General features: G+C 44.6%; 1 long non-coding RNA gene and 1 pseudogene across 1 annotated transcript; one reads left to right on the top strand and one right to left on the bottom strand.

Moving 5' to 3' along the window:
- Positions 1–14,005: 14,005 nt before the first annotated feature.
- On the bottom strand, positions 14,006–104,396 carry LOC129392968 (uncharacterized). The gene is made up of 3 exons (XR_004669699.3): positions 102,875–104,396; positions 96,552–96,908; positions 14,006–19,863 (listed from the first exon to the last, which is right to left on the bottom strand). It is a non-coding gene; the product is annotated as an uncharacterized LOC129392968 (long non-coding RNA).
- On the top strand, positions 87,628–95,108 carry LOC100968073 (large ribosomal subunit protein eL6-like; annotated as a pseudogene).
- Positions 104,397–105,811: the final 1,415 nt, after the last annotated feature.

The following is a 105,811-nucleotide window of genomic DNA, read 5'->3' as shown; positions in this document are numbered from 1 at the left end:
CATTAATCCTAACTACACCTCACTATTGTGAATAGTGCCGCAATAAACATACGTGTTCATGTGTCTTTATAGCAGCATGATTTATAATCCTTTGGGTATATACCCAGTAATAGGATGGCTGGGTCAAATGGTATTTCTAGTTGTAGATTCTTGAGGAATAGCATTAAGAGATATTCCTAATGTAAATGACAAGTTAATGGGTGCAGCACACCAACATGGCACAGGTATACATATGTAACAAACCTGCACGTTGTGCACATGTACCCTAGAACTTAAAGTATAATAATAATTAAAAAAAAGCCTAACTACACCTCTTTCTTCCTTCTTTCTCAGAAATCCATGTGGTCCCTAAAACAGGTCTTACTCCATTTTTTTAAACCAAAAACTATGAAGTCCCAGACAGGTTATGCACATGGCCAATGACACAGCTGTTAAGATCCCACGTTGGCTGACTCTTGTTCCCAGGTTTTCCAAAAGCCAAAATGTCCCAGTAACAGCTAACACTTAGATGCCATTTACTTTGTAGGCCCCTCTTGAGTTTCATGAAACCCAAGGAGCGACTAGACGATCCCATGGGGGGCTACTAGATTCTTGTCTCATATAGAAGCACAGAGGAAGGTTACCTCTTCTGTCCCTCTGACATGAATGTTCTTGAGCTGGGCCTGGGTCCAGGTGACTGGAGATGTTGCTATGTGTTAAGAACGCATTAATTTCAGTGGCAAAAACCACAATTACTTTTGCATCAACCTAATAAATGTTATGCACTCTAAACCTTATTGTATATATTATTGTAATAAATAATTGAATTAATTAACATTTATAAATAACATTTAAATATATTAACACTTAATGTTAATATCCACTGTTAATATCTGATACAATCAATGTTTTAAATTAATCATTAAATCTCTAATGAATAGATATTTATATTTGCTAAGCAATAACTTGATCATTGGTGAAGCTGGTGGTGGGTACACGATAGCTTATTTTACTATTCTCCCAATGTTTAAATATATTTGAAATTTTCCAGAGTAGGGAGTTGAGAAAAAATTAATGCAACAAGCCTTTCTTCCTTCCCCAAGGACACGTAAAAGTCTTAGAGCTTGTGGCTGCACCATCTTTTCTCCCTGGTGTGTTGTAGAAGGACTTGGAGGCCCCGGACAGATGTCCAGATGGTGGGTTCAAGTTCTGCTTAGTTTTCACGCCCACACACATATTCACTCACTCCATTTCTATGGTGAAGTTCAACTTGTTGGCTTCCGTTTTTAGGCCCTACATTTTTCTTATTTGGTCGGCTTAGAGGGACAGAGAAGGAAAGAGCATTTCTCATCCCGGAAGCTTGAGGGAGGTGAGGAGCCTTATTCAGCCCACCTCGTCTGGGAAGCCTTCTGGGAGGACCTGAAATCTGAGGAGGGCTTTGAGCTGTTTTCTGCAGAGACAGGAGGCTGTTCCCAGAATCCGTAGGCAGAGCCTGTGCAGGCACAGATGCTGCAGCAGAAGGAGGAGGCCAAGGGGACACAGGCCTGAGCCCCGCTCTTTGCTGCGTGAGACTATGGCAGATGCATCCATTCACATAACATCCACCCAAGCCAACGCCAGATGCTGGGACACAGGGAAAACCAAGGACTTGATCCTGTGCTCACAGACTCCAGAGCTCTGGGGCAGGCAGCATCATAAACAGCTAGACTAGCATGATGGCATTAGGAGAGCAGGAAGCCCAGGGAGGTGTGTGAGGACTGCAGGAGGCAGGCCACGTGCCAGAGGGGCAGACATCCTGAGAGACCAGAGGGGGTGAGACCAAGGGTCAGGGGTGGTGGGACGGTGGATTCCAGGAAGAGGGTGAAGAAGAAATGAAAGATTGGAGGTGAGAGAGCTCAATGTGTTTCGGCTTTAGTTCGACTGCAGTGTGGAGTAGTGGTGGGCAGGGTGGGGAAAAGGATCAAGAGATGAGGCTGGACAGTTACAGGTGCTCTTCATAGTATAGCCCATTTGAGAACACACACATACACTCTGTTTTTATCCTGGCTGCATAGAGGAAAAATAATGGAAGGGGCTAGATTGCAGACCAAGGAGGCCAGTTGAGCAACTGTTGTAGAATGAAGAAGGAGACGAGGCCATGGCCCCAGGAAGCATGGGCAGTCACCAGTGTGCACAGGCACTGTCAAAGCCCTGGAGGTGGCTGACAGTTCCCACTCTGGGACAACTCTGACGGCATTGGCCGGGTACCGAGAGGAATCATGCTGAATCCTGCTCTCAAGAAAGTCACAGCTGGACTATTCACAATAGCAAAGACAGGGAATCAACCACACAAATGGCTGTCAAGGGTAGACTGGATAAAGAGAACGTGGTACATATACACCATGGAATACTACGCAGTCATCAAAGAACAAGATCATGTCCTTTGCAAGAACGTGGATGGAGCTGGAGGCCATTATCCTTAGCAAACTAACACAGGAACAGAAATCCAAACACTGCATGTTCTCACTTATAAATGGGAGCTAACTAGTGAGAACACGTGGACGCATAGTGTGGAACAACACACACTGGGGCCTATCGGAGGGTGGAGGGTGAGGAGGGAGAGGATCAGGAAAAATAACTAATGGGTACCAGCCTTAGTACCTAGGTGATGAAATCATCTGTACAACGAACCCCCATAACACAAGTTTACCTATATAACAAACCTGCACATGTACCCCTGAACTTAAAATAAAAGTTTAAAAAGTGAGAAAGTCACAGCTGGGTGATAAAGCTTCACTGGCATTGCAGGACAGTTCTCCTGGGCCTTGGACTAACCCAGTTCTCCCCCTCTCTCACTTGTAGTGCCTGAGAATAACCAGAACGTGCTGGAGTACATCATGTTCTGGTTAGATAACGGGGGACTAGCCAGAACAGACTGACTCTGTCCAAATCACCCCTAGAGACAGGAAATTCTTCAACACTTTAGCCCGGTAAGTCATGCTCTCCAGGGTATAAAACCCAAGGCCAGCTTCAGGCACTTGAAGACAAGACTCCATCCACCCAGGCAGCTTTCCCGAGCCTCAGGGGAGCAACTCCTCATGAATCCCAGGCTTCTGTTGTCTTTTGCTGCCTATCTATAAGAAATAAATCCACTTCATTTAACCTGCTGCATGTGTGGGAGTTTCTATCTCACAAAACTCAGACAAGTCGGTAACCAGTGCACAGTGACCCTCCTTCACAGAGGTTAAAGGGAGAAGGTTCATCAATGATGATTCTGAAAACTAATGGTTCCAAGAGAAGTTAGGGGCTAAGACCAACAAGAACTTACAGCAGGCCAGACATGGTGGGCGGCTCATGCCTGTAATCCCAGCACTTTGGGAGGCCGAGGCAGGCAGATCATCTGATGCCAGGAGTTCAAGACCAGCCTGGCCAACATAGTGAAACCCCGTCTCTACTAAAAATACAAAAATTAGCCAGGCATGGTGGTGCGTGCCTCTAATCCCAGCCACTTGGGAGGCTAAGGTGGAAGAATTAACTTGAACCCAAGAGGCAGAGGTTGCAGTGAGCCAAGATTGCACCACTGCACTCCAGCCTGGGCAACAGAGTGGGACTCTGTCTCAAACAAAACAAAACAAAAAGAGAGAGAAAGAGAAAACTTCCCACATGCTGCTGGGGGGTTAGGGGATGTTAGATGCTCCCCAGCTGTGCTCCATGCAAAACCCCACCTTGCCCACTTATCACACTGTGTAGCCATCTTGTATTCGCTGGTCTGTCTGTGCCCTCTGCTAGCCTGGGCTTGCCAGAGGGCAGGGAGAGTGCCTGAATCACCATCATCCAGCACAGCCCTGGGCATAGCGCATGTTTGTTTAGCCTAACTCTCTTCTGGCTGCTCACCCCAAAGAGCTCACGTGGGTCATTCTACCCATGCTGAGACTGGGAGAGGAGATTGTAGGCACAGGTCATATTTCAAGTATGAAAAAATGTTTCTTTATTGGCTCCCTAGGGTTTAGTCCTGCACTCAAACCTCGAGTGCTTCATTGTTTCAAATTTCTTCTAGGATTAAGCTGGTTCATTAAATCTGGTATTATGATCCCAGGACACAATAAACCACGAACATGAAATGACCACTGAGAAGCTTATGACTTCATCAATCTATCAGACACCCTCCAAACCTCCAGGCCTTTGCCTGTGCGGTCCGTTCCACCAGGATAGCCTTCCGCCCCCAGCCCCTGTGGGTGGCTGGAACATTCCTAGTCATTGATACAGTTTGGTTTGTTTGTTTGTTTGTTTTGGTTTTGGATTTTGTTTTGGTTTTGGTTTTTGAGACAGAGTCTTGCTCTGTTGCCCAGGCTGGAGTGCAATGACAGGATCTTTGCTGACTACAACCTCTGCCTCCCAGATTCAAGTGATTCTCCTACCTCAGCCTCCTAAGTAGCTGAGATTACAGGTGCACACCACCACACCAGGCTAATTTTGTATTTTTAGTAGAGACAAGGTTTCGTCATGTTGGCCAGGATGAACTCAAACTCCTGATCTCAGGTGATCCACCCGCCTCAGCCTCCCAAAGTGCTGGGATTACAGGCGTGAGCCACCACACCCGGCCACTCATTGATATAGTTTGGATGTATGTCTTTGCCCAAATCTCACGTTGAAATGTCATCTCCAGTGTTGGAGGTGGGGCCTAGTGGGAGGTGATTGGATCATGGGGGCAGATTTCTCATAGATGGTTTAGGACCATCCCCCTTGGTACTGTCCTTGTGATAGGGAGTGAGTTCTTGGGAGCTCTGGACGTTTAAGTGTGTGGCTCCTCCCCGCCTCATTCTCTCGCTCCTGCCATCCTGTGAACTGCTTGCTCCTGCTTCACCTTCCGCCATGAGTAAAAGCTCCCTGAGGCCGCCCCAGAAGGAGATGCCACCACACTTCCTGCACAGCCTGCAGAACCATGAGCCAATTAAACCTCTTTTCTTATAAATTACCCAGTCTCAGGTATTTCTTTATAGCAATGTGAACGAGAATGGCCTTATAGACTCATCTTCCAGATGAAACATCTCTGACCCCAAGGCAGCCTCAGATGCTCCTCCACCTTTGCTCCCTTCTGTGGGTCATGGGCCAGCACCGGGCTTGAGAGTGTGGTCTTCCTATCAGACCACCTGGATGCAAAGCCTGGCTCTGCTACTTCCTACCAGTGTGAACTTGGGCAGGCTACATAACCTCTCTGTACCTTCATTTTCTTCTATACCAAATGGGCATAATACTAGAACTGATTTCATAGGATTCTTGAGAGGAGTTCATGATAGGACACATGCAAAGCACCTGGAATGGTGCCTGAGAAACATAGTGTTCAGTGAACGTCAACTGTGATCACTTAGACACACCATTGCACCGTAGGCTCCTAGAGGGCAGAAATTCCATATTATCACTGAATGCTTTCCAAGGAGTGTGCTGAATGATTACATAAGAGAAAGAGAAGGAAGGGAACAGACAGGAATGATCAAATCTGGCATCTCAGATACATAATTGTGCCTAAAGCAACAAGGCAATTTCAGTACTTTAAATGTATAATAAATGTCAGAAACAATAACAGGCATTGGCCTTGACCTTGATTGAGCCTACTGATGAGTTACGGTCATGGTCTGTTGTGGAACACTTGGGACTGGAACCAAGCAGAGTCTGAATCCATCACTGGCGAGCAGAAGAAGCCTGGTGGGTGGAAGGCATGTGGATCTCACAGGTGGGGCTTTGGGTTCCTGCTCCTTTACTTATGAATTGAGTCGACTGGGGCAAGTTACAGAAACTCTCTTAGCCTCAGTTTCCTCCCAGGGATGATCCACCTACTCCTGTAGTTCAAAAGAACCACACTGATTCCCATAAGTAAGTGTCTAGGTATTTGGGAAGAAACGAGGTGCTCAATACATGCTCCCCCTCCATACATAGCTACCAAAACTCTATTTACTTTTCAAAATTGGAAAGTTTTTAAAAATTCATGAAACCTAATAGGTGTGCTCTGGAACAATCCTCAGTTCCCAGACATCAGTGAAACTTACACTCAACTTACATCAGCTCAAGTGACAGCTGATGACCTGTGGCCAACCCCACTCCAAACCCCAGGAACCTGTGACAACGGCACTTGGAAGGTGACTGCGAGGTACTCATTGCACTTCCAAAAGGAGGCTTCATGGCCAGGAATGGAAGATTGCTGTATCCAACCTCAAATGCAGAGCAGGGCAGCATGGCTGTGGTAAACTAATTATCAGTGCCAGAACTGAAAAATAAGAGAATTTACCCAAGTTCGGTTTGTTTTTCCCCAACCTGAAAATAAACTAGTCTCCATGGAGCAAACATCTCATAAATTAAATATGTGGAATTTTCCTTCTCTTCAGTTCAAAGATTTAGCAAATATCTTATTAACAAGGGTGCTCAAAATGATTTTTAAAATAATCAAATAGAAGTCTAAATTATTGCTTTACATTATTTTTTCCAAGTGTTGGAGGACACCAGATGGCTTGTAGGAATAAGGGATTCTGCAACCACCCTTTTATTCTTGTAAAAAAAATAAGTGAATTATGAGTGGCCATGAATATTCTGGCTCAGGAACTCAAGCTTTCTAACAGTAATTACTGGCAGAGGGATAGAAAAATCAATTGAACGGAACAGAGAACCCAGAAGCAGGCCTATAGATTATATACTTAGCATATGACAAAGATGATATTCCAAATCACTAGGAAAAAGACAGACTAATCAACACACGGTATTGCTACAATGGGCTATCCACTTAGAAAAAAATGAAGATGGCTTCCTACCTCCCAGGTAAATTCTGGGTGCATTAAATATCTAAACATATGTCTTTAAACATGGTGAAAAGTGCTATGATCTTGAAAAGTTAAATAAGCCGAAGTAGCCATTTAGGGGTTCAAAATGAGGCCTCTCCGATGTCCAAGCCTGTGTCTCTCTAATGTTCTGAAGGGGATTTTCTTCTGTGGGCTTTCACATCTTTTGATGACAAGGTACGACATTTTGGTTCTTACATCAATGTCCCTTCTCACCACCACCCCCTACTCTAAGCCAAATAGCAAGATGGAAGAGCGAAAATAGAAATTACTAAGACCTTTGGCAAGAAACCAAGCTCCAGCCCCCACTTTCCTATATAGTCAATTTCAGTGCTTCTTAAGGACGTTTCAAATCCTTCTGGATGAGAGGAAATAGGAGGAAGAAAAACAAGGTTGTACCAAAATGAAAAAACATCTAAGATGTGCCTGCTAGATTGAGGCTTATGATAAATGCTACTTAAAGAGAAATAATGAAAACCAGGTAAATGACAAAGGCTTCCAGGAGGGATGATGACGGCTCAGGAAGATGAGGGGGAAATGAAACAAGCACAGATGAAAGGAAGCTTTGCAGAGAGACAGAAGGTGGAGAGGGAAGGAAGGAAGCCTTTGTGTGTTTTTTTCATCTGAGAGAGAGAAAAAAAATAATCAACACCTAAAAACATACCCAACAGATAAAGACTCAGAATAGAACAAGAAAGATGAGCTTCAAAAGGAAATTTGTTTGTATGAATGAACAAGCGTTTAATGGGCTTCAATGCTTCAGATTTGCCCACTGAGCCTTTATGCCTCTCCACAGCTCTGCAATACTGCCCTCATTCTTATTCTTTTTATTTATGTATTTATTTCTTTTTATTTATTTAATTATTTTGACACAAGGTCTCACCCTGTTGCCCAGGCTGGAATGCAGTGATGCAATCTTGGCTCACTGCAGCCTCAACCTCCCAGGCTCAAGTGATTCTCCCACCTCAGCCTCCTGAGAGGCTGGAACTATAGGCACACACCACTGAGCCTGGCTAAGTTTTGCATTTTTTGTAGAGACAGGGTCTTACTGTATTGCTCAGGCTGGTCTCAAACTCCTGAGCTCAAGCGTTCTCCCACCTCAGCCTCCCAAAGTGCTGGGATTACAGGTGCGAGCCACCACACCCTTATTCTTTACAGAGGGAGAGAAGAAGCCTCTGAAAGGTTAGGAGAGCTGCTCAAGGTCACACAGTTACTAACCAAAGTTGCTGGGACACAGACCTGAGCTTCTGACTTCATAGATGGGACCACTGCTATCACTTTACAGCTGCAGACTTTAAAATTAAAAGTGAGGAAAAAGGTGAAGTCAGGAATTGGGGAGTAGAACTAAATAATGTGGTTCCCTCGGAGGAGCAAGAGGGACTCCAAGGATCTGTAGCCCTCCATGGAGGAAAAGCCGAAACCTAATTCTGGGAATTCAGTACTTCAAAGCAAATATTACGTATTTGCTGGCACGGTTTCTATTTTTAAAAGCAAACTTTTATGCCAGAAAACTTGTAATTAAAGTCCTTACAAGCAGTATCCATGCCTGCATTCCAGTTGCCCAGGGAAATGCCCACCTCCCAGCTCAGCCCAGGCAGCAGGCTCTGAGGGGCTCCCCCACCCAGAGCCGTGGAGACAGGATTTCAACGAAGATAAAGAGCCTCAACATTTATTTTTAAGGGATTTTAAAGTGGTATTCCCAAGACCAAATGCTGCTGCTTTTTAACTGTGTTGTCCCAAATCCATCTTCAGAAGGCAAGGAGACCCTGCAGAACGGCTCGCTCACAAGCACTGGAGGGCTGGGGGTTTGTCTGATTCAGCCCAGTTCTCTGTCTACACTGCAGGCACCCTGTGGTTTCAGACCAAACAGCAAGGGCTTGAGTGGAGAGCAGTTTTCAAAATCAGAGAAAAGCTCAGTCAGATGACTGAATTTTAAGCTGAGCCCAAAGATCAACACAATTCTTTTCTGTCGGGATCAGACCCCACATTCTAAGCAGGGTTCTGCTCAAGGAATCCTGCAGGTCTCTGGATGGAGCAGCTGGGGAATACTGGGAAGAACACTGGATTTGGAATCAGACTAACTGGGGTGCAAACTCCAGCCTCCGATTTGCTAGCACCATGCTCGCATATGTGAATACCTTCCTGTCTGAGACTCAGTTTCTTTCCTGGTAAAATAATGCAATTTATAAATTACCCTGAAACTGGGTAATTTATAAAGAAAATGAATTTATTTCTCCCAGTTGGGATAGAGAGAGCTATGAAAAGCAAAAGTTACATAATAGGTGCTCAATAAGCATTAATCCCTGTGGGGTAGGTGACAGAGTCTGAACCTCTGCATTTAAATTCTGTTTTGCCCCTTGCCCGGGGCAAATTAAATTCTGTGTGGCCCTGGCCAAGATTCTGACCTCTCTGGACCTTAGTGCTCATCTGTGTAAGAACGGGGCCAATAGTCTCCAGCTCACAGGGCTCCTGGGGAGGTGAGAGGAGAGCATGAACAAGACCTGCATGGTGGGGCTTCCATGTTTCTGCTTTCCAATGTGCAACATCCAACCCACCTATTGAGAAAGGAATTGACGCGGAATGGCTTACTTTTGTATTCGTCTGTTCTCTCACTGCTAATTGGCTCACAATTCCACAGGCTGCACAGGAAGCATGCTGGGGAGGCCTTAGGAAACTTACAATCATGGTGGAAGATGAAGAGGAAGCAAGCATGTCTTACCATGGCAGAGAAGGGAGAGAGCACGAAGGAGGAAGCGCTACACATTTTGAAACAACCAGATGTCGTAAGAACTCACTCGCTATCATAAGAATAGCAAGAGGGAAGTCCACCTCCATGATCCAATCACCTCCCACCAGGTCCCTTCTCCAACACTGAGGATTACAATTTGACATGAGATTTGGGTGGGGACACAGAGCCTGCTTTCCATGGCTCTCCTCTCTGGGGTAGAAGAGGGAGGACCAGAGAGATTTCCTTATGTGAGGGCCTGTGGTTTCTCTGGCCCAACCTGAATGTGCAGAAGTGCTCTCTGTGTTGCTATCGCTCTTGCTATTTGCATGCCTGGGATCCCATGAAGATCTTAAGGGGCTTTCTCCCTGCTCCTCCCAAAATAGTTCCTATGGCTCCAGCTCAGTCTCTTTAACCCCAGGGATGGTCCTGCAAGCAGAGTCAGGCACCAGCCATACAGCTCAGGCCTAGACACCTTCCTCTGGGTTTTTTGAAAGCACTTTGGCTCAAGTAGCCTTGCCCAGTGGTGGAGATCCAGGCCACACCACCGTCTCCCCGTCACACCCTGCCATCTCTTTGCTTCTCTTTTCTCCTGCTCACAGTGTCAGATCAGATCAGCCAGCCACCATCTGAACAGATGCCCCCAGAAGGCAGAATGCAGTCTCCCCTGCCTGCAGGCATCCCTGGAATTTACAAATGATGCTTGTAGAGACCCCTTCCCTTGGTTTTGGGGAGGAAAACCTGTCAGTTCTCAGAAAGAGCAGGTGACTTCTTGCTGTGTGGAAAATCTCAGGGGGCATACAGTCCAGGCTTCAGGTCTGCCAGGAGCAATCCTGCTCATGGCTGTCAGCTCCTCCACCACCTGGCTCGGGAAAAAACGGGCAGAGGGTTGACCAGAAAAGGCTGAATCATGCATCTGGTGGCTATGGAGCACCGTCACATAGCAGTCCCCTCTCCAGCCACATGGGCCTCTCTGTCTTCTTCATTCCCCAGACTGGCTGGGCTGGGCAAGGAATCCCATCTTCACAGACCCACCTCCTTTTTCTTCTTCCTCATGGATTTTTAACCTCTGTTCCCCAGCATTCATTTTTTTTTCCTTCATTCATTCCACAAATATCAAGGGAGTGCTTATGCTGGACCAAGTCTTCTGTTGGGCCTTGAGAATATGGTGAGCAATAAATCATGCATCTGCCCTCAAGCCCAGTGGAGGAAACAGATAGATGGTAGAACAAACCAGCAAATGGCAGGTCTACCCCCCTCATTAGAGGGAGAAAAGAAAAATAGTAGAATTTAATCAGAATGAGCACATCAGAGATGGGACCCATTTCACCAGCTATCAAAGAGACAGGCCATCAACAACTATGCTATTCCTCTGGGATGGCAGCCAGGCCAGCCAGGCAGGAAAGAGCCTAAAACTCTATCATTGGGGTCTATTGTTACAAAAAGGGGCAAACCCAGAGCCAAAGGGAGACACAGCCCTTCCTTGTTCTGAGGTTAGACCATGGTGCCTCCAAGAAATATGAATGTGTGCCCTTGGTAAGGTGTGCTCACTTCTAGCTGACTTTATTAAGCAAGTCAGCTACCACTTTCTCTAAGGAAGAAATGGAACCAGAACTGGAATACTCACATTTCCTTCTGCCCATGGACCTAGAGCCAACCACCCCAGCCTGCCATGCCTGAGCATCTAGGTGGAGAAGAGCTGGAGGTGAAAGAGACAGGTCAGGCATCGGGGGAGCACCTGCTGGTGAAGGGTTGTCTCAAGGCAGCACAGGGTACAGTCAGGTCACCAGCACAGCAGTGGTCCTGCTTCAGCCTTGCCATGCCCTCTAGGCTTTGCCTCCTCTCCTTTGGAAAGAAGAGTGTGCCTCACCTTGTAATCCAGTGGTACTGACCTGGTACAAGCTGATGGGGCAGGGGCCAGCGTGTGCTTGGGATGGGGCTGTCATCCTTGCAAACCTTAGCAGAGGACAGACTGATTGATGGAGCATGTTTCCGCTGTCTTCGCCATTTTCTCTTGCTTATAACAGAATGCCTGAAATTGGGTAATTTATAAAGAAAAGTAACTTATTGCTTACAGTTCTAGAGGCTGCAATGTCCAAGGTCAAGGGGCTGCCTCTGGCAAAGGCCTTCTTGCTGGTGGGGACTCTGCAGAGTCCTGAGGCAATGCAGGGCATCACATGGTGAAGGGGCTGAGTGTCCCAGCTCAGGTCTCTCTCCTTTTCTTATAAAGCCACCAGTTCCCCTCTCATGATAACCCATTGCAAAAGAAAAATAAAATCCTGAGTCCCTCAACTGATGGAACAAACCCCCTCTCAGCCAAGGGGACTGAAGGAAATCTTAAAAAGAACTGAGCTCCCGGCCATGACAGGACAGGAGGTTAGACCCGCCCCTTTCTACTCCTTCACTAACCACCTTTCTTTCCTTAGGGATACACAGAAACCAACACTTTTGAAAGACTTGCTCTGCTGCTGATGTCCACCAGCCTCCTGACACCCACCCTCCATTCTGCAGTTTTAACACAGCACTGGACCAGCATTCCTTTCTGATAAGAGACCACTGGCCATGGAAGGTTCTGTTCAGTCTGCAGAGCTGCGCACAGAGGGTCTTCGTGCCCCTGCTTCACCTTTTGACGTATAGGGCCTAACTGTAACATATTTAAAGGTTTCTCCCTCTCCATCACAAAGGGAACATGGGACGTGTGTAACATACATGCTGGCTTACTATGCATGTGCCCATCTCCCTCTTGTGAATATTCATAGCTCCTCCTATAGCCTGCTGAATAGGTACACTTAGCCCACCCCTTCAGCACAAATTCCTGTCTCGTAACTTCCTCCCTAAAGGGATTGCTTTTCTGTTCAGCTGGAGGCTCCACTTTCTGCCTGCAGGTCGTGGTACCCTCCTTTAGAAATAAAGCCCTCCTTTCTAAATTTATAGATTTTGTGACTTTTTCAGTTCACATCATGATTCCATCAATCCATGAATGGGTTAATCCATTCATGAGGGCAGAGCCTCATGATCCAATCACCTCTCAAAGGTTCCACCTCACACTGAAGATCAAATTTCAACACAAGTTTTAGCAGGGACAAATATTCAAACCACAGCATCCACCATCCCCAGCCCTCTGTGGATAGTGGTGTGGGGTCATCTTTGTTAGAGGCAGCCATGGAGGACTCTTCCCTAGGGACAAAAAGACTCCAAATCAAAATTGTCCCCCACCAAGTTATAGCGTCTCACCCTATGGGATGGAAACTGGAATTGGCAGGGGAAACACCAGGGTCATAAAATCAACTCAGTGAAATAAACCTTTGTGTGTGCTCAGACAGAAGTCTATCCAGGGACCTACAGGGAGTCACATTTCCCTGAAGGAATTCCTAAGAATTCTTCCTCAGAGGATGTGGCCTACAGCTAGCTGAATCTAGAAAGCTCAGCAGAAAGAGAAGAACATTCCCAACAAAAAGGATACCTTAAATCACCCATTCATTCATTCACTCAACAAACACCCGAGTGCCTACAAGGGACACTGTGATGGGTCGGCGTTGGCTTCTATTCTCCAGAAACTCACGGCCTAGTGGGGAGGGATGGGTAATCAGAGCTATCCGGGATGATGGCATGTTCATCTGTTTTGCATTGCTATGAAGGAGTAATCGAGGCTGGGTAATTCATAAAGCAAAGAGATTAATTTGGCTCATGGTTCTGCGGGCTGTACAAGAAGAGTGGCAATAGCATCTACTTCTGGGGAAGCCCTCAGGAAGCTTTTAATCATGGTGGAAGGCAAAGGGGGAGCAGAGGTGAGAAAGGGAGACAAAGAGAGAGAGGAGGGGTGCAACACTCTTTTCAACAGTCAGCTCTTGTGTGAACTAACAGAGTGACAAATCATTCATCACCAAGAGGATGGCATCAAGCCATTCATGAGGGGTCTGCCCTGATGATCCTAATACCTCCCACCAGGCCTCACCTCCAATGCTGGGGATCACATTTCAACATGAGGTTTGGAGGGGACAAATATCCAAACCATATCACATAGGAAGCAGTTTACAATGGCGGCTGTTCATGGTGCCGCGAGGAAGTCAAGGGATCGAGCCCCTCCACCTGCCTGCTCAAGGAATCGAGTACCTTCACCTGCCAGGAGGGGGCTGCACGGGCTTCACATAGAAGGGTGAAAAGAACCCCTGCACACAGGGATGAAGAGCAAAGACAGTCTTGAATGCCAAACTGAAGATTTTGAAGTTGGGAGCCACATGCTCAGACCTGCATGCTAGAGAGCTCTCAGGCAACTACCTGGAAGGTGAAATGAGGAGAAACAAGATTAGTTGGGAGACTGTTGTAACAGACTGAATGAGGGGAGGCGAAGGCATGAACTTCTTCCAAAGGAGCTCAAAGAAAATTCAGGATGGGGGCAAATGCAAGAGCAGTGGTGTCACCAAACCAAACTGTGTCCATTTGCACCCATACAACAGAAAGCCAAACACGAAAGCACTGGCTTTTTGCAGTGAGAAAGGCTTATTGTGAGTCGACTGAAAAGAAGACAGGAGGAAACACTCAAATCTGTCTCCACAAGCTGGGGTTTGGGTTGGATTTTATAAGCATAGGGTAATGAGGTGTGATCTGATTGGATCTTACAATAATGTGATGCCTGGAGGCGTGATCTGACTGGATCATGCGATGGGGTGATGCCAGGGCTCAATCTGATTGGATCCTGGATCTTGCTGTGTGGCATCTGCTTCTTAATTCAGTCCCTGCTTCTAGGTCCGAGCACTTAGTTCTGCCCGTGGGTGCATGCTTGGTTCATCTGGGCATTCTCAGGTTATGTGACCTTCAACCTGGGTGTCCATGGCAACTGCAAAACAACTCACAACTTCGTTACATAAAGGTTGAACCAAATTGGTCTGATGCGGTGATGGTGGCTGCCCTGCCATGCCCCGGCCCACCTGGAGGGTGAGGAGTGGTGATTCACAGAGGACTGCTCAGCAGGTGCCCAGGGTTTGCCACTGGGTCACTCATCCCGTCTTCATGGTAACCTGGTCAGGTGAACAAGCGGGGTGAACGTCCCCACGTGGACAGAGGCTGAGACACCAAGATAAGTGACTCACTGAAACCACATGGCAAGCCAACAACAGAGCCAGGACTCACTGCCCAGAGCCCCTCTGCATCCACCCCTCTGCCCTGCTGAGCCATCTCTGCTACAGAGTGCTAGAAGGTGGCATGCACCCCTAGGGGACATGAGGTCTCAGAATCAATGAAGACATTTCTCCTCCCAGGAAATGGTATCCATGCATTTAAATTAGTATCTTTATAATCAGCTTAAGGGCATTTTATTTTAATGTAGCAGCTGAGAGGCAAAATCAGGTCCCACTTTAAGTGCTACTAAAATCTGCTGTGTGGGCAGCTCTCCGATGTGGAAATGAAGCACCCTTAACAGCCACCCACATAACAGCCTAATTTTCACTCAAGAGTCGCTATTGAAAAAAAAAAAAAGTGACTCAAAACCACCAGCAACTTTGAATTTAACTTCTGAAAACCTTCAGCTGGTGGAATGGGGAGATCGTCCAAGAAGGCAGACTGAAGACCCCAGGGCCGGTGGGACTGGCCCCAGCTGCAGGCCTGGCTGAGGTCTTGCATGGGGGTTCTGCGGTCCAAGCTACACCTCAGTCACCATCACAGGGACGAGGGGCGTGCGAGGCCAGCCCTGGGCCCACGTCGACACCTGCCCCCGGAACCGCAGTTGTAAACGCACCACTCTGGCGGGCAGCCTGGCGGGTCCTAGAGGAGGAGAAGTCGGCTACGATGCTGTTCACAGACCCAGGAGAAAGCCGATTCCTTCTCTACCTCCACTGCGGCTCTCTCTCTCTGCTGGCTCATGGCCTCCTGCCGGGTCACTGGGACAGTTTGTCACGGCCTCCCTGCCTCCAGCTGTCACTACCAGGCTCCTCTTCCCTGGGATGCTGCAGTCCCTGAAGCAGAAGTTGGGCCTCGCGGTTTCCCCGAGCATCAGTCCGTGTGAAGACTCCCGGGCCCTCTGGACCCGGCCTTCTCCCTGCTTGGCCCCGCCCCAGGTGCAGCTGGCCTCTCCGGGATGGCTTCACATGGCCTAAGCGCTATAAACACACTTTGGAAGTTAAAAAAAAAAAAAAAAAAAAAAGTGTGTGCAGAGGTAATCTGCTGTTATTTAGAGAAACAAAGCAAACAACCATGATGGATCAGAGAGAGCCTTTCCCAAGGCTTTGCAGACGGGTGGCTGCACATGGGCCATGAAACATGCTCACACGTGCCAGTGGCCTGCACGTGACCCTGAACTCGGCACCGCCCTCCGACAGGGGGAGACGTGCACACAGAACGACAGAAGTAGAAGCAACTTCTGACCCCGGGCTTTTAGCATGCTTTGTCGGTAAGGGACATTCTGACGCTTCCTTTGGGATCAGAGAGCCGTCTCGAGGGGCTCCACTTTAACACCTGGTGTGTTGCTCTGCTCTCCCTGGGCCGCCCCATCCCCACAGCTCCACATTTCAAGAGGCCAGATTTTGAAGGAGACCAGCTGCTTTTTATTTTGTAAGATCCATAGGATGTTTGGGTGTGTGACAGAAAGAGAGAGACAGAGACAGGAAGAGGGAGAGAGAACCATATTCACATATGGTTTTTAAAAATCAAACAATCAGGAGTGATATTTAAAAAATTCAATGTCTCCCACTGTCCCCACCCTCCAGTCTGGTCCCGAGGTTCTTCTGTCCCACCATGACGCGAATAACACAGGCATGCCTCTGTTTTGTCGGTTACCCCCCCACTCAAAGATGAGTCATTTCGCTCACAGCGTCTCCTACCTTCCTTATCTTCCTTCCAGAATTGTTTAGTTATAACAACAGTTTTTGTTTCATTAATTTAATATCTGTAAAAATATACAGAAACCTCCACCTCTTGTTCCACCAATGATACCGGCGCATTTTCGAATGTCCTATTACGTAAGGTGAAGAAAATTCTGTTCCCCCACCGCACCTCCTCCTCCGTCTCCCCAGCCCCCACCCACCCTGGCTTTTCATTTGTCAGGTCTTAGCCTACTCAGTTTTGTTCTGTATCTATCATGGACTCCCATTAATTAAACCCTGAATTAATGATTGAATTGCCTATTGGTTAATTCTAAAACCTAAAGCCAATAGAGGTTATAATGCCATCATTGGACAAGTACTGTTTTCTGCAAAGTAGTGCGATTTGCTTTGTAGAGAAGAAAACATAATTCCATATGTTTCCATTAGTAGGTGCTTCCCCCAAACAAGGTGGTGACACTGTGGTGGGAAGGGTCCCTCATCCCGTATCTCACCTTCACTGTCACCTCACACTTGTGTGGCCTCCGTCATTGTCTTCTGACAAGGAATCAAGGAAATCTAAAACGTGGGTTGAATCTGATACTTAAAATTATTAATACGCCGCAGCAGCCAACTGCTATGGGCTTGTTCCGTGTCGATGCCTGCAATCAGCTGGACTCAAAGCCCACATCTTGATGTTGGGGATTCTATCTTGTCTGGTGCAGTGTCAGGAGCAGTTTTGTGTCAGCAGGTGACCCACCCGCCACAACACTTCCTGCTGCCTCCCTTCTGACCTGCCTGGTGGGAGATTCCTGAGCAGGCTGTCAACATAAAATGTGTCCTAAAATCCCCCTTTTATTTTCTCTTTTAATGCACCGAGTTAGTAGAAGAATGTTGACTGTCACGAACGCAGTAAAGTGAAGTGTGGAGGAATTCACATCCATCAATGAGGATCCTCGTGTGTCACTTGTCCATGAGGGCTTCAAGCCCCACTAAACGATCCTGGAAGGAGAAGATTCCGTGCACACAGGTCAAATGGATTCTGTCAGTGCTCAATGTCACATCTCATCTTAGGTCCGCATATTTGAACCAGGATCTTTTACTTGTCGGGGTTCAGTCCCAGAGAACAAAACCCACTCTGGCTAGTTTAAGCAGAAAGGAATTTGAGATGTGAAATTATGGGCTTACGAAACTGCTGGGAGGGTTGGAGGCCCAGGCTCAAGGCCTAGCTTCCAGAAATGACTCTCAAAGCCAGCCCACCAAGGAAGCTGCCCAGGGAGGAGGGGAACAACTAGGCAAACAAGAACCAGGAAGCCACTGCCTCAACTCTGAGTCTCCAAGCCGTACTGTCTTGCCTTCGATCTGGGGGTCAGAATCCACTGCCCTCCCTCCATGGGCTGTGGGATCTCACTGTCTCATGTACCATCTATGCCAGCACCACACGTGGCCCATACCCAGCCTCTTAACACCCATGAACTAGAGGCCAGCTAGCGGGCCATCTGCCTGCCCCTGCTGCAGACAAGCCAACACCTCTCTATGCTGGCAGCCGGATCCAGCCTCCCGCAGACTCCTCCCATCCACATCGGCAGGTCACGGGCATCAACCCGGCAGGAGCTAGGCCACAGGATGATCCCAGGCTGTGAGGGAGCCTGGGAAACATTCATAGCCTTTGGCTTTCCCACCTGCAACGTACACTTAGGCAGTGGCTCCCAAACTTGAACAGGCAGATCTGGGGTGGGGCTTGGAAATGAGCATTTCTAACCATTTCCAAGGCGATGCTGCGTAGCTGGTCCAAGGACCGCACCGCGAGAGCCACTGCGCTCCAGGGCACAGCAGGGCGGATGGAGCTGGGGAGGCTCACCTGCAGCAGCCACCACAACGACCTTGTGCAGATTTGGTTTTCCATTAATAATTCCTTTTTCATTATTGAAAGAAAAATAGATGTTTTCATTAACACAGCAATCAAATCTTCCTGTTAGTTATCAGAGTTTGTTGAGCAGAAACTACTTTTATTCTTTAACTTCTTACTTTCTTTCCTGCTTTCTAGACCTCCTGCAAGGCTGTAATCCTGACATTTATTTCCCCTACACACCTGAATTAGTTCCACAGTTACCTGGGCCTCAAGCCTTTGTCTTTAATAGGTTTCTTTTCATTCTGCTAGAGTACGCCCTTCAGTTGTGTGTGTATATGCATGTGTGTGTCTTTTAAGGTGTTGGAAATAAACATTTTTACTGCTCCCATGTAGGAAAATATCTTTATTGTCCCTTAATCTTCATGACAGTTTGGCTGAATACAAAATTCTGGTTTCAAAATTATTTCCAATGAAAGTCCAAGGTGCGTCTCACTGGGCTACAATCAAGGCGACAGCAGGGCTGTGCTCCTGGAGGCTCTGGGGAGAAGCTGTCTCCTTGCCCTTTCCAGCTTCTGGAGGCCGCCTGCTTTCCTTGGCCTCTTCTACCTTCCAGGCTAGCCCTGGCATCACCCGAACCTCCCCTCCTTCTTCACGTCCCCTTCTCTGACCAGCTCTTCTGCTGCCTTCCCTGAGAAAGGCTGGCGTGATGATATTGGGCTCACCTGGATAGTACAGGCTACCCTCCCCATCTCAAATTTCTTTTCTTTTTTTTTTTTTTTTGACACAGAGTCTCGCTCTGTCACCCAGGCTGGAGTGCAGGGGTGTGATCTCAGCTCACTGCAAGCTCCACCTCCCGGGTTCACCCCATTCTCTGCCTCAGCCTCCCAAGTAACTGGGACTATAGGTGCCCGCCACCACGCCCGGCTAACTTTTTGTATTTTTAGTAGAGACAGGGTTTCACCGTGTTAGCCAGGATGATCTCGATCTCGTGATCTGCCCGCCTCGGCCTCCCAAAGTGCTGGGATTACCGGCGTGAGCCACCGCGCCCGGCCCACATCTCAAATTTCTTAATCTCATCTTCTAAGTCCCTTTTGCCATGGAAGGTAACATATCCACTGGCTCCAGGGATTAGGAAATGGACCTCTCTAGGGGGGTCAGGGGAGGAGGCTGTGTTATTCTGCCCACCATGGTCACCAAACAGAGTTATATTTATTTATTTATTTATTTATTTTTATTATTTTTTTGAGACAGAGTCTTGCTCTGTCGCCCAGGCTGGAGTGCAGTGGCATGATATCAGCTCACTGCAACCTCCACCTCCCAGGTTCAAGTGATTCTCCTGCTTCAGCCTCCTGAGTAGGTGGGATTACAGGCGCCCACCACCATGCCCAGCTAATTTTTATACTTTTAGTAGAGATGGGGTTTCACCATGTTGGCCAGGCTGGTCTTGAACTCTTGACCTCAGGTGATCCACCCGCTTCAGGCTCCCAAAGTGCTGAGATTACAGATGTGAGCCACCGCTCCTGGCCCAAACAAGAGTTTTAAAAAGAAGATAGAGAAATATGGCTTTATAACTCTCAGGTCCCTCATCCATAGACACACACACAGAGAGCTTGAAAGGGTTAGAGGTTGCAGAAGGGAGGAGGCTGTTTCTGGAGTGTTCTTGGTGTGCGGGGAGTCCTTCCTCCTGGAGGGGCTCCACCCCTTCACCTAAAGCAAAGAGAGATAATAAACTCAGAGGGTTTGTTTTCTGCAGTCTAGGGGAGCCCACCTGGAAAATCAGGAGGTCAAAGCACTACCTGCTGGGAGAGCAGAGCAAGGTGAGTTCCCTGCACCAGCGGCCTTCACTCCCAAAGTCAACACAGGTGGAGGATGCCTGAGGGCATCCTTGGACCCACTGGGGCTTGTGCCAGAGAGAGCATGTGGATTGTCATTGGTCCTGTCTGTGAGATCCTCTGGAGGGGTGGACAGGTGCTGGGATCTAAGGAAGGTTTGGGAGATCAGCAGGGAGAAGCCATGCTCACCCTCATAAAGGGAATTACAGGAAGAGATCCCTAATAGGGAGGCAGGGGACACCTCCAGCAAACACACCAACATCGCCAGAAAGAGGCATCTTTAAACACCTGACCAAACCAAACTAAAACTGGATCCATGCAGCCAGGTCAGGGCCCTCCTAACTTCTTGGGTCTTCTCCCTCCCCTTGCTCCATTCCCAAAATGTGAGAAACTGCAATTAGCAGGAAGTAGGGAAAGAGAAGCAACGGTCATGCCGCTCACTCCCACCTGGGGTCAACTGTGCAGACCTCAGCCCAAAAAAGGAGAAGCTAGGCAAATGAGTGACTGGCTGGCGGCCACTTATCTCGACAAGAATAAGAAAAACCACAAGATTTGCCCTAAGTTTCACTCAGAGACAGGCAAAAAAAAAAAAGAAAAACAAACAAAAACAACAACAACAACAGCAACAACAAACCAGCCCTGTGTCATGAATTCAAGGGGGTCACGTGAGGCTTTTCTGATTCCATCCCTGCTGCTCAGCTGAACAGGGACATCGTAGGTATTGCCTCATTATCTCCCAGCATCTGGTGTTTCTGTGGAGACGCCTGATACCAGTCTGGATTCCCATTCCTTTGAAGGTGTAAACATTTGCATGTTTTTCTCTCTGAAGCTTTGAAGCTCTTCCCTTTTTCCTTGATGTTCACATTTTCACGCAGTTGTATCTGACTGAGTCTGGGTCATTTGTTTCTTCCTTCTGTTCTGCAGAACCAGGGGGCGGTGTTAAAGAGCACAGGGTGGAAGGGCTCCACGAGTACTAAGTGAAGGCCAAGGCCCTGACTGCTGGTTTAAGAACCAGTCCATGCAGCCGGGCTTGGTGGCTCACTCCTGTAATCCCAGCACTTTGGGAGGCTGAGGCAGGTGGATCACTTGAGGTCAGGAGTTTGAGACCAACCTGGTCAACATGGTGAAACCCCGTCTCCACTAAAAATGCAAAAATTAGCCAAGTGTGGTGGCATGCGCCTGTAATCCCAGCTATTAGGGAAGGTGAGGCAGGAGAATCGCTTGAACCCTGGAGATGGAGGTTGCAGTGAGCCCAAATCGCACCACTGCACTCCAGCCTGTTTGATGGAGTAAGACTCTGTCTCAAACAAACAACAACAAAAAAGAACCAGTCCATGTATCAGCACCTGCCAGGCATCGTGTGCCTACCTGAGTCCCATGCCCCCGTCTCCCTCCCGACAGGTGACCACTGTCCTGAATTCTGTTTATCATCCTTCGCTATTCTTTAGAGTTTGACAATATGCGTGTTTCTACACATTGATTAATTTGCATGTTTTTGAACTTTACAAAAATGATGTCATGCTGTGTATTCTTCTGTGAGTGACATATTCTGCTCCAAATTAGGCCGGATTCATCTGTGTTGGTGCCTGCAGCTTGGTTAGTTCATTTGCACTGTGTGCAGCATTGCGTCGTATAAATTATGTCACAATTCATTTATTCGTTTTCTTGCCAGTGAACTTTTGGGTTTTTTCCAGTGATTCTTTACATTACATTCAATTTCACTGTGGATATTCTTATACATTTCCTAGCATTCAAGGGTTTTTATACAAGAGTTTTTCTTTGAAGTAGAATTGCTGAATCTTTGAGTTCATGCATCTTCAATCTATTTATTAAATAATGTCAATTTTTTTCCAAAGCGATTGTACCATTTTGAGCCCCCACCAGCAATATAAAGGAATTGTTCCATGTCTTTGATACCACTTTATTATATTGTATTTTAATTTCTTGTCAATGGGTGGGGAATACTAAACAATATCCTACAATGGTTTGAGTTTACATTCCTTTATTTACTAATATGGTTCAGTTGCTTTTCACATATTAATCGGGTATCTGTGCTTCTTCTGCAAAGTGCTTTCTTTTGTATTTTTTTCTATTGGGGAGCTTTTTTTATCTTATTAGAAATTTTAATATATTCTAGATCTTTTGTCAGTCATGTGTTGATAATACCTTCTGCTAATTCATGTCTTATTTGAATTTTGTTATAGAGCTTGGATGAACAATATTTTTTTAATGCTGCAAATGTATTCATCTTTTCCGTTAGGGGTTGCTTTAAGTAATTCTTTTCTACCCCGAGACCATGAAGATATTCTCCTATATCATATTCTCTAAGTTTTGACTTTAATAATTAAGTCTTTAATCCATTTGAGATTTATTTTTACATTAAGAGATAAAGTAAAGATCCAATTTCAGTGTTTGTCCTGTAGATAATCAATTACTCTTCATTAAAGAGTCTGTCCTTCTTCCACGGCCTTCATTGCCAGCTGAGTCAGTAGCCCGTTTCTACACACCTGCAAATCATTGGAGAGTTCCTCCAATTCTATTCTCTGTGCCTGCCTGCCTGTTTCTGATCCCACACAAAACTGCCCCCTCGGTGTGATGTTCTTCTAGATTCAGAGGGCAACCCCCACCCCCATCCTCCTCCAAAGAGTTTTAGGCTGGTCTTGGTCTATTATTCTTACATATAAATTTTAGAATAAGCTCATTGAGTTTAGTGAAAAATCCTACTGAAGTTTTAAAGTTGGAATTCCGTTAAATCTATGAATCATTTTTGGAAGAATTAACATCTTTTTTATATTGGGTCTTTATTTTATTTTATTTATTTTATTGAGACAGAGATTCGCTCTGTCATTTAGGCTGCAGTGCAGCGGCATGATCATAGTTCACAGCAGCCTCGAATTCCTGGGCTCAAGTGATTCTCTTGCCTCAGCCTCTGATGGAGTAGTTAGGAATACAGGTGTGTATCACTACACTCAGCTAACTTTTTTTTTTTTAATAGAGACCAGAGACTGGCTATGTTGCCCAGGCTGGTCTGGAACTCCTGACCTCAAGCTGGCTTCCCTCCTTGGCCTCTTAAAGCACTGGGATTCCAGGCATGAGCCACTGTGCTTAGTCAATATTGGATCTTTCTATCCATGACCATGACTTATCTCTGGGTTTTCCTGAATATCACTCAGTAAATTTTACCATTTTTTCCACGAAAATCTTACACATTTGTATTATTTCTGGGTAGCTGGGTTTATTTTTGATTGTTTTGTAGCTATCATAAAAGGTATTTTGTTTTAAATGACATTTTATAACTGATGCATGGTGTGTGAAAATGTAATTTTTGAATTAAAAAATCTAGTATCTTGCTGAACTCTCCTATTAATTCTAATAGTCTATCTAATCTCCTGGACTTTCTACATAACAATCAGCTCATCGGCAAAGAAAATGACAGTTTCGTTTCTTCTTTTCAAATCTTTAAAACTTCCATTTCCTATTCTTATTTCTCTGACTAGAAATTATTGTAATACATTAAATTTCACCCTGAGAGTGGGTATCCTTGGGTTTTTTTTTCTGTGTTCTAACAGGAATTATTTTAATTCTTCCCCATTAAGTAAGATGATATCTGTAAGGTTTTTATTTTTTTACAGATATTCTTCTAATTCTTATGTGCTGAGTTTCCTCTCCTTTTTAAAAAAATCACAACTGGATGTTAAATTGTATCAAATGCTTTTAATGCATTGGATAATTATCTATTGGTATCACTGTATTCTACTCTGCTAATGTGCTGGATTATATTAATAGAATTTCTTTTGGGGCAGGAGAAATTAAAGGCTTTAAAAAAAGTAAGATATATCTTGTAATCAAAATCTGCCTCTTAAATCTCAGGTGTGAATGGCTGACTGGATTGCTTTCCCACCTAGAAGGCAAACATATCAAGGCACAATAGTCATGTGATATGGACAAAAACCACAGACACCCGATGGCACCACTTGCCTTTTGGAGCAAAAGCTCTTGCTCAAAATGTGTGAGTCTGAGAGGAAATTCAGACATCCCAATCCCATCTCGTATGTTGCTTGGAGGAAAATATCTCAGGTGCTTAATAAATTTTTGTCAAATTAGCCAGCTAATATTTAAATAATAAGTGTTGATTTCTTTGTTCTCTTGGAGTAACAACAATAAATATTTCTACCCCTTGGCAAAAAGGCCTGATATTGTCAAGAATCTGAAGTCTCATCATGACATCAGCAGAAATGGACAGTAAGGACCTCCAAACATCCACTTCCCCATTAAAGCGACCTGAACACTGGCAAAAAATGCTCAAATCAATTTTTTAAAACTCTGGAAACTAACCAAAGTCTCACAGCAATGTTAAAAAGTGTTTATTAAAGAGAAGCAGCTGAATTTCAGTAAAAGCAGTGAACTTTGTGGTGTTGAACTTCTCTTACTGCCATTCCCCTCTTGCAGCAGCCTGGAAAACCAAAAGCTCCACAATCCCAGTGAAAACCAACAGCCTAGCAGCCACTGGAAAGGGCAAAATAGGTTTGGGCTTCCCGAAAGCCTCATTACAGAGACTTTTCATTGTTTGACCTGTCTGGCAGCTCTCTGGAAAGCCTTACTAGCAGGGCTTGTCTTTATATGACTTGACTTGGCATTCACTCAGCATGAATAGCCTTTTCCCCAGGGACATTTGTTGAAGACAATCAGTGGCAGTTGTTTAACATTACAGCTGCCTGCAATCATGCTACCAGTTGGGACAAACAAGAAGCTGACCAAAAAACATAAAAGGAAAAGCTGAAGTATCCAGAGTGGGCTTTGGAAAGCTCTGGCATGTTCCTAGGAACCTGGAAGGCCTTGTACATGTGTGACACTGTTGCATGCCTGGGATAGATCTGAAAATGCCCTAAGTTCTCACCTCTGGGTGACCTTGAAGATCAGTATCATCAGAAAAAGAAGGCTAAGAGTTATCAGTTGCCTGGATGAATGTTGAAGGTATGAACATATGGTCAACAGAATTAGCCATGAAAACCACAAGGAGATGCAACTTCACACTCACCAGGATGGCTGTTATCAGAAATGTTGGTAAGGATGTGGAGAAAGTGGAGCCCTTGTACATTGTGGTATAAAATGGTGCAGCCACTTTCAAAAACAGTTTAGCATTCCGTCAAAAATGCCAACATAGATAGATTTACCGTATTACTCAGTAATTCCATTCCTAGTTATATACTCAAGAACACTGAAAATACATGTCTGTGCAAAAATTGTACACAAATGTTCACAGCAACTTTATTCATAAAAGGCAAAAAGTAGAAATCAGATTTCATCAATTGTTGAGTAAATAAAATGTGTTATATCCATAGAATAGAAAATAATTTGGCCATAAAAGGGAATAAAGTACAGATTCATGCTACAACTTGGATCAACCTTGAAACATTATGCTACATGAAAAAAGCCAGGCACAAAAGGTCAGATATTGTATGATTCCATTTCCATGAAATGTCTGGAATTGACAAATATGTAGAGACAGAAGGTAGATTAGTTGTTGCCAAAGGCTAGGATAAAAAGCAAATGGAAAATAATTGCCCTTGATTGAAGGGTTCCTTTTTTTTCTTCAGCCTTTCATGTTCAGCTTATTTTCAGTTTTTTTAAAATTTCAATTGCTTTTGGGGTATCAGTGGCTTTTGGTTACATGGATGAATTGTCTGAGATTTTAATGCACCCCTCACCTGAGTAATGTACATTGTATTCAATATGTAGTTTTTATCTCTCGCCCCCCAACCACCATCCCCCTCTGAGTCTCCACAGTCCATTATATGACTGTATACCTTTGTGTACCCATAGCTTAGCTCCCACCTGTAAGTAAGAATATATGGTATTTAGTTTTCCATTCCTGAGTTATTTCACTTAGAGTAATGGCCTCCAGCTCTATTCAAGTTGCTGAAAAAGACATTATTTTGTTCTTTTTTATGGCTGAGTACTATTTCATGGTGTATATATACCACATTTTCTTTATCCATTCATCAGTCAGTGGGCACTTAGGTTGGTTCCATGTCTTTGCAATCGTGAATTGTGTTGCAATAAACATATGTGTGCGGTGTCCTCTTGATATAATGACTTTTTTTCCTTTGGGTAGATACCCAGCAGTGGGATTGCTGGATCAAATTATAGATATACTTTTAGTTCTTTAAGAAATCTCTGGGCCAGGTGCAGTGGCTCACTTCTGTAATCCCAACACTTTGGGAGGCCAAGGTGAGCAGATCGCTTGAACCCAGGAATTTGAGACCAGTCTAGCAATATAGTGAGACTTCATCTCTTCAAAAATAAATTTGAAAATTAGCCAAGTGTGGTGGTATGCACCTGTAGTCCCAGCTTCTTGGGAGCCTGAGGTGGGAGTATCACTTGATCCTGGGAAGTGGAGTTTGCTGTCCACCTCCCAGGCTCAAGCATTAATGGTGCATGAGCACACCACCACTGCCCTCCACTCTGGACAACAGAAGAAGACTCTGCAAAAAAAAGAAAAAAAAAAAGGAAGGAAGGAAGGAAGGAAGGGAGGGAGGGAGGGAAGGAAAGAGAAAGAAAGAAAGAAAGAAAGAAAGAAAGAAAGAAAGAAAGAAAGAAAGAAAGAAAGAAAGAAAGAAAGAAAGAGAAAGATTTCCATACTGTCTTCCATAAAGTTTGCACTAATTTACATTCCCACAGCAGTGTATAATCGTTCCCTTTTCATCATATGCATGCCAACATCTTTTGTTTTTTGACTCTTTAATAATGGCCATTCTTGCAGGAGTAAGGTGGTATCTCATTGTGGTTTTAATATGCATTTCCCTGATGATTAGCGATGTTGAGCATTTTTTCATTTGCATGTTGGTCATTGTTGCTGATTTGTTTGAGTTCCTTGTAGATTCTGGATATAAGTTCTTTGCCAGGTGCATAGTTTGCAAATATTTTCTCCCATTCTGTGGGTTGTCTGTTTACTCTGATGATTATTTCTTTTGCTGTACAGAAGCATTTTAGTTTAATTAGGTCTCTTTTATTTTATTTTATTTTGCATTTGCTTTTGGGGTCTTAGTCATGAATTCTTTGCCTAGGCCAATGTCCAGAAGAGTTTTTCCTAGGTTTTCTTCTAGAATTTTAATGGTTTCAGGTCTTAGATTTAAGCCTTTTATCCATTTCGAGTTGATTTTTGTATAAGGTGAGAGATAGGGATCCAGTTTCATTCTTCTACATGTGGCTAGCCAGTTTTCCCAGCACCGTTTATTAAATAGGGTATTCTTTCCCCAATTTATGTTTTTGTATGCTTTGTCAAAGTCAGTTGATTGTAGGTATTTGGCTTTATTTCTGGGTTCTCTATTCTGTTCCACTGGTCTATGTGTCTACTTTTGTACAAGTACCATGCTGTTTTGGTAACTCTAGCCTTATAGTATAACTTGAAGTTTGGTCATATAATGCCTCCAGATTTGTTCTTTTTGCTTAGGATTGCTTTAGGTATTCAGGCTCTTTTTAAGTTCCGTATGAATTTTAGAATTGTTTTTTCTAATTCTGTGAAAACTAGTGTTGGTATTTTGATTGGAATTGCATTGAATTTGTAGATTACTTTGGGCAGTATGGTAATTTCCATGATATTGATTCTTTCAATCCATGAGCATGGGATGTGTTTCCATTCATTTGTGTCATGTATTATTTCTTTCAACAGTGTTTTGTAGTTCTCCTTGGTTAAGCATATTCCTGGGTTGCTGGGTGTTTGTTTGTTTGTTTTTGTTTTTGTATTTTTACAGCTGTAAGGGGTTGAGTTCTTAATTTAAGTCTCAGCTTGGTCATTGTTGGTGTATAGCAGTGCTACTAATTTGTATGCATTGATTTTGTAACCTGAGACCTTACTGATTTTTTTTTATCAAATTTAAGAGTCTTTTGGAGGAGTCTTTAAGGTTTTCTAGGTGTATGATGATATCATTGGTGAGTAGCGATAGTTTGACTTCCTCTTTTCCAATTTGGATGCCCTTTATTTCTTTCTCTTGTCTGATTGCTCTGGCTAGGACTTCCAGTACTATGTTGAATAGAAGCGATAAAAGTGGGCATCCTTTTCTTGTTCCAGTTCTCAGGGGGAATGCTTTCAACTTTTCCCCATTCAGTATAATGTTGGCTGTGGTTTTGTCATATGTGGCTTTTATTATTTTGAGGTAAGTCCCTTCTATGTCTAGTTTGTTGAGTGTTTTTATCATAAAGAGATGCTGGATTTTATCATATGCTTTTTCTCCATCTATTGAAATGATCATATGGTTTTTGTTTTTAATTCTGTTTATGTGATGTATCACATTTATTGGCCTGCATATGTTAAACCATCCCTGCATTCCTAGGGTGAAACCAACTTGATCATGATGTACCATCCGTTTGATGTGCTGTTGGATTTGATTAGCTAGTATTTTGTTGGGGATTTTTGCATCTGTGTTCATCAGGGATATTGGTCTGTAGTTTTCTCTTTTTGTTATGTCCTTTCCTGGTTTTGGTATCAGGGTAATACTGGCTTCATAGAATCAGTTAGGAAGAGGTCCCTCTTTCTCAATCTTTTGGAATAGTTTCAGTAGGGTTGGCACCAATTTTTCTTTGAATATCTGGTAGAATTCAGCTATGAATCCATCTCACCCTTGTTTTGTTGTTGTTGTTGTTGGCATTTTTTTAAATTACTGACTCAACTCACTGCTTGTTATTGGTCTGTTCAGGGTTTCTGTTTCTTCTTGATTTAATCTAGGAGGCGTGTATGTTTCCAGTAATTTATCAATTTCCTTTAGACTTTCTAGTTTATGTGCATTGAGGTGTTCATAGTAGTCTCAAATGATTTTTTTGTATTTCTGTGGTGTCAGTTGTAGTGTCTCCAATTTCATTTCTAACTAAGTTTATTTGAATTTCTCTCTTTTCTTGGTTAATGTAGTGAATGGCATGTCAATTTTGTTTATCTTTTCAAAGAACCATCTTTTTGTTTCATTGATCTTTTGTATTTCTTTGTTTCAATTTCATTTAGTTCTACTCTTATCTTTGTTATTTATTTTATTCTCCTAGCTTTGGCTTTAGTTTGTTCTTGTTTCTGTAGTTCCTTAAGATGTGACATTAGGTTGTTAATTTGTAGTCTTTCATACCTTTTGATGTAGGTATTTAGTGCTATAAACTTTCCTCTTAGCAAAGCTTTTGCTGTGTCCCAGAAGTTTTTATAACTTGTGTCGTTATTATCATTCACTTCAAGGAATTTTTAAATTTCCATCTTGATTTCATTGTTACCCCCAAAATCATTCAGTAGCAGATTGTTTAATTTCCATTCATTTGTGTAGTTTTGAAGGTTCCTTTCATAGTTGATTTCTAGTTTTATTCCACCATGGTCTGAGAATATATTAATACTTGATATGATTTCAATATTTTTAAATGTATTGAGACTTGTTTGGGGAGTTATCATATAATCTATCTTGGAGAATATTCCATGTGCTGAAGAGAAGAATGTATATTCTGCTGTTCTTGGGTAGAATGTTCTGTAAATATCTGCTAGAAGCATTTGTTCTAGAGTATAGTTGAAGTCCATTATTTCTTTGTTGACCTTCTGTCTCAATGATCTCTTTAGTGCTATCAGTAGAGTGTTGAAGTCCCCCATTATTATTGTGTTGCTGTCTGTCTCATTTCTTAGGTCTAGTAGTAAATGTTTTATGAATCTAAGAGCCCCAGTGTTAGGTGGATATAAATTTAGGATTATAATAGTCTCTTGTTAGATTGATTTTTTTTGTTATTATATAATGACCTTCTTTGTCTTTTTTTATTGTTGTTGCTTTAAGGTCTATTTTATCTGATATAAGCATAGCTATTCCTGCTCACTTTTGGTTTCCATTTGCGTGGAATATCTTTTTCCATTTCTTTACCTTGAGTTTTTATGAATCCTTATATGTTAGGTGAGCCTCTTGAAGACAGCAGATATTTGGTTTGCGGTTTTTCATCCATTCTGCAAATTTGTATCTTTTAAATGGGACATTTAGGCCATTTACAGTCAACATTAATACTGAGATGTGAGGTACTGTTCCAGTCATCATCTTAGTTGTTTCCTAGATACTTTTTTTTAATTGTGTTATTATTTTGTAGGCCCTGTGACTTTTAGGCTTTCAAGAGGTTCTATTCTGGTTCATATCAATCTTTTGTTTCAGGATTTAGAACTCCTTTTAGCATTTTATGCAAGGCTGGTCTAGTAGTGACAAATTCCCTCAGCATTTGTTTGTCTGAAAATGGCTTTGTTTCTCCTTCATTTAGGAAAGAGTTTTGCTGGATACAAAATTCTTGGCTAACAGGTATTTTGTTTAAGGAGGCTAAAGATAGGATCCCAAACCCTTCTGGCTTGTAAAGTTTCTGGTGCAAAATCTGCTGTTAGTCTGATAAGTATTCCTTTATGGGTTACCTGGTGCTTTTGTCTCACTGCTTTCAGAATTCTTTCAAGTGAAGGGTTTCTTTTAGGGGTGATGAAAACCTTTAGATAGTGATATTGGTTGCACATCTTTATAAATATACCAAAAGCTGTTGAATTGTGCACATCAATGAGTAAAGTTTATAGTATGCCAGTTATACTTCAGTAAAAATAATCTGAATCTCTATTTTCAGATTTCAACACCTGTGTTGCCAAGGTTGGACTATTACAGGGTGTAACTTTTTGGTGGGTTCCAATATAATTCACACCTTCCTCTGGAGTTTTCTCCTAGAAGAAAACAGAAAGAACTGCCATGGGTTGCCCTTTTCTGTTTTCCTTTTTTATGGCCTCTGGTTTTTATTTTATGGAAAAAGTATTTTATTAGATAACTCTGAAATACCAATTGTATCTTCTTTAAGTTATCTTTTGCACATCTCTGTTTCCTCCAGGATTTGTTCCTGTTGGTGTCTTTCTCTTATACATTTGTTTTGCTGAATGTGTGGTGCTATTTAGTTGTCCTTCTAGGTTTATGAAAGAAGGCCTTGGTTGAATAATATAAATCACTAGTACGAAGTGCCTCATCTTCCAGGTGGCTCTGTTTCCCCCAGGTGCCTGGGCATGGGGTTGAAGCATGCATATGGCAAACTTTATTTTGACTCAAGATGAAAAGCAGGTGAGTTTGGCAATGCCCTCCCCTCCTACCAGAGTTAGGGTGGCTTTCCCTGGGCCAGAACTCACATTGCAAGATTTAATCCTTCCCTGGTAAATAGTTCATTTTCTTAGTGTTTCTCTTCTCTTAATCTGAGGCCAACTCCATGGCTGGTGCATAGTTCTGTGTGGGTCCCATATATCCCCTCTCCTCCCTCCCTGCCTCCTCCATGATCAGGGGAGGGAACAGCTTCCGTTTCTGCTGCAGTCACTCTGGGCTCTACTCTGCTTCACCCATCAGTACAATCCTCTCTGCCATCCATGTTCTTCAAATTCATAAAAATCACTTGCCTCCTAACAACTGTTCTCCACCCCACTCTTTTGTTGTTATTAATTTTACACTTCTTTACTACTATTTCAGAGGAGATTTGGGAATCAGGAAAGATAAATGCAGGTGCTTAGCCACTACTTTAAACTGGGACCCATCGTATCACTAATATCTTTTAAGTCATCCAGGACACTCATCAGAGATAGAATTATGGGTCTCTTGCTTCCTGCCCCATCCTTCTTTCCTTGCATCTCTGCTTGGCATTTGCCCCATGAGACTGTCAACCTGTGAAGGTGGGGACAAAGCATAGGGCATGGCACAAAAATAGCTGCTATGCAAAGTGCACAGATGGTTTTCTGAAAATAAATGTTTGTTAAATGATTGAACAAATCAATTAATATTAACATTATAGTCAGAATTTAAGAATGTACCTGTAAATATATTACACAAAATCCTACCTTTTCCTTTCTCATTTAAAAATCAAGTACAGAATTTTTAAATTATGAATCATTGATTATTTTCTTATCTCAGTCTTTCGGTGCAGTCCGCACAAGCTCCAGCCAGCACTGCTGAGAAATAATTGACACAGGCCCTCCTGGAAGCTATACTGTAGCCCAGGCATGAAAAATGCCAGGAGGACTCCATCCCCTTCCAATGTGGGAAGCTATTTTTCAAGCCAAAGAAAAGTCTTTCAAATATCAAATGTTTTCCTACCAGACTTTATAAAATAAAGGCAAAGTCTCCAGGAAACCTGGATGTAATGAGAAACTTTTAAAATTGCACCAGGAAATTTCTAGGGCTTAAGCCAACCAAACTTATGCATAATGAATCTCCACAAAGCTCTCATTATCATGTAGATTTAGATATGTAGCAATCAAATTTACCAATTCCTGTAACAAAACTTACTCCCGCCTCCACTGTTGCTCTATTTGGGCAAGTCTTCCATAAGATTTATATTCTGATGCTCTGGTGATAGCGTGGACTCTAGATTCGATTGTCAAAGACAGGTAGCTCCTCAGAGAGGAAATCAGAGCTACCCTAGAGATCTAGAGACTCAGCCCCCTGCAGGGCTCTACCTCCAGGGCTCAAACCCACCATTTCCTGAAGAAGCTCCTGCCTCAGCCACATCTTGAAGGGAAAAAGGGCAGAGCACTAGGCTCAGTACCAGCCTCTGCTGAGCACTGGGTCTTCTCCCACATGCCAAACCTCTTGGCCTCCAGGCACCAGCCCTTGCCCCCTTCCCACTCTGCTCTGCTGTGATCTGGTGTCTGCTCTGATTCTGATCAACTCCCACCTGGCTAGTTCCACTTCACCATGGCAAGCAGCAGCCTGGATCTTTGGAGGTGGTCCTGGTTTCCAGTTCTCCGTCCTATAGTCCTACAAGGACATTCAGTGAATGGTCATTGTTTGGAATTTGAGTTTGGCCATCCCTCCTTCCAGCTTGTCCACATTTCTGTACTCAACGCTGCACTGAAGCCTGACCTGTGATACCAGCCATCCCGTTTCCAAAACCTGACAGGTTCTGGGAAGTTCCACCCTCCTGCTACTCACATCCCTGCATGGCACAAGCTTGGGTGTGTTTGCAACCTACCTAGACTTGTTGACAGAACTTAGCTTTGCTGGCTATGGGCCTTTACAAGACAAGCTCTGGCACCTACATCTTCATCCTGTGCCCTGGCCCACAGCAGACAACAGAGCAGTGGGGCTTTCTATGTCTATCTGTGCCAATACCATAAGACAAGCCCTTCACCCGGCACCTATGCATTGGGGAATAATGACTTGGGTCTCTGCCTGCCATTGCTGACCTCTGTTTTCTAGGGCCACAGACTATGTTTGCTGGGGATGAGGGTAGTTGATGAATATTAACTAAACCTTCAAAGCTCAGGCATCTCACACCCAGAGTCAAGAGCCTGGTCTCTAAATACAATGTTCCAATAAAACATTGGAACTGCTCAAAAAGCAAAAGGATGGGGCATGTCAAAGGGACACAGGGCCCAAATGGAAAGAGGTGAAGCTGGAATAATTTAGGCAAAAATATAAACAGTGTGATATTGAAATATAACCTGAAGCATAATCTACCAGGTCTCTACTGCTATAAATAAACATTTGAATAAATAACTGAATGGGAAAATAGACAAATCTTCCTTACAGAAGAATTTCAAGCAGTATACATAGATGCTGTCATCTAACAGGTGGAGCTTAACCCTCTCCCCTTGAGGGTAGCTAGACTTACTGATGCACTCCTGTAGAGTAGTCTGGGGAAAGGGGAAAGAGTGATTTACAGTGAAGGAATCTGGCAAACACCAAGTTAGCCAAGTGGTCAGGGATAACATCACCAGTGATGCCATGCATATTCCATGTACCCCTGATGTGATGTGATGAGAAAGAAGGGCTCTTAATCTCATAGTCTCTCAAAACACCCAAACAGCCAGTGTAATCATGAGGAAAATACTAGACAAACCCAGACTGGGGACATTCTACAGAATACCTAACCAGTTCCTCAAGATGGCCAAGGTCATGAAAAGAAGGAAAGTGTAGAAAACAGCTTGGTGGTTCCTCAAAAAGTTAAGCAGAATTGCTGTATGATCCAGCAATTTGATTCCTAGGTATATGCCCCAAAGAATTGAAAACAGAGACTCAAACAAGGCTTTATTTTTTGAGTACCATTATCTGCCACACAAGCAATCTTCATTTTATGCAATAAATTTATATTCTAAGTTCCTGCTGTGCAAATGAGTGAGTTTGGGAAGAAGAAAGGTGACACAGATACTCACCCATGGGTGCCCTGCCTGCCGAGAACTGTCCCAGAACAGAGAGTCGAGGCTACTGAGAGGATTTGCTTCTGACAGGAGTAATAGAGAGGCAAGGGTAGAAATGTGCAAGGGCGGGCGATCCACTCATGCTTCCCAGTCACCTCCTGTGTAACATTAGTGTCCAGGGGCATTTCCAGGAGCCTGGCCCTCTACCTCCAGCCCGGGGGGTGCCACCCGCTGGCCCATTAGGCTTCTGAGGGCCCAGCTGTGCTTGTCTATCTCTTCATTCACAGTAGGAAACACAGAGTTTGGCATAAAGTCAAATTTAACTGAATGAATGCTATTGACTGTGTTTGGGGAGGGTGAAGGAATGTAACAAAACAGCAGAAAACAGAATTACAAATGTTTAGAAAGAGGACGAAAATGAAGCCAGTATTTCTTGAATCCCATGTGCCATAGTTACTCTGCCCCGGTCCTTACATACATTCTTTAAATGCACACAATGCCTTAAAATAGGAACATTATTTGTAAATGAGGAAACATACCTCAAGAAGATTGATTAATTTTCCCAGTCTCTCAGCCAGCAAATGACAAAGAAAAGATTTGTACCCAACTATGTCTTCCTCTAAAACTTCTGATTATTCCACTAAATCAGCCATCAGTGACAGCTGTTAAGTGAATGCTTGCCTGGTTGAAGAGTTGCTAATTTCCCTTTTGGAAAATCACATTCCCTTCGACAGGCTTCACTCATGTCATACATATTTACTGAGCACCTTCCTTGCAGAAGGCCCCGGGGCTGCAGGTACTGGAATGGAGTTAGGAAGCCAGAGAAGACAGGTCCTCTGCCCTCCACTATCCCCCTCTTGCACTCCTGAGTCAGGTAGGAACAGCTCAGCTCAATCAACAAGTCTTAGAATTTAACAGGAAAATGAGGATCCAGTTAAATTAGCATAAAAGCAAATTAGCAATTACCAAGCTGTCAAGTCACAGCAGAGGCCCAAGAATTTCAACAATTATCAAGACATCATTTTAAAATATTTAATTCCACTTACATCATTCCAACTGGGGGATCAGATTGCTTCTGCTTGGTTAGAGGTGTTCTTTGGGGGAAAACATTCAAAATGCCAAATGGTGGGGGTTTTTTCCATACGATGAGCAAATACACTGACAGCTGTACAGATGTGGTGGAACATAGTCTGGTGCAAATGGATTTTGTGCTATTTGCTCACTTACCTGGAAGAAGCAATATTGGTTCTTACTGTGTGACTTGGAGGTTCTACTGTGTGCATTTGAGATTTAGATGGAATAACAAAGCATTTTTACCTGGCTATCAAAAGACAATCGGAACTTTAAATATATGAGATGAAAAATCTATCACAACTAAACTTCTCAAAGAACTAGTAACATTTACTGTCTGTAGCATTTTATGTCTCAAACATCTCAAAATCTTCCCTTTGCCACACTTAAACTTCTGAATGAGGACTCCACAGACAGAATGTAACAGGTAACTGATGCCTCTTTGGTGGGCGTTCCCAGGATCGCTCTTGATATGGTTCAGATCTGTGTCCCCACTGAATCTCATGTCGAATTGTAATCCCCAGTGTTGGAGGTGGGGCCTGGTGAGAGGAGATTGGATCATGGGGGCAGAGTTCTCATGAATGGTTTAGCACCATCCCCTCAGTGCTGTTCGCGTGATTGTGAATGAGACCTGGTTGTTTAAAAGTATGTGATACCTCCTCCCCACTCTGTCTTCCTCCTGCTCCAGCTGTGTGAGATGTTCCTGTTTCCCCTTAGCTTTCCACCATGACTGTAAGTTTCCTGAGGCCTCCCCCAGAAGCAGAAGCCACTATACTTCCTGCACAGTCTGCAGGACCATGAATTCTACCTCTTTTCTTTATAAGTTACCCAATCGCAGCATTTCTTTATAGCAATGTGAGAATGGAATAATATACCTCTCTTGATGGGCATTTTCAGGATTCCTCTCTAGGTGGGCGTTCCCAGCATTAAATCAGCAAAAAAGTGAATTCTCTGTTCTTGTATTTCCAGGAGCCTTCTCTCTGACTCCAGATCCTACCGTGACACTGACACATATATGTGCCAGTGTGCCACCTCCTTCCAGTGCCTGTTCTCTTCTCCCACTGAGAGTGAACAGCAACTTCTCAGTTCAAAGGGTCTTTTCCAGGCCAGCCTAACCCCTGGCATCCCACAGAGATGATCTAGGGCAGCAGTCCCCACCATTTTTGGCACCAGGAACTGGTTTCGTGGAAGACAATTTTTCCATGGACCGGGGATGGGGAGTGGCTTCAGGATGAATCAAACACATTACATGTATTGTGCACTTTATTTCTAGTATTATTACCTTATAATATATAATGAAATAATTACACAACTCACCATAAGGTAGAATCAGAGGGATCCCTGTGCTTGTTTTCCTGCAACTAGACAGTCCCATCTGGGGGTGACGGAAGACAGTGACAGATCATCAGGCATTAGATTCTCATTAGGATCTCACAGTCTAGATCCCTCATATGGGCAGTTCACAATAGTGTTCACACTCCTATGAGAATCTAATGCCACCGCTGATTTGACAGGAGGTGAAGCTCAAGCAATGATTCGAGCAATGGGGAGCAGCTATAAATACAAACGAAGCCTCACTCCCTCACCTGTCACTCACCTCCTGCTGTGTGGCCCAGTTCCTAACAGGCCACAGACCAGGACTCTTCCATGGCTCAGGGGTTGGGAGCCTCTGATCTAGAAGACAGCAATGGTCAGCGTCTTCCAGGAGCATCTGTAGCTGAGGCCTGCAAGGAGCTCACAGTCCAGCATCACAAATGGGTCAAGTGAACAACCACAATCGCCTTGCAGCCAACAGTATGCCAAGTTATAGATAACAGTCTTATCAAATAGACATTATCTTCTGCACTTTATAGGCGAGGAAACTGAGGAACAAGATGTTTAAGTAACTTGAGCAAGTGGTAGAAGCAGTACTCAAACATAATGATTGCAGTTCTACGAAAAGGTCAGATGAAAAAGCTAATCCCAAATGGTCACACACTGTCTGACTCCATTATATAACATCCTTGAAACAACAAAACTATAGAATGAAAAACATATTGGTGATCACCACGGGTTAGGGAAGGGTGGCAGGGAAGGGAGGCTGGCGGGGAGGTGGCCATGGTTGTAAAAGGGCAACAGGAGGGATCCTTGCGGAGATGTAACTGTTCTGTGCTTGATTGTTGTGGGGGAGATGTGAACCTACCCATGTGCTTAAGGCTGCAAAGAACTACATAAACACACACACTAATGGGTACAAGGAAAAATGAGGAGTCGGAATAAGCTGGGTGTATGGGTGTATTGTACCAATGTCAATATCCTGGTTGGGACACTGTGCCATAGTTCTGTAAGATGTCATTATCAGTGGGAAATGGATAAAAGGAACATTGGAGCTCTGTGTTATTTCTTGGAATGGCTTGTAAGCCTACAATTATCTCAAAACAAAGCTTTTAACTAAAAGATACAGTATTCATAAAATATGTGTGTGGTAAAACTTATCAAATTTAGCGTTTATCTAAAGAGACATTGAATATGCTGTGATATGCAGAATTTGTTAGTGTTGTTTCAACTTATTTGGTAACTTTTTTTGGACACGGGGTCTGGCTGTCACCCAGGCTGGAGTGCAGTGGCAGGCTCAAGGCTCACTGCAGCCTCAGACCTCCTGGGCTCAAGTGATCCTCCCACCTCAGCCTCCTCAGTAGCTGGGAATACAGGCATGCACGACCACATCCAGCTAATTTTTGCATTTTTTGTAGAGACAGGGTGCCACCATGTTGCCCAGGCTGGTCTCAAACTCCTGGGCTCAAGCAATCCTCCGGCCTCGGCCTCCCAAAATGCTGGGATTACAGTTGTGAATCACTGTGCCTGGCCAACAACTTTTATAAGTTGTATTTTAAGGTTTTGTACATTCTGTGAACTTAAACTAAAAAGTGAAAATCATAATAAAGTTAAATCAATTTTAGCCTTGAAAAAAAAGTGCTCAGAAACTCTGAGGGAGAATTCCCTTCTTGCTGGCAGATTAAGACAGGCAATATGATGGGAGTGATGTTTGCACTTGGTCTGGAAGGATGAGCTCTATTTTGACAGATAAGGTGGAAAAGAGGAGTGTTCCATATTGAAAGAAAAGTGGACGCAAAGCTCAGAGTCAGCTGAGCACAGGACAAATCCAATTTTTGCTTTCAGTAGCTATTCTAGTCCTATTCAGACTGGTGTCACGGTCCTGATCCAAACTTGATCTTAAATTGTGCTCTTTTTTAAAGATTTTTCTTATGTTTTTAAAAAGTTTTTTGAGTTTTAGGGTAAAACTACATTCAGTTTTTTATTTGGTTTTTCTTTAGTTTGAAAATTTGCTTTAAGGCCAAGAGTGGTGGCTCATGCCTGTAATCCTAGCACTTTGGGAGGCCGAGGTAGGCGGATCACTTGAGGTCAAGAGTTTGAAACCAGCCTGGCCAGGATGGTGAAACCCTGTCTCTACTAAAAATACAGAAAATATATATATATATATATATAATATGTATATATTATATATATATATATATGTATAAGAGCTGGGTAGGGTGGCAGGTGCCTGTAATCCCAGCTACTCGGGAGGCAGAGGCAGGAGAATCACTTGAACCTGGGGGCTGTAGGTTGCAGTGAGCTGAGATCGTGCCACTGCACTCCAGCCTGGGTGACAGAGTGAGACTCTGTCTAAAAAAAAAAAATTATCTTTTTACTTTAATTATACATACTCGTATATATGTATGTATGCATATGTATATACACGTGTGTGTGTGTGTGTGTGTATATATATCTTCACGCTGTTGTTCCTTCAATGCCCTGCTCTCAGCTAGGTGCTCAGGAAGTTTGCTTGTGGTGGTGGATAGAAATGGACTTGACAACTGGGAGGCCTGACTGCGTACAATCTACTATCCCACCATTCACTAGCTAGATGACATTGAGCAAACATCTGAACACCAATTTCTCCCCTTGTAAAACTGGGGGTGATGATACCTACTTTGCAGGGCTGTTATAAACATCAAGCAGCATAGTATACACTCAAGCGCTTTGCAAATTGTAAAGTGCTAAAGAGATATGAATTGCTAATACGAATAAACTAATTCATACTGAGGTGTACATTACTGATAATGGCTCCATGTTCCGCTCTTTGACGATGATTGCTGTGGGGGAGGTCGCAGTATGGTAGCTAAGAGCAGAGGCGCGGAGAAAGGCAGACCTGACCAGATTCTAGAGCTGCCACTGACTTAGAAGGGCCTCATCACCTTGGATGAACTATTTTGCTTTTTGAGTTCCGGTTTCCTCATCTGTGAATGGGGATAGGAGAACCTCAGAGTTGTTGTAAAAATTAACTAAAACAAACAAGATGCACTAAATTAAATCACATAATTTACATAAACTGGATAAAATATATGCTGTCCATTATTTTTATATTCACATTTAAATGAGGGGTGGGCTGCAAACCAAGAAGTGACCTTTGCAGGAGTGGAATGGGCAGAGATTAGAGACGGCACCTGGGGACAAGAAGCCAGTGTCATCAAGTGATTGCAGCATCCCCTGTATCGAGTCACCTGGAATGCCTAAGACTGTGCCCTCCCAGGCACCCTAAGTAGAAGGCAACTGAAGCCCAGCAGCAGAGGCCATGGCAGCCTCGCTCCCCCACTTCCCTCCCACCTATTCCCTCCCTCTCATTATTTTTATATCAGCGAGTTTTACTAGGTTTCTACCTCAATGGTATTCTATTCTGTCAGTACAGTCCAGATGTATGAGTGGACTCTGTGTGTGTGTGCATGTGTGTGTGTGCTTGTGTGTGTATCTGTGCATGTGTGTGTGCACGTCTGTGTGTATGGTGTGTGTGTGCACGCACATGCGTGTGTGTGCGCACTCACGTGTGTGCATGTGTGTGTGCCTGCATATGCATGTGTGTGCACACTCATACGTGTGTGTGTGTGTGTGTGTGTGTGTGCTGGTGGTGAGGGAGTGCTTGAGTCTTCTCCTATTTTTGGTTTTTCTCATTCTATCTTGCAGGATCTTAAACCTTCCCCTTTTACTTCTTCTCCCCTTCATCATCCGATTTCAAAAGAACACTCTTCCTTCACATTTGCTTTTTTCTCCCCAGAAGCTGTGCATTTTGAAAACCATTCCTTCAAGCTGCACAGAAGTGTCAGTCCCTTGCTTGCAGTCTGCGCTGTGATCTACCCAGATACATTTTTAGTACTTTCAGATGGAGGGTCGACATCATCTTTCTGGTGGTGGTTTCAGATCAACCTTGGGACCCTTCGTTAAACTCCCCTCTTCTCTCCTCCTTCAGGTTTCCCTTGGTCTGCCTTTGCTTGCTACAAAGCCTGTGGTGGGGTGAAGGTAGGCCAGGAGCATGAGCAATTGTGTGCTTGTGTGCTTGGACTTGGTGATTTTTTCCCCCTTTTAACTTACAGTTATTTTGAAGCAGGGGCACTCTCTGACTTCAAATTTTTCTGAGGGTTGATGTAGGCACAGATTTTTCCAGAGCACTGAATGTGAAGAAAAACATCCTAAATCCATTTGATGAAGCGTTGATATTACATTGATAACTCAGCCTAATAAAGATGGTGCAGATATACACACTAACACCACTCATGAACATCAGTGCAGAAGATGCTAAGCAAAACGTTAGCCAGCGGAATCCAGTACCACGTTCAGAAAGTACTTAAGAAATGAACAAGTGGACTTCATTCCTCCAATGCAATATTTATAACATGTGGGTCTACACCTGTTGACCACAGGGCTCGAAACTTACGGCATTCGCCAAAGCATTGTGAAAACAGGGGAATATCAGTTTGCTGAATAAATGGATGACTAAGAATCACACACCTAAAATCCCAGCTAGATATGATGCGAAAATTTTAGAAGGAGCGGATATTCGTTAACATTTATTCATTGGATGGGGTTAAAACGCCCTCACAGTTGAGAGTGCATTTAAGGCACGGCTTTGCCCCTTGCTGAACGCCTTTGTCCTCACTAGGAAGCCCTGCTTCCTCCTCTGAATTGTACCATGTGTAGAGGAGATGTTGTTATTGGCGCTGACGCTGCTGTCGTTTTCCCACAAGGGCAGGGTCCAGACATCCTGCAGAGCATCCAACAGCTGCTTTCCCCAGGCTCTGGCCTTCCACAATCTGCACTGAACAGCACCTCAGTCTGGGGACTGAGCCATGCTACCGGGTTGGTGTAGTCCACCCACAATTTCTCCCTACCACCCTCTCACGTCTTATCCCAGTTTCAAAAGAAAACAGGGCACTAGGAGGCGATAGAAAAAGGATAGAGGCTTCCATCCTAAGCCCAGGTGTATCACGCAGTAGGTGTGAGGCTTAAGACAGCCAAGTCATGTCCTCCTACCCCTGTTTCCTTCTGTGTCAAATGGGTCTTCACCTTGCAGAGGGCTGTCACAAGGATGGAATGATCTAGTGCTTTGAAAGGAAGAAAGGCCGAAGAAATGCACAGCCGCATGTTCCCCATTGAGCAGGGAAAGAACCAGCAGAGTCTCTAGTATGCACAGATAGCTTTGTCCATGAAGTCTGTTGATGATTACAATGAAAACAAATACATCCTAATTCTTCTCCCAAAACCTAAATTCATAATTGATCAGTAATTGCTTCACCCAGGAAGCTCCAACTGCTTCCATTCAACCAAATAAAATGAATGTTTCATTTCACTCATCCTTTTCAAACACAGAATTCCTGTGAACAATTACAGGAAGAAACCTGTGACAGAGGCATTTCTCCTGTGACTAATCCTGTGGAATACCTGTCTATCTCCTCCTTGGCTTCCAGAACAATCTTCCCACTGAGAGAACAAAGCCAACTGGCACGCTCCTCCCCACGCAGAGAATACACGGGCTCGTTCTGGAAGCTTGAACACCCACCATCTCCCCAACAAACAAAAGCCTGACATTTGCGCAGGCGCTTTTTTTAAGGTCAGAATACTGAGTAAAGATTGAAGAAGTTTGAATTTAAAATACACAAATCCCTGGTATTTTAGACCATGATCTCTGTCTCAGACCACAAATGCACATTCAGGTCCACAGACATATACACACACACACACACACACACACACATATATATGTGTATATATACCTGCATACATATATGTGTGTGTATATGTGTGTGTGTGTGTGTGTATATGTGTGTCTGTAATTTGGTGAGGGTTTTTACCCACAAAAATCCCTGTTGAAAGACAAGCCTATCTGTGTCTTGCTGGTTGACTAGATTACAACAAAATCTCTTTATTTATTGGCCGGGTGCGGTGGCTTATGCCCGTAATCCCAGCAATTCGGGAGGCCAAGGCAAGTGGATTACCTGAGGTCAGGAGTTCGAGACCAGCCTTACCAACAAAGCAAAACCCCTTCTCTACTAAAAATACAAAATTAGCCAGGCGTGGTGGTGCGTGCCTGTAATCCCAGCTACTCAGGAGGCTGAGGTAAGAGAATCATTGAACCCAGGAGGCAGAGGTTGCGGTGAGCCAAGATTGCACCATTGCTGACAGCCTCATGAAGAACACGTGGACGGGGTGGCTGTCCGCAGGAGCCTGACGGTCTTAGGCATTAATCAGATGCAGAATCACACCAAGACACTGTTGCAAATTGCAATGAAAGCAGCAAAGGAAAAGACCAGGTCTGGCTCTGTTCTGGGGTGAGGGTGGCAAGAAAGGCTCCACAACCCCCAGCCCTGGACCTTGCATGTAGTCAGCACTCAGTACATATTGACCGGATGGACATTTGATGAGCCCTGGAAGATGAGTGGGAGTTAACGGGGCCGGGGTGGTCCAGGAGGAGGCCACAGCTCATGCAAATGTCCTGAGGCAGGAGGAGAGTGGCCATTTAGAGCCAAGGAAGAAAGGTCACCGTGGCAGGTGAGTGGAGAGCACAGGGCAGACAGTGGAGGAGATGAGGGGAGGAGGTCGTCAGGGGCCACAAAACTCTTTTCTTGGTCCCAGAACAAAGAATTGATTGTGAGTCCTTCCCACTCACCTCACTGAGATCAGTTCCACTTACACAAGTTTCGCTCTGAAGGTACTAGCGCTAGACGCCAGCAGGGATCAAGGAGACCAGGCCTGCCCTAAGGGTTTCGCTTTCTTCAAAATGTACAGCAAGTAGAAAGCATACACTCCTGCAAGGGCCCTGGGCACACTATTTGCACAGATGAACAATACCTGTGGGGATAATACTGATGGTTTAAGCACTACTCTGTACACACCTGCCATTATTTATGTGGTAACATCCTTGACAAAATGATATGTTCCTATGACACCTCTCAGCCAGTGGAGTTTCTCAGGCTAGCACTATGCCCAAATCCCCAGAAAGACATGACACAGATTAAAATCCCAGCAGAAGAATCTCCTTAGGGCCTAACACTGATCCAAATATTCTAGGCCAGGCACCTCCACTGGCACAGAAACACACAGAGGGAAAAACCTTGAGTCCCCTGCTGCAAAGGGGGCAGGCTGTGCTGTCGGGGGAGGCAGGTGATCCAGGGCACACACATGGGGTGAAGGGTTCTAGAATCACCCACCGGAAGAGCCAGAAGGGGACCCCAGAGACAGTGTTCCTCAAAGCCTGTCTTTCTACAAATGAGAAGACTGAGGCCAGAGAGGGCACTGTGGCCTTCACAAGCTCGCTCAGAGCCACAGTGGAAAGCAGAATTCAGTAAAATTTAGTATATGGGGCCGGGTGCAGTGGCTCACACCTGTAATCCCAGCACTTTGGGAGGCCAAGGTGGGCAGATCACTTGATGCCAGGAGTTCGAGACCAGCCTGGCCAACATGGTGAAACCCCATTTCTACTAAACATACAAAAATTAGCCAGACGTGGTGGCATGCACCTGTGATCCTAGCTACTTGGGAGGCTGAGGCATGAGAATTTCTTGAACCCAGGAGGTGGAGGTTGCAGTGAGCCAAGATTGCATCACTGTACTCCTGCACTCCAGCCTGGGTGACAAAGTGAGACTCAGTCTCAAAAAAAAAAAAAAAAAGTCTCACAGTCCAGTGCTCATTCTATACCACCACACTAGCTCCCGGTATGAAGACTGTCTCTTTGTACAAAGACAATATATATCAGGCTAGAGAATAAGATATCTGAACTGACCTCTCTCACTTTTAACCTTATGACTTTACAATAAGCATAAAGATCTAGGAAGAAGGGAGATGTGGAGGAATTAGGAAAAGGTCATTTCTTCCTCTATTGGTGAGAATGTTGTCAGCTGCAGGAACAAAAATGTGTCGTCTTACCTAATAAAACTTTCTACCCAGCCAGGCACAGTGGCTCACGCCTGTAATCCCAGCACTTTGGGAGGCTGAGGTGGGCGGATCATGACATCAGGAGTTCGAGACCAGCCTGAGCAACATGGTGAAACCTCATCTCTACTAAAAATACAAAAATTAGCTGGGCGTGGTGGCACACACCTGTAACCCCAGCTACTCAGGAGGCTGAGGCAGAAGAATCACTTGAACCTGGGAGGTGGAGGTTGCAGTGAGCCAAGATCGTGTCACTGCACTCCAGCCTGGGTGACAGAGCGAGATTCCGTCTCAGAAAAACAACAACAAAAAAGCTTTCTATCCAGTTATTCAATGACATTGTCAAAGCCCCCAGCCCTTTTTGCCTTCCCGCTTCAACATGCTTAGCAGGTTGACCTGTCTTGAAGCCAGCTTTCCTCATCATAGCTGCAGGGCGGCTACAACTGTCCAGGCATCACCTCCAAACCTAGCAGTGGCTAGAAGAGAGGTTCCCATTGGCCAGAGCTATTTCTCATCCCAAACCTAAATCCATCGCAGAAAAGGAGAATGAGACCTCAGGGACCAGGCTCAGCCTTCCCTGAATCCTCTGGGGCCCGGGCAGACATCTGCACAAAGTCAGCCAGGATCAAAGGCAGACAGATTTCGAATAAGGAACCGCCTGCCTGCTGAGGCTCCACGCGCCTCTCCTTGCCTCTTTGCGCCATTTCATCTGTAGTCACTCTAAGCGAGGAGTTTGGATGCCAACAGCACAGTCGTCACGAAGGAGGTCTGCTGCAATGAGACAGTAGGTATGTCCTGTGGAGTGGATTGTAATGGATTCAAATGCCATTTCATTTTGCTCCGTGGAAAAGTCATATTCAAAACTCACATCTTCCTCCCCTCCAGGGGCCTCTGCTGTTCAGATTCACACGACCAATAAGCACTCCTACAACTTTGTCAGATAATAGAAATGAAAATGAGAACAAGAAAGATTTCTGTGCTGTTTGTCCTTAATATCCTGAGGCAAGGCTTGGATTTATTTATTTGGAACAATACTGTGGCTTGCAAAGCCTCATTAAAGCTCCCCGTGCTATAAAACCATCAAATACCTGCAGGTCTTAAAAACAAAATCCATGCAGGAACTGAGTTTCTTTGTTAGTCCATAGCTAGAAAGAACACAACTACAAACAAAAATTAATGGACATCTCTAATGTTAATGCATCAGATGGTTTCATTATCTGTGCTATAACATAAGATTCTGTTACACAGACTTTGCAAAAACAGCGACAACTGCTCACTTTGTAAGAGTATTCACTTTGTAAGAGTATTTTTGTATGTGAGAAAATACACATCACTCAAGGACACTCCGACCTCCCCTCTTATTTATAGTGTTGCTTTTAGTCTGCTGATGACAATGCTTCATGCTTCTCATCCCCTCCGTGGTGATGTTCACAAGGGCCTGGGCAGGGACCCCATGAGCACATGGCCTCTCAGCCTCCCCTAACCCTCCACCCCACCCACACACCTGGCTGCCAAGAATCAGATGCGGTTTCTCTGAACATGGTATATTTTTTCACACCTCCATTCCTCTGCACAAGATTTTGCCTGTGTCTAAAATACCCAACCTGCCACCACTTCCTTCTTTGCCTGGCTCCTTCAGATCTTGTTTCCCATCTACTAGGAGCATGTCTCTGAGTCCAAGCCCTGTGGCATTGCTGGTGACCTTGTGCTGGAGCCCTTGGTGAGACTTCTCTGCCCTGAGTGGCCCCTCATGGCATCTACTGCTTTGCTAAGTCAGCACTGCCATTGGGCGCTGCCCCAAGCCCCAGCCTTAGTGACCTTCCTGCCCTGACCTTCCTCGGTCACTCCCCTCCCCATGGGCAGAAGCCAAGGAGTTGGGCCAACCTGGGGCCCATGCCCCTGCCCATCTGGACCATGCTCCAGTGGCCCAGCATCCCAGAATTGCTGCCCAAAAGGCCCCAAGTGTGCCTCAGGCCTGCATGGGCCTCCTCCCAGGCCCAGCCTCCCAGAGGGGCACACGTGGGTGTGCGCACCCCCAGGCCTAAGGAGCAGCTGAAGGCGGCTCCTTGTGGGGCTGTGGCTGCCGGCAGTGTCTCATGCCATAGAGAGAGAAATGAACCTTGGGGCAGAGGCAGTCCCGGGCCCGCAGCCACCATACAGCCACCTTTCCATAGGAAATCTGAGGAGCCCAAGGATTCTAAATTCAAACCTCACCTTCCTGGCACGTATCTCAAGGTGGAAGAATGAGGCCTGTTTCACTGAACAGCGCACAAGGCCAGTGGATAATCTTCAGATATTCAGACGTGGATGTGGGCCCCCATGTGTGCTCTCGCCCCGGCCCTGCAAATGTCAGGGGCAGCTCTGGTGTGACTGTTCCTCCTTGGGAGGCTGAATTTGAACTTTGATTCCTGTGAGTGCTCTTGGTGTGGGGCCACCCACCAGACTTTGAGGAATTGGCTGAAGTCAGTTACCTTGCGGGGAATGTTCAGAGCAGATAGCTTCACCCCAGGGCACCAAAACTCCTTGGGGGGCCTTTCCTTGAGAACTTTCTACAGTGTTGACAAAATACCACATAAAACAGTGTGAGTTCCAACCAGGCTGGTGATTAAGATAAATTGCGTCTGTTTGCAAATTACATTCTGACAATGCTGTTTCATTTCTCAAGGTTATAAGATGAAATTCATCCTGAGATGATAAATTCACAGGAGTACTTCCTTGCAGTACTCTATGGTGCGATGCAATCAGCCATCTTTGCTGACACTGACCTGGCAGCTGTACCCAGTTAGAGACCCATCTGGTGGTCACAGTGTTGCAGCTTCAAACCCTCCAGTCCAGTGGCCCCAGATGCTGATGTGGGGCGTGTGGTCTGGTTTCAGGAGGACACGCAGATGGTTTTGAACAGGCACAGGGATCTGTGTTCGTTAGGATTTTGTATCTTAGTTTCCCAAGTGAACTTAAGAGACAATGAGGCCAGGCACAGTGGCTCACGCCTGTATTCCCAGCACTTTGGGAGACTAGGGGGGTGGATCACTTGAGGTCAGGAGTTCAAGACCAGCCTGGCCAACATGGCAAAATCCCATCTCTACTAAAAATACAAAAATCAGCCGAGTGTGGTGGCAGGTGCCTGTAATTCCAGCTACTTGGGAGGCTGAGGCAGGAGAATCGCTTGAACCCAGGAGGCAGAGGTTGCAGTGAGCTGAGATTGCACCATTGCACTCCAGCCTGTGCTACGGAGCGAGACCCTCTCTCAAAAAAAATAAAAAAAGAGAGACGATGAGGACCACCGTGAGGGGGCCATCTTCCCAAAAGATAAACACGCCCATAGTTCAGTTCAGTAGACGCTTATTGCACACCAACCACTGTGCTCTTTGATTTTACATGGGATTTTGTTTTCAGACTTTGCAGCAATCCTGTGAGATAGGAAAGCTCCTCTCCAACGGATGAGAAACTGAGATGGAAGAGGGTTGGGTGATTCACCGAAGTTCACAGAGCAAGTTAGTGGTGAATCTAGGGCTGCTTCATTAAAGACTTCTGGCTCAAAGCCCAGCAGTATTCCACAGGAGCACCGGCAAATGGCATGCTTGAGGAATTGCTCTCAATGCTGGCAAAAAGGCTTGCGGCTTAGCTTCCTCTTCAAAGCCATCAGTTTGTCAGGATAATTCCAAGTGGCTGTGCATTTTCCACATTTAAGAAGAGGTCTGGCAATAGCACTTAGACACTCAGGTACCTCCATCAATGACGGAATCAGGGCTGGCAAAGAGAAACTGTGGCATTTCTAAAGACTGGTTTCTGAAGCGATAATAGACCATTATTAGAGGGGAAAAAACTCTCATTCCATTAACAACACTGTTTAATGCAAGAGCATACAAAAGCTTTTAAAGCTTCAAGAGCAAACGCACAAATTTTCTCTCTGTCTAAAAAAATACAGTCTTCAAACAATGCTCAGCCCTTAGAACAGTTCCCAAATGATGTTTTTTGTCATTAATTCTGCAGACATAAGTGCATCAGCTTGTTTTCCATAGTTCCTTCAGGAAAACTGGTACACGAACGCCGTCTGTTCAAAGATAACTTTAGGAATAAAATCTGCTTTTAGGGACTGCTATAATCCACCCTCCAAATGGCCTCTTCTTTCTGGTGGAAAGAACTCAAGAGTCACCCAACTTCCTTCTGGTCTCTGCATCTTCTGCTGTCCCCCACCCTTCCCTGGTCCTTACCCCCTGCGAGTCTCATAGCTCCGATGCCAAGCACAGAGCACCTGTCTTTCCATTCTGATTGTAAATTAACTTTTTTCTTGGATCTCTCTCCTTCCTAGGTACCCTGATATCCTGGGCACCCTAATATTTCTGTGGAGCAAAGGGAAGGGTCGCCATTATTACATTTCGGCTCTCATCCTAAGACATTTTTGGGTTTCTCAGTTCTCTCTCCTCCCAAAAGCAACCAGTGTCATGTTTTTCTTGAGAGTCTCCGCATGGATACACATATCTGCATAGATAAACACTTTCTATAAACACATGTTTACAAACTATGTAACTAGCTTCACATTATGCTTCTAATTTTTTACATATATATTTAAAGGGTGTTGATTTGTATATATTAATGTTTTTACACAGCCACATTGGTAAATTACCTGATGTTTATATAGATTGTCCTGTTGGTTCTTTTATAACATCTGATAGTAATAATGTTACCTTCTCCTTTCTAATTTGTTTGCCTCATTTCTGTTTCTCAGCTAATTGACATTAGATATTTAACAATGCTAAATAATAGTGTGACAGAGAGAACATTCATAAAAATTAACCATACCTTAAGCCACAAAGCAAACCTTAGTAAATTTTTAAGAGTGGAAATTGTACAAACAACATCCTCTGACCATAGGCAATAAAAGTAGTAACTTGAGTAACGCACATCCCTAAGTTTACACTTAAACTTAATCAGTGTCTGTTGCAGTGTGGGTTTCCTGGGAAGCAGATGCCAAGATGGAGTTAAGAGTGCAAAAAGTCAAAGGAAAGGGCAGGAGGCAGATAGGACAGGCAGGGCACTCAGACCCCAGTGTCGCTGTCTCTGGCGCAGAGGGGGATCTGGAGCAAGGGTCGCCTGTTAGAGTCATTCAAGGTTGGGCAGAAATGTCCAGGCTCTTCTACTGGCCTTGCTCAGTCAATAGCCAGCAGCTGCCCTGAGAACAGCATTCCTTTGGCCCCAAAGCTGAGGTGGACCCTGACAAAACTGGTGGAGGCTGTCAGCCAACCACCTGCTCCCCACGGGGCAGGGTCTTTTCCTGAAGGAATATCTGAGCAGTACATTTCTACATCTTCCGTGATGTTGGAAACCTATAGAAGAAAACCTAGAAAACATTCCTGAGAGAACAGAAGAAATTTTGAACAAATAGAAAGATATCCTATGTTCTTTGATAGGGAAACACGACATCACTGAGATGTTAGTTCTCCCTAAATTGATGTATAGATGTAACACAATGCTAATGAAAATATCACCATTTTTTTTCTGGAGCTGAATAAGTTGATTATGAGGTTCATTTGAAGAAAGAAACAAGCAAGAATAGCCAGGAAATTTCTGAAAAAGAAGAGTAGCAAGAAAGAGCTCTACATGCCAATTAAACTATTTTTCATTAAAGAAGTGTGATATTAGTGAATGAATAGATAAGCCAATGGAACCAAATGGAAAAATTAAACTATAGGGCCATATATAGTATAAAATAAAGACAGAATCTCAAGTCAATGGGGAGAAGATGGACTTTTTAATAAGTGAAATTAGTTAGTATAACTAGATAAACATAGGAAAAAAGATGAAATGAAATTGTATATTTTTCATACCACACACCAGGATAAATATTAAGTGGATAAACATAAAAACCTTTATAAGTGCTAGAAGAAAACATGAGTAAACTTCTCCATAATCTAGGAGTGAGAAAAACTTCCTTAACAATGACTCAAAATCCAGAAACAATAAAGAAAAAGAAGGATAAATTTGACAACATAAAAATTTTAAAAAGATTTTGCATATCAAACAGCAGAAGCAATGAGAAAAGCAAATACCAATTTGAGAAATATTTTATCCTTTGTCACAGGAAAAAATTTATGAAGAGCTTCTAAAAAATGAGATAAAAATACAAAGCAAACCCTGTAGAAAAATAGTGTAAGAATATGAATAGGAAGTTCACAGAAAAATAAAAATGACTTTTAACAGTATGAAAAGATGCTTAACCTTGCTCATAATAAAAGAAATGCAAATTAAAATTATCTGAGATTCTACTTCTCACCTATCGCATTGACAAAACTCCAAAAATTTGACAACATGCTCTGTTGGTGAGGAGGTAGGGGCGATGTTGTTTTCATATGTTTGCTGGGGGAATGCAAAATGGTTATAGAAATATGGTGATATGGAGCAAAATTACATACATGCTTTTTCCCTTTGACCCAGAAATCCGACCTCTAAAACTCTATCCCCAAAAGACAAAAAGACATTAATGCACATGGCTATTTGTTGCAGCACTGTTTGTTATAGTAAAAGACTGGAAATGACCCAATGTTGGTAAGATGAAACTGGCTTTTTAAATATAGCAAATATACGATGAAGTACTATACAACTATAAAATGGCATAAGGATATCTCAATATACTACTTACTGATTTTCAGGATATTTTATTAATAAAAATCAAGATGGAGAAAAATGTGTATGGTATGGTACCATTTATCTAAGAAAGAAGGGAGATGTGTGTGTTATATTTTTTTAATGGAAGGATAAACAATAAAATACTAAGTGTTGTTATTTATAGGAAAAGGGGAAGTATAGGGTGGAGAGAATAGGTTTAGAAGTTAGATTTCATTGAATATATCTGTCTTATAGATTTGATATAAATAATTTATGTATCTAAAGCAACATTAAACTTTAGAAAGCAATCCCTTAGAATCAAAAGCAAAGTGAAACAAATGAATCTCACCATGTATCAGGCTGTGGATTATCCTGTAAAGAAGCATCATGCAAGGGACTTTAAGTCACAGTAATTTAATTTCACCCACCTAGTGAGATAGAACCTCTGAACAAAAGGATTTTTCCCATTCTCCCAGAGGGCAAAAAAAAAAAGCTTTATGTTGTTTTTTTGCTATTCTTATTGTCGGTCATAGTTTTAGTAGCACTCTGAAATGATTGTGCATATTCTGTGGGATAAAGAAAGCAAGTAATTATGTTAAAGTAAATGAAATGAATTTTTGGAGTAGAACAAAGAAGTGCAGATGTAAGATAAACAAGCTTAACAAAAACTGTGTAGGTCTACACTTTGCCAGTGCTGGCCAGTGAACAAACCTCAAAACAATGACTAATCAAGATAATAGGCACCCCTAACATCTAACTGTGGTCATAAATACCAATTCCCACTAAAATGAGCCAGGGCTCCTTAGAGAAATAACTAATTCCAAGTCCGGTACAGGAAATGTGAAGGACTGCCTGGAACATTACAAGGCATACAAAGAAACGAAAGTATGGCACATTCGAAGGAAAAAAATAGATCAACAGAAACTGTCTCTGAAAAAGACTTGGTGGCAGATCTACTAGAAAGATGTTAAAATAACTGTCATAAAGATGTTTAAAAAATGGAAGGAAGATGCGGAGAAAGACAAGAAACCAATGTATGACCAAAATGGAAATATTAAAAAGGAGGATAGAAAACCTCAAAAGAAACCAAAAGAAATTCTAGAGCTGAAAACTGTAATGACTGAAATGAAAATTTCACTAGAGAGAGTCAGAGGCAGATATGAGCAGGCAGAAGAGGAAATATTGTGAACTTAAAGATAGGACAATGAAAATTATCAAATCTTAGCAAAAAAAAAAAAAAAAAAAAAAACCTGAAGAAAAGTGACCAGAGACTATGGGACCTGTGCAACAGTATTAAGCAGACCAGCATTAACACTGTGGAAGTCTCAGAAGAGAGAGAGAAATAGGCAGAGAGAATATATGAAGAAATAATGGCTGAACACTTCTCATACAAAGTATAAGGATGTAATTTTGTAACAACAGTAAATGAAACAGGTGAGAACAGCGTTGTAAAGAAGCAGAGTTTGTATATGCTATTGAAGTTAAACTGGTACAAATTCAAAATAAAGTGTTACAAGTTTAGGATGTTAAATGTGACTCCCATGTTAACCACAAAGAAGCTATAGAACATAACACAAAAAGAAATAAGAAAGAAATTGCACTTGTACTTTTATAAAAAATCAATTTTTCAAATGTGTATAAGTCTATTTCTGGATTCTGTTCTTTTCATTGATCTATTGTTTCACTAATACCATAATTGTCTTAATAATAACAACTTTATATTAAGTCTTAAAATAAGTTCATGCAAGTTTTCCAACTTGGTTCTTTTTCAAAGTTCTTATGATTATCATATTTCCTTTTTCTCTTGACACTATTTTAAAATCAGCTTGTTAATATTTATAAAAAGTCCTACTAAAATTTAGATTGTGATTGTGCTGAATCTGTAGATCAATTTAGAGAGAAGACGATATAATTAATGTGGAATCTTCCAATCCACGAATATAGAATATCTATTAATTTATTTAAGTCATCCTTGATTTCTTTCATCTCCTCATATAGTTTTCAGCATACTGATCCTAAACATATTTTGTTAGATTAGTACATAAGTATTTCATTTTTGAACCATTATAAATTGTACTGTTTTTTAAATTTCAAATTCCAATTGTTTAGTGGCAGTATAAAAAAATATTTTTTTGTAAAATGATTTTGCATCCTGTGATGTTAACAAGCTCACTTATTGGTTCTAGGAAATTTTGCATACATTCTATGGAATTGTCTACAAACAGTCATGTCATCTATGAATAGAAAATGTTTTATTTCCTTCCTTTATCAATCTGAAAGTCTTTTATTTCTTTATCTTGCCTTATTATATTGGCTAGGATTTCCAGGACAATGTTAAATATGAGTGGTGAAAGCAGATGTCCTTGCCTTGTTCTTAATCCTAGGGAAAAGCATTTAGTCTTTCACCATTAAGTATGATGTTAAGAAAGTTTTCTTCAAACTATTCTACAAGGCTACAGTAACCAAAACAGCATGGTACTGGTACCAAAACAGACACATAGACCAATGGAACAGAAGAGATCTCAGAAATAAGACTGCACATCTACAACCTTCTGATCTTTGACAAACCTGCCAAAAACAAGCAATGGGGAAAAGATTCCCTATTTAATAAATGGTGCTGGGAAAGATTCCCTATTTAATAAATGGTGCTGGGAAAACTGGCTAGCCATATACAGAAAACTGAAACTGGACCCTTCCTTATATACCTTATACAAAAATTAACTCAAGATGGATTAAAGACTTAAATGTAAAACCCAAAACATAAAAACCTTAGAAGAAAATCTAGGCAATACCATTCAGGAAATAAGCATGGGCAAAGGTTTTATGATGAAAGTGCCAAAAGCAATTGCAACAAAAGCTAAAATTGACAAATGGGATCTAATTAAACTAAAGAGCTTCTGCACAGCAAAAGAAACTATCATCAGAGCAAACAGGCAACCTACAGAATGGGAGAACATTTTTGCAATCTACTCATCTGACAAAGGTCTAATATCCAGAATTTACAAGGAACTTAAACAAATTTAAAGAAAAAAACAACCCCATCAAAAAGTGGGCAAAGGATATGAAGAGACACTTCTCAAAAGAAGATATCTATACAGCCAACAAACATATGAAAAAAAGCTCAACATGACTGATCATTAGATAAATGTGAATCAAAACCACAATGAGATACCATCTCACACCAGTAGGAATGGTAATTATTAAAAAGTCAAGAAACAACAGATGCTGGTGAGGCTGCAGAGAAATAGGAATGCTTTACATTGTTGGTGGGAATGTAAATTAGTTCAACCACTGTGGAAGACAGTGTGGCAATTCCTCAAGGATCTAAAGCTAGAAATACCATTTGACCCAGCAATCCCATTCCTGGGAATATACCCAAAGGAATATAAATCATTCTATTATAAAGATACATGCACACATATGTTTATTGCAGCACTATTCACAATAGCAAAGACTTGCAACCAACCCAAATGTTCACCAATGATAGACTGGATAAAGAAAATGTGGTACATATACACCATGGAATACTATGCAGCCATAAAAAGGAATGAGATTATGTCCTTTGCAGGAACATGGATGAAGCTGGAAGCCATCATCCTCAGCAAACTAACACAGGAACAGAAAACCAAACACCACATGTTCTCACTCATAAGTGGGAGCTGAACAATGAGAACACATAGACACAGGGAGGGGAAAGACACACATTGGGGCCTGTCATGGGGGCAGGAGGAGGGAAAGCATCAGAACTAATAGCTAATGCATGTGGGGCTTAATACCTAGGTGATAGGTTGATAGGTGCAGCAAACCACCATGGCACACGTTTACCTATGTAACAAACCTGCACATTCTGCACAAGTGTCTGGGAAGCTAAAATAAAATAAATTTTTTTAAAAAAAGAAAGCACGAAAATCTCATTTAAAAAAAGTTTTCTATTCCTACTTAGTTGAGTGTATTTAAGACAACTGGATATTTAGTTTTGTCAAATGCTTTGCCTGCATCTTTTGTGATGGTAATATAGTTTATCTTTTTTATTCTGTTAATATGATTAATTACATTGATTGACTTTCAAATGTTGAATCACCCTTGCATTCCTGGGATAATTCCCATATAATCATGCTGTATTGTCCTTTTTATATATTACTGGATTCAATTTGCTAATATTGTGTTGAGGATTTTGTATCTAGGTTAATGAGGGATATTTGTAGTTTTCTTATAGTGTCTTTGTCTTGTTTGATATCAGAGTAACGCTGGCCTCATAAAATGAGTTGAGAAATATTTCTTCCCCTTCTACTTTCTCTAAGCAATTGTGTCGAATTGGTATTATTCTGCTTTAAAGAATTTGCCAATGAAAACATCTAGTCCTGGACTTTTTTTTTTTTCCAGAAGATTTTAACTATGAATTCAATTTCCTTAAGAAATGTTGATATTTATAGTATATTCAGGTTATGTATTTTTAATGAATGTTGGTACTTTTTCTTCTTCAAATAATTAGTCAGTTTAGTACAAGTTATCCTGCTTATAGGCACAGGGTTGTTCATAGTATGCCCTTATTATGTGAATGTCTGTAGGGTCTTTAGTGATATCCCACACTTGCATTTCTGATTTTAGGAATTCGTGTGTCCTCTTTTCTTAAAAAATCGTTTTTAATTGACAAATAAAAATTGTATACATTTATGGTGTACAGATAATGTTCTGATACCTGTATACATTGTAGAATGACTAAAGCAAACTAATTAATGTATTTACTCACATATTTATTTTTTGTGTTAAGAACATTTCAAATCTACTGTCTTAGCAATTTTCAAGTATATAGTACATTGATATTAACTAAAGTTATCACGTTGTACAATAGATCTGTTGGTTCCCTTTTTCATATTGGTCAGTTTGGCTAGAAGTTTATTAATTGTGTTGATATTTTACCAAATACCGATTTGGGGCTTCATTGATTATTTTCTATTATTTTTCTATTTTCAGTGGCATTGATTTATGCTGATATCTTTACTAGTTCCTTCCTTCTTCTTGAATGTAGTCTGTTCTTCTTTTTCCAATTCCTTAAGATATAAGCTTGGGTTATTGACGTGAGCCATTTTCCTTTTCTAATATAAGCATATAATACTGTAAATTGCTTTAAGCATTGCTTTAACTGCATCTCAGAAATTTAGATATCTTGAATACGTCATTCTTCAAGTTTGGTTTCCCTTCCCAATCTGCCTGCTATTTTTAACTTTTCAGTATATTTTGTCCGGAGCTTTTAGTTGTAATTGGTGTGAAGGAAAGGCTGTAGTGAGCCTAGTTCAACCTGGCTTACACTAGACATCTATACAACCTATTATATTAATTATATCACTTAGTTCTATATCCTTAATTAGTTATTTGGCTACTTGATTTATCATATGCTAAAAAGATGAATTAATATCTTCTACTATTAATGTGTTTCTTTTTCTCCTTGTATTTTCTGTAATTTTTGCTTCATGGGTGTTGACTCATGAAGCTTTATAATTGGAAGGCATCTTAGTTTGGGTTTCACAAAAGGTATGCTGTACTCAGTTTATAAGAAATTACCACCAACGAAGTGCCTTAAAACAACAGCCATTTATTTTCCCACAGTTTATATTGGTCAGAGGTCAAGACATAACCTAGCTTCTCTGCTCAGGATCTCAAAAGGCTGAAGTCAAGGTGTTAGCTGGGGCTACGATCTCAGGAGGTGGGAATCTTGGGGTCATTTTAGAATTCTGCCACCACGTGGACCCTTAGACAAGAACTTGGGTTGTTTATTTGGAAGGTGATCCCGGGAAACAGGAGTGAGAAAGTGAGAAGTGAGACAGGGGAGACTACAGCAGGGAAGGAAGAAGCCATGGTCCGCATACATTAGGGTCACTGCTGCAGGCGCTCAGAGGGTAACTGGCATCTCTTATGCTAGAGGAAGTCAGGGACCACGAACGTATGAGTCTGTATGCGATTGCCTGTGAAGATGGAGGAATTAAATAAGGGGAAGGTGAGCAAAAGGGGTGAGGGGAAGAAAGATGAGAAGCCAGGTCAGGTAGGAAAAGAAAAGTATACCGAACTGGGAATCAGGAGCCTGCATTCCAGTCCGGCTCTGCCACAAATTTCCTGGGTCATAGACCTTTCTGAACTGCAGTATCCCTGGCTGTAAATACATAAAGTTACATAAACTTCCTCATAAGCACTTTACTAGCAGTAACAATCTGTGACTCCAACAAGACAGATGTACGGCGACAGCCCTAACTGGCAATGCCAAGAAATCTCAGAATAAACAAACAGCATATAATTGTACGCTGAGATTCTAGAGATGGCCACACAATGAGAGTCATGCCTAGGCACTGAGAAATGTGGACAGCGGAAATACCCTGGTATCTTCCACCTGAAGCAGCAGCCACCGCTGTCAGAACCCTCTGGGGAGGCTGTGATCAACAAGAACCCAAGGGCTGGAGACGTTCCTTCTGACGGTGCTGAGAAAGTCCAGCTGTGGAGGAAAGGAGAGGGCCAGGCTATTCAGAAAGCTTCCCAAGGAATCCAAGCCTTCTCTCTCACAGAGAACATAGAAGGACAAGGTCGATCCACTGCCCGTTTCAAAAGACAGAAGGTGGAGCATTAACCAGGAAGATGCCAGGACCCATCAACTTGCATCAACTGTGATGGTAACAGAAGAAAGAGCAAATTCTGGCTGCAGGTCTGTCACCAAATTGGGAGAAGGCAGAGTCAAAATTGTGGTTCCAGCAAGACAGGGCTGCAAAGAAGCTCCTCCAGTTTGGAAGCAGATGCTACAGCCCAGTGAGATGGTGGTTGCCATGAGAATGCACCTTTTCTTTTTTTTTCTTTTTATTTTTTTACTATTTTTTTAAATTATACTTTAAGTTTTAGGGTACATGTGCACAACGTGCAGGTTTGTTACATATGTATACATGTGCCATGTTGGTGTGCTGCACCCATTAACTCGTCATTAAACATTAGGTATATCTCCTAATGCTATTCCTCCCACCTTCCCCCATCCCATAACAGGCCCCGGTGTGTGATGTACCCCTTCCTGTGTCCATGTGTTCTCATTGTTCAATTCCCACCTATGAGTGAGAACATGCGGTGTTTGGATTTTTGTCCTTGCGATAGTTTGCTGAGAATGATGGTTTCCAGCTTCATCCATGTCCCTACAAAGGACATGAACTCATCCTTTTTTATGGCTGCATAGTATTCCATGGTGTATATGGGCCACATTTTCTTAATCCAGTCTATCATTGTTGGACATTTGGGTTGGTTCCAAGTCTTTGCTATTGTGAATAGTGCCGCAATAAACATACGTGGAGAGCGCACCTTTTCGATTCGTCTGCAGGGAAGTGATCGCTCAGGCCTTCGCTGACATGCTCTGAAACCCTTCCCTATGCTTGTGCTGAAACAATTCCCATCAGCCACTCCTAGCCACGACCGAGCATGCCAGGGACACTGAGGCAGGCCCATTCCTGGGAGATGGGTCTCCCCTGACAGGTGACTGTGGCTCCAAGTTTCACCAGGACGAGGCCGACCTGCCCTGAGAACCTCATGGTGGACTCAGCCCCCTCCTCAGATCCCCCTTCCTCTCCCTGCGCTCCTCTGATGGGCATCGCCATCCCACGGCTCCCCTCGCCTCTCTGCACCCCACCCCATCTTCCCCCACTTGCATGTCCCCTGATTTTCCGGCTTTACTCTTTTGCTGGTGTCTGCTCCTCAGAGCTCCCAAGCTCCACAAATGGTTCCAGGGGTGGTCCAAGAAAACGGTCGGTCAGAGGAGGATTTGGGACCGGCTTGTCCACTGCCCAGAGGATGACAAGGATGCCATCCTGGTTAAAGACAGGACACTGATAGTTTCTGGAACCCGGGCCAGCTGAAGCTTGCCCCAGTAGTGACCTTGGAAAACCTCCCAGCAGAGGAGGGTCAACAAGCAGCTGTGATTCATGGGACAGCCGTCGGGCCTCTGTGGTAGCTCCCGAAGAGGCCCTCGTCTCTCACACGCAGGCTGAGCAGGCACAGAGCTCCACGGCCATCTGTGTGGTCAGCCAAGCCAGATCTGCCATGCAAAGGTTGGGGCTCTAAGGAGGGGACCCTGGGACCCTGAAACATGGATGGCTGCCCCCAGGAATCCCCTGCAGGTCCCTCTGGCCCCTTTGTGCTTGCAGAGGTGCCCCACCCTTCCCTAATAGGAGCTAGCACTTCTGCCAGGATGGAGGACTCTGCAGGGACCACTGCCCCACAAGGCAATGGAGGCCCCTCAGGAGTTGCACCCACGCCATCTCCTGGCTGCTAACTGCTATAGTTAAATCTTAGCATAAATGGTCCTGGGTTAGTCCTGGCCTGATAAGGAAGGAGGATATGTACTTACAGGAGGGCAAGAATGAGCCAGCATGATCAGCAGGAAGGGACTGCTCTGACTGGGGTCCCACGGCCTGGGATGCTGAGACCGGGTGAGCAGAAACTTATTGACGGGGGCATTGTCTTGCATTAAAAGACAAAAATCACAATTGAGTTTAAAGATCGAATTGCTTTATTTGTGATTCTAGAATCGGGCAGCGCCTTGTGCTATGCAACAGAATGAGTGCTCCAATGAGTCCATCACAGGAGTTGGCTTTGTAGGCAAACAAGGACTGAAGGGAACAGAAAAGAGAACAAAAAAAGTGGACTGATCACTTCAAAGTTACTTTCCTTGTATTGCTAATACAGAGGGGACTTCCCTATTATGCTGACTCGGGTAGACTGGGATCTCCGGGGGTTTGTTGTTGTTGTTCTTTCTGAAAACTGGCCCATTTCAAAGTTCATTTCAATTACGGGGCATTTAGTACAAGTGCCTTCATGCTGGTTGGGTCTGGTCCACTGGGGCCTCATGCAGGAGGCCCATCCAAAATAATGGCCTCCCATGAACTTTGTGTCACATGGGACACAGGATTTAACACCATAGCAAGAACCCCAGGGAGATGGGACAAGCACACTCTTGGGATGGCTCAGAGTGGCCAGGAAGAAATGACGACCAACAAGGAGAGGTGGAGACGCCTGAGTTGGCCTGGCGGACAGCAGGGAAAGCTGAGGGGAGCGGGCGTGCTGGGATGAGCATTTGAGGTGTGGGCAGAAGGTGCTGTTTCAGGAGCAAGCCCAGAGGACACATATCCCCCCAGGCTACTTGGAACCTGCTGGCAAGAGGGGCAGCAGCGTCACTGAGAGGCCTGACAAGGGTTGTCCCCTGCAGACCAGGCACAGTAGGCGGCAGTCACAGAGCTGAGGTCACTGACATCCGTGGGGATGGTGGGGCCTCAGAGTGACAGAAGCCAGGCTCAACCATGGAAGCCAGGACACCCAGCAGGAGGTGAGAAGGGAGACCTGCCACGCACCCCGCTTCCTTCTCTGTGCCAAGGGACAAAAGTACAATAATTTATCTTTTACCGTGGAAGGATATGCCACCTTGCCCCTGACCAATGGCCCCTAAAACCCCCCTGGAGTGGCCAGTCCCCGAATCTCCCGAGGGTGTGTGTCTGCAGGAGCTGCACTGCGTGGAGGGGTGGGGATAGATAATAGAGCTGGCACCTCCAGGGGCAAGTTGGCAGTGGCCAGCAGAAGGGCCACTGGGCACTTATGGCCAATAACAAGCAGGAACGGGGGTCAGAGGTGGAGGGTGGCTGCCCCAAGAAAAATAAAGCCCCTTGCTCTGCTCCTAGACCTAAGCCCATATTCAGACCCCAAAACTATTGACTAAGGAGGTGGCCTTCCCCAGAGGGAAGGATCCTGCGACATTCTGGGAAGTCTTTACCATGCCAGTCCCCCCATCCTTTCCCTGAAGGGTCTGTGGCAATTTGTTCAGGTGACCGTGCGCTGGAAAAAGGGCAACAAGCAGACGTGTCGAGGACTTCTGGATATGGGGTCTGACATTGATCCCAAAAGGCCCAAAGCATCCACACAGCCCTCTGTGTGGGTGGGGGCGCAGGTGACAAGTGGCGTCCTGACGCAAGTCCAGTTCACACTGGTCCACTGGGCCCATGGGCCCGCCCTGCGGTCCTTTCCCCAGTCCCTAAGTGTGTCATTGGAATGGATCTACTCTGCAGCTGAAGTAGATCAGGACCCACCTGAATCTCCTCCACTGACCGTGACCAAAACTCTCCATCTGCCCTAAAAACTTGCTTCTCCTGGCTTCCTACCTGAGGACACCACTGTCCACCAGGTCACCATCCTCTAATGGTCACCTGGGCCATCAGGTCTCTCCTCCACCCCCAAGAGTGACACTAAGTCAACACAGCCTGTAGGATCTTCCTGGAAGCAGGGGTGACCCTCTTCTCAGAGTCTCCTTAACAAGCAAGACAAAGACAAGTCAAGCGTGATTCAGCATCACATCTAGTTAATCACGTTGAGATGCTCTGTGACAGCCGTTCACCTGCGGGGAGGGACCACCGTGCCATTTCCTTTTTTCTTTACCCAAAGTAAGGCCAAACAGCATTCGGATATTTGCCCACATTGTTTTAACACCCCAGGCTGCTGCAATTTTTCATTTTCAAATGTCTGGGCCATTCAGGAGCCCCTTTCCTGGGAGCAGACTGGGTTGTGGGGGTGGGGGGTGTTGCCCAGAGCCACTGGGAGTCTCTGTGAGCTCCATTCAGACGTGGCCTCCTAGGCAGGGATTTCCCCGCTTCAATCTGAAGCAGGTTCCGTGGGTAATTCCCTCTCTGTTCCTTAATAAGAACGCTGAAAACCACCAGGACAAATTCTGGGCAGAGAGAGATTTCTCAGAGGAATGTTGTAAGTATTAGGTTGTGCAAAAGTAATTACTTTTCTCACCCTTCTATTACTTTTGCACCAACTTAATAGTACCTGTTCTAGCTCTTGTTAATATATAATTCATCTTCTAAAAAGGGGCACATGAATGTTACTGTCCATTAATGACAACAGACGGTGGCTACATTTGCTAGTCCCATTTGCTTCTCAAAAGAAAAAAGTCAAGAGCGTCTTGCCCACCCAGGACAGGGCTTCTCGCAGCTGGTTCCTTCTGGGCAACCAGCCCCCTGGAACCCCTAGAGCTGGGGCGATTGTGAAACAGTCTTCCCCCATTTTTTTTTTTTTTTTTTTTTTTTTTTGCAGTTGCAAGATTTAATAGAGTGAAAACAGAGCTCCCTTGCAAAGGGAGCTATACTGTGATACATGGAAGACTGGATCATCTATTGCCTGAGAGCACAGCGGGAGGTACAATGATCGGGATATAAACCCAGGCATTTGAGCCGGCAACGGCTACCCTCTTTGGGTCCCCTCCCTTTGTATAGGAGGGGATACTGGATGTGATACATGGATACTGTATCACATCACACCCAGAAAGGTCTGGTGTCTCCTGCTGTAGCCACCAGAATAGATGATTCAGGAAGGGTTGGGAGGAGAGTACCTGCGTGAGGGAGGAGAAAGTGCCAGTGAAAGGAGGTGGGTTATACATAGGGACATGGACCACATAAGAAGCCATATGAGGACGATGGGAGCCAGGGTCCTCATATCAAAGAAGTGAGTTACAAACATGGAAAGGGGAAAGCTAGAATGAGCCCTGTTGTTTGACCTGGTGAGACAGCCAAGTAAAAAGGGCTCCCGGGAGAACTTCTAACAGGCCTGCACACTAGGAGGACGGGGTGGAGCCAGGGAACTTCCAGCCATTTGCAGAGGGGAGGAGCCCGGTCTCTTGAGTTCCTGTGTGGTGGGGGCAGGAGCTGATTTCTCGGCTTCCCTCTCGCTCTGCTGAAAGTGTTTCTCTTCTTCCTTTCTCACCCAATAAATTCCATTTTTCTCACCCTTCTATGTGTCTGTGAGCCTAATCTTTCCTGGTCATGTGACAAGAACCTGGTTTTTAGTTGAACTAAGGAGAAAGTCCTACAACACTGGGATGTGTTAAACTATCCATGTGAACTTAAAGTTTTGGGGAACAATAGACAGCTGATAGATTGATTAGAGAGATGGATGGATGAAGGTTAGATATAGATAGATGATAGATAAGTTAGATGATAAAGATAGATATTAGATAGACAGAGATAGATGATACACAGATAAATTAGATGATAGAAATAGATTAGCTAAACAGACAGTGATAGACGATAGATACTAGGTAGAAAGATACACATATATATATTACATATATTCCCTAGCTCTGCCCATTTAAGGAGCCTGGGAACAGCAACAAAAGCTGCTGTTTCCCAAAAGCACTGAGCACACCTAGCACCCAGACTTTGGCTTTTAAATTTCATTCTCCACATGAAAGAGGAACCCACATCCCCTGGAGAAACAATTGATTCCAGGGCTGGGACTGAGAAGCTTCAACAGCAGCCGGCAGCTCCCACTCTAAGGGGCTTTGTGGTTTGCTGCTGTTGATCAGTCAAAGGCTATGGTGAGCAGTAGAACTGTGGTGTTCAAAGGACCCTCACCCTTAATGTTTCAAAGCAATTCATTTGATTCATTAAAGTTTACATTACTTTAACAAATCAAATAATCTACCTAGAAAAAGTAATAATGTCCCCCAGTGCCTCTATTCCCAGTATGACCCCTAACTCCTGCTCAAGAAGCTAGATGCCACCTCCCCTTCATCCTTGGTTATTCACCTGATTCTGTTTCCTGCCTCTTAACAATTGTATAACCACCCAGCGGGTTCTCCTTGCCGGCTACCCAGACAGAGCAGATTTATCAAGATGGGGGAATTGCAATAGAGAGAGTTGTTGATGCAGAGCCAGCTGTGCAGGACACCAGAGTTTCATTATAACTCAAATTAGTCTCCCCGAGAATTCGGGGATTGGAGTTTTAAAAGATAATTTGGTGAGTAGGGGCCAGTGAGTTGTGACTGCTGATTGGTCGGGTTGCAGATGAAATCATAGGAAGTCAAAGCTGTTCTCTTGTGCTGAGTCAGTTCCTGGGTTGGGGGTGGCCACACGACCAGATGAGCCAGTTTATTGATCTGGGTGGTGCCAGCTGATCCATCGAGTTTAGGGTCTGCAAAATATCTCAAGCACTGATCTTAGGTTTTAAAACAGTGATGTTATCCCCAGGAGCAATCTGAGGAGAGTCAGAGTCTTGTAGCCTCCAGCTGCATGGCTCCTAAACCATAATTTCTAATATTTGGCTAATTTGTTAGTGATGCAAAGGCAGAGGAGTGCCCAGGCAAGAAGAAAGTTTGTTTGGGGAAAGGGCTGTTATCGTCTTTGTTTCAAAGCTAAACTATAAACTAAGTTCCCCTCAGAATTATTTCAGCCTGTGCTCAGGAATGAACAAGTACAACTTGGAGGTTAGAAGCAAGATGGAGTTGGTTCAGTCAGATCTCTTTCGCTGTCTCAGTTATAATTTTGCAATGGCTGTTTCAATTCAATGGCATCCATGTAGATTCCTCAGGAGTTCTGTGGGGTGCCGGAAGCAGGGCGGGGCAGCCGTGGAAAGGACAGGTTTAGGAACAGGGGGCTTAAAACAGCGGGGCTATAGCAGGAGCCTGCAGACCTGTCTGGATGTGATGTGATGCGGACTGGGGCAGGATGGAAATGGGAAATCTGAGAACGTCTCAGGTCGAGCACTGCCCAGCAGCCTTCTCTCCCTTTCCTCTTCCCGTCCCGCATGACCCAAGCCAGCGCCAGTGGGTGGTGCTGCAGCGTCTCTGCCTTCGCCTCTGTCTCTGTTCCTTCTGGCACACACACACAAACACAGACACACACACATATGCACACAGAGGTTTTGAGTGTATGTGTTGTTTGTTTAAAAAAAAAACTACGTAGTGCTATATAATCTTGTTTATAACTAGCTTTTCCCACTTCAGAATATCTTGGAGGTCAATTATCCAGGTCAATACATACAAATCTATATTCTTACGATAAGAGGTGCCATTGTGGTTCAATCAGCCCAAAGTTGAAGGTCATTCGGGGGTTTTAGTTTTTCACCGTAAACAGTGCCACAGCAACCATCATCTTACACCGAAAAAGGAGAAAGAGACCATTGAGGAGACCCAAAAAACTTCGGTTGGAAAAATGGGCCCCTTGAGGAAATTTTTACATCCTTATGGAAGAATCGCTTGAGACTTTTAAATCTATGAAAGCTCATATGTCCATAACCAGCTGCCCTTGTGTCCTGAAGGAAAAAATGTAAACAGGAAATTGTTTTCAACTGCAAGAAAAAAATGACTCAGGAACTCAGGATGAAAATGGAGACTGGACAGAGATGGAAGCCAGGACTGAGCCCATGGTGCCAGGCGGCTGCGCCCAGCCCCTGCCCACCTGTACTCCCCTCCAAAGGGAAAAATAAAGAAAAAGCACCGTCAAATGCACACAGGTGTGACTGTGCCACTGTGGTGCACCCTTTACCCCGGGAAACGTGTGCTGCCGTTTGTCTTTATTCTAAGGGCCATGAGGATCACTACAGCGATTGTCTGCAGCTGGAAACACTCCTTTTCTAATAAGTGGTTTAGCTGCTTTCCTTTCCATGTGTCTCACTCAGACCCAGTACAAAATTTAAAATGGCACAAATAACAGATGCTCGGTCGCCAGAAGTGCAGTTTGGAGGCGGCAACGCAGAGCAGTGGAAGGGGCTCCTAGTGTTCCCATCTAAGGCAGTGGCCGGCAGGCAGGAGGCCACGGCTGGTCCTGGTTCTGCCTCAGGGTGGCCCATGGTCCTGTCGGGTCACGTCCCTCCCCAAGGCCTCAGACTCCTCCTTTGTAATGTAGGGATAATGACCCGAACCTGGGGCTCCTCACTGGGTGCTACGAGGATGACTCGGATACCATCTGTGCAGGCTCCGTCTCCTTCTCTGAGGGCTGGCACTAGGCAGGGCTCTGAACTGGGCTGATGTGAGCAGGACGGCACCTACGTGACCGATGGGGACACTAAAACCCAGCCCCTTGCCTCAGGTGGGACAACATGGGTCCCATTCACAGTCCTGGGCTCCCTGTGGGGTCAAACCACCTCTTTGTCTACTTCTTCCCCTGTCTGGGTACGCTTCTGTCACCGTCACACACGTCACCCGAGGGCACTCCCTCAAGAGTTTCTGTCTCAGGCCTGACAAGGTGGCTCACGCCTGTAATCCCAGAACTTTGGGAGGCTGAGGTGGGAGGCTTGCTTAAGTCAAGGAGTTTGAGACCAGCCTGGGCAACATAGTGAGACCCTGTCTCTAAAGAAAATTTTAAAAATTAGGCAGGTGTGGTAGCACACCTGTAGTCCCAGCCATTTGGGAGGCTGAGGCAGGAGGATAGTTGAGTCCAAGAGTTGGAGGCTGCAGTGAGCTATGATCACACCACTGCACTCTAGCCTGGGCCACAGAGCGAGACCCTATCCCTTAAAAAGACAAAAACTCCTCTCTCAAACTCTGCTTCTATAGGAGCCAGCCAAAGAACACCATGTTGGTCAGAAGGCGATGCACGGCACAAACTGAAATGTAAGTGAAAACGACTACTGTTCCTGTTGGATCTGTACAGATAAAACAAGACTGGACACCATATGAGACACAGCGGTGGACTGAGGAACGGCTAGCATCACTGCTTCCCTCCTGCCAGTGGCCTTGCCAGTGTCACAGCCGGCAGCAAGTGACCAGCAGCTCTCAGCACAGGGGGGACAGCTGGCCAAAGTACAACTGTCCCTACCATTAGACCCACCTCAGGCCACTGGCTTTGTGTATGTGGCAGAGATTACAGCTGCTACCTATTGCCATTCTCTCTTCTTCCTTAGTAACACAGTCCTGCTTTTTAGCTGGACATGTTGCCACTTAAGAATAAAGACTGCCTTCCCCAGCCTCCCTCGAAACTAGGAGTGACCAGTGAGATGCAAATGGAAGTGTATTGTTGGACTTCTTGGAGTGTTTCTCAGATGATCGAGGGAGCCCTTCTTCCTCACTTTTTCCTTTCTGGTGCTTCAACTGTAGGAATAATGGCTGGAGCTCTGGCAGCCATCTTAGGCTGTGAGGTTGCCTTGATATTGGAAGTGATACCAGGCAAAAATAGAAGACAGAAAGGAACCGGGTTACCTGATAATTTCATGGAGCCACCACGCCGGCCCTAAGTTGCCTACGTCTGTACTACTTTTTTGTGAGATAATAAACCTTTGTGTGTCTGAGCCTCTAAGGCCAGGTTGCTGTCACTAGCAGTGAACCTACTCCTAAGTAACAGTCTTTGGCACTCCTGTCTGTTCTGTGACTAGAGAAGTCTATTTCTGTCATTTTCTTCTTTCTGTGTTCTCATCTTTAATGTGACATCCTCAGCATCTAGTAACAAGTTGCATAATGTTTTATTGTACTTTTTTCTCCTTTTTTTGACCAATAATACAAATATATTTTATTTGAAATAAACAAAAATGCATACACAGCTCAATGGGTCACTTGGAAACAAACTGTTGCTTGACTATATTGCTGAGCAGAAACAAAACGGAAGCACAAACATGTGCTTCTTTTTTGACATGTATCTGGAGATAGGTAGGAAGACACTGCTTGGTTTTTTAAAAAACTGACCTTCCCTTAAGGCCTGGTCATAGAAGTGTAAACATTATAAATGAATCCACCATTACCAGCTGTCATATCATATCTGTGTCACCTGCGTATTCTGAGATTACACACATACCTGCCAATATACCTGGGAAAGTTTATTTTATCACAGTTACATGTGAGTTCTTGGCAGGCAGGACCGAGGAAGAGTAATTTGAAGTAAGTTTTATATTCTATTTAGAAGAAATCACCAGTATTTCCTTAAATAACAGGTTACAATAGAAAGACACTGCCTGGAAGTTATCCTTTTCACTTTGGTTCCTTTTTAGTTTTTGTTTATGATTTACATAGCTGTTTAATTCACTTGCTTATAGTACCATCCTGCCATAAAGTATTAAAGCACAAGATACTTATTATTCCTTCAACATCTGCATTTTTCAAGTTTTATACTCCACATCCACAGTATGTCAGCAGTTCTGGAATGTTTAAAAAAAATGGGTAAAATGCTTCTAAAAATGCAGATGTCTATAATCACAATGGTACTAAGATGGGAAGGAGACACTGAGAGAAGGGATGAAAGCGAACATGTTCATGTGTAGGGAATGTGGTTGGAGTCTTTGGATTTAAAAACAAGTTCCCCAGAGAAGCTGGCACTTCCTTTGCCCTCCAAAAAGGACCTGAAAAGTCCCAGTCCAAACTTTGGAAAATTACAGTTACGTTTCTTCTCCTTTCTTTTTTTCTTTTCTTTCTTTTTTTTTTTTTTTTTTTTTTTGAGACACCCAGGCTGGAGTGCAGTGGTGAGATCTCGGCTCACTGCAAGCTCCGCCTCCCAGGTTCACGCCATTCTGCTGCCTCAGCCTCCCGAGTAGCTGGGACTACAGGCACCCAGCACCACGCCTGGCTAATTTTTTGTGTTTTTAGTAGAGACGGGGTTTCACCGTGTTAGCTAGGATGATCTCGATCTCCTGACCTCGATCTCCTGACCTCGTGATCTGCCCGACTCGGCCTCCTAAAGTGCTGGAATTACAGGCGTGAGCCACCACACCCGGCCTTCTCCTTTCTTTTAAAGCAATAAAGCATTAGTGATGTCTTTTAAAAAATAATACCAGCCATTACCATCTTAGGAAGTGTGAATGTTTCAGGAGTAAAACGGGTCTTTCAGACCCAAGCACTGGCGATGCGGAGTATCAAGAGGAAACGAGCAATGGTCTGGTGGCAGGTCTGGGACCGACAGCATCCCCCTGACTGTGGGGCCTCCCCTAGACCCACATTCCCACTAGTCCATTTAGAAGTAGCACCTGCTGCCCCGTGGAGGGAGGGCAACATAGAAGCCAGGAGAACCATGATCAGGTGACAGATGACAAACAGCCACCAGTTGAGGGGGTTTGGCACATCTGTTGTTCATCTATGGGCTCAGTTCCCTCATCTGTCAAGAGAAGGAGTCTTGGGTCCCTCTGAGGTCATGTTCAGTGACTTTATGATCACAGATGCCAAGACAAATCACATTCTCACCCAAGGTGAGGGTCCTAGTCCATCGTGAGTGGGAAGAGAGTGCTCTGAGTGAAGGTGTGGCCTGATGGAGTGACACTAACTCTCTCCCACAACACTACCCAGGGAAGGCCAGCAGTGCCCAGCCCTGATTAACTGAGCCATTGCCTTTCGGCTCTCCCCATGGCAAGAGGCACAGATGGTTTCCCTGTGGGACTGGTTGTCCAAGAGCAAATAGATTTTCTACCCAGTGCTTGTTAGCATCTTATCAGTGTTTCACAAAAATCCAGGAAATAACTTGCTTTGAGTCTCTTCCATATTTTCAAGATCCACTGTTGTTGCTTTTCCCTGCAATTCCCTCAGAGCACCCCATGACTTCTGGACACAGAGTTGAAGAGGACAGGCAGTGAAGGAGCCAGCCACATCCTCAGGGTAAAGAGCAATGGAGACAGTCCTGACCTTGGTGCCAAAGAGGACAGCCTTCACCCAGGTCTGCAGCTACAGTGGAGCAGGAGCTGCCTGGGTCCTTTCCAAATCCAGCTGAATGGTCTATGCACAGGGTGGAATATTATACAGCTGTGAAGAGGAATTGGGATGGTGATATTCACTACAACACAGATGGACTTTGGAAACATTATGCTAAGTAAAATAAGGCACACACAGAAGGACAAGTATTGTGTGATTCCACTTACATAAGGCATCTAGAGCAGGCAAATGCCTAGAGGCAGAAAGTAGAATAGAGGCGACCAGGGGCTGGGGGTGGAGGAGGAGGAGTTATTGTTGAATGGGTACAGAGTTTCTATTTGGGATGACGAATTGCTTGGGTATAGATAATGGTCATGGGTACACAACGTGGTGAATGTACTTAATGCCATTGACTCATGCACTTCTGAATAGTTAAAATGATTAATATTATGCAATGGCTTTTTGTTTGTTTGTTTGTTTTTGAGACAGAGTCTCACTCTGCAGCCCAGGCTGGAGTGCAGTGGCGCGATCTTGGCTCACTGCAAGCTCCGCCTCCCGGGTTCACGCCATTCTGCTGCCTCAGCCTCCCGAGTAGCTGGGACCACAGGCGCCCACCACCACACCCAGCTAATTTTTTTTGTTTGTTTTTTTTAGTAGAGATGGGGTTTCACCATGTTAGCCAGGATGGTCTCGATCTCCTGACCTCGTGATCTGCCCTCCTCGGCCTCCCAAAGTGCTGGGATTACAGGCGTGAGCCACCACGCCCAGCCATGCAATGTATTTTTAACCTCCTCCCCCAAAAAGAAACAACAACCCACAGTCTAATGGGTCCGGAATGGGCATTTGGTATTTGGATCAAAAATGGGGGTGGGTGGGGAGCTGTTGTGAGGAGGGAGGTGCTTGGGCTTTGAGGACACCTGAAGAAGCCATCCCTTGGAATTTGCTTTTGATCACACTTGGCCTCCAGGTGCCCCCAGTGCCTCTGGGCACTGACAGCTCACCTTGATGGAGTCATCTTCAGCAGATGAGGCAAACGAGCAGCCCGGCCTGTTACTCTGCACCAGTGGGTGACAGATGATCATTACTAAGAAGGAAAGCACAGTCCATTTGTCATTTTTGACATTCGAAGTCCAGAAGGTCCTGGTGACCATGGAGTTCCCTTCCTGCAGGATGTGACAGGCCATTTACAAAGCCCGCCCTGGGATCTTTTTATAGCCATTCAATTTACGTGAAGCAAGCACAGCTTGGGGCATTGAAGCAGTATAATTTTAACACTTAATTACATTGCTTCCTCATTGACAAGACAGCTGCATCGGATGCAATTTGTCATTTCATTAGGCAATAAATATTGAAAACAGCAAAACAAACCAATGTGGGCAAGCACAGCTCCAGCCCAGCAGCAGCTGACCGCACTGGCACACGGGAGTGACAGCAGCGGGGCCACCTGTGCGACCTCACCCTCACCACTCCCTCAAAACCAGCCACAACCACCACCAATACACAGGCCCACAGTCATTGGTGATTTTGATGCCAAACTGTCTGTCCTTCATTAGAAAGACACAGAGTCAACTTTTGTGGGCCCCTGGCAGACGACTGAGTTAGAAAGCAGAATTGTGGCCCGGTGCGGTGGCTCACACCTGTAATCCCAGCACTTTGGGAGTCCGAGGCGGGTAGATCACCTGAGGTCAGGAGCTTGAGACCATCCTGGCCAACATGGTGAAACCCCGTCCCTATTAAAAATACAAAAATCAGTTGGGTGTGGTGGCAGGCACCTGTAATCCCAGCTACTTGGGAGGCTGAGGCAGGAGAATCGCTCAAATCCGGAAGGCAGAGGTTGCAGTGAGCTGAGATCGCGCCACTGCACTCCAGCCTGACGACAGAGTGAGTCTCCGTCTCAAAAAAAAAGAAAGAAAGAAAGAAAGAAAGCAGAATTGCTCCCTGTGTCCCTGCTCGCAGGCAGGGCATCCTCACTGGGTGTGAGATTTGCAGTGGAAAGCAGGCTGGAGTTGTGCATGAGAAGAGAACCTGGGAGCTGCAGACAGAGAGCACAGTGAGGCTGGTGCTGCCAAGGGGCCAGGCTGGGAAGGGCAGGGGGATTGGTGGAGGCAGACATGAAAGCCGGAGGACATTCCAGACCAAGGGAACAATGAACAAGGAGAAACCATGCATGAGCTGGGGACAGCTGGGAGACCAGCTGACTAGAACAGAGACACTACTGGAGGCCAGGTGGCTGAGAAGTGGGGGCTGGATTCCTGGGGTCTTAGGATTGGATCTGCCTGCAGAGGCAAGCCTTTGAGCACCTCTCCAGATAGGCGGGCATTCAAGGAGGCGTCCCCAGCTCACTTCCCTCCCTGACCACTGAAGCATCCTTCCTGCAGATGAGGCCTACGAGAACGTGATTAACGCCCTCCTCCTCATCATGATCATTGGGGTGGTTAGGACTTGTTGTGCACCTACTATGTGCTAAGCACTGTGCTCAGGGCTTCACGTGCAGCCCTGCTCTCACACTCAGACTCAGCTCCACCACGCCTCTCTGGCAGCCAGTTGGGGTCACTGAGGCAGAAACAGGGCCAGGCCGGCCCCTGCCAAGTTCCTGTAGGCTGAGCCATGTGGGGTCAGCGCATGGTAAGATCCGCCCGTGAACCCTACTCTGCGGACATATCTGTAATGGGAAAGGGGAAACCTGCGGCAGACTCCCTGGGTGGCCAGGGCAGAGGGGAACAGGAGGAGAGCCCTGCATCGCCACGACGGAACAGGGACTCTGCTCGGCAGCCACATGTCATTTTCTGCCCTCCCTCCCTCCCTCCCCCAGGCCTCCCCCCTCCCCCTTCCCCCTCCCTCCTCCCTCCCCCCTCCATGCCTCCCTGTACCCCCCCTCCCCTCCTTCTCCCTTCTGTCCCCTCCTTCCCCCCTCCCTCCCCCCATTCCCCCCTCTCTCCCCCTCCCTTCCTTCCTGAAGGAGTCTTGCTCTGTCACCCAGGCTGGAGGGCAGTGGCGTGATCTCAGCTCACTGCAACCTCCACCTCCCGGGCTCAAGCGATTCTCGTGCCTCAGCCTCCCGAGTAGCTGAGATTACAGGCATCCACCACCATGCCTGGCTAATTTTTGCATTTTTAGTAGAGATGGGGTTTCACCATGTTGGCCAGACTAGTCTCGAGCTCCTGACCTCAGGTGATCCACCCCCCTGGCCTCCCAAAGTGCTGGGATTACAGGCGTGAGCCACCGCGTCCGGCTGTCATGGCTTTTATCTCTGAAAAAGCCATGTAAATATCTTTACCCTTGGAGAGGTTACGCCATCTGCCCAAGTTACTCAGCCAGTAAGTGACACAGTGAACCCAGATTTGTACTTTTTCCTTACACTATAGCTGCCTCTTTCAGAAACAAGTAAGCCAACAGAGCTTCTCCAAAACTTCCCTTCTGGGCCCCTTAACTCACTGCGTGACAAACTCTCTTCTATGCCCTTCAGACTCAGTGCTCCTTCCACTCTTCCACCCAAAGTCAGTGCACAGTTCTGGTACTAGTCATTTACATTTTAGTATGAATTTAAGCCCCTGTGCTACTTGTCCAATGTGTCATTTGCATGCTATGCCTCCTCTGTAATGAGTAAGAAACCTGTTAAAGAAATCTCAGACGTAAGTGAGCTGATACAGGAAGACTAATATAGAATTTTTTTTTTATTATTTTTGAGACAGAATCTCACTCTTTAGCCCAAGCTGGAGTGCAGTGGCACAATCTTGGCTCACTGCAACCTCTGCCTTCCAGGCTCAAGCAATTCTCGTGCCTCAGCCTCCCAAGTAGCTGGGCCTACAGGCACATGCCACCACGCCCAGCTAATTTTTTGTATTTTAGTAGAGATGGAGTTTCACCATGTTGCCCAGAGTGGTCTCAAACTCCTGAGCTCTGGCAATCCGCCTGCCTTGGCCTCCCAAAATGCTGGGATTACAGGCGTGAGCCACCGCACCAGGCCTAATAAAGAACTTTTGAATCCCTGCCAGTGGAGAATCAAATACTCGTCCCAGACATTCAGTTAGCCATTTGTCTAAGCAATGACATAAACCAATCACAAGATGAGATGAGTGACCCAAATGACTTTTGAAACCCACTTTTTCTTCTTTTCTTTTTTTAACTTTTTTTTTGGTGGGGCACGGTGGGCCATGCCTATAATCCCAGCACTTTAGGAGGCCAAGGCGGGCAGATCACTTGAGGTCAGGAGTTCAAGGCCAGCCTGGCCAACATGGTGAAACCCTGTCTCTACTAAAAGTACAAAAATTAGCGGGGCGTGGTGGCATGCACCTGTAGTTCCAGCTACTTAGGAGACTGAGGCCCAAGAATCGCTTGAACCTGGGAGGTGGAGGTTGCTGTGAGCTGAGATCGTGCCACTGCACTCCAGCCTGGGCGACAGAACGAGACTCTGTCTCCAAAAAAAGAAAATTTTAAAAAAATTAAAAAAAAAAAAAAACACACAAAAACTTTCTTTTTTACATATGCCCACATGCTTAAGTGAAAACATATCATACTGTTGTTTTATTGGTTTGGGGTTTGGGGGTGTTTCGTTTCATTTTGTTTTGCCTGTCTTGGCTCTCCCTTCATACCCACCATGAGGTTTATGTTATGTGTCCACTGGACTGGGCCATGGAGAGCTCAGATGTATGGTTGAACATTGCTCTGGCTGTGTCAGTGATGTTTAGCATTTGAATCGGTAGATGCAGGAAAGCAGATTTCCCTCCCCGGTGTGTGCAGGCCTCATCCAGTCCACCGAAGGCCTGACATATGCTCTCACTGTCTGAGCTGAAACATGAATCTTCTCTGCCTTCTGATTCTGACTCGGACTGGAACTTACACATCAGCTCTTCCAGGTCCCCAGCCTGCTGACTGCAGATCTGGGGACCTCTCAGCCTCCATAACCACAAGTCAGTTCCTTATGATAAATCTCTCTTTCTCTCTCTCTCTCTTTCTCTCTCTCTCTCTCTGCGTGTGTGTGTGTGTGTGTAGGCTATTGGTTCTTTAGAACCAATTCCCTGGAGAACCCAGACTAAAACATCAACAAAACCCAAGTCATTAACAATTAAGTCATATATTTCCATATGTTCCTCCATGCCTATATAATCCTTTACAGACCAAAAAATGGATGATGGCATCTTTACTAAAGGTAAATTATGAAATTTTTTTTAGAAAAAGGCTATAAAAAGCCCTACCAATTCTAATTCTTAAATATATGGTCTTCATTCCCATGTGTCTCCTCCAGGTAGGACCCACCCTCACCTCCTCTGCCTGATGCTGTATCTGCTTCCTAACTTGCCCCCTTCCCTAAGATCTGGCCTGGCCTCTTCTCCACCCGACAAAGCTCCCACCAACCCCCGCAACACACCTTCTCTGTGCTCCAAAGAACTCTGTCTGTTTTTCAAACACTGAATTGTACTTAGCTGTAACTCCTTGTTTCATGTTTTTTATAATAAAACATGAGTGTCACTAGGGCAGGAATGATACTTCTCTCAGTCACCATGGTGAATAAACACCTAGGACTTGGACTGTCAGATAGGAGGCGCTCACAGAATCTTTGAGCTGAAAAGTCAGCCTGTTGAAACAGTCATACAGCTGCTAAGTAGTAGTGTTTAAACACAGGTGTGTGGAACTGGGAAGCCAGGGTCCTTCAATAGCCCCACCCACTGCCATCATGTCAATATTTCCCATGGTCCTCCCTGACTTTCTCTGACCCTATCCGTCTTTTAAAAGATAGATCGGCTGGGTGCGGTGTGCCCACCGCCTGTAATCCCAGCACTTTGGGAGCCCAAGGTGGGTGGATTGCATGAGCTCAGGAGTTCCAGACCAGCCTGGGCAACACAGTGAAACCCCATCTCTAGCAAAATACAAAAAATTAGCCAGGCGTGGCAGCGTGCACCTGTAATCCCAGCTACTCACGAGGCTGAGGCAGGGGAATTGCTAGAACCCAGGAGGCAGAGGTTGCAGTGAGCCAAGATTGTGCCACTGCACTCCATCCTGGGTGACAGAGCGAGAATCCATCTCTTAAAAAAAAAAAAAAAATCTAAGTTTTACAGAAATATATATTAGCACCTGTATTAGTCCATTCTCCATTCTCACACTGCTGTAAAGATACTACCTGAGACTGGGTAATTTATAAAGAAAGGAGGTTTAATTGACTCACAGTTCTACATGGCTGGGGAGAACTCAGTAAACTTACAATCATGATGGAAGGTGAAGGGGAAAAAAGGCACGTCTTACATGGCATTAGGAAAGTAAGAGCAAAAGAGCAAGGAAGTGCCAGAATGAAAACCATCAACTCTCTTGAGAACTCTCTCACTCTCACAAGAACAGCATGGGGAAAACCACCCCCATGATCCAATCACCTCCCCCCAGGCCCCTTCCTCGACACGCGGGGATTACAATTCCAGATGAGAGTTGGAGTCAAACCATATCAGCACCCAAAATAAAATGATAGCATTACATTACCTACTTACAATTCACTGGTAGTTTCTAGGAGTCTTGAGATATTATGTTTTGCAGATGGGAAAAGGACAAGTGATTCTGGGCTAATTACCCTTCCACCTGACTCAAAATTTATTTAATTGGGAGTAGCTGTGACAACTGGCAATTTTCTGTACTTGCACATTGCGTTACAAGGCAGCCTTACCTCTGATTTACTGTCTGTGTTAGCCTCAAGTTTCTTTCTGCCCTATATGGACTCTTCTGAACTAATGCCAATTGAACTTTCAAATCTTTTTCCTTTTTTTTTTCTTTCTTTTTTTTTTAGAGATGGGGTCTTGCTCTGTAACCCAGGCTGGAGTGCAGTGGCACGATCATAGCTCACTGCAGTCTTAAACTCCTAGGCTAAAGCTATCCTCCTACCTCAGCCTCCTGGGTGCTGGGACTACAGGAACACGCCGCCACGCTTGACTAACTGAATCATTGTTGCCAAATACTTAACTCTCCTCTCGGATCTAAGTTGAATCTTCTTTTAATCTCTAAAAAGTCCCCCCAAGGTATCTGATATTTGTCATGTCATGCCTAGGCTAGGCAAAAAATATTGTCTACATTTACGAATTGCAATTTCAATTCATTTCCTCAAGACCGTTTTTAAAACTCACTAATGAAGTTGCAAATGCTAACACCAATTGTGGTTAACCTGCTTAAAATCCAGAACTTTGTGCAAGAGAAAGAGATTAGTGTTTAAGGAAAATGGTGCAAATATCAAACTGGATTGCCTTTTTCTGTGTAGCTCACTTGAGATGCACAATGAATGGGAGACATCTTGTCTGGGATGAACCCCAAAAGTTCCTCTCTGTTTTTTTTTCTATTGATCTATAGAAGTCTATGGATTTCACAATCAAAAAAGTGTATCTTACTAAACAATGGGCCCCAAATTTGATTGAGCAGATGTCAGTTATTAGACTAATGCTTCTGCCATATTCATTTTGCCTCTTCATTACCCCTCCTGTTCTTCTCTGTATCATTACAAACGTAGTTAAGCTTATCCAGCACATCTCTCATCATTACCCCAGCACTATTTTTTTCTTTTTTACAGACTGTCCAGATACAGAAGAACCTCTCATGATAATTAAGGAAATTACAAACTTGTATTTTTTCAATATGGGTTTTCACATCTGTAGAAGTATAAGGCAGCCCTATAATAAATTCAACATTCCCAGGGCATTGCTTCAGCAATTAACAAAAAAAGAATTCAATTTACCATCACATTCTTTGGAGCTGTGTGTATAAGAAAGAGACAGCTTCTCTGCTTCAAATGACATAGACTCTCTTATACAAAAGCACTGGGCACGTTGGAGTGAATAAAATGTTGGCTTTGGGGGAAGCAAGATAGAATTCAAAGGCTTAGTAATAATGAGTTTTAAAGCACATTTTCCCCATATAACTACAGTGTGAACCTCTCACTTAGAAAAAGATTGCAAAATTGCGCCTGTAGTGAATAAGCCCTGCAGACACATTTTTATTTTCAGAACAGAAATTACCCAGAAAACAAGATTTCACCATGCCTCCCTTTCTGCCTCCCCTAAAACATTCATTGTCTATACCTTGGCCAAAATAAAACCAAATAAGTAATACAGCAAATTCCAACAAGTTCAATCTTATTGTGTCTTTTCCTTGTTTGACTGGTGTAAACTCTGCCAACTTCCTCTTAATTTTTGTAAGATACTTTTTGACAGTCTTTTTGTATTTCCTTTCTTTCTTTCTTTCTTTTTTTTTTTTTTTTTGAGACAGAGTCTCATTCTGTTACCCATGCTGGAGTGCAGCAGCACGATCTTGGCTCACTGCAACCTCCACCTCCTGAGTTCAAGTGATTCTCCTGCCTCAGCCTCCTGAGTAGCTGGGACTACAGGTGCCCACCACCACACCCAGCTAATTTTGTCTTTTTAGTAGAGGCAGGGTTTCACCATGTTGGCCAGGCTGGTCTTGAACACCTGACCTCAAATGATCCACCCTCCTTGGCCTCCTGAAGTGCTGGGATTACACACGTGAGCCATCGCTCCGGCCTTGTATTTTATTTCTATGACCACAGAAAGGTCAACATCATACCATTTCATTCTATGTTTATTTGCATTTGCTTTGTGTCCCAGTATGTAGCCAATTTTTGTAAATGTTTTATATCATGTTTGGAAGTTAAAATGTGAATTTCCTAACTATTGGGCATAGGTTCTATGCAGCTCATTGGATCAAGCCTATCAGTGTATTGATCATCTCTTCTAATATTGTCTTTCTGCTTGAATGATCAATTCTGGAAGCTGGTATTAAGATCTCTCACTATGATTAGCGATTTGTCAATTTCTCTGGAAAAGTATGCCAAATTTTGCTTTATCTATTTTGATGATACGTTTTAGGAACATACAAGTTCAGGATTTTTACCTCTTTCTTGTGAAACTTTTCGCTTACCGTATTTAATAACTACTAATCCTTAATGATGTAACTCAAATCTCTTGTGTCTAATATTAATATAACTAGTAGCTTCCTTCAGTTATTCTTTTATCCTTTTTAATCTTCCCTGTTTTTAATTTTAACCTTTTTGCCTCATTATTTTCTGGGTATCATAGCACATAGCTGAATTTGAACTGTGTTGTTGTTGTTGTTGTTGTTGTTGTTGTTGTTGTTTTGAGACAGAGTCTTGCTCTGTCACCCAGGCTGGAATGCAGCGGCACCATCTCGGCTCACTGCAACCTCTGCCTCCTGGGTTCAAGCGATTCTCGTGCCTCAGCCTCCCAAGTAGCTGGAATTACAGGCACACACCACCATGCCCAGCTAATTTTTGTATTTTTAGTGGATATGGGGTTTCACCATGTTGGCCAGGCTGGTCTTGAACTCCTGACCTCAAATGACTCACCCGCCTCAGCCTCCCAAAGTGCTGGGATTACAGGCATGAGCCGCTGCATCTGGCCTGATTTTTGTCCAAGAATTTCTAAATGAATTAGAAAATGGAATCTGTTTACTTTTATTATAATTACTGAACTAATTAGAGTTAGGTTTGCTGTATTATTTTGTACTTCCTACTTAATGTTATTTTTCTTTTGCTTTACTTCTTTTTTCTCTCTTCCTACCTCCTAGCATTTTAAAGGAATTCTATTCTTATTTTTCCCCACGTTAAGTTTTTAAAATGCACCAAGATGAACGTTTTAAGAGCTCTCTTTTGAAAGGTGGCACTTCTATTCAACATTATACTAGAAGGGCTGACTATGCCAGTTAGGCAAGAAAAAGAAATAAAAGACATCCAGATTGGAATGGAATAAGTAAAACTATCTCCATTTGCAGATGGCATGATCTTGTACATAGAAAATCCAAATGAATCCATGAAAGAAACTATTAGAGCTAGTAACAAGTTCTTCAAGGTTGCAGGGTACAAGATCAACATACAAAAGCAATTGTACTCCTATACATTAGCAATGAACAAACCAAAATTGAAACTAAGAAAACAATTGCATTTACAATAGCATCAAAAAATAAAATATTTAAGAATAAATTTAATGAAAAAAGTGCAAGGCTTGTACACTGCAAACTACAAAACATTAAAACAAATTAAAGAAAATCTAAATAAATGGAAAGCCATTCTATATTCGTGAATTATAAAACTTCATATTGTTAAGATGGCAATACCCTCCAAATTGACCTACATATTCAATACAATCTCTATAAAAATTCTAGCTGCTTTCTTTCTGAAATTGACAAGATAACCTAAAATTCACATAAAAATGCAAGGGCCCCAGAATACCCAAAACAATCTTGAAAAAGTATGTCAACCTAAAAAAAAAAGACATCAGAGAAAAATGTCTCCAAATATGTTGAATTTGGAGGGGAATAGAAAAGAGGATTACAATCCGTAACACACTATGACAAGTCACAGGTGCACCCAGTGAGGGAAAATGAGTAAGGGGAAGTTATTATTAGCAAAAAGAGAGACATTCACATAAACTTCTTGAACACAGAGTTCATTGGTTCTGGTAGCTCAAAGCCAGAGTTGGCATCAGTTCATTGGTGGAGGGCTTACTGAGCAAGCCTTCTTTCAAGAGCATCTTATCAGAATTGTTACAGTCCTAAAGAATGTCTAATGATAAACCACGTGTCATAGAAATATGTGCACCCAGCCGGGCACGGTGGCTCACGCCTGTAATCCCAGCATTTTGGGAGGCCGAGATGGGCGGATCGCAAGGTCCGAAGATCGAGACCATCCTGGCTAACACAGTGAAACCCCATCTCTACTAAAAATACAAAAAATTAGCCGAGTGTAGTGGCAGGCGCCTGTAGTCCTAGCTACTCAGGAGGCTGAGGCGGAGAATCGCTTGAACCTGCGAGGCGGAGGTTGCAGTGAGCCGAGATTGTGCCACTGCATTCCAGCCTGGGTGACAGAGCGAGACTCCATCTCACAAAAAGAAAAAGAAAAAGAAAAAAAAGAAATATGAGCACACATGCAAAACATACAAGCTGCACAAAGCAGATGTGTGAAGGACATGAAGGGATTTCTTCCAGGGTTTCTAGAAAGTCCTTGGAATAGTTCTTATTTCAGATATGTAAACATGAGCCCCTCTCCTTCACGCCTTCCCGGCACTGTATTGTCTGGATCTGACTAAAGTGATTTCATCCTCATATCTGCAACTTTCACAAGTAGAGCAAAGTTGGGGAATTTACACTTCCTGATTTCAAAATTTACTACCAAGCTAGAGTAAGACAATGTGGCACCCACATATGGATAAATACATAGATCAATGGAATAGGATGGATGGTCCAGAAATAACCCATACATCTATGGTCAATAGATTTCAGACATGACAATTCAAAGGATAAAGAAGAATCTTTTCAGCAGACGTGCTGGAACCATCATATAGTCCCATGCAAAAGAATGAACTTGGACCCTTACCACACACCATTAGCAAAAATTACCTTAAAATGGATGAAAGGCCTAAATATAAGAGCTAAAACTATAAAACTGTTACTCCCCCAACACATACAAAAAAGCATAAATCTTTATAGCGTTGGATTAGGGAATGGTTTCTTAAATATGACACCTAGAACACAAGCAGCTAGAGAAAAGATTCGGTAAATTGGACTTTGAAATTAAAAACCTTTGTGCTTCAAAGGACACTATTCCAGAAAGCGAAAAGACGACCCATGGAATGGGAAAAAATATTTGCAATCCATATATCTGAGGATACTTAGAATATATAAAGAACTCTCTCCGCTTAATAAAAAGACAAATGCCCCAACTAAAGAATCAGCAAAGGATTTAAATAGACATTTCTCCAAATATTATATAATAATGGCCAATCAGATATGAAAAGATGCTCGACCTCATTAACCATTAGAGAAGTGCAAATGAAAACCATAAAAAGAGACCACCTCACACCCACTAGGATGACTAAAATTAAAAAGTTATTCACTGGTGTTGGTGAGGATGTGGAGAACCTGGAACTCTCACTCATTGCTAGTGGGAGTGTAAAATGGCACAGTCACTGTGGAAAGCAGTTTGGCAGTTTCTTGAAATGTGGAACATAAAGTTACTGCATGACCCAGCAGCACTTCCACTCCTGGGTATACACCCAACGGAACTGAAAACATGGCCACACAAAAACTTCCACATGAATGTCTCTATCAGCAGTATTCATAATAGCCAAAAAGTATAAGGAATCAAACCAAATTTCCATCAACTGATGAACAGATTTAAAAAATGTGGTATATTCATACAGTGGAGAATTGTCATCCATATAAAGGAATGAAGTCCTGAAACATGCTGCAACATGGAGGAATCTTAAATATATATAATTAAAATAATATAATAAATATATATAATATATATAAATTAATTATATAATATATAAATTATATAATATATAAATTAATTATATTATATATAAATTATATAATATATAAATTAATTATATAATATATATATTATATAATATATAAATTATATAATATATATATTATATAATATATAAAATATATATATATAAATTATATATTATATAATAAATTATATAACATATAAATTATATAATATATAAAAATTATATATTATATAATTAATTATATAATATATAAATTATATAATATATAAAAATTATATATTATATAATTAATTATATAATATATAAATTATATAATATAAAATTAATTATATAATATATAATTATATATTAATTATATATTATATAATTAATTTTATATTAGATATATAATTATATAATTAATAAATAAATAATAAATATATAATTAATATATAATATATTATACATCATATATATCACATATAGATTATATAATAGTTATATATTATATAATAAATTATATATAATATATAATAAATATATATAATATATGTTATATATTATATAATATAGTATAATATATAATATATGTTATATATTATATAATATAGTATAATATATAATATATGTTATATATTATATAATATAGTATAATATATAATATATGTTATATATTATATAATATAGTATAATATATAATATATGTTATATAGTATGTATTATAGTATAATATATAATATATGTTATATAGTATGTATTATAGTATAATATATAATATATGTTATATAGTGTGTATTATAGTATAATATATAATATATGTTATATAGTATGTATTATAGTATAATATATAATATATGTTATATAGTATATAATATAGTATAATATATAATATATGTTATATAGTATATAATATAGTATAATATATAATATATGTTATATAGTATATAATATAGTATAATATATAATATATGTTATATAGTATATAATATAGTATAATATATAATACATGTTATATAGTATATAATATAGTATAATATATAATATATGTTATATAGTATATAATATAGTATAATATATATGTTATATAGTATATAATATAGTATAATATATATGTTATATAGTATATAATATAGTATAATATATATGTTATATAGTATATAATATAGTATTATATATGTTATATAGTATATAATATAGTATAATATATAATATATGTTATATAGTATATATTATAGTATAATATATAATATATGTTATATAGTATATAATATAGTATAATATATAATATATGTTATATAGTATATAATATAGTATAATATATAATATATGTTATATATTATATAATATAGTATAATATATAATATATGTTATATATTATATAATATAGTATAATATATAATATATGTTATATATTATATAATATAGTATAATATATAATATATGTTATATATTATATAATATAGTATAATATATAATATATGTTATATATTATATAATATAGTATAATATATAATATATGTTATATATTATATAATATAGTATAATAAATATTATATTATATATAATTTATTTATATTAATATAACTTTTTTGAGATTTTTTGAGACAGAGTCTCGCTCTGTCACCCAGGCTGGAGTGCAGTGGTCTCGGCTCACTGCAACCTCTGCTTCCCAGGTTCAAGCCATTCTCATGCCTCAGCCTCCTGAGTAGCTGGGATTACAGGTGTGTGCCACCACAACTGGCTAATTTTTTTTTTCTGCATTTTTAGTAGAGACAGGGTTTCACCATGTTGCCCAGGCTGGTCTCAAACTCCTGGCCTCAAGTGATCCACCTGCCTCAGCCTCCCAAAGTGCTGGGATTACAAGTGAGCTATGGCACCCAGCCTAGGAATGTTGAAAATATTATGCTAAGAGAAAGAAGCCAGATAAAAAAGTACATAGTGTATGATTCCATTTATACGAAGCATTCAAACTAGGCAATCCAAAAAGACAAGTAGATTAATGGTTGCCAGAGGCTGCGGGGAGGTAAGAAGGGGAAATGGGAGGGAAGAAGGGGAAATGGGAGGGAAGAAGGGGAAAACAGGAAAAAGCCTTCCTTGGGGATGATGGGAATGTGAAATTATGCAGTGGTGATGGCTGCCCAGCTTTGTGACTATACCAAAGCCACTGAATCGTGCACTGAAATGGGTGAATCTCAAGGCATGTATATGACAGCTCTCCCTGTTTCAGCAGCTCTTGCTGCCTCCCTCAGCTCCATGCCCACTTGCACAGGCTGGAAAGAGCCCTCCTCGTGCAGTGGAGCCCAGAGAAAGAAGAATGAGGGATGTCATGTGCTGCAAACTGCAGGCAAACAAGGACGTATTCTCTCAACTCTGTGTCTCTGGGAGAGAAGATTAAAGCAAGGAAGGCAGCCCAAGCAGACAACAGGCACCAGAGGCAAACTCAGCAGGTGACAGATAAAGAGCCTCTGGAGTCTGGAGGGATGGGGTGATGGATCGAGGTAGCCAGCCTGGGAGGAACCCCAGCAGGCCTGAGTCCCTGCTGATGCACCTCACCGTGTGCAGTAAGTGGATTCCTAAAATGTAAAAAAAAAAACAAAAAATCAATGCACTGATCAAATCCTGCTTAGAATGTGTTTAGAAGAGCCAACAACTGAAAAAGAATCCCACAGTGAAACAGATTGTATTATAAATCAGCATCACCCCATGGTTTTTCTGTTGGATGAAGCCACATTTTTATTGTAGGATTTATGGTATACCCAGCTCCCCCTGGCTTAGCCATTTAAGTCAATTAGGAATTGTTCATTGCACTCTGTGTGCCAGGCACTGTGTTTATTCTTCACCCACTCAATATTCCTCACCCTTGGGTCATGCAAGGAGCTTTTGCACAGGCCCTGGCCTCCAGGAGCTCACTCCTGTACCTAAACTGCCACCAGGCCATGAGGACAGGGCCAGTCACACTCTGGCTGTGGCAGCAGCTGGACATCTCCACATCTATGGAACCCATGACACCAGATGCTCAGGAGCACAGACGGCAGGGGCCTCACACTTGCATCCTGGGACATGTGAGATCCAAATGTCTCCAAGACAACATGGCCTCCCGGGTCACCCCTGAGCTGTTCCCCCAGCTCGGTGCTCAGTGGAGCTGCACAGGGAATCCTGTGGAGGCATGCTTCTGCCCAAAGGGGGCCACATCACCAGCCCAGAAACGACTCTACCCATTAAAATGAGCAGAGTTTAAATCCCCTCTCTCCCATCACAAAACAGAGAGCAGAGAGCTGCAGCACTGGGGAACAGAAGGACTAAGTCCTTCCCAGGGTCAGAAAAAACCCTGAAGCCTAAGCCATTGAGGAGGGCACTCTCATTTAAAATCAGCTGATAGAATTTCTGTGCTTTAATTAAACTGCAAGATGTACAGAAGGCACTGGATTCCCAGCAAGAGTGGATGAGCGAAGGAAGCGCAGAACCTGGGCGTCACAGGAGGAGGAAACATCCGGATCATTCTCTTTCGCCGCCTGCCTCTAGCCACAGTCTCACTGGCCCCTTAGTGAGAAGCGTCAGATGCGTGCCAGGCTCCTCCAGAGGGTCTGCGGGGTACGGTTAGGTGTCAGCTAGGGAGGCAGCAAAATGAACCGGACCCTGCTGCAGAGAACCAGTTAGCCACTCCCTAAGCTTTGGCCACCTTCCTCCCCCTTTGTGCTCACAGGCATGATCTGGAAAGCCTCTCTGCACATCACAGGTGGGTGGCCAATCCCTGTGCATCCCAGGTGTGCAACTTCTTATACAAAGTATTCCCCCAGGTCCACAGCATCAGCAGCCCAGGTCGGCAGGTGGGGGGCTCTCCTACCAGGGCTGGCAGGATGCCTCAGCACAAGGGACAGGAACCCTGGGAAAGTGGCCGTAGAACACCAGCAGCCTCTTGTCACACATCATAAAAGGTTCAGAGACGAGGGCGTTGGGGGTGGCTGGGTTCAGGGGAACCTTTCCACTCTGATACCTTCAGCAGAGTCACCGAGCCCCTCACCTGTCACCTCGTGGTTCCAATGTGGCTTCTGCGCTTCTGGGCACCACTTGCAGATGTGACAATGTCCACTTAAAGAAGGGGGCATTTCCTCCAGTACAGCTCTTTGAATTAGGGAGGGAGCGTTTCCTAAAAGGCCCCAGAGACTCCCCATCCGGTCCCACTGGGCGGAGGAGCTCTCATGCCCAGGCCCTAACTGTAACTGGGGGCTAAGAAGGAGAGTGTCTAAAATGTTCACCTCTGCGACAGGATGTGGGTTCTCCTGGCCACAAAGAGAACGGATGGGCAGTTGGGTGGCCAATCCCAGTATGTTCCAGATACGCCACTTCTTGCATAAGAGGTTCAGGAATAAACTCACCATGTGATTTCTGCTGAAAGATGGTCTTGTGCAGTAAAGATGGAACTTTCTCACTGAGATTCTACTAACCTCATTTTTAAAAAGCTTTAAGTGTGAGCCATTTTCCAAACTGAGATGGATACATCAGAGCTGCGCCCAAGCAGATCTTCAGTATTGCATTTGCCACACTGTTGCATAACTGTATCTTTCTGCATCTCTCTTCCATGTTAGCTTGAGCTCCACAAGGGCAGGGTAGCGTCTTGACACTGAATTCCAACAGGTGAACTTGCGCCTGATACAGGCAGTTAATCCAGTCTTGGTTTTTGAGTACCATCTATTACCAGGCACTGTTCCAGGTAGTGCATAAAACAAATGACCTGCTTTCACAGAGCTTACCTTTTAGTGGATGGAGATAAATAGGACAGATAAACAGGTGTACACGCAAGTATATACATGTAGAATGTCAGCTGATGGGTGATAAGTGCTGCAAAGGAATAAAAGGCAGGATGAGGTGCTAGAAGGTGATGAAGAAAGCTGCTGTCTCAGCTGGATCACTGGGAAAAACTCTCAAGAGGTGACATTGTGCCAGAGACCTGAATGCAGTGAGGGAGCCATGAGGGCTTGTTGAAAAAGAGAATTCCAGGCAGAGGAACAGCAGGTGCAAAGGCCCTATGGCAGAAGTCTGCCTGAAATGTTCAAAGGCAGCACGAAGGCCAGTGTGCCTGGAGAAGCATGAATGGGGGAAATAAGGCCAGAGGGGGCGTCACGGCCACAGTCAGGATGTAGGCTTTACTGATGAACATGGATGTCATTGTCCACTTTTCAGTGAAGGAGAAGCATAATTCAACCTGCATTTACTTTTTTATTTTTCTTTTTTTGAGACAGAGTCTCACTCTCTCCACCAGGCTGGAGTGCAGTGGCGTGATCTCAGCTCACTGCAACCTCTGCTTCCCGGGTTCAAGCAATTATCATGCCTCAGCCTCCTGAGTAGCTAGGATTACAGGTGTGTGCCACCACACCCAGCTAATTTCTGTATTCTTAGTAGAGACAAGGTTTCGCCATGTTGGCCAGCATGGTCTCGAACTCCTGACCTCAAGTGATCCACCCGCCTCGGCTTCCCAAAGTGCTGGGATTACAGGTATGAGCCACTGCACCCAGCCTCAACTTGCATTTTAAAATAAGCATTTCGGCTGGGCAGGGTGGCTCACGTCTGTAATCCCAGCACTTTGGGAGGCCAAGGTGGGTGGATCACCTGAGGTCAGGAATTCAAGACCAGATTAGCTAACATGGTGAAACTCCACCTCTACTAAAAATATAAAAATTAGCTGGGCATGGTGGCACATGCCTGTAGTCCCAGCTACACAGGGGGCTGAGGAAGGAGAATTGCTTGAACCCAGGAAGCGGAGGTTGCAGTGAGCCATGATCACGCCATTGCACTCCAGCCTGGGTGACAGAGAAAGACTCCATCTCAAAATAAAATAAAATAAAATAACCATTTTGGCTTTACCTCCAGAATACATTGGGAGTAAGCATGTGAGGAGACAGCCTGGGGGTGGGGGTGGGGGTGGGGGTGAGGGTAGGGGTGCTGCACCACTTCTGAGAAACACCTCTCGTTTGGGTGGGGTGGCACCGTGGCTAACAAGCAGACCTGGGAGCCAGGCTCCCCGGGTCCCAGCCAGAGCTGTGACCTTGGGCACGTTGCTTAGCCTGTTTGTGCCCCATCTGACTCACCATAAAGTGGGGATCATAATATTACCTTCCTCGGTGGTTCTCCAAGTGTGGCCTTGGCCAGCAGCATCAACATCACCCGAGAACTTACTGGAAATACAAATCCTCAAGCCCCAGCACAGACCTGCCATTTCAGAAACCCGGGGGGTAGAGCTGCCAGACAAACTACAGGTCATCCGCTAAATTTGAATTTCAGACAGATGATTAATATTACCCACGCAATATTTGGGGCATGCTTATATTAAATGATAATTCGTTATCTGAAATTCAAATTTAATCGGATGTCCTGAATGTTTGTTTGTTAAGTTTGGCAGCTCTGTCTGGGGGCACCCTGCAATCTGCATTTTAAAGGGTCCTCCAGGTGATGCTGGTGGCTGCATCACGTGGAGGTTTCAGAGCATGGACCCTCCTCGTCGGTGGTGCTGGAGGCCTCCGAGCTTAGCACAGTGCCTGGCTTGTGGCCAGTGCTGGAAGTGGCCACCATTCCACCGAGCACTCACCGATGCCAGGGAACTGAGTGCCTTGGCGGAGGCCCACCAGGGGTGTGGTCTCTTCTCCAGAAGGTTCTTATTCTGCATGGGTTGATTTTCAAAGTACACTAACTTGATTACCTGAAATCATCCTACTCCCTCCCTCTGATGGGCATAGGCAGCGAGTACCCATCCTCCCTGCGGCTCAGGAGTTTGAAATTTCTCTAATTGAGTAACCAAGAAGGAATGAAGTCTAAAATCTAGCTGACTCATGACACTGCAGAGAGAGCAGGTTTCTGTTTCTGGATTGCTCTGGTCAGTTTTGCTGAGCACTTGGACTGACCGGGCCTAAAGGAGTCACTCTTGTGAATGTTAACTCAGTGGTCAGAACAGAAGCCTGAGGTGTTTTTGTGAAGACAGCGAGGAAAACACACTTCCTGGCTTCCCTGGAAATAACAGACACGTATGTCCTAATTATTTATTAAATGAATGAATAATTTGTGTTCATCCTATCATCACCCAACCCATTGGTGCCAAAGAATGATGCCAACCTGTTACATCAATAGAGTTAGAAATTTTATGTGAAATCATCATCCTGAGTAACTGTCAGGAATATCTGAAAAATACTAATTATCATGTTAGATTGGCCCTGGGAGATAAACACGGAACTTAAGAATCTAGTCATGTACAGAGCTCACCCCAGCCTCACTCACAAACAAATACCTTCTCAAGATGCCACCGTGTCCTCAGAACTCGATGTGTTCACACACGTGGCTTGTTCCCTAGCAGCAACTTCACATTCAAGTGGAATTCAAGCAGAGGCCTGAAATTAAAACGTCTCCATTTTTCTTTAACCAAATGGTAGTTCTAATTATAGCATTCAGACTGGCGTGCATGTTTATTTGCTCATCTCTCGCTTTATTAAGAGTTAGTGCATTGTACCTTAAAAATGGGTGACAAATTATTACAATGTGTTCTGGGCTGTCGATGATTAGAACAGGTGGTTAAGGAGGCTTGGGGTGTTATCCATTTCTATAATTATGTCATTGTGTTACATTTAATGTTCGTGACCAGGACGCAGGGAATGCAACCTTCAGTCTCAATCCCATCGGAAAAGGAAGCAGTCTCTTCCATGGAAGCACGTGGCCTCCTGAAAACCCTGAAGGGCAGGTGCTGGGAGCCCCCAGTTCTGGTCCTCGTGCTGCCCTAACTGGCTGGTGACCCCAGAGAAGCCACTGCAAACCTGGCCAACTCCTCTTTCGTGAGCCTTTATCTGTCTTCCTAATTTAGCAAATAACAGTGCTCAATAAATATAGTGTCAAATATAGTGTGTCAATATAAAGTGTGTCAAATAAAGTGTGTCAATAAACAAAGTAATTGATGAAAATCACTCAGTCCCACTTCTGAATTTTCCTTTTTTTGTTTGTTTGTTTGTTTTTTCTGAGACCTGGTTTCTTTCTGTTCCCTGGGCTGGAGTGCAGTGGCACAATCTTGGCTCTTTGCAGCCTCTGCCTCCCAGGTCCAAGTGATTCTCGTGCCTCAGCCTCCCGAGTAGCTGGGATTACAGGTGCACACCATCACACTCGATTAATTTTTGTATTTTTAGTAGAGACAGGATCTTGCCATGTTGGCCAGGCTGGTCTTGAACTCCTGACCTCAAGTGATCCACCTGCCTTGGCCTCCCAAAGTGTTGTGACTATAGGTGTGAGCCACTGTGCCCAGCCAGAGACTCTTGTTTTTTTTTGTTTTTTGTTTTTTTGGCTTTGTTTTGTTTTTTTTTAAAAAAAAAAAAAAAAGAAAGAAAAGAAAAAGAAAGAAAGAAAAGAGGCCAGTAGCCTGGTCATAATTTTCTTTTCTGACAGCATGCCTCTTATTAGGTGGCCTCACAGGGATAATACCCCTGTTACAGAAGCACAGAATTCAAATCCTGCACCCCTTGTGTAAGGCATGGCTGCATGAGCTAAAGAAAATTACTACATCTCCCAGAGCCTCAGTTTGCCTACTTGTCAAATGGGATACAATAACATTTACTGGCCATGGCTGCTGGGAAAATTAAGTGAGGTGACGCATGCAGAGCACACGGTGGCAGTGGGTGCTCAACAGATGATGGTCCTCAGGATTCAGCTGGTGCCCTTCCCATTCTTCACCCAGTCAATGGTTGTTGAGTTCACTCAAAGCCATCAGACATCCACAGTCAGTCTGGCCTGGCCTTTCCTGCTATGTCATGGCACACAGAGAGCCCATTGTCACTGTCACACCCAACTGTCCTTGTTTCTTTGTCACAATGTCCATCATCCCCTGGCTAGTGCTTGGGCAGAAATGGTGGCTCTCTTGCCAGCCTAGTGCCCCTGGCACTGACATGGCAGCTGACGTTCCATCCCCCAAGTCGCATCCCCCCATCAGCTCAGTGGCACACTTCTCCCCAGTAGGGCTTCGAGGAAGAATCCGGAAAGGCTCTCATCTGAAACTCAGGAGAAATTCTCTTGGCGCTGGAAAAGCCCAGTGCTGCTCAAAATCATGCACCTTTCCTTTTCTGGCGAAGAGCACCCACTTCTGCAGAAAGTCCTGGGGCCACAGGGTCCTCAAAGGACCTCTTCTTGCAAGAGCCAGTTCACGCTCCAGCCTTGGCACATCAAGGGCTGCTGCCTGTGCCGCCTGGTCTACCCCACTCTTCCTCACCACCTGCCTGGCAGGAAGGCTCCGTCCTCCCATTTCTCTTCCTGGTGGCTGAGATTTTCCCCACTCCACATCTTTCTCCTTCCAGGAGCAGGATCTTCCCTAACCCTGCCTCCAGGTCCAGATGGCAGTCAGGGATCAGGATTTAAGGAACAATTAACACCCAGTGTGATGATTTCAGATCCTGCTCCCATGACCTCCACATCCCCTAAACTGTATGGCTGCATGATCTAAACAAAATCACTAAATTTCCCAGAGCCTCAGTTTGCCTACCTGTTCAATGGGATGCAATAACATTTATTGCCCATAGCTGGTTGGGAAAACTTAGTGAGGTGATGCGTGTAAAGCACATGGTGGCAGTGGGGGTGGCTCTGTTTCTCCTCATTTGCTGCTGCCCTGTGGGGAGAGCAGCCCCTGCACTGAGGAACAGAGTGACCTCAAGGCCCGCAGGCCCTGGGCCTGACAACCCCACCCTCTAGAAATACAGGTGGGCATGGGAACCAAAGCAGAACAGCCGGTCAGGCATTTGCTTTCCTCTTCATTAACTTCAGACACATGCAGGGTTCTCCCAAAGCCTGCCTTCTATTGGTCGTGATTTCAGTGTGCTACAACCAGTGACACTGCACACTGTGAAGAGCATTTCTGGATTGACTCCTGAACTTGACCTCTATTTGAGAGTGCCAAGTTTTACAACCACATCATCTAGTGTATTGCAGTCATCTAAATAACAGCAGCAGGTGAAATCAGTATCATTCGGGGACTCACAGGAAAGTCTGGAGCAGTGTTTCTCAAAGAGTGTTTCCCACATCTCCGATGAGGTCCAGAGAGGCCTTACTGGGCTGTCTGGAGTTTTCTAGGAGAATGTGTAAGTCTGTGTTTTCATTTGGTGCCAGCCTGTGCTGGGGGTACAGTAACAGAAAGGACAGCAGGGCCCTGTCCTCAGGAAGCTTCCAGTCTAGGGGATGTGGAGGTCATGGGAGCAGGATCTGAAATCGTCACACTGGGTGTTAATGGTTCCCTAAACCTGATCCCTGACTGCCATCTGGGCCTCAAGGCAGGGTTGGGGAAGATCCTGCTCCTGAAAGGAGAAAGATGTGGAGTGGAGAATATCTCAGCCACCTGGGGGAAACAGGACGTCGGAGCCTTCCCACCAGGTGGTGCTGAGGAAGAGTGGGGTAGAGGCAGGTGGCACAGGCAGCAACCCTTGGTGTCCCCTCTCCCCCTGAGCCCACGCTCTCCAAGCCAGGAGGGTCATAAAGCAGCATGGGGAGAGGTCAAAGCAGGGCCCTGCCTCGACCTGATTCCCATGGGGACTCCAAGAACACCCGGCCTGCGGGCCCCACCCCAGTGGCTCTGGGACTCCCAACTTCCACCCAGGCCAGGGCAGCTGGGTAAATACGGAGACTCAAAAAGAGCCCAAGGTGACACTCAGGGTCTGCCCAGCTCCATGTATTATGGCAGGAACCCCTAGGTATCTATTAGCTGAGGCATGGGGACCTGTCAGAGAAAGTCATTTTCATGGGGGTAAAGGGACTCTGAAGCCAAGGGCGCAATCAGTCAATGGGACTGTTTGCGCCAAGAATCAAACAGAAGTTCCAACCAGACGTCAGGGCACCTCCAGAGCAGCCAGGACATCATCAGCCAGGGTGGACGGCTGAGCTCTCCAGACCACAGATGACAGCAGCCACAGGCTTCCGCAACAGCCCACCAGGCTGCCCAGGGGCAGGACAAGACAGACCCACCACCTAAGCCTCCAGCAGCCAGGGCCCACCCAAGGGCAGAACAGCCACCTGCCTAGAGACCAGGTGCTCTCCTTCCCCCACCACATGTACCACCCCCACTCAGAGAGGATCAGGGGCTGAGGGGAAGAAGGGAGGTCTGCAGTGCTGACCACGTGTCCGTCAAGAGACTGTGGCATCCCCAAGAGACAATGCTAGCCAGTAGAAACAAAGGGGCTGCATTCTCTTTGCACCTTGGGTGCAGTGTGCTCATGTGGGCTTTAAGAATTCATGTAATTAGCTCCACAGGCTAATGATAACCCCTCCCTAGATTAAAAGACAGTCCCATCATCTCCAGCATCTGGCCCCTTGGAGAAGAGTTTGCAGAAGGAAGAAAAGAAGACCAGAGAACATTCTGTATAAGGCCCTTTGCAGAGAAGAAAGCTCAGCTCCTGCCTTGGAAGCAAAGCTGTAGGAAAGCTCTTTCCCATCTTGCAAGATGGCAGGTGAAAAAGTTGAGAAGCCGGATACTAAAGAGAAGAAACCTGAAGCAAAGAAGGCTGATGCTGGTGGCAAGGTGAAAAGGCATCACCTCAAGACTGAAAAACTCAAGAAGGGGAAGCCCCATTGCAGCCTCAATCCCGTCCTTGTCAGAGGAGTTGGCAGGTATTCCCAACCTGCCCTGTATTCCAGGAAGGCCACGTGGAAGAGGAAGTACTCAGGTGCGAAGTCCAAGGTTGAAAAGAAGAAGGAGAAGGTTCTTGCAACTGTTACAAACCAGTTGGTGGTGACAAGAACGGTGGTCCTGGGTGGTTAACAAAATGCCTAGATATTATCCTACTGGAGATGCGCCTCGAAAGCTGTTGAGCCATGGCAAAAAAACCTTCAGTCAGCACGTGAGAAAACTGAGCCAGCATTACCCCCGAAGCCATTCTAATCATCTTCGCTGGATGCCACAGAGGCAAGAGGGTGGTTTTCTTGAAGCAGCTGGCTAGCGACTTGTTACTTAGGACTGGACCTCTGGTCCTCAATCGAGTTCCTCTACGAAGAACACACCAGACCTTTGTCATTGCCACCTCAACCAAAACTGACATCAGCAATGTAAAAATCCCAAAACATCTCACTGATGCTTGCTTCAAGAACCAGCAGCTGCGGAAGCCCAGACACCAGGAAGGTGAGATCTTTGACACAGAAAAAGAGAAATACGAGATCACAGGGCAGCGCAAGATTGATCAGAAAGCTGTGGACTCACAGATTTTACAAAAATCAAAGTTATTCCTTAGCTCCAGGGCTACCTGAGATCTGTGTTTGCTCTGAGGAATGGAATTTATCCTCACAAATTGGTGTTCTAAATTTCTTAAGAACCTAATTAAATAACTGATAACATTTAAAAAATAATAAAGCTGTGGGGACAGAGGCCTGGGCCGTGTCTGTGAACAGCATGCCGGAGTGGACATGGGCCAGGAGGAGGCACAGTGAGCCGTGGGGACACCCCGTGCTGTTCACAGGGCTGGGCACCCAGAGCACGGAGCAGAGCGGCTTTCTTCTTCCCCACGCTGCTGAGCCTATGCTGAGTGTGTGTGGAGGGCGCAGAGGGCCGTTTGTTGGGGCGGGGAGCTAGCCCACTCTGCCGTCTCGGAGCAGATACAGCCATCAATTACCCCAGCATGTGCAAGAAGGATGCCATTGTCCACATGCTGGGGCTGGGTTTGGAGCGCGCTCGGAGACGGAGATCTGGGTGCAAGTGGATTATGGGGGTGCCCTGGAGACCAGCCCCCGCCAGGGGTGAGGGCAGTGGGAATGAGCAGTAAAGGCCTCAGCCAGGCTCACAGGCAGCTCTGAGGCTGGGCGGCTGCACAGCAGCCTGAATCAGGCAGGTGGCCCTGACGTTACCTGGAATAGCAATCAGCCACTAAAGCAGGTGGCACTGGAGGAGCATGAGCTTACGGCAGGCAGCCCCCTCCAGGTGAGTCCTGGGAGGCGATGCCTGTGCCGCTGTCTTGGAGGGGGAGTTTGGGGCGCCCCCCCAACAGCATTCGCACGCACCATGCTGGGCTTCCCAGCCAGGCCCCAGGCTTGCCCGCAGAGGGGAGCCCAGCTGGGGTGGGGCCTTACACCTGGTGCCTGTGTCAGCCTCCCCTGGATGGGATTTGGAGTTTCAGTGGATACCAACACCCATGGAGGGCCCACGATGACCTGCTTTCCAATTAAGTGAACACCTCAAAGTCCCTTCCAGCGTAAACAATCTCTGATTCCTTGATTTAATCCTCCACAGTTAAAGGAACCTCTGCACTAATGGGCTTGAGTGACGTCTTTTTGCACAGTAATACGTGGTCGTATAACCCCCACAAGGTGTCTCTAAACCCATGTAACAGTCACTGCTCTCAATAGTGATCACAGTTGTGCAGAACTGAGATCTGAATGCTGGTTGTGGTTGTGCAGAGATGAGATCTGAATGCTGGTTTCGGCTGTGCAGAGCTGAGACCTGAATGCTGGTTTCGGCTGTGCAGAGCTGAGACCTGAATGCTGGTTTCGGCTGTGCAGAGCTGAGACCTGAATGCTGGTTTCGGCTGTGCAGAGCTGAGACCTGAATGCTGGTTTCGGCTGTGCAGAGCTGAGACCTGAATGCTGGTTTCGGCTGTGCAGAGCTGAGACCTGAATGCTGGTTTCGGCTGTGCAGAGCTGAGACCTGAATGCTGGTTTCGGCTGTGCAGAGCTGAGACCTGAATGCTGGTTTCGGCTGTGCAGAGCTGAGACCTGAATGCTGGTTTCGGCTGTGCAGAGCTGAGACCTGAATGCTGGTTTCGGCTGTGCAGAGCTGAGACCTGAATGCTGGTTTCGGCTGTGCAGAGCTGAGACCTGAATGCTGGTTTCGGCTGTGCAGAGCTGAGACCTGAATGCTGGTTTCGGCTGTGCAGAGCTGAGACCTGAATGCTGGTTTCGGCTGTGCAGAGCTGAGACCTGAATGCTGGTTTCGGCTGTGCAGAGCTGAGACCTGAATGCTGGTTTCGGCTGTGCAGAGCTGAGACCTGAATGCTGGTTTCGGCTGTGCAGAGCTGAGACCTGAATGCTGGTTTCGGCTGTGCAGAGCTGAGACCTGAATGCTGGTTTCGGCTGTGCAGAGATGAGATCTGAATGCTGGTTTCTACAGTGGATTTGTCACATTCACAGGTAGCGGGGCTTGGGACTTGAACGTATCTTTTTGGAGGGACACAATTCAACCCATAACACGCCCCCTCCTGGGCACCTGCACCCGGTGGCGGCCCACACGGTGGATAAAGGCCTGGCCCCAGGCTCCACTCGGGACGACCCTGAAGGGGTGTGCCAGCTCCAGAGCTTCCCCGGGGACCAGCGGTTAGGGCATCACTGCCCGATGACTCCCTCTACCCCACTGGCCTTCCTTCTCTCCCTTCACAGACCCTAAACCCAAGAGCACTGCCCCGCCACCAATAAACACTCTTCTGTCTCTGAGTGAGCTTCCCCGGGGACCCAACCTGCATCAGGGACTCACCTATGTGGGGACATGGCCCATGCCGACGCGTGGCCTGGGGGACATGCCCCATGCTGAAGCGTGGGTTGGGGGACACGGGCCCATGCTGACACGTGGGTTGGGGGACACAGGCCCATGCTGATGTGTGGCTGTGAAACTAACAAACACATCACCCAAGGCCTCCAGGTGAGGGTCCCCTCATAGCCACGTTGTGACAGGACGAGGTTGTTCCAGAACGTTTCAGAGGCTACCCCTAGGCAGCCACCTCCAGACTCCATTGATGAGCGGCCTTGGGAACCTCCCCCCACCCCACTGTGCCCCACCCGCGTCTGGTGATCCTCCCGGTCTGTAAACCTTGGCCCAGCCGACTTTAAGCAATTGCCAGTTACGTACTCACTTCTGCCTCCAAGACGTCAGTCGGCCTCTACTGTACACGGCTCACACTGGGCACTGAGGACGTGCAGCTCACGGTCATGGCCCTGACCTCGAGTGGCTCAGACTCGGTGGGAATGAAGACAAACACACAGCTTTCCATGACACAGAGTGACGGGTGTGGGAGAGGCAGCCGCCAGCTGCCGTGGGAATCCAGAGAAATGAGACTCAATCCAGACCCGGTCCACGCAGGTGCCTCAGAGACAGTGAGGGGGATGGTGGTCCTGGGAGGGGCACACTGTGGCTGCTCCTGCACAGCCAGGGAGCTACAGGGGTTTCCACGTGGCCAGGCGCAGCAGGGAGGCCCAAGGGAGGCAGGCACCTGATTGTGAAATGAACAACTATTGAGCTCCATAGGTTACTAAACTAGTTGGAGGCAGCTATCCCCAGTACAACTCGGGCCACAATACAATGCCCGATACTTTTGGAGGCTGTGGATCTGTACCGTGTTTAGCACACGGCCTGGGAGTTAGGACCCTCCCTCTCCCCTTTTCTGGTCTGGAGGTTTCACCTGAACCCTATTCATTCCACATGGGGGGCTGATTTTTTTAATCAGATCAGTCCTGGGTCTTCACCAGCTCATCTGACTGGTCTGCCGAAGTTACTTCAACTTTGATTTATGAATTCTATGACCATATTCCTCACATCATAGGATTTCCAATCTTCAGATAAGAGAGGGAGGGTAGAAACCTCTGGGTCACTTTAGTTAGGTTTACACTTTCAGAACTAGAAAATTTCTAACCAGGGAAAGTGAAAGAACGTGAGAGCCTCGGCACAGGTCAAATGCAAAAACACCTAAGAAATCAAGAGAATTGAAAAGAGAGGCTGGGCGTGGTGGCTCACACCTGTAATCCCAGCACTTTGGGAGGCCAAGGAGGGCAGATCACTTGAGGTCAGGAGTTTGAGACCAGCCTGGCCAACATGGTGAAACCCTGTCTCTACTAAAAATACAAAAATTAGCCAGGTGTGGTGGGCCCCTGTAATTTCAGCTACTCGAGAGGCTGAGGCATGAGAATTGCTTGAACCTGGGAGGCAGAGGTTGCAGTGAGCCAAGATCGCACCACTGCACTCCAGCCTGGGGGACAGAGTGAGACTCTGTTTTTAAAAAAACGAAAGAAAAGAGGCCAGTAGTCTGAAGACAGGAAATGCCAGCTCAGTTTTCAAAAACAGAGGAAAGGTGAATTCTAAAAACCAACTAGGCCTGGTGCAGTGGCTCATGCCCATAGTCTCAGCACTTTGTGAGGCTGAGGCAGGATTGCTTGAGTCCAGGAGTTTGAGACCAGCCTGGACAACATAGTGAGACCCCCCCCATCTCTACAAAAAATTAAAACATAATAGTAATTACCCAGGCGTGATGATGGACATATGCAGTTGTAGCTACACAGGAGGCTGAGGTGGGAGGATCACTTGAGCCCAGGAGGTCAAGGCTGCAGTGAGCTATGATTGTGCCACTGCATTCCAGCCTGGGTGACAGAGTGAGACCCCATCTCAAAAAAATAAATAAATGAAAAATAGAAACAAACCAGCAAGCCTGACCAATTTTGAGCAAAATTCCAGTATGCAGTAATTTTTTTTTTTTTTTTTGAGATGAAGTCTCACTCTGTCACCCAGACTGGAGTGCAGTGGCACAATCTCTGCTCACTGCAACCTCCGCTTCCTGGGTTCAAGCGATTCTCCTGCCTCAGCCTCCCAAGTGGCTGGGACTACAGGCATGCACCACTGCGCCCAGCTAATTTTTGTATTTTTAGAGACGGGGTTTTACCATGTTGGTCAGGCTGGTCTCAAATCCCTGACCTAGTGATCCACCCGCCTTGGCCTCCCAAAGTGCTGGGATTACAGGCTTGAGCCACCGCACCTGGCCTTAAGTAATTTTCAAATGATTAAGGAGGTGGGGAAAAAAACTAATTGCTGGGAACCAGCACGTGGTCACTGAGGACCGATCGCCTTTCACTTTGACAAGGTCGTTAGATCAACAGCCCTGGAAAATGTTATGGGCTTCATGTTCTCGTCTTTATTGTAGAAAAAAAAAATGTACATCTTTCCACAATTCTTTGTAAAAACAGAAGAAAAAGAAGGAGGAGGAGAAAGGGGAGGAGGAGCCTAGAGCTAGGCAATGTCAGATGGTAACAGAAGGCTTCAGTGTAAGGCTGAGGTCCCCTGAAGTCTCCACACCACACTCCCCAGCCTCAATCCCCCAGGTGTCTACAGGTCCATGAAGGTGCTGCTGGGGTCTGTCAGCTAAACACGGCATCTCAAAAGGCCTAATGGAAAGCGTACTCTTACCCACAGGCTAGCTAACATGTCATTTCAGCACGGTGTAATTAAAGGGGACTGGGCTCTTGTTCTGTCCAAGATGCATGGGCTTGAGTCAGTTATAAAACCTCTCTGGGCATTTTTATTTCCAGCAAGAGGAAAATCTACAAAATCTGAAAATCCTGTGGCCAGAAAACACCTAGAAATCCTGGAAAATTTATCCCGAATATCCTGTTAAATACATAGCGGGGCACACATCAGTAAGAGAGCTCCAGCGGACAGAAGCAAAGAAGAAGCTGCGGATTCAGCTGCTGCCCTTTGGGATATTTGCCAAGCTCAGGAACAGAGAGCCTCAGTTTCCACAGCCATCCGGGCACTGGACACCAAACCCGGGGCCTGCACGAGGCAGGGACTTGGAAGTGAGACTCCCTAGAAATGCAGGACCCTTGGAGGCCATACCCTCAGTGATAGAATGAGGTAAAACAGAAATTAATAAAAAGAAATGACAAGGAAACATGTGTCTCAACTCCTGGGCTCTGAGTGGGATAGAGCATCCCCTGAGAATCCATACCTGGCCTCATTGGGTTTGGGTCTGAATTGATACCATTTGGTCTGGGAAACCAAAGTCAAGAAATTAGCTAAGAGTGGTCTTAGGTTGATAGTCCCCCAGATGCTTGACAAAAACAAATGTAAAATCTCTCTGGAGAAACACGTCCTCAAACCAAGGTGTGTAGGATTTCCAAGATAAAGCCCAGCTGTGTACTATAAAATTAACCTTTATTGGCCAGGCGCGGTAGCTCACACCTGTAATCCCAGCACTTTGGGGAGCTAAGACAGACAGATCACTTGAGGTCACGAGTTCGAGACCAGCCTAGCCAACATGGTAAAACCCTGGCTCTACTAAAAATACAAAAATTAGCCAGGCGTGGTGCCATGTGTGTCTGTAGCCACAGCTACTCAGGAGGCTGAGGCAGGAGAATCACTTGAATCTGAGAGACAGAGGTTGCAGTGAATCAAGATTGCGCCACTGAACTCCAGCCTGGGCAACAGACCAAAACTCTGTCTCAATTAAAAAAAAAAAAAAAAAAAGATTAACCTTTATTGAAGACTTAACTTGTGCCAGGCACAGTTTTAAATCTTTGACCTGGGCCAGGCACAGTGGCTCATGCCTGTAATTTCAGCACATTGGGAGGCTGAGGAGGACAGATCACCTGAGGTCAGGAGTTCAAGAGCAGCCTGGCCAACATGGTAAAACCCCATCTCTACTAAAAATACAAAAATTAGCCAGGTGTGGTGGTAGGTGCCTGGAATCACAGCTACTTGGGAGGCTGAGGCAGGAGAATCACTTGAACCTGGAAGGTAGAGGTTGCAGTGAACCAAGATGGTGCCACTGCACTCCAGCCTGGGCGACAGAGCGAGACTCTGTCTCAAAAAAAATAAAAATAAAATAAATAAATCTTTGACCTGTATTGTCCCACCTAATCTTCACACATTCTTCTAATGGTATGTAGTTTTATTCTCATTATTATTTATTAATGTCATTCATATTCCTGGATTAGGAATTGGAGAGAATGAAGGCACAGAGAGGATAAGTAACTTACTCAAGAACACACAGCAAAGAAGAAAAGTTGAGATTCAAACCCAGGAAGTCTGGCCCACAGTCCGCAGAGGAACCCGTCATGAGCACAAGTTACCTGAAATCAGTCATAGGGCTTCCAGGCAATGGAATCTTGAGGTACAGAATACAAATAAGAATGCTTAAAATGTTTAAAGACATTCTCAAAAATGCAGACAAGACACAGAAGAAAAAGACAAAGTAAATAAGAGAGGAGAAAACAATTAAAATGTTTAGAAATAAAAAATGTAAGTTGGGCACAGTGGCACGTGCCTTAGTCCCAGCTACTTAGGAGGCTGAGGCGGGAGCATTGCTTGAGCCCAGAAGTTCGAGGCTGGAGTGTTCTATAATGGCACCTGTGAATAGCCACTGCACTCCACCCTGGGTGACATAGTGAGACCCTGTCTCTAAAGAAAAAATAAATACACACACTTAAAAATTAAAATTCAAGACTTTAAAGTTAAAGCACAAGTTAGATTGATAGATGTGAGGAAATAAATTACTAAACTGAACGATCTAGCTAAAGAATGCCCAGGATGAGTCATGGAGAGACAAAGACTCGGAACAAATATGAAAGCAAGTTAAGAGAAACAAAGAGGCCGGGCGCGGTGGCTCACGCCTGTAATCCCTGCACTTTGGAAGGCCGGGACGGGTGGATCACGAGGTCAAGAGATCAAGACCAGCCTGGCCAACATGGTGAAACCCCGTCTCTACTAACAATACAAAAATTAGCTGGGCTTAGTGGTGGGCACCTGTAATCCCAGCTACTTGGGAGGCTGAGGCAGGAGAATCGCTTGAACCCAGGAGGCAGAGGTTGCAGTGAGCTGAGATCACGCCACTGCACTCCAGCCTGGCAACAGAGTGAGACTCTGTCTCAAAAAAAAAAAAAGAGAGAAACAAAGAAAAGGTGAAGGACCAACATGCATACATCTGATGGTCTGGGAAGGAAACAAATAGAGGAAGTGAAGGAGAGCCCATATGCCAAGGGCTGATCCTCAGACTCAGGAACTCAACCTAAAGCACGATCCCACACCTGAACACACCACAATGAAACTACAATAGACCAAAGACAAAGGCACACACTGAAAATCCACCAGAAAGGGCAGACCGCTTCAGAACACTGCATAGCAGGCAGACAGCTTGACTTCTCACAGGGGTATCAGAAACCAGAATACAAAGGAATATTGCTTTCAAAGCAGTAAGTCAAAATTATTGTCAAAGTGGGACTGACTGCCTGTCTACTGAAATTATCATTCAGGAATGATGGGAAAATAAAGATATTTACAGGCAAAAAGAAACTAAATGAATTTATTAAGAGATCTTCAATTAAAAAGTTTATTAAGAAAGTGCTTCAAAAAGAAGAAAATTGAACCCAGAAGGAAGGCCTGAGATGAGCAAAGAAAGGGGTAAAAAATATACCAATAAAGTTTAAAAAAAAAAATCACTGACTAGAAAAAACACATAACTAATTTAAGGTGAAATAAAAACAAGGTGAAACTAAAATATTGGTCAAAAATAACATGCAAAATAGGATAAGGTGATTCTAGTAAAAGCATTCTAAAATTTTTGTATTTCAGACAAAATGGGAGGATAGAAAAATTGTAGAATTGCAGAAATTAAGTACACACATTTGAATTTTCAAACACCACTAAAAAATTGGCAATTTTCAAAGAGATAAGAAAGAGAAATACAGTTTATAATTTTCAGAATAATAGCAAAAGCCAGGCATAGTGGCTCACGTCTGTAATCCCAGCACTTTGGGAGGTCAAGGCAGGTGGATCACCTGAGGTCAGGAGTTCGAGACCAGCCTGACCAATATGGTGAAACCCATCTCTACTAAAAATACAAAAATTAGCCGGGCATAGTGGCGTGTGCTTGTAGTCCCAGGTACTCAGAAAGCTGAGACAGGAGAATTGATTGAGGTGGGAGATGGAGGTTGCAGTGAGCCAAGATTGCGCCATTGCACTCCAGCCTGGGCAACAGAACGAGACTCCATCTCAAAATAATAATAATAATAATAATAATCACTCCAGCCTGGGCAACAGAACGAGACTCCATCTCAAAATAATAATAATAATAATAATAATAATAATAATAGCAAGAGGAAATTGAATTTTCAAAAAGCAGAGTAAACAGGAAGTACAACATAAGATTGAGGGAAAATTTAAGGAATCAGTAATTATAATAAATGTAAATGAAAACAATTGCTAGTTAAATGACAGAAATTCTCTGGCTGAATTTTTTTTAGAACAGCCTTATGCTGCTTGCAAGAAACACAACTAAAACTAAGGATTCAGATTTAAAATAAACTGATGGGAAAAAATATAGCACACGAATACTTATCAAAAGAAAAGCTATGTAAATATATTAACAGGAAAAACAAAAACAAAAAGTTGTGCTTTATAAGCCAACAAACTTACTGTGTAATGATGGAACAGCAGAAGGTATAACAGTCATGAAGCTGATACATCAAAAAACAGCCTCAACAGGAGAATGGCATGAACCCAGGAGGCGGAGCTTGCAGTGAGCGGAGATCGCGCCACTGCACTCCAGCCTGGGTGACACAGCCAGACTCCCTCTCAAAAAAAAAAAAAACAGCCTCAAAATGTAGAAAACACACCCTTTTAGGACACTGTTTCTTTGTTCACAGAAGGAGAATTAGACACACTGAATGAACAGAATCACGAGTACTCAGTGAGATGCCAAACGTGAAAGTGAGTCATTAAATCAGAAAGTGCTACCTAGAGTAGGCGGTCATTATGAAGGAGAAAAATACCCACTGTGTGCTGCAGAGAGCAGGCCTGGCCCGGAGAACAGGCTAAATACAGCAGGGCTCCTAGAAGACAGGCTAGGTAGAGCGACTCTGGCCTAGAACACAGACTAGACAGAGCAGGGCTCCAGGAAGACAAGTTAGATGGAGCAGGGCTCCTGGAAGACAGGCTAGATAGCGCGGGGTTCCTGGAAGACAGGCTAGATGGCGCTCAGCTCCTGGCAGACAGGATAGATGGCGCACGGCTCCTGGCAGACAGGATAGATGGCGCACGGCTCCTGGCAGACAGGATAGATGGTGCACGGCTCCCGGAAGACAGGATAGAGGGAGAAGGGCTTCTGGACCACTTGAGGTCAAGGGTCCTTTGAATCCTACAGAGTCTCTCCCCACCCCCAAAATGCACACCTGCAGGGAACATACCACCAGTATCAAGGGTTTCACAGACACCCTAAAGGACATCCTTGAAATTCTTCAGTGTTCCTAGGGCTCCTGATATAAACAGTTGAAGGCAAGACATCCAGAAGCCATGTCATGGGAGGAAAGTTGAAAGAGATGAGGCCTCATCTTGGAGAAAAGTTGCCTCCTTAGGGTGCTGAGAGACATCCTCAATTACTTGGAGAGCTATCATGAGTGAGGAGTCTTGTTCTCAGTGGTTCTAAGGGTCAGAGTTGAGGCCACTCATTGAGGCTCAGGGTGGTGTGTCTGTTCCTGTCTAAGAAAAGTATTTCCAAAGGGAGAGCACTGGCATGACATGAAGTGATGAAAACGGTGCAGCAAAAGTACAGTGAGGAAGGAAGGAAGGAAGGAAGCAAGGAAGGAAGGAAGGCAGGCAGGCAAGGAAGGAAAGAAGGAAGTACGGTGAGGAAGGAAGGAAGGATGGCAGGTGAGGAAGAAAAGAAGGAAGTATGGTGAGGAAGGAAGGAAGGTGAGAAAGGAAGGACGGCGAGGAAGGAAGGACAGTGAGGAAGGAAGGACGGCAAGGAAGGATGGATGGATGGCAAGGAAGGAAGGAAGGAAGTACGGCAAGGATGCTGCAGGAGGGAGCGCTGCTGCTAGGGGAATGCTGGTCCCGACTTCTAGCTCCCTTCCAACTCCCTAGAATGCAAGGATCAACAGCGAAGGATCATGTGTGGGGATATTCTCTCCCTCCTTTCCTTCCTTTCTTCCTTCCTTCCCTCCCTCCCTCCTTCCTTCCCTCCTTCCTTCCCTCCCTCCTTCCTTCCCTCCCTCCTTCCTTCCTTCCCTCCCTTCCTTCCTTCCCTCCCTTCCTTCCTTCCCTCCTTCCTTCCTTCCCTCCTTCCTTCCTTCCCTCCTTCCCTCCTTCCCTCCCTTCCTTCCTTCCTTCCCTCCCTCCCTCCTTCCTTCCCTCCTTCCTTCCTTCCCTCCTTCCCTCCTTCCTTCCTTCCCTCCTTCCTTCCTTCCCTCCTTCCCTCCTTCCTTCCCTCCTTCCCTCCTTCCTTCCTTCCTCCCTCTCTTCCTTCCTTCCTCCCTCTCTTCCTTCCTTCCTTCCCTCCTTCCTTCTTCCTTCCCTCCTTCCTTCCTTCCTTCCCTCCTTCCTTCCTTCCCTCCTTCCCTCCTTCCTTCCCTCCCTCCTTCCTTCCTTCCCTCCTTCCTTCCTTCCTTCCCTTCCTTCCTTCCCTCCTTCCTTCCTTCCTTCCCTTCCTTCCTTCCCTCCTTCCTTCCTTCCCTCCTTCCTTCTTCCTTCCCTCCTTCCTCCTTCCTTCCTCCCTCTCTTCTTTCCTTCCCTCCTTCCCTCCTTCCTTCCTCCCCACCTTTCTTCCTTCCTTCCTCCCCACCTTTCTTCCTTCCTTCCTCCTCCTCTTTCTTCTTTCCTTCTTCCTTCCTTCTTCCCTCCCTCCCTCTGTCCTTTCTCCCCTCCTTCCTGCTTCCTTCCTTCCTTCCTTTCCCCTTCCTTCCTTCCTTTCTTCCACAACTGTTTACAGAGCACCTACCACATGCCAGGAGCCATTCTAGCTGGAGATGCGCCAATGACCTTTTACTCTACTGCAGGAAACAGAGAATGAACAAGATAATTGGAGACTTTTAAATGTTATGAAGAAAACAGAGGAATGAGACCAAGTCTCCCAGAAAGCTAGATGGAGGCCTGGTTATTAGAAAGCCATTAAAAAGAATGGTTTGAGCTGGGACCTGAATGACCAGAGCCACGACAGATCAGAGTTCTGGGGTCCCGCAGGCCCAAAGGTGGGAGAGGGGAGCAGCCTGGAGAGGCTGGAGCATGCTCAAAGGTGGGAGGGGGGAGCAGCCTGGAGAAGCTGGAGCACAGGGAGAGGAAGGCACAATCATGAGGCTATGAGAAAATTTAATTTCCTTTCCCTTGGGATGATCTTGTGTTGGCTTAAATGAGACCCAAGGCTTTTGTCCCACCTGTTTACTTTTGCTTTTATTACCTGTGCTTTTGGGGTCATTTTGAAAAAATCATTGCCAAGACCAATGTCATGAAGTTTTTCTTCTATGTTTTCTTCTAAGAGTTTTACAGTTTCTGGTCTTACATTTAAATCTTCAATAGATTTTGAGTTGATTTTTGTGCATGATATAAGAAAGGGGTCTAATTCCATTCTTTCTCACG

This window comes from Pan paniscus, chromosome 12, assembly GCF_029289425.2.
Source record: "Pan paniscus chromosome 12, NHGRI_mPanPan1-v2.0_pri, whole genome shotgun sequence".
Lineage (NCBI taxonomy): Eukaryota > Metazoa > Chordata > Mammalia > Primates > Hominidae > Pan > Pan paniscus.
This window is presented reverse-complemented; position numbering and strand designations above follow the sequence as displayed.